The sequence below is a fragment of the Cyprinodon tularosa genome, unplaced genomic scaffold, assembly GCF_016077235.1.
Source record: "Cyprinodon tularosa strain WSP-4 unplaced genomic scaffold, ASM1607723v1 ctg14, whole genome shotgun sequence".
NCBI lineage: Eukaryota > Metazoa > Chordata > Actinopteri > Cyprinodontiformes > Cyprinodontidae > Cyprinodon > Cyprinodon tularosa.
In genome coordinates this window covers 177,696-321,874 of record NW_024038220.1, presented here as the reverse complement: position 1 = coordinate 321,874, position 144,179 = coordinate 177,696, and the positions used below count along the sequence as shown (strand labels likewise).

The 144,179-nt window shown below is 37.6% G+C and overlaps 4 protein-coding genes across 6 annotated transcripts; 2 read left to right on the top strand and 2 right to left on the bottom strand.

Moving 5' to 3' along the window:
• The first annotated feature begins 24,077 nt into the window (after window positions 1–24,077).
• galr2b (galanin receptor 2b) lies at window positions 24,078–53,808 on the top strand. Its single transcript, XM_038278317.1, has 3 exons — window positions 24,078–24,327; window positions 34,936–35,319; window positions 51,785–53,808. Exons 2-3 carry the CDS (start codon window positions 34,946–34,948, stop codon window positions 52,548–52,550), a joined length of 1,140 nt encoding a protein of 379 aa, XP_038134245.1. The 5' UTR covers window positions 24,078–24,327; window positions 34,936–34,945; the 3' UTR covers window positions 52,551–53,808.
• A 10,987-nt stretch (window positions 53,809–64,795) lies between these two features.
• Window positions 64,796–119,210, bottom strand: axin1 (axin 1). 2 transcript variants are annotated; one of them, XM_038278225.1, is made up of 11 exons: window positions 119,024–119,210; window positions 101,859–102,044; window positions 91,730–92,680; window positions 81,899–82,039; window positions 81,098–81,194; window positions 79,845–79,982; window positions 76,830–77,332; window positions 76,576–76,740; window positions 76,157–76,405; window positions 70,021–70,170; window positions 64,796–66,324 (listed from the first exon to the last, which is right to left on the bottom strand). In XM_038278225.1, exons 3-11 carry the CDS (start codon window positions 92,608–92,610, stop codon window positions 66,198–66,200), a joined length of 2,451 nt encoding a protein of 816 aa, XP_038134153.1. In that variant the 5' UTR covers window positions 92,611–92,680; window positions 101,859–102,044; window positions 119,024–119,210; the 3' UTR covers window positions 64,796–66,197. The 2 variants fall into 2 exon arrangements, with proteins under 2 accessions (XP_038134153.1, XP_038134152.1); XM_038278224.1 differs by lacking the exons at window positions 101,859–102,044; window positions 119,024–119,210 and adding an exon at window positions 97,295–97,451.
• An 8,180-nt stretch (window positions 119,211–127,390) lies between these two features.
• On the bottom strand, window positions 127,391–128,852 carry selenow2a (selenoprotein W, 2a). Its single transcript, XM_038278223.1, has 4 exons — window positions 128,698–128,852; window positions 128,404–128,501; window positions 128,233–128,309; window positions 127,391–128,153 (listed from the first exon to the last, which is right to left on the bottom strand). The coding sequence occupies exons 1-4, from the start codon at window positions 128,724–128,726 to the stop codon at window positions 128,070–128,072; spliced, it is 288 nt and encodes a 95-aa protein (XP_038134151.1). The 5' UTR covers window positions 128,727–128,852; the 3' UTR covers window positions 127,391–128,069.
• A 7,958-nt stretch (window positions 128,853–136,810) lies between these two features.
• si:ch211-214j24.15 (GTPase IMAP family member 8) lies at window positions 136,811–142,840 on the top strand. Of its 2 annotated transcripts, XM_038278222.1 has the most exons (6): window positions 136,811–136,951; window positions 137,061–137,747; window positions 138,959–139,119; window positions 139,234–139,669; window positions 139,753–140,412; window positions 141,916–142,840. In XM_038278222.1, exons 1-6 carry the CDS (start codon window positions 136,927–136,929, stop codon window positions 142,587–142,589), a joined length of 2,643 nt encoding a protein of 880 aa, XP_038134150.1. In that variant the 5' UTR covers window positions 136,811–136,926; the 3' UTR covers window positions 142,590–142,840. The 2 variants fall into 2 exon arrangements, with proteins under 2 accessions (XP_038134150.1, XP_038134149.1); XM_038278221.1 differs by having other exon boundaries at window positions 138,959–139,669; window positions 141,916–142,839.
• Window positions 142,841–144,179: the final 1,339 nt, after the last annotated feature.

Genomic DNA, 144,179 nt, shown 5'->3' with positions numbered 1-144,179 from the left:
TTTCTTTTTTTTCCCTTTTTTTAATGCAAGAAATCACTATGTCTCCAATGTATTCATAACAAAGCTCAGACAATGTTATCGAAGCTAAAGAGGCTTTCATTCGTAGAGTTAAGGTGAGCTGTGTCAGGTACGAAGGAGGTACGAAGAGGAAGCAGGAAACCTTTTATTGTGAGTTATTTTAGCATAGGGACTTACTAATGTTTCTATTTGGCAAAATATTTTGCATGACTGGATGTATCGGCACATTACCCCTCACAGAATTAAACAAAAAGACATCATTATTTCATGTGTACTCTGTGTGGCGCACAAAATGTAGGCACCTTTAAATATGTTGGGTTTTATAATGGAGAGCTTTAGCTGTATTGTGAAATTGTTTTTTGTAGTTCTTTTTTGGCTGTAGTTCCAGTTTTTATTTTTCCATGTCTGTTGAGGTCCGGAAGGGCCTAGGCTGTCCAGATTCAATACAGTAGCTCGGAGTTCCTGTCCTCCTCATGATAGTGTTCTTACTGGTGAGATATTAACAGCAGGTAGGAGCTTCAATTCGTACAATTCCGAATCAGCCATGGTGTCACATCAGTCCTTCTATGAGTATTAGTTCACAGGTTTTGCAAATCCTTAGTAGATTAGGGCCATATATTTGATCTCAATCACTTAAGTTTAATTTAGTACTTTTTAACAGTAGCATCTTCTTTTGCATACTTGTTTTACTCACAAACTGCAGTTAGAGGTTCTTATGGCATCTTGTAACAAAGGCTTTCTTCTTGTGATTTTTCCATAAAGATCAAGTTTATGAAGTACATGATTATCTGATGGATGGATAAACGATTCTGCCACTCGACCTGTGAATCAGCAGCTCCTTCAGAGTTACCTTTGGCCTCTTGGCTGCTGCCTTGATTGGGGCTCTCTGGTATGTCTGTTACTTTAGATGGAGCTTCTCTGTTTTTTAAGACAATGGAATGAACATTAGCCTTATATTATAACTCAACTTTGAACTTCTTCACAACTTTATCTCTGACCTGTTTGTTGTATTTGTTGGTCTTTTTTGTTTGATAATGTTAATATAAGATAAATCTGTGACTCAAAGAACAGATTATATTATCATTATACTGTTAATATGTTTAAAGCGGGTGAACCTGATTTACTAATTAGGTGACTTCTGAAAGTGCTTTATAATATTTAGCTGTGTCATAATTAATTTTGTAAAGTTCTTAAAAATCTTTGAGAAGAGATCATTTTTCTTCAACTTTACGGTCCTGTACTGCTTTATCCATTACTTAAAATAATGTTGAAATATTGTACATGACAAAAAGTAAAATTTCTCAATGTGCATTGATATGTTTAGAAAAAATAAGAAAAATGAAAAAAAAACACGAAACCTTAAGATTGAAGTTTGTATTGAAACATTTAATTTTAAGATTGCATGAGAACTGACAACTTAAATCAGCAAAACTCTGAAATTCTTCTTTGGAAATCCTCGCTATTGTGAGAAGATACTGGCCTTGCTTTCACAGCTGAACATGCATGGCCTGAAGGATTAGACTGAAAAAGTCTAGCTCTCTAGTATGACTGTACTTTCCTAGTACAACTAGTGACAATTCACAGCTCGGCAGGAGCTCAATACAGTGTCCAAATTAGGCCGATGCCATGTTGGTCCTGATGGAAAAGTGAGACAGCGAAGTGTGACAGCAGCACAAAATAATTTGATGAAAGATTTACTGGGATCCAAAAATCCATCTGCACACATATTACTGGATTTACTGCGGAGATTAAAAAAAACATTCTAGTGTAAAATAAGCTGCAGTGGACCCTGGGGGTGGGTTTACATAAGTAAACCAGATGGACAGCAGATTCTGAATACTGAGTAACTAATTAACTGAAAAATACATCTACAATAAATCAGCTTCCTAACTTGTTTCCCAGCAGCACACAGGTACCTCGGCTAATAACACAAAGCCTTAGACACTAAACAGCTCACTTAACTTTCTCCATTCACTGCTAAATATATCTCAAAACAATTACAAAAACAAAAAAAATCCACTTAATTTTTCATTTATTGTTTGCAGCAAACAAGAACCAAATATTTGATCATGAGCTAAGCTTAAAGTGCAGTCGGCGTGCAAGGCTCAAAACAAAGTGACATTTATCGTCATGGATAAAAAACTTCAGTGGAAAACTACATCAATTACAGCCATCAAGTGCTGTAAGCTTCAGGCTCAGTAAGTGCAGTAAAGCTCAGCATGATAAGTACACTTGACATTCATTCAGATTTCAAAGTGGAACAAAACAGAAAAAATAAATAAATAAATAAATTATATATATATATATATATATATATATATATATATATATATATATATATATATATATATATATATATATCAGTGTAATTCTTTTTGTTATTCTGACTTGTTTGTTATGGAAGAAATGTTCAGAGTAATTTAGAAACATGCAATTGTGAACATCTTCACTTATAAAGCACACGTGGTGGTAATTGGTAAAACAAATGAAGTCTGAAGGTAAACACACTTTTGTAAAGTCAGTGTATACTAAAAAAAAAAACTTGTTTTTAACCATTTCTAGTGTTAAGAATTGACAGGTGCTGTTTTGAATTATAAAATCAAAATCAAATTACGAAATTCAAAATAAATATAGCGAGAGAGGAAGCTTAACTCTTATCCCAATATTGGAATAAGAATAAACTTCTCATTATATCTTAAGATGACTGAGAAATACGGCAGCGTTCATGAGCTCTTGCTGTGTTTCTGCCTCAGCTTCCATTAATTGCTTCTTGTTTTGTGTCTGAGCTGCTGCTAGTAATTATCCCTGCTTCTCATTTTGCCAGCACCGTATGAATCTTTGAAAGAGCCCAAGGACATGGCGAGCGTGTGTTCTGATCAATAAGAAACCAGAACAAGTCAAATGTTAGAAGCTACAGCACTGTGAAAATACACCCTTCCTTACACATGTAACCTGTTTCTTCTTTTTGTCACCCTTACTTTCAGATTAACCAGATTTGAATTTTAGACAAAGACAACCAGAATAAACACAAACTATAGTCTTTAGGTATTGATTTAATTTGTCTAGCCCTTTTTTAAAAGGTAATTGTCTGCTGAACCTAATAACTATGTACCCTTGGCAACAATGACTGCCATCAAGTGTTTGCATTAACGGAAATTAGTCTTCTGCAGAGGAGTCAAAAGTATTCATGTTTATTACTCAAGTAGAAGTATAAATCCTACAATTTAAAAACACTTTTATAGAAGTTAGAGTATGAACTTAAGCTTTTTACTCCAGTAAAAGCGTAAAATACAATTTTTAAATTACTAATGTTTAAAAGTAAAAGTAATGCAAAAAATATATATATAAAACGATATTCTACAATTCTGGATGATATATTCTTTACACTTAAATTTCTTAGTTTGACTAATGGTAACAGTTTCTCAGAATTCTGACTTTTTTTCTCAGAATTCTGAGAAAAAAGCAGAATTCTGAGATTAAAGTCAGAATTCTGAGATTAAAGTCAGAATTCTGACGATAAAAAAGTCAGAATTCTGATATTAAAGTCAGAATTCTGACTTTTTTCCCATATTATACTGAAATAAAATAAAAAAAATCAGTTAACATTTTTTTTTTTTTCAGTGGCCCTAATCCTCTTCCGTAGCTCTGCTTTTTACACCAGCAGGTAAACAGAGGTGACCAACTAGATCCACAACGCTGCCTTTGTTTGATGCTCTCTGGTTTTTAAGAAGTTAACTTGAAAACAAAGCACAAACACGCTAATCAATTTACTGTCACTGTGGTTCAAATTATATTTTACAACATGAATCCAAAAAAAAAGGAGCTTAGTTGTCTATAAATGTCTAATGTTACTCTCACACTGGCTGTGCTGAACTTTTATAAACATAAAATATGTTATAAGCCTAACCTGTCTGCTCAGCAAACAAACTGTCACATGGAATATTGACCAAAGCTGCAAATAGGTGCATTGTAATTAGCTGTGCATGTCAGATTGCACGCCATCTTTGCTCTCTTACTATAGTAACCTTCTTCTCTTCCTGTTGGATTTTGGTGCACCTCAAGAGGACTTTAGTGCAGTGAATAATTTTGACAAAATCTTTTTATGTTGATGGAACGTATTCATCCAAAGAGAATTATTTCATTTTTATTTTGACGACCTATTACTTGTTCACCGCCATGCTTCTCTGTTTGTAACTTTGCTTAGGGCATATTTCAGATTGAAGAGCAGATCATGCAGATAAACCGCTGATTTAGTTGGTTTATATAATTTGATACAGTGGGATTGGGCATGAAATACAGACAGCTGATATATTTGCAGTATCATCCATCATAACAAGATGTCATAACATACCTTAAATCATTGAAGAACTGCTCATTTTTCTGTTTTCCTAAGCCCATATTCAAAAGAAGAGTCAAGTGACCAAACTATACATTGGGGCAGAGGAGGAGCATTTTGAGGGGAAAGTGTTGTTTACGTACCTCTTAAATGATGACAGCTTTTGCTATAAGACAATAGATTTGAAGATCCTGGAACCAAACAAAATTGCTTTGTCCATTAGTTATTAAAAACTTACTGTTTATGAATTCCCTGCTAGTATAAAAATCAAGAAATGATTCATGTTTTTTCCTCTTATTCCATGTCTCTGAACTTAAACTCAATAATTTTGCCAGCAGTACCATTAATGTTAGGATTTCTGACTAGTTCAGCACAAATTAATGTCCAAACAAAACATACTGTATCATAGTACAACAATACTAAATATCCAGCTACTGCCTGTCATTCAGTTTTTACCTCTCCTCTGAAACTAGGGTGTGACATCTTGTGGTAACACTTGACTAAGAGTGCAGTGAAGTAGAAGATTTCTGTCTGCAGGGGCTATTCTATTGGATAGGTGTAAAATAGCAAAAAGGACTCAGCTTTAAGGTCACAGGAAAGGGGATATAAATCACATGAATGACAGACAAAGTGTATCCAACCGTTTCAGTGCCAGAAATGCACTACTTAACCTTCAGGTCAATGCTTAAAAAATTCAGATGAATGTTTGAATAAAATATTTCTCCCTGACATATAATTAGCAACCAGCATTACTGGTTTTCTATTTTATTAAAAAATACAAGCACAGTCTGTCAAAAAAGGGTAATTTAAGCAAATTTGGATGTGGCATGGTTACTAATATTCTATGAACTTTTCTTAGAATTTCACAACCTGCTGATTTTCTGAGATTTTTATCAAACCTCCATAGGTTTTCATTCCAAGCCCCTATGTACCTGTCGAGCACAATTACCAAAGACTACGCACAGTATTTAGACAAAGTCTACTGCTGACAAAGTCCATTCAACCCAACAAACTATCTAATAAACTGAATGCTGATTTTATTTTCATTATTGCAGCGCTACAAATGTCCTAACAACCAGTTAGGAAACAGCTCCTCTACCCTGGCACCACCATCTTTTTAGAAATTCCTTTTTATGTGCACCATTTTCTAAATTAAATAGATGCATGCTTTTGTTAGCGATCTATTATGTCCGTCACCCGAGAGGGCTGCTGAAATTGTTTTGGTGGATAATCCTTTGTTCTTATTCTCCATGACAAAACAGATAAAAAGGAAAGAAAAATAAATCACAGTGCTGTAGCCTTTTTGGTCTCAGTATAGCGAGTATCCACATACTGCACATATATATATATATATATATATATATATATATATATATATATATATATATATATATATATATATATATATATGTACATAACAGAACAGATATTGTAGCTGTCAGTTATTTTATTTTGATAAAATATCAAAGTGTAGTGTTGTTGACTAATTTGAGTTGTTGACTACAAAATCTTTTTTAGTTATTGTTATCACCATAGTAAGCAGTGGGCTGAAGTTTTCAATATGAACAAAAAGATGCACATACAAGATCACTTTGCTGCACTTACATTTAAGTGCAGATATATCATCAACTGCATTAGTTTCTATGGCAACAAGAGGATAATAGCCTCGATCTGGACTGACCCATGGCGCTGTGATTCAAATCTCTTTTAATTTCCAACTGCAATCAAATTTCAGATTTTTTACTGCAGCTATTCTAGTCAAGTAACTTGTTGGGTCTTGATTTGTTTTCCCACTTGACACATCTTTGGTTCCCAGTCACCAAGATCTTAGCAGAATCCTTCATCAGCCTTCAGAGTTAAAATTGTTTTAGAGGGGCTTGTTTTGAATGTGGTAATTTGAAATGCACTTTATTTTTATCAGATAAAAATAACTAAAACCATAAACTCTTGTTACTCGATACTGTTTACGCAAAAATGCATAAACAGGATTTTATTTTACACTCCCTGATCTAAGATCCATAAATCATTTCCTAATATTTTGCTTGAATTTTTAAAAGCTGATTCCATTAGGTCACATAGAGAAGTGTGCCTCTTGAAAAACATACATCTGTCCCTCCAACATCCCTCGAATATGTGACTCAATCTGTTAAAAGCTTAAAAAAACAATATAATTTCCTAGCTTTAAAAACCACTTTACTGCATGTAAAGCACTATGTCTGAAAAAAGGAATACATACTGACATTTAACAAATAGAGTTAAACTTTATAATCATACCTGATCTAAATCAAGGGAAATTAAGCACTATTTAAAAAAAAAAAAAAAGACAGATGACATGTGACTTTTAATGAAATGTAACTAACATTTGGATTTATATTAAAGATCAAATAATCTATGATATGTAATATATTTAAGCATGAAATTTGGAAATGGCCCCTGAAAAAGAATACATAATATGCAGGTGTGAGAGGTGCTTCTGATCTGCACTCCACTGCAGGCGTATTGACTATCAAAATGTCCAAAGGGACTTGCATTGCCAAGCTAATCATTTGGTGTTTCTTTTGTTTACACTATCACTGCGTTAAACCCATCCATCTTCCATCATGCTTAACCCACCGGGGTCATAAGGGGTGCTGGTGCCTATTTCCAGCTGTCTACAGGCAAGAGGCGGTGTACACCCTGGACAGGTTGCCAGTCCATCACAGGGTAATACAGACACAAACAGGAAAAACCACCATTCACACACACACTCAGACCTAATCACTGTCTTAAACTTTATATCTAAATGTCTTTTCTAAAGTAAAAGTTAGCTCCTCTCTCATTAGGACCCTAAGCTAATCAACCTTGAATGCTGTAGACGGTAACCTTTTATTTGACTGGCCTGCAGACTGTCAGTTCCTGCTAAAGTAAACACTCAGCGGATCATCAGCTAAGGTGAGATTCTTCCCCTTTGATGCACCCTTCATTTCCTCTGAGAACATTGCTGTGATTGAACCTCTGCACTGAGACAGGACCAATAAAGCAAGGTCCAATAAAAGCCTCCGATGTAAACCATGTACTCACCGTCTAATTGATTTCACAGTAAGCCATCAATCTTAAATGCATGTTGCTGCTCTGCAGCGGGGCGTTAATTGATGAGTGGTTTGTTTGGAATAACAGAGATGCCAGTGTGTCATTTTTGTTTTTATTTTGAGGTTTGTTGCCTCTCAACGATAATAATTCTATCAGTATTTTTGTCACACTATTATAATGAGAGCAATTTGACTGCTTGTCAACACTTGAGCTGCTTTCCCCACTGGCTAGAGATCCAAAGGGTTCAGCAAACAGTTCATCACATGTCACAGAAACACAGAAGAACATATTGTATCTACCAAGGAAAACAGCTTTATATTAAATTTACAAAACTTGATAACAGGAGCGTAGAACACATCTTTTTCTTGTTAATTCTGTGATTATACGGTAAGTAACTAAGTGAGTGTAGTGTTCATAGTGGAAATGATCAACCTAATTTAAGTACTTTGATGTGAGTAAACAGCAGCTAGCAGATTGACTGCTCCTCAGTCGCCCCAAGCCTCTCAGCTTTACAGAAACGCTCTCGAGTCTGAGTAATGAGCAGAAATATGTTTGATACCCTGTAGCAAGCTGCCTTTTAGCTATTCACACCTCAGTGTGTGTAGGTCCTGAGAAATGTCACAGTCATTCTTATGTTCTGCCTGGAAATCAGTCTTGCAAGTTTTTGTGTCATCCTTTCATGGTGATCCATCCGGTGTTACCATGGAAACGTTCACACGAAACAACACCCAGAGGTATTTCTGAATCTTAATTTGCCTTTCGTCGGGGCAGAGCTCCATCATTGTACTAACAAAGCTTTTTTTTTGCTTTTGCTCAGGCTATTGTTCTCTCTTCTTTTGTAGAATCCGGACCACGCTTTTTCTTTTAAAGGCAGTGAAATATGTTCTCAGTTAGAAAGAGCATCGGTCAAGATCACAAAAGCACCAGCATCACTTGTGAAACTTTGTTCTTGACCGTGTGTGCAATTTCATTTCTAAACATGAGCCAGTCACATGTACAGTATGTAACGATTGTAAGCTACAAGCTTTTAAATAAAATTTAATGGGATCAGCTGGCACAGAGTAGGCAATAATTGTTAAATAGGAAGATAATGATAAGCCTACATCATTTTCAAAGACTATCTCTATCTAGAACTAGATTTAATGTCTGAAAAGTGTGCTAATTCTTTAAATTTAACCAGTTTGATTATATGATTTGAATTTGCATCACCTAAATAAATTGAACTTGAATTGAAATGGTTAGAGATGCATTCATCCCATTTGCTTTGATCCACAGAAATTCATTAGTATATTTTTATTTGTTTATTTAATAAATGTGGGCTGTCAAACGATCGATTTTCTAAAATCATGATTAATCACAGATGCTTCATAGTTAACTGCGATTAATCACGTTTTGAATTGCATATCTAAAATCCTGTTATTTTGCATATCAAGGCAGTACTAAGCTCATAATGTAGAATATTTAACTTAATTTAATTTAATAAGTGTAACACTGTTTATGAGATTAGCTATGATATCAGGCCACTTTCTTTAGCTACCTCAAAAATTAACAATAACAGCATTAGAATAACTTGGTTGATAACTTAAATTGGGTTTTTGTTTACATCTGCAGCTTTGGTCCCGTTGGGTCAGTATGAAATCACTAATGGACGATAACGGATAATAATTCAGTCTGGCCTGAAGAGATCGGCTCCAGTGGAACTCTGGTGTGCACTAGCTGATCTCTGAAAACAACTGTACTCTGGTGGGATAATAATAATTATCAGAGTTGCCAGTGTTACTTTACAAAAGTAATTAGTTATAGTTACTAGTTACTTCTACAAAGTAAATGAGTAATAACTCATTACTAGCCATAGTAACTATGTTTTTACTTTTTATGTTTTAAAATGTCAAAGAACTCAGAAAACTTTTTTGTTAATGGAATTTTTTATTTATTAAGAGGTTCAGTTATGAAAAATCATGTTGCAATATCATTTGTAGATGATGTTTCTTATAAATAACGAAAGGAAAATAAGAATTTTAAGAACAAAAAAGTAAAATTTGAATCAAAGAAAACATGACAATAGTTTATACTATAATTGTTAAATAGAATAATTAAATGAATAATTACACCTTAACAGCAGGACTACATCACTAGGGATCGGTTTTAACTTTTTTATTCTAACTGGGACTTGGCTGACAAGCTTCTAAAAACCCTTGACCTGAGATGGACTGGCGACCTTTCCAGGGTGTACCCCGCCTCTCACCCATTGACTGGTGGAAATAGGCACCAGCACCCCTCGCGACCCCTCTCGGGATAAGCGTGCTAAAAAATGGATGGATGGATGGCTTCTGAAAACCCAGGTGACTCAGCTGTAGAAAGAGGTAATGCATCCTCCTATACCAGGGGTGGGCAAACTTTTTGACTTGCGGGCCAGAATGGGTTCTAAAATTTGACAGAAGGGCCGGGCCAGGAGCATTTGGACAAGCAATGTCATTAATTAAACCTGGGGATTGAAATGTATAAAAAAAACAGACAATTTTCACGACCATAAGGCGCACCGTACTAAAAGGCGCAGTCTCAGTTATGTGTGCCATTTCTGTATTTAACACACACATAAGGTGCACCGGACTATAGGGTTTTCTTATATACAGGTACATGTCCTCTACTACCTTTAGATACCTCTACTGCGTATTTAAAAATAGAGCAGGGGCAAAACTGAGTATGATTGTGCTTTATTCATTTATTTATTACAAAGTATTAATCAAACCTACGTGCTGGCCTTGAGACAGACACGTCGCTGATGACACAGAGCGCTGTGATGACTCCTAAATTAACTTAAAATCCTGAAACCTGCCGACGGAATATGATCGCTTTTATTGCTGGTATCCTGGTGCCTGCAGTTTAAATTATTTAGATGAAAAACACCTGCCAGCCACCGAGGTGAACCCGGAGGCTGCCCGGCCTAGAGGCTGCTGTTGAAGGGGTTCCTACTGTCAGTGTACCGCTGGTATGTGGTGCACCGACAGTAGAAATCTGGATGAACTGACTGCAATTATTAAGTTTTCAGGTGGACTTTCTCACTTAAAAACATATTAAAACTACTTTATCCCCACTGATCACATCAAATATAGCTGCAAGATTTAGATTATTTAGATGAAAAAACACCTGCCAGCCGCTGCGGTGAACCCGGAGAAGACCCGGCCCAGAGGCCCCCTATGGAGGGGGAACAGATTATTTCAGGCAGCTGAAATATATGGTTCCCCCCCTTAAAATTTTTGCAAATAAAGAGTAAATATGACCAAATCCACAGGATTTGTTCTCGGTGGTGAGATGAATAAGCACAGTTAAAGACTTGCAGGTAAATCAATTTCTTCCCCTGTTATGGAGGGGGAACAGAATATTTCAGTAAACTGAAACATCCATTATCTCCTCTCCTCCTCCCATATCTTTGGGAAATAAAGAGCAACTGTTTCCAATTTCTCTAAAATTGATATGTGTGATGTGGTATACTATAAATGTCCTTAATCCAGTAATCTGTCATATTTTACATTAGAAGGTGATTAACCAGAAATTCTACTCTCATCTTCGCAGTACGTCTTAATTTGTGTGCCCTGCTATCAGCCAGTTTCCATCCTCTTATATCAGCAATGAAAAATTAAAAATACACTACGTGTTGTTGTGTTCGGTGACTGACGTTTATTTCTGTCAGGCTGAAGGGACAAAAGTTGGAGAAATACCGATTCTCTTGGCGTTAAAAAAAACACAAAACAGCGTGAGGACCTCGTTAATGTATTTATTTTACAATTTCTTAAAAAGAGCAACCGATTAAAATGGATGTTACAAAGTTGAGATGATTATATGAGCTGTTTTTACCGAAAAATGATCAGGAGCGCCTTAAGAATGGTCAGATCCGCCTCTCTGGCTGCAATGCGCGCTCCCGACACAGGGGGAACAGATTTTCACGGGGAAACAGAATTTCGCACAAGACCTCTTCACACCGATGTCGAGCGGTTGAAGTTCCTTTGTCAGACCTCCCGGGATAACGGCGAGCACAGCGTTCATTCAGTCACAGATTAACAGCGATGGTGATGCGTGGAAAAAACCACCTGGTCTCCTCATACACCTGCCTCGCTGTCAGCTCCCAGATCAGCTTCTCTGATTGGTTGATGCGGCGCTTCCAGCTGCAAAACTTCAATTTTTCCATCTCGAGCAGCAGCAGCGCGTTGGCGGCGCGCTCCCGAAGCGCACCGATGTCGAGCGGTTGAATAACAGCGAGCACAGCGTTAATTTGTTTCACCATGTTTTTCACATCAGCTGTGAGATGGGCACGCATGCAGTCACAGATTACCAGAGATGGTGATGAGTGGGAAAAAAACACCTGGTCTCCTTACATTCACCTCCCTCAGCCACGCTTTCATCATCTCCTCAATGAGGAGATGAGGAGTTCTGCATGGTGCATGGTGGTCTCAAAAGTCGCAGTTACAACACACATAGGGCGCACCGCACATTTTGAGGAAAAAAAAAAAAAAAAAGACGTTTATGTGCGCCTTACAGTCGTGAAATTAGGGTAATTTGGACAAGTTCGGCGGGCCGGATTAAAAAGCCTAACGGGCCGTATACGGCCCGGGGGCCGTAGTATGCCCATGTCTGTCCTAGACATACTTAGCCACCAGTCTTCTGCTCCTTGGTCAAAAAATCCAACTTTTGTTGTTTAGATCATAAAAGATCTCATAAATGTTGGAATCTTGTAATAAAATGGGGGCATTGAACTCATGTCAAGGGCTTGTCGGTTAAAAGAAATTCACACGCATTTTGCACCAAATAAAGCTTGGTTATGGATGAATAAGAGACACCAACATAAAGAGTGTTTAAGGGGTAAAAAGTGTATAAACACATTTAGCAGCCTTAAGATGAGAACAATTTGAAAGAGCATAACTAACCTTTTTTTAATGCATCGCAACTCAGTCAAAAACCATCTCTTGCTTTGTTATTAACACTAGATTTAAAATTAAGATTACTCATTTGTCAGTGCAGTTATTTTCTTTAGAAGCAACATAATCAGTAACAGTAAAGAATACAACTGTTTGTTATTTAAACTCATTATATATATTTTCTTCTATAAAGGATTTAGAGTATAATTTAGAGAACATTAGCACAAGAACACCAAGAGAACAAGAAGATCAAATAACTGAACCGACAGTTCAGAGATGGTTGTGTAAAATGTTAAAACAGGGTTATAAAAGCAGGGTTTAAAAAAATATTTCTAGCTTTGAGAGTCTTGCCAGAGCAATGTTTAGCCTGTTAACCGAAAATAGATAAGTACAACAACAGTGTAGTAAGACATTAAATATGATAAGACATGGCTGGCCACCTAAAGTGACAATGACAACCCCTCTCACATAGCATTTAAATCCTGGATTAAGGCAACTTTTTCCGTTGAACAGGGCTGACTTGCACTATTCAAAGGAAATAAATCTTTTAAAGTTATGGAAGTGGTAATGATAACATGTGTCATACTACCTGTTAGCAGCAGAAATAAAGGAATATAAAAGTCTCAGAATCAATTTCCAATAGGAACAATTTCATGTTTTATACAAGGTCTTTTCTTTTAACCCCAGTACAAGTGGAAATGAAAATGAATGTAATAAAATCTATATAAATGTGACATTGTGGTCATGCATCCAATTGATTATTTGTCCCAGAAACTTGGCTGCAAGTCTAGTTCTTTGGCTGACTGGTCATTGTGCATGACTTTCACCCTGCAGTCTGTCGTATCAAATTCCATCTGGGCCCTTTGTTGCATATCTAGCCATATAAACTTTTAATGTTCTTAGAAAATGATATATATATATATATATATATATGATGGCTAACCAACCAGACATCGTGTTGATCGACAAACAGCAGAAAAACTGTTTGTCGAAAGGCAGTAGTGATAGATGTGGCAATCCCAAGCGACAGCAACATCAAGAAGAAAGAACACGAGAAGCTTGAGAAATACCAAGGGCTGAAGGAGGAGCTAGAAAAGATGTGGAAAGTAAGAGCAGCAGTGGTGCCAGTGGTAATTGGAGCACTGGGGGCTGTGACCCCCAAACTAGGAGAGTGGCTACAGCAGATTCCAGGTAAAACATCAGAGGTCTCTGTCCAGAAGAGCGCAGTCCTAGGAACAGCTAAGATACTGCGCAGAACCCTCAAACTCCCAGGCCTCTGGTAGAGGACCCGAGCTTGAGGATGACACATACCACCCCACGAGGGGTGAGAAAACAGTTTTTTTTGTTTGTTTTTTATATATATTAGGCCACATGGCTCATACCTGTAAATGGAAAATGATACCACAGGATGTAAAAATCTTCTAGTGCACTATGATGTGTGGAGGGTTTAAAAAGTCTTACTCAACCAGTCTTACAGACTGTGTTTTAGGCTTTCTTTCTTGTATAAAAGATAACATAAGTCAAAATAAGGTGACAAAAGGAGGGAAAGGTGCACGGGGTATATAGATCTATATATATATCTATATAGATCTATATATATGAAATAGCTAAAAATCTCTTATTTAACAGAATTATTGCGCTGGTTATTGTTTATGTGCTGTTATAAATTCCAAAACATTATACTACCAAGTTTTTCTGTGGAGTAGGATGGATTCACAAGAACCCTGATGCCAGAGTAGCAACTCTCAGTTTCCAGTGTCCATTCCAGTTTTAGCTTGGGGTACATATTGTGTAGAAATAAAACAATTTGTTCTACGTACTCCTAATGAACATAAAGTGGGAAGAAGCAAAGCAATTAGTTGACATTCACTTTATTTCGTTTTAGAACAAAACATGCCCTATTTTAAATGACTTTAGATAATAAATATTTTGGAACTCGTAACATTCTTTCTTTACATCAATATTATGTGCTCATTTGTATATCATTGCACAATATTTTTAAAATGATGCTCAAAGAATATAGATAAGTCCTATATATTTTATTGTCTGTTTAACAGACAATGAAAGAGAGAAAATATAATCAAAATTTTAAAATTATAGAAATAGTGAATTTATATGTGACACTTTGACAGTGGTATAAAAAATGTGTTCTAAAAAAAAGCAGAGAAACCATGTTTTGTTCCATTTTAACAGGTGTTTGGTGTGTGGATATTATTATTTTGCCCACAGGCTATTGATGGATGACTGCTGATAGCAATGCCATCAATCTGTCAGAGCTTGTACTCTGAACAGATTTGGCGTAAAATGTGACAGACTGAAGCCACTGAGTGTACAAGTGAATGTTTATGGATACAGAATTTAGTATCAAGACCCAAGTGATGCATGGGAGGGAGATCATTCTGCCCCTGACCCTAATGACTTGGCAAACATATCTCACAATTCCACATAGCTCCATTAGCCAAGACAGATGGTAAATATTTTAATTGGTTGCAGAGTTTTTACTTTCTGGTTTGGAATGCCATGATGATTACTTTTGTGTACTGTGTCACCCCTGATACCACCCCACTGAAAATATCACAAAATTATTAATTGTATAAATTATTCTGGTCTAAACTTCCACAAGCTTCTAGAAAAGCAAACAAATGTTGACCACATGCGAGAGAGAAAGTGAAACAGAGTCTTTAAAATGTATAACTGCACTATTTAATAATGATCTGCTAAAGTAAAACCATCTTTTGGGGGAGGAGAACTATTTTAAAGTAATCCTGAAGGTTATTGAAAAGTGGTAACAGAGGCAGGGCTGTGAGGAAATACTGTTATTTATTCACATTCAATGTCATATGTCAGCACAAGGTCCAAAGTATGAAGATGAGAATGTGAATATATATATAATATGTGAAATGTGAATATTTACATTTTTGAAAACCAATAGCATCTAAGATAGCATTAAATGCTATCTTAAGCTATCGCCTTAAATGTCAGCATGGATGTTAAAATCCCCCACTGTGATGACCCTTTCAGTATTCAACACCAAATCAGATAGTACATACCTAGAACTTCTGGGCCTGTGAAAATTTAAATCACTAGAAGTAGCTGCCTCATTTATGCTCACATAATCCTCTTGCTGCAGCTAAGTTTCTCTAAGTCAACATAAATCAATGGGATTATCATAAATCAAGTCATTATCTAGCAGACCTTTTGAAGAAAGAGATCTTATGTTAAACAAACCACATTTAATAATTTTAACGTTTTCCCCAATTGGAGTTATTTTTATTTTTATTATATTATCATGATTTACTTCTTTGGGATTCTTTTCTAATTTAATAGATTTTGGTCGTAGGCAAGACACTGTCTGGATGGAGTAATGAGTGGCTAACAGTAGAGAAGCTGCAGAGAGATGTGTAAAGTAAGTAAGTAAGTAAACTTTATTTGTATAGCACTTTTCACAGACAAGGTCACAAAGTGCTTCACATGATAACATAAAACAACACAAGTAAAAACAGATAAAATGCAATAAAAGCTATAATAAATAAGGGAATAAAACAACAGGCTATGTGCTTTGGAAGGCTAGTGAAAACAGGTGTGTTTTTAGCTGCTTTTTAAAGATGTCCACCGAGTCCAGAGAGCGCAGGGACAGGGGGAGTTCATTCCAAAGACGGGGTGCCACCGCTTTAAAGGACCGGTCTCCTCGGGTTTTAAAACGGGTCCGAGGAACCATAAGCAGGTTTTGACCTGAAGACCGTAGACTACGGACCGACGTATACGGCTGGATCAGACCTGTCATGTAGCCGGGCGCCTGTCCATGAAGGGCCCTGAAAGTAAGGACCAGGATTTTAAACTTTATCCTGGAAGCAACAGGAAGCCAATGTAGGGACTTCAAGAGAGGAGTTACATGGGCTGTCCTATTTGTACGGGTCAGGAGTCTTGCAGCAGAGTTCTGGACAATTTGTAGGCGACCCAGCTCCTTCTTGCTCAGACAGGTAAACAGGCTGTTACAGTAATCCAGTCTTGAAGAGACGAAGGCATGGATGATTCTCTCCAAATCATCGTGAGAGAGGATTTTCCTTACCTTGGAGATATTGCGCAGATGGAAGTAACAGTTCCTGATCAGTTGTTTTGAGTGTAGCGCAAGGGACATCCCCTCATCGAAAATCACTCCAAGATTACGCAGACTGGATTTGGCTGAGGAACATAGATCACCCAGGTGCTCTTTAATGTCAGGGATGGCACTGTCAGGAGCAATAATGAGTGTCTCAGTCTTTTCGGTATTCAGTGCGAGATAGTTGTTGTTTAACCACTGCTGAATCCGGGACAGACAGTTTATCAGAGAGTGTAATTTGTGGACCTCTGAGGTTTTAAAGGAGCAGTACAGCTGTATGTCGTCAGCAAAAAGATGGTATGCCACATCACTGTGCTGCTGGATAATCTGGCCAAGAGGGAGGAGATAAAGTAAGAAGAGAAGTGGTCCCAGGACTGAGCCCTGTGGAACACCATACTGGAGATCTCCCCGCTCAGACATCATGTCATTGATTGCCACACTGAAGCTCCTACCAGCTAAGTAGGAAGTAAACCACTCCAAAACTGGACCTGTCATTCCCACCCAATCCCGCAGCCGGTTTATCAAGATGGAATGGTCGACCGTATCAAAGGCTGCAGACAGGTCTAACAGGACCAGTACCGTACAGCTTCCGGAGTCTGCAGACATCATGATGTCACTAGACACTTTCAGCAGAGCTGTTTCAGTAGAGTGGTGTTTCCGAAACCCTGACTGAAACTTGTCATAGATGTTATGGGTCTGAAGGAAGGATGTCAGTTGGTTAGCTACCACTTTTTCCAGTATTTTGCTCAGAAAAGGGAGCTTAGATATTGGCCGATAGTTTTTAAGTTCTGACTGGTCCAGACTGGGCTTCTTAAGTCTTGGCTCTATTATGGCATGTTTAAAAAAGGGGGGAGTGAACGCTGGCACGACTTGCTGCCGCTGCTCGCCGGTATTTTTGTATTCGTTGCTCACTGCCTTCGCTCACCGGTAACTTTTAAACTTTTTTACTTTCTAACGGACAGTCTAATTGTTTTTACTGGGATTGTTTTTACTGGGAATACGACCACGATTCGTCAGCACTACAGGACTGTGTGAGTCCCAACTAGGCTACTACCAGTAGCTCACCTGTCCTGCCTCGTTTTCAGCCTCACCTGGCGTTTTTAATAATGTGGACCGGCAGGACATACACCCTGCTTGTCTGTATCTGGATATTCCTACTGCCCGCTCACCTGCAAGTGGCGGGTTTGCTGCAGTATTCACCCGCTGACCTGCTCCGGCTCCGCTGTCACTCCCTTGGACCTGCGCCCGAGGCTCTCCACCTTCACCCGGACATCACCTTCCAGCCACGTCGGAGATACATCCACCGAGGTTCCCGTCGGATTGTCCACCGCAACGGTTCAACAGCAATAAAATCTGGTCCAGCTCCCGACGGTGGATTCGTCGCCCTCCATGCTCCACCAGCCGGGCTGTCGACCACAGCGTGTTAGCCCGCCTAGCTCGGTCGGCTAGCACCACCACCAGCTGCGACAACAACGCACTCAACTTTGCTCTGCTCAACATCCGTTCACTGACAAGCAAGGGACATCTCATTCAGGATCTCATCACTGACCGTAAACTGGACTTTCTCTGCTTAACCGAGACCTGGCAACAGCCCCAAGATTACTCTCAGCTCAACGATTCCACTCCTAGTGGGTTTGTTTACATCTCTCAACCCCGTGGTTCCGGTCGCGGAGGAGGTCTCGCGATAATTCATCGCGAGAATTGGAAAGTCTCGCCGGTATCAGCTCCAGTTTCAAGCACGTTTGAATCCACAGTCTGCAAGCTATCTGGTCCAACTCCAACCATCATTGCTGCTGTCTACCGCCCCCCAAAACCGAATAGTGCCTTTTTAACTGAGTTTGCTGATTTTCTCACCCACCTATCCTCTCTCTCACCAAACTTAATTCTGCTGGGTGATTTCAATATCCACATGGACAACACCAATTCGCCTCTTACCAAAGACTTTACTTCCTGCCTAGAGAGTTTTGGATGTCAGCAATACACCACTACCCCCACACACACCAAAGGACATATTCTGGATTTAATCTGTTGCTCTGGTGTCATCCCCCACAACATAACATCTGATGAACTCCCCATAAGTGACCATTTTCTCCTCTCATTTGCAGTTAATCTTACTCTCTCAGTCTCTAAAACATCCCGCCTCATATCCTTCCGGAACATAAAGAAAATTGATCCCTCCACCCTTATTTCAAGTATCCACTCATCCTGCCTCCTTGACTTCAATAATCTACTAACCCCTGATGATCTGGTTTTTCATTACAACACTGGTCTCCATAATATTCTTGACTCACTTGCTCCTCTAAAAAATAGATTTGTTTCTTTCTCTGTCTCCTCCCCCTGGTACACCCCAAATCTCAGAAACATGAAAACCAAAGGACGGCAACTTGAAAGACTTTACAGAAAAACTGGTCTTACTATACACAAAGAAATGTACAATAATCACATTATGCACTATAAGGACTCCATTGCCAGCACCAAATCACAGTACTACTCCAACTTAATCACTGCCAATCAACAGAGCTCTAAGTCACTTTTCTCTATACTTAACAATACCATCAAACCCCAGGACCCTTTCCCCCTGCACCTTTACACAACCTCCTTCTGCAATGACATCATGTCATACTTCACAGAAAAAATCAAGAACATTCACCAGAACCTTGGATCAACGGCTCATCTCAACAACTCAGCAGATCTCCCCCCGCCTACACATTTATTCTCCTCCTTCCATCCTCCCACTGTCTCGGAAATCACAGAGCTCATCCGGAAATCCAAATCATCCACCTGTCAATTGGACCCCCTCCCAACACAACTTGTCAAAACCTGCCTTCCCTCTCTGGCTCCCCTCATCTCCGCTATCATCCACTCCTCCCTCACCACTGGAACTGTCCCTACACCTCTCAAAACTGCTGCCATCACCCCGATTGTAAAAAAACCTGGTGCCGACCCCACCAACTTCAACAACCTCCGTCCTATCTCCAATTTACCCTTCATCTCCAAAATTCTTGAAAAAACAGTTGCCTCCCAACTCCATTCTCACCTATGTGCCAACAGCCTGTATGAAGAATTTCAGTCTGGTTTCCGGCCACTCCATAGCACTGAAACAGCACTCATCAAAATCACCAATGACCTCCTCATGGCATCTGATTCTGGACTACTCACCATCCTCATCCTCCTCGACCTGAGTGCAGCCTTCGACACCATCTGTCACACCACCCTCCTCAGTAGGCTTTCTTCCATTGGCATCACGAGCACTCCGTTGGACTGGTTTATTTCTTATTTTTCTGATCGCACTCAGTTCATTCAACTGAAGACCCTCAAATCCACCCCCTCCCCCGTCACCTCAGGTGTGCCCCAGGGCTCTGTTCTGGGGCCTCTGCTCTTCATCATCTACCTCCTTCCCCTTGGCAATATCTTCCGTAAATTCAACATCCACTTCCATTGCTATGCTGATGACACCCAGCTCTACCTCACCACGCAGCCATCGTCCTCTCTTCCGCCCACCTCCCTCAGAAATTGCATCTGTGAATTAAAGGCCTGGTTCACCAACAACTTCCTTCAATTAAACAGTAGTAAAACCGAGGTTCTCCTCATTGGTACCAAATCAACTCTTTCCAAAACCGACAGTTTCCAAGTCACTATTGATAGCTCCTCCATCTCCCACTCCCCCCAGGTTAAGAGTCTGGGTGTCATCCTCGATAGCACACTATCTTTCCAATCCCATATAAATAACATTACCCGGTCTGCCTACTTCCACTTAAGAAACATCAACCGCCTCCGTCCCTCCCTTACCCCACACACTACTGCCATACTTGTGCACAGCCTTGTCACCTCCCGACTAGATTACTGCAACTCCCTCCTCTTTGGACTTCCTCAGAAATCACTCCACAAACTACAACTGGTCCAGAACTCAGCTGCTCGCATCATAACAAGAACTCCCTCTATCCACCACATCACTCCGGTCCTCCGACAGCTCCACTGGCTCCCCATACAGTTCCGCATTCAATATAAAATTATCATGATGACTTTCAAGGCACTTCACCATCTTGCCCCCCCATATCTGTCAGACCTCCTGCATGTTCCCACCCCCTCCCGTGCTCTTAGATCCTCATCTGCTTTGCACCTGTCTGTCCCCTCCGCCCGTCTCACCACCATGGGGAGCAGAGCATTCAGCCGCTCTGCCCCCCGCCTCTGGAACTCTCTACCACCCCAACTTCGAAATACGGACTCAATTCTCCATTTTAAAATACAACTCAAAACCCATCTGTTCAAGATTGCTTATTCTCTTTAAAAATATCAATTTCACTGTCACAGCCTCTGTATTTTTTAATGTTTTTAAATGTTTTTATAATTATAATTTTTATTTTTTCTGACACTTTTTATGTTTTGTACGGTGACCTTGAGTGTCCAGAAAGGCGCCTTTTTAAATAAAATGTATTATTATTATTATTATTATAAAAGAGCTGGGGAACACACCAGAAGACAAGGACATATTAAACAGTCTGGTGACCCATGGTCCAACTGAGTCCAAAGTAACGAGCCCAACACCGTCCATCTCTAATTTTCTACCAATACTTGGATATAGTCTCATTCCTTAAATAATGTAACAAGCCTAGCCATGGATTGAACCAATTTGTTATCACTTAATATGGCTTGTAGAGGTATTATGGTAGACCGAACAAATTCTATGTCTTTCTATGTGCCTTATACATAGCATTACTTATGTTCAAGAGAGGCTTTAGCTGTGCTGCATGGTAATACTTGTGCTACCCTTTATTAAGACAAAATAAGCAGATTAATGTAATATTTTACACAGTATCGGATCATGCGTTAAATTTAAAACATCATTTCCAGTAACATTTAAATATATTTTTATTTGCAGCATCAGGAATCCTGAGGCATATTTCGCTGAGACTCCAGTGGATACAGAACCAGCCAAGATGAAGAAAAATATTTTTAGTGCCTGGCTGTATTTAGGAATTGGAAAATTATTTTGAATCTACTCTCTACAGACGATAAACCCTAAGGGTCCCCTGTCATTTATCCTATTCTTCACTCAGTTGTTATTGTTACAGTGCCTCTATCTGGTTACCTTTCTTTCCTGTTTCTGGTTTTTGCAGTTAATCCTTCTTCACCATCTTGTGCTTCCTGATGTCTGCCTACTGTTTTAGTTATTTGTCTCCACAAATCATGACAGTAGGACCTGACCATCAAAAGGACAAGGAAACATAAACTTAGAAAATAAAGCCATTTCAGTATCGGAATTGGGAGGCCAAGCTTCAGACAAAGGGGCCTTTTCCACTTGGACTGATGATGGAGCTATCTTGGCACCGGACCTAACAAAGCTCCAGATTATTTGGATTTGATCACCGAAAGCTACAACTCCTAGAGCCAGAAACTGGTGCTACAGTAGCACCAACTTTTTGTTGTGACCTACGAGATCTTGCCTAGCACCAAGTAAATTAAGCATAAGGGGTGGAGTTTACTATAAGGTGCACATGAGGAGCACAACTCTTCAAGAGTGTTCAAAAACTTTGCCAGATGCTGAATAGTTGTAACAGTGACAAGGAGGATGCCAACACAAACGACATGATACATCACCAGGATGGCTGTGTTGGGCTGTGCAATGTTCCTATATTGGTCAGGTAGGAACAAGCCAGTGTTGAATAGTCCTCAGTCGGTTACTATAGCATAGGTTTTCAAGGTGACTGCCTTCATCACCACTGGTGTCTCGAGCTCGTTTCTCATTGCTTCCCAGTCATAGTGCCCACCGGAGCCCTCTAGACAACTTCTGATCCTGCTCTGTCTGCACTGAGTCCTCCAAATTGGGTGACTGCATTTGCATCTACTGCGCTGGTACAATTTCCTGCTCCTGAGGTTTCCTATGTTCCTGCCCTGGATCGTTCCTTTTGCCAGTCCACCTGGTCCCCAGGTTACCTGTGGTCTTGCTGCAGAGAATCTCTGTGGCCTACGGCTTTCAACTGAGCTCCTTCATGGTCTCCAGGATTCATTTGAGCTCATTTTTGGCCTCCATAAATTCAGGACCTGAATACATGTATAGAAAGGCTGCACATTGGCACAGTTTGTAGCACCGTTGCCTTGCAGAAAAAAAGTTCTCTGCAGTTTTCTTTCTGCATGGAGTATGCATGTTCTCTCTTTGCATGCATGGGTCCTCTCCAGGTACTCTGGCTTCCTTCCACAGTCCAAAAACATGACTGTTAGGTTAGTTGGCTTCCTAAGGCGTGAGTGTGTGTAAGAATGGTTGTATGTCTCTGTGGATCTCCATATGTATCAGTCTGGCAACCTAAAACAAAGCCAAGATACAAAAGGCAAGTTACCTCTGTGGAGTAGCCAAACTGGCCTACAGAGGGTTCACCAGATAATTTGTGGTGAGCTCATAGTATGCTTCTCCTCTGCATCAAAATGAGGCAGCATTGTTCTGAAATGTGATAAAGACAGTCTGGGAGATCCCTCTTGTGAGAGTTTTAGGCCGGGCATACACTGTATGATTTTTTTCCCTTTTCAGGCCAATTTTCCCGTAGTGTGAGAAATTTTCAATTTTTCTCAATTTTCAGCCTCATCATGCGTCCTGCTTTATGTAATATGCAGGGGAAATAAGGGGCGATTGTACTCTCACGACCACGTCCTGATCAGGGATCATAAGGTTGGGAGAAAATCAAACATTTTTGAAATTCAATCGGCCGTCCTAAGGTGTTCATGGACAAATCCTGCTGTTGAAACAGAGCCACGAGCGTCTAAGAGCCAATTTACCGGAACCTTGAGCACTGCGCATGTGCGAACAAGGGAGTTCTGCTTCTTCTTCTTTCAGATTGACGAGTCCGTCCAGTGCCATCGGCGCTGAGTTTGACGTGTGGTTTTTGGACGTGTAGTTTGAGCGTGTAGTGTTGCATCAGAGCGTCAGGCCGCACAGTGTGAGAACATCCATCATGAGCTATGAACGTTTAAACCTGCGTTTTTGTCGTACAGTTTGAGCTGTAGCTCGATTGAACGACGATTGAACATATCACACAGTGTATGCCTGACCTTACAGGCACATCATCAGAGGATACCCTTGGGAATACCCTGAACCAACTAAAGTAACTGTATAAGCCTAGAGCTTTTGGACTTTTTAAAATCTTGAAATCAGCTAAAGAATAATGCTGGGAGGAGTGATGGCGGCTGTTTCTATTCTGAACCTCACAAACCAGTCTCAAATGAGCAAGAGATAAGGGATTGTTTGGTAGTGTTTTAAACTGCTTACAAAAAAGAAAAAAAGCAGGCTAGTATTTGATATTTTCAGTGCTATCATCTTAAAAATTTTCTTCCATCCATTTATCACTACCTTTAGATTAGCCAGCCAGTTTAGCCTTAAGTAAAACAGTGAAGCACTTTCCCCATGACTGTACAAACAGCCTGAACAAACAGATTTATTTTCTTATCAGGCAATAGCTGTTAATGTAGATAGAGATAAAAAAAGGTACCTCCTTATTTAACAGAGAATCTGTATTCACATTCCTCAAAGGGTAGCATCAGCGATACTTGGCAACTGTTCATCAGAGGACCTCCTGATTGCACAGTGACAGGGAGAGCACCAGACGCTGGAAACCTCCCTCTGATCTTCATCTCTCTCTCTCGTCCCTCTCTGCAGTGAAGTGTGAACATTAAAGTGAATGTGGAGGAGGAGTCCTTGCAACAGGGAGTGGGGAGGGTCAGTAGGGAAGCAGAGAATCAGAGTAAGACAGCAGCAAACCCAGGCAGACAGCAATGAATGTTGGCAGGGAAGAGGCTTCAGCACAAAGACAACCAGCATGTTAACTGTGTTGGTCCCCTGGGAGTGTTGTACCTAATCGGAGAAGGTTGGGAAGCTTTGGATACCATACAACATCATCAGCCTGGTAGGTTTACTCTGCTGCTCCCATGTTCGAGCTACATACTGCTGATGCTGGTTATGCAAGGTATAAATAAATCCACTTGCATGACAAGAAGAATTCTGATCCTTAATATTTAATATTTATTTGTTAATTGCATGTTAGGACAAACATAGTTTAAGCTCAAACTTTTAATCCCATTGTCGGTAGTCAAGTCTGGTTTCACACTGAGGGTGAAGCTTATTATTTTGGGGCTTATACATTCCCACTGGCTGTTATCAGCTGCGCTACACTCCTAAAATTCTCTTCTTCCATCTCTGGATCTAATGTTGTCTTTTACTGTTTCATTTTTTTAACATTTGAAAGTACAGCCCAAATTTTCCACAGCAAGTAAAGTCTCAATTTTACATCGTGTCTAGCGTTGCACGCACCAGACCATGAAGCATCTCCTCATCTGTCCCAGTTTCTTTTATCCCAGCGAGGCTGAAACATGTCCTGCTCTGATTGGAGTCTTAACTCTGGTATCTCACTGCAGAATGAAATTTTATATTGACGCAGATTGCTTTGCCTTGTGGAAAAGAAAGTGGATTCAGCCCTGTTTAAATCTGGAACAGAGCTGTGAAAGGAATGTCTTCACAGCAGTAGGCAGCAGGAGTTATACCTTCATATAAATCTAAAAAGGGCATCCCTGCATTTGTTTTTTGCATTTGTCACAGCTATCCTTTTAAAAATGAGTCTGAGCATAGAGATTGGCTGTTTTTTTTTAGATAAATTATATGAAACTGCTGTCCTTTTCCATTATAAATCAAAGATGTTTAAAAGAACCAACTAACAAACTGTATATTGCTTCTGAAACAAAGAGGACAGAAAATATTTAATTTAAGCCTTTTCATTTAACAAGCAACTGAGATTCAAAGTATTTTTCCAGCTATTCATTTTCAATCACTGGTATTTTCAGACTGTCCGCACCTTCTCTTTCATAGCAAATACCATCATCTTGTATAAAGGAAATGAGTACCAATTTAATAAATCAAACATAATCCAGCTTCTTCTTTGTTGGAGGTATTTTCTTTTATATTATCCTCTTCCTTAAACCCAGATGGTTCCTGTATGGATTTGGTAAGCCGCAGTGTCATAGCGTGGGTTGCCTTGTTTCTCTGATCTCATTAATGATAGAAAATTGTAACCACAACACAAATACTGCAGCACTGAAAAAGATAAAGCCATCAGAAAAAAAAATCTTGTTTAGATTTAAACTTGTCCATATGTCAATTTTAAAGTATTGTTGCATGCATTTGCTATTACAAAGGAAATAATTTCTAAATAAGGTGAATTGCTTTGAGAGTGACTTAATATTGATTGCTCTCTATTGCTCTCTTTATTTCCCAGAAAATCAATTGCACACTCAAAGAACAAGTTGTTTCTTTGAAGTTAGCACAGGGGGAACAAAAATAGGATTTGGTGATTTTTCAGAAATTTACTAAAGAACCCTCTTCTAGAAACACACCCCACCCTCTTTGTCCTGCCCATCACATACAGATGGACATTCAAGGCTGCAGCATCAAAGCCCAATAATCAGCATCATGGCAAAACGCTATTGCTCATAGCTCTGATTCCAAACCAGCGATAATAACAAATATTTGAGTTAAAATGTAGGTGTCCATGAATCATAGGTTAATTATACATATGACCTAATTTCAAATATAATTTAATTGCAGAGTTAGAAATAATGATTATTCGTAATTAGCATTTTGCACATCCTCTCCGTCAAAATACACGTATCACTTTCCTCAGAATCTGTAATTACAAACTGGCTTTTAACCATTATCTGCTAAATATGGCTGAACTATAGTAAGAGAAATAATAAATTCCAAACACAGTTGTTTTTTTACACCTTTCACCACAAAAACACAAACACTCTATTTGTTGGAACATGAATGTGTTTAGATGTGCTTTCCTGTGTGCGTGACTCTGTGATTCACCAGCAAGTGGACCACTTTAGTTTCAATTTTCCATCAATGGCTGCTGTGCAATATAAAATGAGTGTACCTATGACATGAGAGCAGATTGACGTCATTTGAGACATTACTTTGGCAAATTCTGCACAAAAAAGGCATTCAGTCTGAAAATTGTTATAGAATCAAAATTTGACAGAGAGGTGCCTTCTCTATACTCCTCATCGGTAGTGATCAATGCATCTTTTTTAGCTGTTACTGGAAGCTAGGTATCTCAATAACCACAGATGAGCACCTGCTCTTTTTGTTTTCGCTGAGTAAATTTAGGTAGAGCACTTGGACAGTGGTCAGTTAGAGAGGCAATCCATTCAATTAGGATATAGTGGAGCTGAGGTAGGCTGCACTTAGTGTCTTATTGGTGCACTTCTCTTTCCCAAGGTTAAATACAGCTGCACGTCATAATTACATAGCATCAAAACATTACAAACAAGAAAAGCACACAATGAGTCTAGGCAATCAAGTATTTTGCCCCATATTGTGACTTACAGCTATAACTATAACCTACACACAATCTAGATCTTTATCAAATTTTAATAAATTGTTCCATGACATGAGGTGCTTCTTCATTTGCTCTGTTTTCTTGTTTGATCAGCAGATCGAGATTTCGAGCGAGGCATAGTTCACTGTTCCAGTGTCTTCAGTATAATACCTTTGGACTTCTTTGAGTCCAATGCTGAAGCTGTCTATAGTCACTGCTGCCTCTCTCTGGTTTAGGGGGAACTGGAGGAACTGCTTGTTCTGCCAAATAATGTCCAAGAATCCTTAAAAAAATTCCTGCATCTGGATGATGATGTGGATCATCACCAAAATTTAATGGATTGTTCCTTGGACTGAGGTGCACCTTTGGTAAAAATATCATTAAAAATTCAATCTAGATTTTGTAACATTATCTACTGTTTTATTTGGATATTTAGCTTAACTGTGAAAAGCTTTTTTATTTTTATTTTTTGCAGGTTATTTAGACAATCTGGAATCTGTGTGTCATGTTCTTGGCACTGATGACTGGCTAAATTACTCATTCCATTCATCTGTCTAACTCTGCCATGTTTCTCATCACTGCTCAGCTGATCCACCTGCTTCTGCCTCTATTTAAGCTGCTTGCATCCAGTCATCAGGGCCAGATTTTTCTTGTTCTCTCTAGCCAGTGGTGAAAGTGTTTTTAGTGTACCTTGGTGTTTCATATTTCCTAATCCTGAACTGTTCTGCCTGTCAAGCACCTAGCCTATCTGTTCCTGTCTGATCTCAGCGGTGAGAGTTTTTTAGCATTACCTTAGTGTTTCTGATTGCCTGATCCTGTTCTGCCTCTGAACCACTCCGCCTGCCTGTTCTTGTCTGAACAGTTTTACCTGAACTGTCTTTGGACTCAAGAATCTCTGAGCCTGCCAGTTCCTGTTCTGATTGGCCATGCCTGAATACTGGATCCTGCTGTTCCGAGCCATGACAGAATAATCTGGCTAAACATGGACCCATCGTTAGGCAGACAGTGGGGTTCTGAGGTCGCACAGTGTGTTTCTTGTCTAGAGTCAGGTATTCAGGAGGTTCTGTATAGCCTGTTTGGTCAGACTGCTTCCACCTTTTCTGTCAGAAGCCGCATCTGTTTCCCCCCGAACTGTTTGGGGGTTATTATGATTAGTGTCCGGTTTTTCTGACCCCCACCCGCCAAGTTTGGGTTTTATTGTTTTGGGTTATTGTTTTTTGTTTTAAGGTTTTAGAGCCCGGGAGGGCGTCTGGAATCTGCCCTTAAGTGAGGGGATCTGTCATGGTCTTGGCACTGATGACTGGATTTATTACTCATTCCATTCACCTGTCTAACTCTGTCCAGCTTTTCATCATGGCTCATCTGATCCAACTGCTCCTCTCTCTATTTAAGCTGCTTGCATCCAGTCATTAGGGCCAGATTATTGTTGTTCTCTCTAGCAGTGGTGAGAGTTTTTTTTAGAGGTCCTTGGGGTTTCTGATTTCCTGATCCTGACCTGCTCTGCCTCTCAACCAGTTAGCCTGACTGTTTCTGTCTGATCTCAGTGGTGACATTGTTTTTAGAATTACCTTAGTGTTTCTAATTACCTGATCCTTTTTTGCCTCTCAACCACTGAGCTTGCAAGTTCCTGTCTGAATGGTTTTACATGTACTGTACTGTCTTTGGCCTGTTCCTGTTCAGATCTGTTTTGCTGGAATACTGGTTACTTCATTCCCGAGCCATGACACTGTGATCTAGATCAGAACCTTACATATGTAGCTTTGCCAAAGTTAGACTGAATAGTTTTATATTTTCTAGCCAATAAAACAATACTTTATCGACCCCAAAGGGAAATTTAGTGTTGTTGTAACTCTTTGCTGTTACTTTAGAGTTTAATTTTTTTTTAAAGCTGTATCTAGAAAATACCTACAGTTTACTGTCTTTCAGCAGCTTCTGATTGAAGGCACATTGTTAGATTTTTTTGACAAGGTGATAAAGAGGATGCTTATGCTTTACAATGTTCATATAAAACTTCATTAAGAAGTATTCTTTGTAAAATCACATTCAAGTGTTTTAAAGTTCGTCTGCTATCACATACCCCAAAAATTGATAGCAGAGATCACATTCCATAACAGACTGATACACTTCAACCACTTAAGGAACTAAGAATCCTCAGTAAAGTCTGCTCTTTCCCTTGTAATTCTGTCTTTTGTTCAGGTGAACACCAATGTATTCATATTCCTTAGCCACCACCCCTTTCCATGATGGTAACATGGTTAACTCTTTCTTGTTTCTCTTGAGATCTTCAATCGTCTCCTTTGTTTTATTTACAACCAGCATCAGATTATTTTTTTCTACAACATAACACAAAGTGGTCGACCAGCTCCCTGTACTGGGCTTCTTGTCCATACTACCAAGGACTGAAAAGTCTTCAAAATATTTATGCAGATGACTGATCTTTCTTATACTGAAATATGGAGGCGCACATGGTAAAAAGGAATGGTGAGAGTACAGTTTCTTCTGTTGCTCCTATGTTGTTAACTACCTTATTAGATGCTTGACCCTTTTGTCTAACAACCTGTGATCAGTTTTTCAGGCAGTCTTTGATATAGCCACTTGTTGGTGCCTCAACAATTTATTGTGGATTCCTTTTACACTTACTTTTTGTTGCTCTTTCACCGGCGGTCCACACAAACAGCTTTTTTTCTCTCTTCTGCATTAATTGTTTACATCCTAAAGTTATTCAACTTTATGTAGACATAGCCTTTAACATCAAGAGACTCCGGCTGACATCTAACTGCAACAGCTCTATGATAATTGAGGACTAATCGCTGTATTGTCTTTGGTACCAAAACAAAACATGAGGCCTTCTATAGAACCATCTCTTGGGCTGAGCTAAGGATGACGAGATATTCATCCAACTGAGCTGTTCTACAGGACTTCAGAGTCCTTAGGACTTTGGAGCTAACACCATCTGGATATGGAGCTTTATCCTTGTTCATTTTTTCCAGCTTCCATTTCACCTGATGTCTAGGGACATCTGCCTGGCTGTGTCTGTTCTGGACAGGGCCATCTGTGGAACTACTGTAGTTAACAGTTCCTGTTTTATTTCAGCTTCTTTCTGTATGTCTGCTTCCTTCCCCTTGAACCCGGTTGGCATGGCAGAAGGCTGCTCACACTGAGCCTGGTTCTGCTGAAAGTTTCTTCCTGCCATAAGGGAGTTTTTCCCTTTCAGTGAGTATATGCATTCTTGGTTTGAGGGATTGCTGTCGAGTCAACGAGTCAAGGGAATCAGCTGATTTTTCTTTGATATAAAAATGTGAACCAATCTAATTATATGACTCTGTACAGTGCCTTGAAATTACATATTCTTTGAATTACCACAATATACTGCAAATAAACTGAAATTAATTGAATTATTGGTGTTATATATACAGACATTTATATGGTCTGTCACAAAGTCCATCACTATTCTACTGCCATCTCCATGTGGGTGCAGCCTGAAGTGACCCAAATCCAATTTTTTTGCCCATATGCAACCTGGATCTGATCTTTTCATGGCAGTCTGAACAACACAGATCCGATTTTTCCAATCCGACCCAGGCCACTTGGCTATGTGGTCCTGAATCCGGTACGAATATGATCTTTTCAAATGCGACCTGTGTCTGAATGGCCAGGTCGTCATTAATACCAGGTCACTAGTCTGAGTCTTGATACACAGAAGCGGCAAGAAAAACAACAACCATGGCAGATGATGATTAGGAGAGCAGCGTTTATGTTGAACCATATTGAAAAGATTGAGTTTTTATGGTTGGAAAAGACCGCTAGATGCGCACCAGCACTAACATCCATGTTTACTTCCATAAACATAGAGCACGCTGGCCTGTGACGTCATTGCATCCTCTACTACGCATGCGGTACACCTGTGTTGTATGGAATTCACAAAGGAGATCACATACAAGTTGCATATATTTGGAAATATGAATAGCAATGCAAAAAAAATTGGATTTCACAAAAAAAATCGGAATTGAGCATCAAGGCCTGCAGTGTGAACGTAGCCATGGTGAATCCCAGTCTGTAGCCTTAAAGCAACCTTGCAGGTGTTATTCAGCGGACTGTGACATCTTCTCACGGTTTCATGTTGCTGGTTGCCTGATAAAGGGGCTCATAATCTGGGTAGAAAAAGGCAAAATTGTGATTTCATTTATAAAAACAAAACTTTGCTTTAGGGGTTCTTAGACATTTACAAGTTTTGTATTCTCTGGTACAGCAGCTGAGAAAATGTTGAAACAATGAAAGTGTAGCAGGGACTAAGGCGTGATTAAGTCACAAGCTATTGTGACAAATACATTTGGCTGTTTTGTCTGTAGTTTATCATCCACTGAGCTGATGACTTGCAGTATATAAGCAGTTACAAAAACACCACTGGTGAACTTGTTATTGGAGAAGATGGCTTGAATTTTCTCCTTTTCCTTCTCTCTTATCTGTGACTGATCTACATGCTTGCCACCTCCATTTAACTATTTCTAACCAATGGCATTTGTGGTATTCCCTTTGTAATAACCCCTAACGCCATGAACCAGAGCTATTTTTACATTAGTGGGATTAACAAGCAAAACAAACATTTATCAAAGCTTTAACGCAATATACACGTATGGACTTGTAAAGGCACGATGAAGTACTGATAATTTACCATGACTCCACTAGTCGAGATTCATGATGGGGTAGAATAGTTTTACAGCTTTGGAAATGTACTTCTTAGCACTATCTACTGCTTTAGCTGTTGTACATTGCATGTATATCATTGAAGACCCAACTTACAGACAAAAAACAGAAAAAGAGATTTAAGACTTTTTCTGATTATTTGCACAAAGTGAAGGCAAGAATTTTTGTCTTTCAACAATGTCTTTTTTTTCCTGTAACCTTAAAGCCAGATATATAGATTATCGAGTGCATGACTAATATTTGTCCCTTTGCCAGATTATCCTATGCCATTTTATTCTCCCTGTTGGCTTCTCTGTTTTATATTCTTCTTAACCTGCCCATCGGTGTATGTGAATAGTTGCATCTTTGTAAATACTTGCATGTTATTATTTCCTTTTAAAGGTTGAGCTGTTGTGGACGGAAAAAAATCAGTGTACTATCAAATACCTTCTTCAAGGTTATTTTAAAAAATGCCTTTGTTTGTGAGAAACTATCTGAAAAACGTACCCAGCGCTGAGAGATGGTTGCTGGTCGGACTTGTCAATCTGGAAGAAGAAGAAGAAGAGGAACTCCCTTGTTTGCACATGCGCAATGCATGGGGTTCTGTTAAATTGGCTCGTAGCTCTGCTTTAACAGCAGGATATATCTACCAACACCTCATGACAGCCGACTGAATATGAAACATGTCTGCCTGTTGTTGGAAGGATCTACTGACAGACTTTTCTGGGAGCAGTTATGACAGAAGTGTCTGATCACCCTGTGATTATGTCCTGGCCTCAACCCAAATACAGCTTCAAGGGATGAAAGACTTAGGACTTAATGTTTCCAGGGGTCCACAGGAGATTCTGAACTGAATAAATTAAATGTTTTCTTTTTTTTTTAAGATTGTGAGAAATCAAATATGCCTCAATATGGTTGTGCATAATGATTATGGGCAAATTACTTGTGGACAATGGGAAAAATTAGCAGTTCCAATGGAATGGAAAAGGATGATACACTATATTGCCAAAAGTATTTGCTCACCTGCCTTGACTCACATATGAGCTTAAGTGACATCCCGTTCCTAATCCATAGGGTTCAATATGACGTCGGTCCACCCTTTGCAGCTAGAACAGCTTCAACTCTTCTGGGAAGGCTGTCCACAAGGTTTAGGAGTGTGTTTATGGGAATTTTTGACCATTCTTCCAGAAGCGCATTTGTGAGGTCGCACACTGATGTTGGACGAGAAGGCCTGGCTCTCAGTCTCCGCTCTAATTCATCCCAAAGGTGTTCTATCGGGTTGAGGTCAGGACTCTGTGCAGGCCAGTCAAGTTCATCCACACCAGACTCTGTCATCCATGTCTTTATGGACCTTGCTTTGTGCACTGGTGCACAGTCATGTTGGAAGAGGAAGGGGCCAGCTCCAAACTGTTCCCACAAAGTTGGGAGCATGGAATTGTCCAAAATGTCTTGGTATGCTGAAGCATTCAGAGTTCCTTTCACTGGAACTAAGGGGCCAAGCCCAGCTCCTGAAAAACAACCCCACACCATAATCCCCCCTCCACCAAACTTTACACTTGGCACAATGCAGTCAGACAAGTACCGTTCTCCTGGCAACCGCCAAACCCAGACCCGTCCATCAGATTGCCAGATGGAGAAGCGCGATTCGTCACTCCAGAGAACGCGTCTCCACTGCTCTAGAGTCCAGTGGCGGCGTGCTTTACACCACCGCATCCGACGCTTTGCATTGCACTTGGTGATGTATGGCTTGGATGCAGCTGCTCGACCATGGAAACCCATTCCATGAAGCTCTCTGCGCACTGTTCTTGAGCTAATCTGAAGGCCACATGAAGTTTGGAGGTCTGTAGTGATTGACTCTGCAGAAAGTTGGCGACCTCTTCGCATTATGCGCGTCAGCATCCGCTGACCCCGCTCCGTCAGTTTACGTGGCCTACCACTTCGTGGCTGAGTTGCTGTCATTCCCAAACACTTCCATTTTCTTATAATACAGCTGACAGTTGACTGTGGAATATTTAGGAGCGAGGAAATTTCACGACTGGATTTGTTGCACAGGTGGCATCCTATCACAGTTCCACGCTGGAATTCACTGAGCTCCTGAGAGCGACCCATTCTTTCACAAATGTTTGTAAAAACAGTCTGCATGCCTAGGTGCTTGAATTTATACACCTGTGGCCATGGAAGTGATTGGAACACCTGATTCCAATAATTTGGATGGGTGAGCAAATACTTTTGGCAATATAGTGTAGGTTTCAAGAAATCACTTCAGCCCCAAAGAGAAAGGAGATAAAATTAGCCTAAGCCTCAGGCAGCTTTTATAACTTACATAAATCTAATTAATAATAAAGATATTAATAATGTATTTTTTTATTTATGAAGTTCTTTAAAATAAGAATCAATACAAACCTTTGTATGACATTAATAACATATAGCTATTAACTCTAAATTATTGGGGGAGTGGAAGAAAAATCTCTTTAAGTGGCTCTCTCCATACAGGATTCAGCCCTGTGTAAACAGAACAGACCAGAACACCAAGCTGTGTGTAACGATTGTCTTGTTCTTATCTTTGCAAAGATAAATAAAGTGCTGACTGAGTGAATTTCCATTGATCTCCTTTAATTAACTAGATAGCATAGTAGAATACTTTTTCCCATGATACTCTACTGGTTTATTTTTTATAACTACTCCCTAATTTAAACTTGTCCACAAACTTATATTTGAGATCCCTACTCAGTCTAAATTTCCCAAGCTTTAACAGGCGTTTTAAATACCTCTATTCACTTCATATAAATCACACACCAGTTGACAATGTCGACAATGTCATTGATTTCTGAAAGCAAATGGCTAACCTGAATTTTCTCATACTTTTTGATGTTCTGATATTTCCTGTAAAACATTTAAACAGTCTGTATGATCTGGTTGAATTGTCTCTAAACAGTGCTTTAAGATGGCATGTGTTGTAAATAAGCTTTATATAAATAAACTGTATTGAATTGGTGTTTCTTCTTTTAAAAAACATAAATCATGCTCTAGATGCGTTTATAAAAAAGACAGAATGCAGTAGAAAGATGAGGAGCATTTTCTGCATGAACTACTATTATTTTTGTCTGCAATCCCAACGGCAGGAGACCCTAAATTAAAATTGAAAAATATAAAAATAATATCTGCGTGTTTGGTGAAATACTGTATCACTGCCCTCTTCAAATGTCGGGAATTAACTATTGGAAATATTTTAAGGCAAAAGTTTCCTGGTTAAGAGAGGCTCACCAGAAGAATTAGAAGAGTTACAATAAACCCAGCAAATGAAGTCAGCATTAACATTACCCAGCGTCACATCACTATTTATATTAAAGCATTAGTCTGTCTCTGAAAGATTTGCTTTTGCCATGAAAATTATGCTATGTGTCTTTCTAGATTTTGCTTCAGGTGCATGAATACTCTTTTTTTTTTCTCTCATTTCAGTTTTACAAAAATGTCTGACTTTGAAGATTTCAGCTGGACAGTTGGACAGACCAACGTTTCTGAAAGCTACCAGCTGAACCCCACCAGCGTAATTGTGTCCGTCGTATTCTCCATAATCTTTCTTCTCGGAACCATTGGCAATAGCCTGGTGCTTGCTGTGCTGTTGAGGAGCGGCCAGCTCGGATACAACACCACCAACCTGTTCATACTCAATCTGAGTGTGGCCGACTTTTTCTTCATCATATTCTGCGTTCCCTTCCAAGCCACAATCTACTCGCTGGAAGGATGGGTGTTTGGCTCCTTCATGTGCAAAGTGGTCCACTTTTTTATTAACCTTACCATGTATGCCAGCAGTTTCACCCTGGCTGCAGTATCTGTTGACAGGTAAGTTATTCAAATTCTGATGTTATACAAAATGCCAGAAATTATTCTCATTAGATGTAATCACTTTTTATTAACTGGCTGATAACTAATTAGGCCAGATTTAAATGAGATGAGATGTAAATAGATTCAACTTTAAAGCCAAGGAGTTCATAGCAAGAAACTGATAATTCTTAGGGTAAAAATAGATTATATTGAGTAATTTAGAATATATATATTATCAGTTTTCTTTTTTTTATAATAAGACATGACTATTTGTATACATTATTTTGTCTGATCAAAAATCCTGTTCTATTTAGATGCCTAATTTACATTAAGAGCAATGAATGTGTGGACGGAGGGGTATGATTCTCGCTTTGGGTGTGAGAGGGTCCATTATGTTACGCCCCCAAGGTCTAGGGGTTCTGGGGAGGTTACATAAAAATGTATCCAGAGAAAATAAGCAGAATGTAAAATTATTTATTACAAAAGATGGTTTAACAGAACCCAAAACACAATAAAATGTAACCCAATTAAAACAAAAGAAAAGGGCAAACAAATTCAAGAATGGTTAAGTGCAAATCAAATTGCAAAATGTCCAAACCAGTCAGTCTACGTTTAACTCAAAACAACCCAAAAGAAAAGTCAAAGGGAGCACCAAACCTCCTAAACACAAACTTCTAGCTTAAACAAGGTGCACCTAAAGCAGATTCAGGAAAATATACAGAACAAGTGAGGGCAAAGAGTTCTAACTGCCCAAAACAGTTGGAAACCAAAGGTAGGGGAAACAGCTTAACAAAACCTCTTCATACTACCTGTCCTCAACCTGAAAGCTTTCCAGGAGTCTTTATATGGTGCAGGTGGGCCTCATCAACATCTGATTGGCTTGGCAATCTTCTGCTGGTCCAATGATGTCACTGCTCCTCTGCAACCTTCAGGCAGCCAACAAGGAAGATTTCTGTCAGAGCTGAACCTGCATAAAAAAAAAAATCCTGCACAGTCTTAAAAGGCCAGGGGCCGCAACAGAGGGTGAAAATTTTCTGGTGATTTCTTTGTGAGTCTAAAGTAAGGTTGCCACTCCCTCAAATAAGTAGTTCAATTGACTTTGAATTGTCACATGAATTGTACTATAAAAATAATGTTGCCTTACCTTGAGTTGCCTCATTATTCATGCAGAGATTTTTTTTTTCGAGGACTAACATTATAAATATATAAAAAATTGTATGTATTTTCTAAAAAAAAAGCCAAAACTGTTGTTTTGTAGTCATGATCCTTAATCTCTTATTTATTTATCCCTTGTTAACGATCATTCAGTCACAATAACGGAATTAAAAACTCTCAAAGATATTTTGCAAATTAATTTTAATATAGGTACTGCAAAGACTAAAATACAACCCTATAAATAGGTTTATGTTTTCCATGGGCTACATTAAGCATGTTAATTCTGTTCACACCTATTCTTCATTGTAATTTTTTTCTTTAAGGGTGTATTAATAGTAAAATATTTTTTTTCTTTAACAAATATGCCCTTAAAATTGTCTGAATTGTAAAATGAGCTTTTACCTATTTACCGCAGTGGCTTTTTCAGCGTCATTAGTCTGTTCAGGAGAGTGATTTGGGCGGAATTCTCTGGGAATGTATGAGTGTGACTGCATGATCGTGTTCACCCAGGTGCTTCATTGAGCCTCTGTTACAGTGAGAGAACACGGAGAACAGAGAGAACACACTAGTCTACAAAAAAATGTACCTCAAATCCCATTACAGAATCCACACAAGTGAGAAAATAAAACTGCTTTGTAGTGGAACAAAGATAGTCTCTAGATCAGTGGTCGGCAAACCAAACTGTTCAAAGAGCCTTATTGGACCAAAAAACAAAAACAAATCTGCCTGGAGCCTAAGCCTTGTATGGCAACACAGGCTCTAAGCATATTAGCCCCTATAAAAAAGGACTATGTGGGCTTAAATATATATAAAGCATTCATGATTAAATGTTTATCCTAGAGCAAATGTCACATCATGTTATTACTTTGGTGCTTTAAGTTTAAAATCCATTATAATATTAATGTATTAGGTTTTGTTGCATTGATGAAATTATAGAAACATTTTAGAGTTATATGAATTTTGAGGATTTGGGGAAAAAAATTGGAAGAAAGTTCACATACACACAAGTTTACATACACATCAGAGCTCCATCTGTTCGATCTGTGAATGCTTTTCCATGCTTGCAACAAAACTAGCAGCAGTAGTGGAGTTTGGAGATGCAATCCACTTCTTAAATCTATCTTTGCTCTCCTCTAATTTACCCAGAAGTTCTGCAATCGCACTATTTCTCTCACTCCCAACTTGGTGGTCGGCTGCATATTTAACATACCTTTACTGAAAATGCCTTACCAAATTACTCTTTTTATTATTTGACAACTTCTCATTACAAACCAAACATGCAGGCATTGATAATGAAAGCAAATGATTCATTTCATTTTTCTTGGAATCCTCTGTTCTCATCAGCTATCTTCCTTTTTCCCTTTGGGATCAATGGCCTGAAACATATCCGCTGGTTTGCTTCCAGCAGCCACTTGCCTGGCGCTGTGCCGCGCTGAAACGTGTGTTGCAGGCTATGACGCAAAACTTCCTGGACACATTTTTACTGCATTGGAAAACATAATGAATGTTTGTTTGACCTCCTGCACATCATATTAAAACAAACAAACAAAAAAATCCATCTTTTTCCATTTTCATACATTTTTGAGAAAGCTCCAGGGAGCTGCAAGGCGGGCATTAAAGAGCCACAGTAAATCTTGGGGCAAGAAGTAAGGTCATATCTCCCCTGGGAATGGTTATCTTTTTCTAAAAAGGTGAAATGTTCCCAAAATAACTCAGGCATTTATACATTTCTTATCCCAGAGGATTATACCTCTAAACAAAAGACCTGTGCATTGCAGCAGCACACTGTGAGGTTTTTCTCTGCTCCCAGGCATGTGCACAATAGTGTCCTTTCATCTAGTCACCACGTGCTAATGTCTTCAAAAAAACTCTGGAACTTGCACTATGCCCATGTAAAGATAAAAAATAATTTTTTTACTGGTGCAAAATCATGTTTGAAAGAAACTCATTTTATGTGTCCACCTGATTACAGAAAGGTGGCTTTATACAAACTATTGGTTCTGAAATACAGCTAAATAAGCTAGATTCAGCTTACAAAACACATCACAGTCAGGCGAGACTACAGAGATATGTTATATACAGTATTCTTTGGATGACACTGTGATTTGAATTTTTTTCTTTTCACAAAGAACTATCTACCCAGAAAAATAATTTACAGATTAAGCTTTTGACCAGGAATACTATATTTGAACAATAGTCCAAGCACTTTAAAGCAATTAGCACACTCCAGCAAATCTGAATGCAAACCAGCATTAAAAGCCAGCAGCAGACACTAACTGGTCCTAATATCTAAAGTTGCCTTGGTTACAGGCCAGTAAATGCATGATAGCCTCCTCTTCAAGGAGGGAATTTGGAAGCCAACATGAAGCAAATTATAGAGCCCCAACATTACCATTATTATTATTATTTATGTATTTTATATATATATATATATATATATATATATATATATATATATATATATATATATATATATATATATATATATATATATATATATATATATATATATATATATATATATATATATATATATATATAAATATGCACATTTTCTACCTACTTTCTACTTTTTATTTTTTCAGTAGAGCTTATCTTATCCCCCTTTTCATGAAAGGGTACAGGGTTTGACTTGTGTGTGTGAGCAATCCTGTGTCCTACATGTATGTTAATAAGGCGTGAGCTGGTTATTTGGAGTAAGAACAGAGCCAGTATGGGGGCTGGCAGAGTTTTACACATTTTGATACGTTCCAAAAAAAAACCTCAGCAATGTTGCACACATTCAGAGACAAGCCCACCTCGACTGACTCTTCTGGAATCCCTGTTGTTCATGTTTGAGCCAGAGTCAGAAGTGATGAGGGAGACAGTGGAAACTGGGTCTGCCCTTCAGCAGTGGGAAATTACAATCCTGTAGTCCATAATGTGAGAGCAGTCCCTGCCCAAACAAATGCATACACAGAACAACCTGTAAAGTAGTTTAGAAACATCTGTGTAACAGAGCAAAGAAGAAATCAAATAGAAATCTGTGTATTACTTTGAGAAGCAGTGTAAGCAAAATTAGCATTTTTCCATGGTTTGTTTATGATTGTCTCTCTGAGACCTACATAATACATAAATAAAAAGGTAAAGCAGCAGAAATTTCAAATTGCACTACAGATGATCCCCTCATTGTTGGACCGAATGCAGGCTCGATGCCATCTTTGCTTAATATTGTCCCATGTTAGTGAATGATGTGCAAAATGTGATCCACAGACATGAAGGGAGAGTCACTGAAACATTGTTGCCAATGAGGATCTTTATCCATTGCTCCCTGGTTGTTTGTTCAACAGACAAAATGAAAAATGTGTTTTCGTTTTTGTTGACAACCAAAACGTAAAAAAATTGACCCTGTTTCAGATAACATTTGTTCCCACTCCAAAATAGTGTAATATGTATTCTATAGCTAGTGTCAGATTTTCAAAGTTAACTTTACCCATATTTGTATCAAAACTAGACCAGAGGGTAACCCACACTGTATACTAGAGTAAAAGTTACGCTGCATCGCTGTCAACTTTTACACTGATTATTAACTACAACACGTAAGCAGATTTGCTCTCAGTATAGTTGTAACTACTCCATTTAGAGTTAAATAGGTTAACTTTGAATTTTTAACACAAAATTTTTACCGTGTATCAAAAAATAAACCACTCATAGTAAGGCCAAACATCCACACTCAGATTTCTGTATGATGACTCATTTAAACAGGTTTGGTGACTCTTATCTATCATTTTAACATGATGCGAACTAGAATCTATAACTTTTACACATTTATCATACAACACAAAAAATAGAGATAACATATAGAAATGATAGGGAACCAAAAGGAATTTAAACTTTATTCTGTAATGAAGCCCTTTAAGTACAGTGGGGGTGAAACTTATTCTAATCGTTGCAGGAAGCAAATTAAAATGTAGAACAAGCAAAGGCAGAGCAGACCTTTGGAAAAGTTGTGGGGAAAAGGCGGTTTGAGATTTGAGTTTGGCTGTTTGAGGCCAGTTGTGTTTTACTAATGATTTATAAACACTTATTGTTACACTTTTAGCATCCTGTGTAAATATGGGGATGACCAGCTAATAACTGAGTACAGCTTTTAACAGTGAGTGCTAAAAGGAGAATCTGTGCAAAGTGGATTGCAGTTAATGTAGGGTGGGTGAATTGTATTTTTTTTTTTTATCTAAAAAATACATTCTTGATTTTAATTTAGAATGTTGAAAATAGCAGCTGTCTATTTCACAAGAAAATTAACGAAGTAATGTTAAACTTTACCAAAAGGGGAAGCCACAACAAAAGAAAGAGAAATCTATTACCATGGATGAATGAAGAATGTAAGAAATGGATGAGAGACAGAGATGAGCAACTAAAAAAATATATGAAATCCCATCTCATCACAGACAGGCATAAATTTACCTCACTAAGAAATAAGGTTACTCAAATTATGCGAAAGGCTAAAGCAACATTTTTCATGAACATAATTTCTGAAGCAAATGGAAATTCCAAAAAGATCTGGCAAAGTTTAAATAAATTAATAGGGAAGGATAAAAAAGCAAAACAAGAAATTGAGTTGAAAATTAACAATATTGCTGTGACTGATCCAGATCTATTGACAAATGAATTGAATAATTATTTTATAAATTCTGTGAGAGAAATAAGCAAATTATTTCCATCTCCTGATCTTAAACCAAGGTCCATTGATCTCACACAGCCTGTTTTTAATTTACGCGAAATAACAGGGCCGGAAGTCTCCAAAATTATTAGTTCACTAAAAAATTCGAAAGCTTAAGACATTCATGGACTAGACACTCATCTCCTAAAATTATGCAAAGAGTCCCTTATTGCTCCAATAACTCACATGGTTAATTTATCACTTAAACAGAGAATTGTCCCATCATCCTGGAAACTGGCGAAAGTCACCCCAATCTTTAAATCTGGTGACAGTTCAAATGTATCCAATTATCGACCAATCTGTATACTTCCAGTTGTTTCCAAGGTTGTTGAGAGATGGGTAGCAAATATTATAAATGAACATTTAAATAATAGTCCCTTTAAACTACATGCAATGCAATTTGGCTTCAGAGCAAACCACTCCACTGAATCAGCAAACAGCTTTTTTATAGAAAAGGTGAAAAGTCAATTGGATATATACCCCTGTGTTGGTGCAGTGTTCCTTGACCTTAAAAAGGCTTTCGACACTGTCAACCATGAACTTCTTCTAACAAAATTGTCAGACTTCAATTTCTCACCAGAGGCAATTCAGTGGCTTAAATCATACCTATCCTCAAGAAAACAATGTGTAAAAATTGACAGTATAAAATCATCGGTCTTGGATGTCTCTGTCGGTGTGCCGCAAGGATCAATACTAGGTCCCCTGTTATTCTCCCTGTACATAAATGATCTTCCCAAAACATGTAATAGTGTGAATTTTCAAATGTATGCAGATGACGCTGTAATTTATACTCATGCAAGAAGTGTTAAAGAGGCAGCTTCTATTCTGACCTCAGCCATGGAGCAAGTAAATGACTGGCTTTTTAAATCATGTTTGCTTCTCAATTTAAAAAAAACGGTCTGTTTGATGTTCTCAAAGCAATCAAAGGAAATAAAAAGCTCCGGAGTATTCTTGAGAGGAGAAGAATTACAACTTGTCACAGAATTCAAGTACCTTGGTGTGATACTTGATTCCACTTTGTCCTTTAAAAATCATATCAAAAAACTTGCCAATACTGTCAAATTTAACCTTAAAAATTTTAAGCAAATCAGGTCTTTTTTAACACTTGGTGCTGCTAGAATTGTTCTCCACTCAATGATTTTATCTCACATTGAATACTGCATCACAAGTTGGTCTCTCACCACAGTTACCAATTTAAAATTAATTGAATCACTGTACAAAAAATCTCTAAAAGTGTTTGACCAAAAACCTAATTCTTTCCATGTATGTAATATTTTAAACAAGTACAATCTTTTAAATTTTGAAAATTTTATAAATTTTAAGTATGTATGCTTCATTTATAAAGCTCTACATGGACTAGCCCCACCTCCTATGTCTACTCTGTTCAAACACAAGACTTCAAGTGGCCTGAGAACCAGGGCCTCCTCCAGAGGAGACTGTGAGGTCCCTCACAGAAGAACAACTTTTGGTCAGAACACTCTCTCTGTGAGAGCCACTAATATCTGGAACAGTCTTCCTCTACACATACGGGAGAGCCCTACACTGATCAGCTTCAAAGCCCAACTCAAACTACAGATGAAAACAAACCAGTCATGTAATCACTAAACTCTTAACATTTCCTTGTGATGCTTGTATTGTATGTTATGTTCTTTCTTATGTATTTGCCTGCCTAGGGACTACGGATGGAAACTAGCTTTGTAGCTATAATCCGGCATATTTACATTTGTTTTTATACTGATGTTCATTAATGTGCATTGTCCCTATTCAAATAAATAAATAAATAAATAAATAAATAATGTAATCAAGTGAGCTATCAAGCCAGAAATCTAAGTCCTAATGGAAGCTAAGATCTAATGCTTTGCCATCCAAAGGGAAGAGATTTATTTCATGGTTAGGAGTTCAAAATGTTGCCTTTAGTTGTTTTTTAAAGAAAGTTATCTTCTAAATGGTGCTTTGAAGAAGCTGAATTGTGAAGGTGTCAATGCACTATTCAGAGTTGGAAAATATGTGTACATAAAGTTGTTGTCAGCATACAATTAGATAACACTTCTAAAAATTGCATGAACAATATCATTTATTATAATAGTTGGTGTTTATATGGCAACATCTGGAACACCAATAGATCAGGACCTAAGATCAGATGTGAAAATGCCTTCCTGTACTGTTTGCAAGATCAAGGTTGAGTCAAAAACTCAGTTTAATGTTTTGTCAGTTTTTGCAAAGCAAAAAACTCTTACTTAAGGATTTTTTTTTATGTCAATTTTTGTGTCAATCACACAAAAAAAATAGTGATTGACTCTTTTTAAAAACAGCAATAATCTTACATTTGTTACAAGCTCTTCAAAATCATGACAAGTTGTATTTCTTAATGTTGTTTTTGTTACTTTTTTATGAAAAAAAGGAGAATGATATCTGCCCTATTCAATTAAATAACCTGACCTGTTAGTGCACAGTGAATGTAAGTGTTTAAAGATTGGAAGTCATTTTTTTTCTCTAAATTTATGTTATTTTATTATTATTATTTTATTATTATGATGATGAAGAGTTAAACAAAAAGAATACCTAACACATAAAATGTATTTATCTAATTAGAAGAGAGCACGCTCTGGCATAGTGAAATCCCAGAAGCACAGGAACAGCATTAATGAAAGACTCAGAAGACCTCGCAAGACAATTAAGCTGTAATTGAATATCTTATGAGGCTATCAAGCTGTGTCTCTGGCTAAAAATGGTTCCTCCTCACAGAGTCTGTACTAAGCCATCATTACAGTTGTTAGGTAACATAATCAGTTCAGTCAATATGGGCAGATACTGAATCTCAGCAGCAGAATCTCTGCTCGCATTTGCAGTGTTTACCCTCTCGCATTGTTTCCTGCTCCGTATGGAAAAAACTGTTAATAATAAATTTATTTTGTTGTCCTCCATACTCTTTGTTGAATAAATAAACATGTACAAAATGCTTTAGAGTATATTCTGGTGAAGCTGATCATTTATGTGTGCAGTTTCACCTTATAGTTGAAAAAAATATAATTTGTCACATTTCTTGTTACACTATGCAATACAGACAAATATAACATATAGTAAAATGCTTTAATTGATGAATTACCTTATTGGCTGAGCCTTGTCAGTTAGTATAAACGTAACTGTTTTCTGTATAGTGCATATTTTCAATTTAAAGGAGCATGTATCAAGTTCCAGAGTTCTTCCAGATATTTTCCCCTCTGGCAACAAGTTGAACTGACGCTATTGTACAGACGCATGGGTGGGGAAGAGAAAAAGCATCACAGTGTGTCACTGTAACATACAGGCATTTTGTGAAGAGGTCGAACGTCATTTGGCTATTTAGAAATGAAAGAGGGCCCTTCCCAGGGAAGATCTGAGCTCACTTCTTATTGAAAGCGGCCCCAAGAGTTCCACTTGCCTTATTCCATTGCCGATCAAAATCCAATGTGCTATATTCTTTGCAATAGAAAATAGTTTCATTTTATCATTCTTTTGTGCATTCTGTGTATGGATTTTGGGTGCATTTTTGATTGTGCTAGTGGGATCCTTCTCCAAAGAATCATGTGTTCTCTCGCTGTTGCAGAATTTTAAAAAAGCAGCCAGATAATTAAGAGAACAGCATGTCACATCCTCATACACACCCAGAAAATTCAGCCTAAATCACACTTTAATAAACTCAGTTATGGAGCCTAAAGAGGCAACTGTTGAAAATAGAATATAGTTTTGATTCCAAAACTTTAACATTATTACATTATTAACAACATGTTTTATTTTGAATTTTGCATAAAGACTGATAGCTCCATACTGCAATGTTAGTTGTCCAAACCGTTGAGGCTCCATACAAGTAGGTTCAAAGTGTCTGCTTTTTGCCTTTCATGTCAAACATAAGTGCCTTTATCTTCCATTTCAGGGAAATATCAAAGAGTAGAGAAGCTGTCCTTTCTGTTTCTGGAGAGGTGGCTGAAGTGTTACGTAAATGGAAAAAGCTCAGAGATGGATGTGCTGTTTCACTTAGAATCACTGCAAAAGAAGCTGAATGCTGGGAACACTTGTCAGAAAATGTTCTCACACAGTGCTTAGTTATAAACATTCATATACATTATGAAAAAATTACAAAATGGCAATATCAAAATACCAACATTCTGACCAGGGACATGAAGGTCCTTGATCCTGGCAGCTCTCATCTGCCACAAGGAAGTGACATTTTGGACAGGTTGGCAGTCAATCAGAGAGCCTCAAGGTCAGTTTAGAGACAAGGATTTTTTCTAAATACATTTTTCAGGCCTTGTTTTTGGTAGCCACATACATACTGTGTAAATGCAGAAGAAAAGAAGAAATTTTTACACAGTTATTGTAAGCACAGTGAGCCAACATTGATAACTGCTAAGTGTAATGATCATGATAATAGTATTATCTTAATTGGCCCAGTGGTTTAATAGAAAACAACAGCTGACTTCATTTTCATCCAAAAATACACTAAAAATAATTTTGATAGACTGCACATTCAGCTTGTTTAAACACAGCACTGAAAATGCTCCTGTTCCTTTGCTACTGCTCAATATTTCCCAGGGTGGTCTTTAGACAGAATTTAGCATCATAGTTTTTTATAGTTTCATGTTTTGTTTTTTATATATGTTTTTGTTGTTGTTTGGTCTTTTGTGCGTGTGAACTGCATGTCCAGCCTACCTGACCCAAAAATAAGTTTAGGATCAAACTGTAAAACAACATTTAAAAGCCATATTTTTAGATGCTGCACACATTATGACAGTTCCACTTACTTTATTCGATACAACAGAAACGAGAAACATTTTTTTGTTCTGTTCAACAAAAAGAAAATGGAAAAAAAATGACTCATGCTGAAAATGTGTGCTTTTTCAGTTTTCTTGAGTTTCCATTATCTGCCTTGAAAAATGGTTTAGATGGTAAATTCAAGTGGTAACCTTTCTTATAATGGCTTTAAAATTACTTCACTGTCAGTGCTGTTAAAATATGTTCCATTTGGTTGGGGTTTAATATCCAAGCAATAAAGGTCCAGAGCAATCAATCAATCAATCCATCCATCTTATCCCACTTATCCATCATGGTCACAGGTGGTTGTTCCCTATCTCCAGGAGTCTGAGCAAAATGTAGGGTACATTGCCAGTCCATCACTGGGCATGGACTAACCGTGCACACTCACCCACACCAAATTGCCATTTAGAGATGCCAGGCGATCTAACAATAATGTTTTTGGACTGCAGTAGGAAGAAAGAGAAGTCGAAGAGAAATTACACAAGCACAAGCAGAACACGAAGTGCTGCAAGGCAACAGAGCTGCAAACTGCCACCATGCAGACCAGTAAATATAATACTTCTAAAATGGGAAATGAAAAATAACTTCCTTACCAAGCTATTGATTCAATTTACATGTACCACAATAACTACTACTGTACTATGTAGTATAGTGTAGTTGTGGTCTATTCCATTGAGTATCCTTTATTGTACAATCTCAACCAGGTGCATTTTTACTGTTGCTTTTGCTATGAATAATTTAAAGATTGAAATGGAAATAATGAAATAGGAAAAATAATACATGTTTGTTTTTTTGTTTTTGTTTTTTAAGTTGGGACTTGTTATCAGCAGCCTTATTTGTCAATTTACCTACCTCATTGCAATGTGTTACCTCTGATGACATGGACATGAAACATGGACTGTGGCCAGGAGAAAGAAAAAACAAAACATAAAAACAAAACTTCACAATAATCAGGCAGTTGCCGGTCAGAACCATTGTAAGTCTAGTATACATAGCTAATTTTATAAATAGCATTTTATTAATCTGTATAGGATTGTATATAGGCCTCACCTGCCAAACTCCCATTCAAGCATAATGGTGATCTCTATATTGACTAGTTTGTCTGCGCTGCACTGCCATAGCGCAAAAGATAACTGCCTCCACTAATGCGAACCGACTAATACGTAATTATAAATTGGAAGTTCTAAGGCAAGGGAAACATAAAGATTGAGACTTTAACTTCATATGTGATAATAAATAACATAGATTTAGATAATGTATTACATTCAATAAATCCTGGTTTGGTTTCCTAAAAAGGGTTTGGAAAGAGTTAACACTTTTTAAATCTATCTTCATGCATAGTTCTTAACATCTTTAAATGTTTAATAGATTTTTCATATCTGAAAAAAATATTAGAGAATTATTTAATGTTCTCATTCACCTGCAAAAATAAATCAAAACACTGTTTGCAACATCTTCAAACTTAGGGCAGTGTAAAAGGTTAAAGGACAGCTTTATACGGTTCTTCTGCTATTCTCAAAGCACTTAACAATGAAAGCTACATAAGGACAGAACTAACCATTTGACTCTTGAACCATAGCTTTGTTAATCAGCATGGGAAATAGCATGTACATTAAACAAAATGACTATAAACAAGGCTGTTTTAACTGGTTTAGATTTGCAAGGAGGTACATCCTCAGAGACACATTAAAAGCCAAAAATATATTGAAATAGAATTACTGAAAGAGAATTAATATGGATGCATCACATTAACTATATTTTTTATTTACAAGGAAAACAAGGTTTGAAAACAAACAATGACAATGAGTCAATATATGTTATAAAATTGTACAGCCCAGCAATTAGAAGATTTTACAGCGTTACAAAGGCATATTATTTACAAACACTGAAAAAGATTAGAATATATCAATATTTATCCATCCATCCATCCATCCATCCATCCATCCATCCATCCATCCATCCATCCATCCATCCATCCATCCATCCATCCATCCATCCATCCATCTTCTTCCGCTTATCCGGGGTCGGGTCGTAGGGATAGCAGCTTCAGTAGGGAGGCCCAGACGTCCCTCTCCCCAGCCACCTGGGCCAGCTCCTCTGGGGGAATCCCAAGGCGTTCCTAGGCCAGCAGAGAAACATAGTCCCTCCAGCGTGTCCTGGGTCTTCCACTGGGCCTCCTCCCGGTGGGACGTGCCTGGAACACCTCACCAGGGAGACGTAAAGGAGGCATCCTAATCAGATGCCCAAGCCATCTCAACTGACTCCTCTCGATGTGGAGGAGCAGCGGCTCTACTCTGAGTTCTCCCTGGATGACCGAGCTCCTTCCCCTATCTCTAAACCTGGGCGTACGATGTGCGATTTTTTTTCAATCGTTGCACGCAGCCACTGCTCACACTATACGACTAACCGCAGGGTTTAGTCGTATAGTGTGAGTTCACAGCTCACGATTTATGGTCGGCCCGATGCTCTGATGCGATCTACCTGCTCACACTGTACGACTAAAAACCATGTCGGACTCACCTCCGTAGTGAGATGGAGCTGCTCTGACTTGTCTATCCAGAAGCCAAATGAGTAGCAGGGGAATATGAAGCTCACTAGAGTGAAATGCTCTGCCTAGGCAATTTGTGCATTTTTGTGCTGAAAGCCCTGAAAAGAAAAGGCAATGGCATATTTGGAAAAAAGACATGGCTGAGCAAACGTTGCTACTACGGTCTGTCAATTTTACAGACAGAAGTGCATTTCACTCATTGCACCCCGGTCGTGAGAGGCTGATCGCCGCTCATAACCCCCTGTACACTACACGACTCATGACGCATAATCAGGCTCAAAGTCAGGCCAATCGAAAGATCCTCGCACAACTGGAAAATCGCCCCGAAAATTGCACAGTGTATGCCGGGCTTAAGGTAGAGCCCAGACAGACTATGGAGAAAACTAATTTTCGCCGCTTGCAAATGCTGTTCGGAGAGCAGCCCTTGGAGGCTGCTGACCCATACCATATTTGTCCTGCCGCTGCCTGAAGCTGTGCCGGCTCCTGCCTATGCTGCAGCTACCAGATAACTGCTGTAGCTCAAAGGAAATGTCCCAGGTTTATTCACATTTATCTGCTGCTATGTTAAACGACACTAAATGCATTAAGCCTCAAAACTTTGACATTTCTCTGAGAATCTCTAACTTGACTTTTAAACCTCTTTTTTCCTTTTTGTTTGTTTTATTTACTTGTGCTTATTTCAGTTGTGTTTAGTGTCTGCGTAGTCATTACACATAATAAAATTGTGATAAGGATTATTTGCAAATAAAGGAACTAATATATTATAACCTGTGTTCTTTTTTGGTTATTTTATACAGTGAGTGGTATAAAAGCTGGCCAAATTTGCTCTTCTATCAGTAACACCTGAAAAAACAGAGACAATTATTTGGTTGGTGATTAATAACTCTGCTGATAGCCATAGTCTAGATTACTAAATTGGGGAAGTCAACTGGATTTTAAACAGCCTGGAGTCCAAACTTTTGTGTAAAAATAATCATTCAACTAATAACCATTAACTGGTTTTACCCTCGAGTTGAATGACTTATTAATTAACTATAACTTTCAGTTCTAGTTATTTGATGTATTTATAAACTTCTGGTAAACTTGTACAACATAGGTATATGGTTTTAAACAAATGTATTGAGCGGCTGTAAAAACTGTTTTTAAACTGTTATTTCAATTTAATTACTAAGGGCAATCTAAACTAACCTACAGTAGCATTATGTAATAAAGTAATTGCCATTATTGTGTAATATCTTTTCTGAGGTCCCAAAAGTTCTGTCAGAAACAACAGATAAGCTTTAAAAGACTTCTGCAAATTGTGTTTGAAGGGAACCGCCAGCAGCAGGATAAGAAACATTAGTCAGAAAGGTTATTGGCTGGTCAGAAACTTGTGGACGAGGATAAGCTCAGAAATAAAGCCACTCTCCATCTTAGAATCCATGGAAGAGTGGGGATGCTGAACTTTGCCTCCTCAGTGCAGTAGGCCTGCAACAGCAGGGTGACATTACTGAGGACTTGACAGGGAGTGAAAGGTAATCCTTGGTTTGACATGTGAGGATTATCCTAAATGTATATATATATCAGAACACAAAGGAATAAAATTTCAAGGTTACAAACCCAGGAGATCGGCAGGAATCTGTGATCAGGGCACAGAAACTTGGCCAAAGTTGTGGAAGGAGAAATAGGTGGCAAAAGAATGCTGATTCAGGCTGACAGATCGAGGGGATTGGAAGGAAGCAGAAGGCAGGAACAAGGTCAATAATAACTAATCAGAAAGTGGGAGAACATTCTATGCCTGCTGGAAGAACAGGAAAATCCAGAGGGCAGAAACATGATTGAGTTTACGTAGGTTGTAAAAGATGCTGAACATATACTCTCTAAGGCTTTCAATAATCTGGAACTTTTTTCAGCCAGAGAGCAGTATAAACAACAGAGGGAGTTATTGATGCATTATTGGGGTACAGACAAGGTACTGTAGATGTAGGTCAAACCACAATACTAATTGTGGCTGCTGAGAGGTACTGACAAAACAGGCCAGAAACTTGATATATTGACAATATCACCCTTCATAAAATATTTGTGATCCCTGGCAATATATGCTTTACATTGCTGTGGGGGAAATTTTGGCCCTCTATAGTTAGCTGATCTGATTAAATCGGCCACATGGAAGGTTTTTCAGTATGTATATTGTTTAAGGTTATTCCACAGCATATAAAGCTGATTTATGTCAGAACTATGTCCACATTTTGAATATTTTTAGTTTTTAGGGTATTGCTGATGGTATTGTTATCATTTTCCTGCTGTGGCGGTAAGAAAAGTTCTGTCTTCATGATTTTATGTTAGAGAGCAGATTTTAGTATTCCAAGATTTGTGGTAAGACATCCAGCTTGATAAGAAGCGTAGCAGTCCCAAACTGTCATACTACCCCTAAAATGTTTGACTGTTTTTTTTACTGTATGTTACTTAACTAAAACGGTCTAGTTATTTTTAAACGGTATACAACAGGATGCCCTTTCTAAAAGATTTTATCATTATTCAAAATTTTAATATTTGGGATCCATTAGGACATTTTAGGCAAATTTGATGTAAAAAATATATGTGTTTGTTGAGGATTTTCAATTTCACTTTATGTCATTTACCACTTTTTTTTGCCATGGAGCACTCACGTGGACACAGTTTTTGTAATATCTCGCAAAATTATTTAAAGAAAAATGTACCTTATCTGGGGAAGGTGTGCCTTAAATGTTGTTGAGAGATATTTTATGATCTCCTCGAGGTGTCATTGATTCTCTCTTGAATAATGTTACTGTTACTGTTTTCTATATTTTGAACATTGTGTCACTCTGGTTTTGATGGAGTCTTACCTGGTTTTCAACTGTTTTTCAAAATTTGTTTGCCTCAGGTAATTTTGTGGTTCAGTATCATATTTTATGCTGTTGGACAGGCTCATAAGTAAGTTTTTTTTTTTTATTATTCAGCAGAATTTGGGTTTGAATATGGCTTTTGATTTCAATCTTAACATTCCAAAATAGATTTTTCACTTAGAGATAGATTAAATCCCAATAAATGAAACGATCATTCATAAACTGCATTTTGTATATACTTTGGTTATTATTGTCTGATGGCACCGAGAATTAAGGGTCAATTCAAACAAAGAGAAACATTTGCTGTTAATTAATTTTGGGTGCTCCCATACTTAAGGATTACCAAAGTAAATAATTACAATATGTTCATAAATGTGGCAGTTATCTTGTGCCAGTGGTGAGAGCCACGCACTAAATCAGTTGTTTTTATCTTTTCAGATATTTGGCCATTCGGTACCCTCTGCGCTCCAGAGAGTTGAGAACCCCTTGTAATGCAGTGGTTGCCATGGTGGTTATCTGGGGTCTTTCGCTGGTATTTGCAGGGCCATATCTCAGCTACTATGACTTGATTGACTTTGCCAACAGTACTGTGTGTATCCCAGGCTGGGAAGAGCAAAACCGTAAGGTTCTGGACACCTGCACTTTCCTGTTTGGCTACGTTATTCCTGTGCTGGTTGTGAGCCTCTCCTACACCAGAACCATCAAGTACTTGTGGACGGCCGTTGACCCTCTGGATGGCATGTCCGAATCTAAGAGAGCCAAACGTAAAGTCACCAAGATGATCATTATTGTCACTGTGCTCTTCTGCTTATGCTGGCTGCCCTATCACGTGGTGATATTATGCTATCTGTATGGAGACTTCCCTTTCAATCAGACCACTTATGCCTTCAGACTACTCTCTCACTGCATGGCCTATGCTAACTCTTGTGTTAATCCTATTGTGTACGCTCTGGTGTCCAAACACTTTCGCAAAGGATTCAAGAAAGTCTTCAGCTGCATCCTCATTAAGAAAGTCAGAAATAAAGTTCATGTGGTCAACGTGGCTAACACAGGGCCTGGGTTTGAGGCAGGCTCCACAGAGGTATCACATATGAACGAAGAAAACATGCGACAGAACGAATGTGAAATGATCAACAGGCCAAGACGAGTGGAGCCCAGAGAGCCAACAGTGGCCCTAAATTCTCCTTATCAGCATCCGACTTGATGAACAACTCGAGTGGATTAAGAGCAGCTTGCCTTACACAACAGACTTTGTAACAATATACAAATACTGCACATTCATCATCAATTTAACACTAGATTCTTGGGGAAAATTTAGCATACTGTACCTGATCACATAATGTTCCTCATTCATACAACCATTTAATAATACATACTTAGACAGTGTTTGCTGTCTATGTTCTAATAAAAAGGATTTTTGTTTTTTTTTTGCAGATTTAATCAACCTATCTATGCCTTCAATCTCCAGATATATTTATATTCATGTGTTTGCAGTTTGATAATTTAAAGTTTTCTAATCTTCTAGCGAGCTGCAAAAAAAAAAACAGAAAAAAAATATTTCCTATACCAAGGTTTTCTTTTTTTTCAAAGGATTGGAAGCAACTGAATAAATCAAGACTGCAAGGTATGCTACTCAAGAAAAGCTTTACTGTATATTGGTGTCTCTCCTAAGCTGATGTGAATGTTATCCCATGTGACTCATTAATAAGTTATCGACACAAACACATACCAAAACCATCTTCAAGTGTAGCTGTTATATTCAGGCGTTTGATTCTTCTCTTCATTAGCATATTAGCATATGTATGCTGCTATGTTTAATACCAGCTGCCATATATTAAAAGTGTAGTTTTTCGTGGAGCAGGTTGTTTGTTTTGTATTTTGCATGCAGATGCTGTTTTCTCGTGTCGAGATAATTGTTAAATTCAGCAATATTTGTACGCTAACTCTGCGGACAGTTGTGCAAAACAATTAAATATTCTTGGTACTGTTTTGTAACTGCGTAAAGAAGTAATCACATATGACTCAGAACACTACTGTATTCCAAGTAAAAGAATCAGGTTTAAGGGGAAGTGCTAAGTTAAGATGAGTTCAGGGTTGAAGGCTTGCAGAAGTCTTTTTGAACTCAACAATATTTTCTTGTTTTCTCGTGTTTTGTATCCCTGGCATGTTTCTCTTTGTTGTGAAATATTATGCAGTTAAAAGAATGTTTGTCATTGAGCGCACTTATGTATCCAAGAGTATTTAAAAGTATATTAAATATTGTAAAGCTGTGAAATGATAAACATGCATTTGCAGATATTTTTCCCTCACGAAGGATCAGACAGCCGATGAAACTGATATATTGTAAGCTTCTGATTTACCTCACAGTTGTAAAAAAAATGTTTTTGTTTGTTTTATGTTGCACTTATTCTAACGGGAAAAAAAGAATATGCTTGAATGACCAAATAAACCAGTTCTGGTTTAAATTTGTGTTTTGTGTGTGTATATATATATATATATATATATATATATATATATATATATATATATATATATATGTTTCTTTTTTTCAGATCAAAGTAAACTCTATGCCTTCAATCACCAGATAATTCACAGTTTGATAACTTGTAGTTTTCTATAGTTTTCTTTTAGCGAGCTGCAACCCCCCCACAAAAAAAGTCATATTATATATATATATATATATATATATATATATATATATATATATATGTGTGTGTGTATATATATATATATATATATATATATGTATATATACATACTTTTAGAAATTCTAAAGAATGAATCATAAGTATAATTTATTTCTTAGTTAGTTGTGTCAAATCTCCAAAAGTTCATACATTCTATGCAGCTGAATCATGTAAATCCTACCTTTCTGAAATGACTTTGTGTACCACATACTACAGAAATCAATCATAATTTGTATGTTTTCTTTGTTTTAATCGACCCTGTAAAACTAAGAGATGCATTAGCTCGTGTAACATTTATAGATGAACCCTGACAGATCACTCCAAAATATGTTTGATATAGTTTTTTTTATATGAACAAGTTTGTTGCTGTTTGATAAAACTATAGCAATTCGTTTTCATTTTCCCAGAATGTTATACCTGGAGGTATAAAATACCTTGAATGTAAGCGATAATGCATTGAAGATTTTTAATTTATTCACGCTTCTGTGATTTCAGGAAATTGATATAAAAAAAGTGTGGTTCATAGCTGCTATAAAATTGGATTTCCATTGTGATTTCCATCTCAAGATCACTCAGAAAGCGTTTCTTTGTTGCATTTTGTTACACTTTTAAATGTATCTCATTAGATTTATTTTAGGACACTTAACCTATGACATAAAAACATACAACTACTGTAAAATGAAATGGAAAAGGATGATCTTTAGCGCATAATGATAAAGTAAGCACTTAAAAATACTTTCTACTTCAAGGCTTAATATATTGTGAGAATAAAATGGTTTTGATGAGAGATCAAGCTAATGTTTACACATGTATTTATTGTTTAGTGCATTTAAGAAGACATGCACAAAGAGAAGCAATTAATCTTTTAATTCTGAGCAGTGTTTTTTTCTGCTCCTCTAAAGGACAAACACACAGTGAGGACTAGAGCTACATATCTCCCTAGATGAAGCATCTCACATGGCTTACTCACATCTGCAGAGGCATAGCTTGTGCTAATTAGCATTTTTATAGGTCCGGGCAAATATGGTAGCTAGATTTGAACCCTTAAGAAAGAAAAGAGATTGAGGGGTTTATTCATGTTCACATTTTGGTCCCCAAAGAATGTGTTCTCTGAGGTCTAAGAATCAGAAAAAAATCTCTAAAAAAGATGTCATTGCACGTGATTCTCTGTTGAGTTTTAGCAGCTATTATTGTTGTAGGCTATATTGTTGATGATGTTGTCATAGCACCCACACATAAAGGATTCAGTGTGGTAAGGGGATCTGACTCCGTAACAGGTGGAACTGAGGAGGTGTTTCATGGATTTGTCCCATGTTGTATAGCAAGCAATGAGAAATAAGCACCCTATATTTTTTCCAGTGATAGTAAATACCAGGCATGTACGCCTGTGCTTCGATCTGTTTCCTTTCTGCCTCTGTTGCTGCTTCACAGTCGGATAAAAGAGATGACTAACTAGCACCAAGGACAAAACAGATGAAGTCTCAAGAGACTGCGGTTTCTCTGTATTAAAAGTGCCTGGAGCTTTGGAAGAAAAAAGATCAAATAAATCAATAACCTGAGATGTGTAGAAAATGGAACATTTGGCAAACATAATGTCCACTGATATGATTTGAGTATGGGGCGTGAAGGGGATTACCCAAGAGATCTTAAAGGCTACTCTAATCCTAGTTTAGTAAAGATGTAATATGGTTAATAAAGCAGTACTGAGACGATACAAAGACATACTCCATGGCTACTTTATTTAGATACTCCTTATTAATACCTGGTTGGACCCCTTTTAAAATCAGAATTGCTTTAATTATCTGAAGCACAATTTTAAGAAGGTAATGAAAACAATAGTGCCAAGGCAAGGATGCCTAAGGCAGGAACCTCTGCAGGAGGATGGTTATGAAAGCATGACTCACTAACCTGGTTTTATGGTTCAGTCTGTGCCCAGAGCATGAGGTAGGATCCAGCTGATGGGCTGCCAACAAGATACACCGAGCGCCGTAGAGTGTCCCAGACGCTGCAGCCCCTGAGGACAGACAACAAGAAGGAGACCAGATCAGGGCAGATGAAGGAAGGCAGAATAATCCAGAGGGCGAAGCCACAGTCGGGCTCAAGGATGTGTTTAGGATTACAAACCAGGAGATTAGAAGACCGAACAGGTTCCAAAGGGAAATTCAGGTTGTCACAGAAGGCAGTTCCATAAACCACCATAAACAGGTCAGGATCAGAAAAAGAGAAATACCAAGGTAACTCTGAAACACTCTCCCCACTGGCACGAGATAAATAATCTGGCCCTGATGACTGGTTAGATGGCTGGTTAAATAGAAGCAGGAACAGGTGGATCAGATGAATGGCAAGGAGAAACCGGTTTCATAGGGTGACCAAACGTCCGTATTTCCCGGGACATATCCGTATTTCACGTCCTGTCCCGGGCGTCCCGGGTTTTTTTTTGAAAGTGAGGAAATGTCCTGATTTCACTGCGCACGACGCTCCGTGTGACGTAATCCCTGAGCCGCGTCAGTGCGGGCAGCCCTGTTCTTAATCAGAGGCTCTGTTCAAAAAAACCTGGGCTACATCCTCCAAGGACGCGGTCTACCTAGACTGGAACCTTCGAAGTCCTTGAAAATAAGGAGGCCGGAAGAGTTCTGTCTGTAAATTCGAACAAGTCCACCCTTCGGCGGGTTTTACCGCCGTATGCTCTGTTGCTTAGCAACTGTGAAAGTTGACACACAACGCAGGAAAAGAATGAATACCGAGGTTTTCAAAACTGTTTATTTATTTATTTTTTTAAAAGTTAAAGTGAACAAAGACTACACTCACAAGAATCCAGAGTGGAATAAAGGTTCCAACCACCGGGAGCAGGAACAAATCAAATGAAATGTAATGATAGAAACCTTAGTCAGTTAAATAACCTGCTGCTGTCATTCTGCACATCTCTGATGTTGCTGCTATTTTCAAATATCCATTATTGTAAAAATGTCCATAGCTGCATATTGGTTATTTATTCTCCAGTTTTATATTGTTAAAACACTTTACAGAATTTTATTTTTTATATTTTAACTCTTCCCTATTATGTTATTCTTATACATTTCTCTAAGGTCCTCATCTGTGTGACCATTTTCAATAATCTTTCTGCTGCTGTAAATTTGCCCATTGTGGGACAATAAAGGGATTTTCTATTATATTCTATAAAAGGGTTAGAAATATATAAGTAAATCTAAACAATGTATCTACAAAATATATCTGCAAAATCTCTAATATTCAACAACAAAAAATACTTAGTTAAGCATATTGTGCAAAACAACAATAAAAAAATTATAATCCTATCAGATTTATAGTTCCCTCTCTGCAGATCAGATTGTAATTTAAGGACAGATATTAGAATCTGTCCTTAAATTACAACCAAACTCATTTACACAGTAACATATTAAAACCTTTAGATAAACCAAACATTACCGCCACATATCTGACTCTATAACCATTAAAACAACTATTTTCATTAATTTCAGACGAAACTATTCACAGAGTTGTATTATTATATTAAACTGAACTTCAAATTTTCACAACTGTTCTGCTCCAAGTAACATTTCCTCTGATCACGGAGCAAATCCCGATGATGAGACATTTGTTCTTTCAACAATACCCCGCCAACCCCCCCCCCCCCACCCCCCCACCCCGCTCCAAGGTGTCCTGGTTTTCCCAAATGAAAATATGGTCACCCTAGGTTTCAGAAACTAGACACGTAAATGAAACCAGTTATTTAGCCAGTCATCAGCACCAAGATCATTACAAATAATCAGAGATTTTAGTTCATACTTAGAAAGTTACGGGTCAGCAACAGTGGATTGGTTTTGGTGTTCAAATAATGGTGTTAAAGGAAGTTCATGAAGGCCTAAATAGTGATTAGGGAATAGCAAAGCCTGCTGATATACCAAGGAGATAATTAAGTATTTTGATTCAGGAGTGTTGGACCAGGGAGGTATCCAAAAATTGCACAGTGGCACTCAAAGCTTGGAGCTGGAGACCCCTGAGCCCGATGTGACAAGCCTGGATGTAACTGTTCTACTGTTAGAGTGTAAGAGAACAATCCAATAATCTAAAGCCATCTTGATTCTTAGATAAGTTCCGTACTATACCACTGACAAACCCAAAATAATAAAGAACCTAACTTCATTATGATGTAAATTCACTGTACTCAATAAACAATAGCATGGTTATGTTGACACACGTGTGAACTAAAACACTGCGAATAGGAGCAATCTCTAAATAATATGTGGTTATAAAGTAGGTTACTCTTTTCATTTCATTAAAATAATTAGTTCATATTTTCATAACACTTAAACACTTGAAATTGTACAGGCAAAATTAAAGAAAATGTCTCTGCAATAATCATGACTTAAGGCTGTGAACTGATAAGGTGACTTAATGCGTTTTATTATGTGGTACTAATAAATTACATTATCAATAAACACAAACTGCATGATTACTTTTTTGTCACAGTTTAATTGCAGGTGATGTAGCTGGGTAACTAAATTGTTGTAATGTCGGTAATAAAATAATATTACACAATTACATTTTTATGACTTAGTTGTTTTAAAAAAAAATCTTAATATCATACAAATTCCACCCTTAATATTCTAAAATAAATTATATTCCACCGTTTAAGACAGAGTGGGGAAAACTGTGAAAAAGGATTTATTATTTGGGTACAACTAGTATTATCTTCTTATGATTACAAACTAAACTATGTCCACATACACTATATTGCCAAAAGTATTTGCTCACCCATCCAAATTATTGGAATCAGGTGTTCCAATCACTTCCATGGCCACAGGTGTATAAATTCAAGCACCTAGGCATGCAGACTGTTTTTACAAACATTTGTGAAAGAATGGGTCGCTCTCAGGAGCTCAGTGAATTCCAGCGTGGAACTGTGATAGGATGCCACCTGTGCAACAAATCCAGTCGTGAAATTTCCTCGCTCCTAAATATTCCACAGTCAACTGTCAGCTGTATTATAAGAAAATGGAAGTGTTTGGGAACGACAGCAACTCAGCCACGAAGTGGTAGGCCACGTAAACTGACGGAGCGGGGTCAGCGGATGCTGACGCGCATAGTGCGAAGAGGTCGCCAACTTTCTGCAGAGTCAATCACTACAGACCTCCAAACTTCATGTAGCTCAAGAACAGTGCGCAGAGAGCTTCATGGAATGGGTTTCCATGGGCGAGCAGCTGCATCCAAGCCATACATCACCAAGTGCAATGCAAAGCGTCGGATGCGGTGGTGTAAAGCACGCCGCCACTGGACTCTAGAGCAGTGGAGACGCGTTCTCTGGAGTGACGAATCGCGCTTCTCCATCTGGCAATCTGATGGACGGGTCTGGGTTTGGCGGTTGCCAGGAGAACGGTACTTGTCTGACTGCATTGTGCCAAGTGTAAAGTTTGGTGGAGGGGGGATTATGGTGTGAGGTTGTTTTTCAGGAGCTGGGCTTGGCCCCTTAGTTCCAGTGAAAGGAACTCTGAATGCTTCAGCATACCAAGACATTTTGGACAATTCCATGCTCCCAACTTTGTGGGAACAGTTTGGAGCTGGCCCCTTCCTCTTCCAACATGACTGTGCACCAGTGCACAAAGCAAGGTCCATAAAGACATGGATGACAGAGTCTGGTGTGGATGAACTTGACTGGCCTGCACAGAGTCCTGACCTCAACCCGATAGAACACCTTTGGGATGAATTAGAGCGGAGACTGAGAGCCAGGCCTTCTCGTCCAACATCAGTGTGCGACCTCACAAATGCGCTTCTGGAAGAATGGTCAAAAATTCCCATAAACACACTCCTAAACCTTGTGGACAGCCTTCCCAGAAGAGTTGAAGCTGTTCTAGCTGCAAAGGGTGGACCGACGTCATATTGAACCCTATGGATTAGGAACGGGATGTCACTTAAGCTCATATGTGAGTCAAGGCAGGTGAGCAAATACTTTTGGCAATATAGTGTATGTCCGCAAATAAACGGAATAATGCTCGAAACCATTTCTATAATCAGAAAAGTCAGGCACTCTTGAAGGGCTGATGGAGAAACCAAAAAATGAAGCATAAATGAATCAATGTATATGGAGTAAGGGATTGAGTGGGCGATAGTAATAGCTGTTGTTAAAGTCAAACAAGCCAAAAGTGCAGAGATTAGCACTGTCAGAAGGTTAGAAGAAATTTATGAAAACACATAATAACGTCACTATGGACCTTGGCTCGGTCTGTACCAGCTGTTTGGTTGCTCTGGAAACTCTGCTGTTTTTAATCTTGGAAATGGCTTTGGGGGCATAATAATGTTAGATTCAGTCAACAGTTGCTATCCTTTTTGTCTCCTAGTGTAATAGAAAGAAAAATAGACATTGTATCAAGAGAGCATTGAAGCGCCTCAGTAAGGAGAAAGCAGACCAGGGTTTGTGTTTTCAGTTACACTAAATCATTTTGTATTATATTGTCATATTACTAAAAACAGTAGACTTGCAGCCTTTAAAGCTCAGTCAAGCTGCAGTTATCTAACTTCACTAGAAAGCAGAGATGGGAAGTACAGTAACGAAGTACAAATACTTCGTTACTGTACTCAAGTAGATTTTTCTGATATTTTTACTTTACTTTACTACTTATTTTTATGGTGAATTTTTACTTCTACTCCTTACATTTTTACACAAATATCTATACTTTCTACTCCTTACATTTTAAAAAATTGGCTCGTTACTTTAGTTTTGAATCATTTCAATGAAGTTACCGTTATTATTTTTCACATCATCAATACCAAATTCAATCTAATTGGATGAGAATCTACGTTGCATTTGACGCACCACTACAAGATGAATCAACAATTTTGGCGATATTCGTTCGCTGCAAATCAGAGCAGCTTGGTGGCGGTGGCGTTAGCATAGTACCATAGTATGGACGACGAGATGATTGAAAATGAACACAACGGAGATCTAGTCCTATTGGCAGACATCCATTTAAAATGTAGGCAACAGCATGAAAAAAATGGTTTCTACTTATACTTTTATACTTTAAGTAAATTTACAAGCCTGTACTTTGTTACTTTTACTTGAGTAAAGAAGTTTAATCAGTACTTCCACTTTTACCAGAGTACTTTTTAACACAAGTATCTGTACTTTTACTCAAGTACGGAAAGTGAGTACTTTTGCCATCTCTGCTAGAAAGACACAATCAACCATAACCACCCAGTATGTTGAAAGGAAGTCTAACATCTGTATGTTTTATTTTCTAAATCATTGACATTTGCCGGTAACTTTATGCAACAGGAGAGATGACAAAAATTGGGTAATTTGCATACAATTTAAACTTTACCTCCAAATTCAGCAACATGATGTTTAATTGCCACAGATTAGCTTTAAATTACTTTTTTAATGCAATGAATAACATAAAACAATTAATCAGGCTTGCAATTTTTGCATTAACACAAAATATGTGGGTTAGCTTTTTGCTTTTGTGTTACGTCGGTGTTAGTTAAAACAGCAGCGCTAAGAATGAGGGTTAAGTGAAATGAATGACGCCAAAAGGAAAGAGGTTCGATTGATTTAGTCTGGAGTGGCACAAACAACAGCAGCTCACAGGAATAACTCATTCATTGGGCTTTTAGAGGTGTCAACAAAAGCAGCAAAAAACACTGGAGCTTCGTACTATAGTGTAAAAATGTAACAAATACAGTATGTGATGATTAAGTAAAAGCTCACTTTAACAGTTGCATGTTTTGTTGTTGATTTTTAATGTGGTTAATATTTAAACACGGAGGTGAATGACTAATTTAACACAACAAAAGATGAATGCCGTAGCTCACAGCATTATTATTTATTATTTTTCATTATTTACTGCATAATGATGCATTGATCATTATCTATCTGACACTTAGAGGCAAAGCAATCCAAGAGATGTACAGTACCGCTAACAGTTAGAAAATTCGGACACAACTTCTCATGCAATTGGTTTTCTATATTTCTATTATTACCTGTGGAAATACCTTTCAAGTGACCAGTTAATTTGGGGGTGGGTGGGGGGTAAAATATAATCTGTTTCTTGAATGGTGCTTTTCGTTCATAATTTGATGTCTTCTGAAAAATGCCTAACACATCTTTCACAACCATTTCATACAATGGATCACTGTGAGGTGAAAATACAGGCATGCAAATCTAAACATAAAATTAAGAGTTAGAGTGCTATCTACTGTCTGCAGTAGAGCATTGCAGATGTGTTAAGCCTCAGTACATACACTGCTGCGCAATTGAGGTGGAATGTGACAGAAATAATAAACAGATACATCTCTCTGTAAATAAAATCCTTCAGGTATTAAAAATCACTTTTACTAAAACTATGAAAGCAAAGCACGAGAAAAGAAAGATTAGTATCTCTATATGTTCCAGTGTAGCTCTGCAGAATTTAAATTGCTTGAACTGTGGATATCGACCTATAAAAGAGTTTCTAAAAGTTAGACATCTATACTTAAAAAGCAACAAAAAAATATGTGTTCTACACATGTTAAAGTATCTCCTGCCATTTTTCTTTTCAAAAATTACATTTAACAATTCTTCACCTTAAATCCCTACAACCCTCGCATTTTCAAGGAATAGTCCCTAATGAATGATCATTAATATTTTTTAAAATAATCATGTTTTCTGAGTTACTGGAGTACATAAGTTTAAGACATCCAAAACGTACCTGATTAGAGTAGCCTTTGCACTGCAAAAAATTGAAATCTAAGTGTCATGGTCTTGTTTCTGTTGTGCTTTAGTTTGCTCCATGTTTCCTTGTTTTAATTCCTGTTTTGTTGTAATTTCTAGATTTATGTTAGTTGTCATGTTTTTTTGTTGTCCACTGTTGCCCTCTTGTGTGTGTGTGTGTGTGTTCCTTTCCCCTTGGCTCCCTCGTTGTCTCCTCTCACACCTGCTCCTTGTCAGCTCGTTAACCCTGCCTTTGTCTCAGTCAGCTACATATTGGTTCCTTGTCGTTGCTGGATCTCCATGCTGTTTTCGTCCTACCTCGTCTCTCCCTGGCTCCTCGTAATTATTTTCCCCTGATGTCTCCATGGTTCTGGTTGGGTTTACATTATTAGTTGTTTTTTTTGGATTCCTGCCTTTGTTTAGTTTTTCCCCATTAAAACTGCAAGAAATCTCCTCACCCTCTCTGCCTCTGCACTTGGGTCCTCAAACCACAACCAAACTCTGATGCTAAGTGAGTCATTTTTTCTTAAAATAAGTGTATTTATTATTATGTAATTTAATATTATATAATTAATTATTATATATTTTTCTGGAATTGATTAGGTAAGAGAAACACTTTGCCAATGGAACAAGAGGATTTATATTTAAAATAATAAAAAAAGAATTGGATCGTCTTATTTCAAGTGCATGTTATCTAATCATCTTTTTTAGGAGAAAATATACCCATTCCATTAGAAAAACATCTTATTTACCTACTAAAATTAATACACTTAACTTTTACTTATTTTTAGATAATTTTTTGCAGTGTGTTATTTAAGGCTTCAAGTCCATCCTTCTTTATATTTTCTTATCAGTCATTTTATCATTCATATTTATAAACATATTTTGATTTCCATATTTAAAACTTCAATATCTGAAATTTAGATATTCTTATACTTGAAAAATTCATAAAAATGTTTACATGTGCTTTTTTATTCCACACTTTATAGCTATGATATATATCAGCACAAGGAACATTTAAAGATGAAGCACACAAAGCTTAAATGTTGGTTTATTGCATGGATTTATTGTTCTGGTACCTTAAAATGGTCACCATGCTAATTATTGAGAAAAACAACAGACAGACAAAATAAGAAAAACAGGTCCAACACAGTGAATGTGAAGGCTGAGCTGCTTACATTTTTAATTCTACATATTTACATCGGCATCTGTTGGATAAAAAAAAAAGTAACCCACACAAAAAAAGCCTCAGAGAGGAAGGAATTTGTCACCATATTTATCTATGCTGCAGACATCATTAGCATAGTAATAAAGGCACTCTGCAATTCCTTGTATACATACCATGGATTTAAGTAGAAGTAGCGATTTCACAGTACAGAATAGTGCTGATCCTTCATTTTAAAAGAAGGAAAAAGAAAAAAAACAAAACAAAACCTTAAAAAAATTACAACTATATAACTTAATAACCATTGGATGCAAATGAGCTTCACATATATTAAAATGATTTGAGTTAGTAATCTAAACAGCAGCAATTCAAAAAACAAAGCAAACAATAAATACACCATGATCAAATAAAAGAGCACTTTCAACTCAAGGTCCTAGTGTTCTTTATGTTATAAGAAAATAACAAAGAAGAGCAAAATAAAAACAAACATGGTGGCCTTGAATTCCCATTTTCATTTTTGTGTAATTTCAGTGCAGAATTCCCCACCTGATTGCTTTTACATGGCCAATGTGGCAGATATGTCAAATGGCAGACATTTCTTTCCTTCAGTAGTAAGAAAACATCAACTCTTCAAATGCTCTGAAGTGTTAATATTTATAAGAAACCCTCAATCATAAAAGTAGATAGTCCTTATATATGAATGAAAGAAAACAAACATCAACCTGGATATTGAGGGCTGCTGTGAAATAAATACTAAATGGGTAAATTCCAATAGTATGTTTCTTTGGTGTTAAATATCTCCATCCCATTTAGATCAAAATATCTTTCCAGTTACACAGAGAAGGCTTCAGGTTGAAAATCAGACTTCATTTTCACTACATTACAGACTTAGGAGTTTTTCAGCGTTTAAACTTGCATTTGAAAAAATACATAAACTGCAAGAAAATCTGGAGCTCATGCTTGGATACACATTAAAAAATATAAATAATGACAATTACTGGGCTGCCAGTCAAATTCTAATTTTAAAGAAAAGGGAAAAAAACATGTAACATTTTTTATACCAGAGGAAAATCTGCTTTTTAATTTCACAGGCAGCATCCCAATGACAATCACAATGTAATTAGATAACAGCTATAAATTTAAAAAATTGTGGGAGGTTTGAAAAATAAATAAATAAAATATCTTAATTAAAATATTAAAGGCATACATCACAATCAGAAGTCACAGGACCAGGTATTAGGTTTGGGGCGCAATAACAACTTCTTTCACATACAGCCAGGTTGTCTTGGAAAATGATGCCCTTTAAAATATTTATTGATTTGAAAATATATATGTATTTATATATTGTAATGTATAGTTGTCCTGTTTAATATAAAATGTCTAATAATGTTCAGAAAAAATGTGACCAAATATTTTTGTAAATATTTGCATAGACTCATTGGAATTTAACTCTCTCCTTTTTAATTTAGAAATTATTGCATCAATTTCTGTTTTTATTCTTCAATGCAATAGGTTCAAAAACATTAGCCACTTAAAAATGGTTTTAGTTACATGGAATACACACCGAACCAGAAATATTTGACTTTAGCACAACCTACTGTATTCAAATTGCGAACAAACATCTGTTTTGAGTTAAGACATTCTTTAAAAATATGGCTTAATTTACAAAAAAATTACTTTTAGCATTTCAATATTTTAAAATGTGCAAAATAAATTCGAAAACGCTATTTTGCAGGATTTAGAAAGTCTAAAATCAGCAATTATGTGTCCACATAATCCGGGTACAAATACAGCTTGTCAAAATAACATGTTAAAAACACTTAGAAGTTCACATTCAGAACATTTAAGTTCAACATAAAAACAAGAGTCAGCTCCACAAAATGATTTATCATCCTAAGCAAGGAAAATGAATAAAATGGAAAATTAGCATTTGAAATAAAAGAAATAGAATAAAAATGTATTATCCTTTAACACAAACTGTACATTTCTGGCATCAGGATACTTAAAAAAGAGAATTGCTGCTACTTTAGGAAGAAAATCCTCAAATATATCTTTATAGCAAAAATATGCAGCTTTTGGGTACTTTTTTCCTCATCAATCTAGAAAACTTTACAATGCTACATCCAACTCCAAAAATGTGTGATTGAGGTTGTCTCCTCAACTGCTCCTTCTTCTGATCTATCCCTGCTGTTCACTTTCCTCTGATCTCATTTTAAACTCACTTCCTCTTTACCTTAAGCTGTTCCTCTGCTCTTTATCCACTATCTTTGTTTTCTTTCCTCTGAAGCTTGCACTTCAGTCAACCTTTTCAACTTTCCCGATAATCTTATCCTCAAAGATGGGCAAGACGGTGTCATCTTCCCGTATCTCTTCAAATACCACGCCGCAGTCGAACTCATCGCTCACCTTCTTGAAATAATACCTGGAAAGGCAAACAAAAAGTCAATAGTGATGTTAGAAGATTTAGTTGTTACAAAAGCTAAATGAATCAAACCTGAAATGAAGTTCCATATTTCATGAATAATTTTCTCACATTAATGCTGAGCTTTAAATATTTTGTTCAACCTGCTCTTTTTCAGGGTGGAATAAAATAAACATCAAATTGTGTTGATGTCTACCATTATGAGTCTCTTGCTTTCCTTCTCCTCACATCCTCACATATTTGCCTTTGCCTTAAAAACATTTTTTTTTTTCAATCATTCCCTCTGGGGTGTGACCTTAATTTAACTTTGAATGAAATTCAAGCTGAAACCTGCTTGTGAAAGAATCATGTTTCATTACAAATAACTCAAATATATAAAAAACGTAATCTTTGCACCTACTGGCATAACACTAAGGGCCGGATCTATCAAAGGTTTGCGTGTATAAAAACGTGAGCTATTTCACTGCGCACGCTAAAAAATGTACAAACTGATCTATCAACAGCGTGCTAAAAGGATTTGGTCTTTAAAACGTGCTAAATAGCGCCTCTTATCCATTTAGTACTTTTTCTGCTATGAATATGCAATATGGGGCGTTTACACGCAAAAGTGCGTCTTGTGGGAGGAGAACATGTAAATATATTAATTTAGCACTCGCAAAGTGATTTATCAAACCTGAAAGCAATTTTGCTAACGGTATCTGATATATTTAACACGTTTCAAAAGAAGGTGCAAATGGTCTGTATGCGTAATTGCGCACACATGGCAGCGGTTATTGCCGCAAGAAGGAGACATCGAAATGAAGCAAGGAGACGCAGAGAATGCATTTTTTCACTCCGTGTGAATATTTTTGGAATGAACGAGGAAACGATCATCAAAACATATCATTTATCCAGCATTGCCATTTTGGAGCTGCAATTCCAGTGATTTGCTCCTCACAGAGCGTCAGCTGTACTTGTTCCTCAATGCTGGTCAGAGGCATCTCATCTACTGTGCCCCCTCCTGCTTTGTTCGCAGATGTTTTGTTATATGCCAGTTTTTCTTTGGTTCGCCTTCTAATATCCTGGTATCTTCTTTTTACTTCATCCACTGTTCGCAAGGTTTCACCAACAGCGTTTACTTTATTACAGATTTGTTCACATATAGCGTTCCTCTGTGTGACAGTCACACTTTTTTGCTGTAGTTCACTTAAATGTTTGTTGGCTTCATCCACCAATACCTCCATTTCCATGGGGTCGAATTTCCTTTTGCGCTTTCTGCTGTCTAAACTAGCCATGCCGCAAACCACCAAACGCGCAAAACCATCATTTAAATAGGGCGTCTCCAACAGTTTTGCACCTGCCACCAGTTACGCAATCGCTCTTGTTAAATCACCCGCAAACCATGGTTCAGCCCCTCGCGCAAAATTCCAGTTTGCAAGCGCAAATTACTGCACGCAAAATTGGATCTTGATAAATCCGGCCCTTAGTTGTTACAAAAGCTAAATGAATCAAACCTGAAATGAAGTTCCATATTTCATGAATAATTTTCTCACATTAATGCTGAGCTTTAAATATTTTGTTCAACCTGCTCTTTTTCAGGGTGGAATAAAATAAACATCAAATTGTGTTGATGTCTACCATTATGAGTCTCTTGCTTTCCTTCTCACATCCAATCTCTGACTTTTTTCTTAATAAATCTGATTTTTTTTTTTTGACACTTGTTTCATAATAAAAATAACAAATGACATATTTGCCTTTGCCTTAAAAACATTTTTTTTTTTCAATCATTCCCTCTGGGAGGTGACCTTAATTTAACTTTGAATGATATTCAAGCTGAAACCTGCTTGTGAAAGAATCATGTTTCATTACAAATAACTCAAATATATAAAAAACGTAATCTTTGCACCTACTGGCATAACACTAAGAGGTAGTTTGTTGGTTATAAGTACACATCTAAGAACAAAATGTGATGAACTGATGTGACTCTGGCCTTTGGAGGGACAAGGACTGGATTAGTAAAAAAAAAAAAAATCCATATTTTCCTAAAATGACATCTTAATAAACAAATGTGGGGCCATAAACCATTATATTAAATTTGGATATTGAGAATCAGTTTCCATACTGATATTTAACATAATTAATGGGTTAGGAGGATTGAAGTTTGCCTGCTTTTCGGACACTCAAGCTTCTGCAACCGTCTCCTGCACAAGACAGTATCACAAGACACTCAACAAAGGTGTAACTTTGCCCCCCATGGTGCTTTGAGGACAGTCTCATGCCTGTTTCTTTTTTTCGTGACACTCTCCTGGGGCTTACATCAGAGAGGAAACCATCAAGGCCCACTTACTCAGGGACCAGTAATCAAGACTAACCAAAGGCTAAATGGACCTGGTTGCTGACATCAGAACAAAATAGCTTCAAAACAGACTGTTTGCAAAATTTCTCTCTGAGTTTCAGGAAATTCAGATGCCTGGAAGAGGCTGGAATATAAAATATTATTTTGCCAAATAATCTTTTATTCACTTATTGGATTGGCATTGTGAATTGGTTTGAGCAGATTCCAATTGCACAAAATTTGCCAAAACCTAATTTGATCACATTTATACTTTATCAAATAAACTGTGATACATTGTATAATTGATCAATTATGGTTTTCATCCATTTATTTTATTCCTTCTTCTTAGTGTACATTTTAGCTTAGTTTAATTGAGTTTCACTGGTTTACCCAAGAGTTATAACTGAAATAAATTTGACTTGGAGCTCAAAGATATTTTTAATTGGAAGTTGTGGTGAATTTATTCCATATATGATCAGTTATCTGTTTGATCACGATTTGATTTGAACTCACACTTTCATTTATTCAGATAGTAGGGTGTCCTCTCACACAGTCTAAATATTGTTTGATTAAAGAACATTTTTACCATTCCTTCTGGGGCGAGAAATAAATATATTAAATTTGCACAACACAAACAATTCAATTAAAAGATTCTATTGATTGTATTGATCATACAGGCTTAGATATTTAGATTTTTTAATAAAAAATTATTAAAAATGCCTTTCAAAGTAACACTAGCGCACTGACCAATGGGAATGGAAAAGGGAGGACTATCCCTAAATTCTTTAATTTAAAACTAAAATCTAACCAAACTATGATTTTCAGGAGAACGGGTACCACAAGTATGCATTTAAAATGTATACTTGTGAAATTTCCAAAGATGTCTTATGCTTAAAATGTGTTAAAGGCAAAAAAAACAAGAATTACAATGAACAGTGCCAAATCTGGCAAGAAGAGTGTCCAGATTTACCATCTAAATTATGTGAAGACTTTGCTAATGGTTATAGAAAAACCTAACAAGCATCTGTGTTTAATATCATCCCTGTTTGGATAAGAGAAAATTTCAAAATAACTTTAAATTTGAACATCTATTCCTGAGTTAAAAACTCACTGTATTATTAGTACCAGCTTTAAAAAAGATAGATAAATCATTGAAAGACAAGCGTAAGTATGAATTCATGCCTGTTGTGAGTTTAAATAAACATCTCTAACCAAAAAAGACCTTAGATAAAAAAAAGGACTCAGCATCTCTCTCATAAAAGTTTCTTTATACCAAAAAACATTTTCTGATAAGTACCCATCTATTAACATTTTTAATAGCTGGACAATATGAAATCTTTTAAGATGGTATTTCACAGAGAAAGGCAACAAATAACTCCCACCTGTAATGTCCTTTCTTTGTAAGAAGGTCTTTGAACTGGCCCAAAGTAACAACTCTCCCTGGGACAGATGTCCTGTATGGTATCAGCTCCTCGCAGAAGTAATAAGCCACAGTAATATTCTCACACGTCTGCTTTTTATAGCCTTTATGTCTGAAAACATTAAAGAAAGAAAATCAGTTAAAGTAAATTTTCATTTTGTCAAACAACTTTCAAAGCTAAAAGAAATTTGGTTAAAAAGAAAACCCATATGCACAGAAAATAACTATACAACTGCATACTTTAAAAACAGCAGTATAAGAAAAAAAAATATGGCGAGCACATAAAAGACAGTGATGTTTTCGTAAGAAGAAATTTGTGCTGTTTTGAGTGAGAAAAAAAATCAAAGGTTTTAAGTAGGAAGAATAGAGAATGCATTTCAGTTATGATTGAGGCAAATTTTAGATGACATGGCGTGCACAGCTGTGTATAATGTTTTGATGACTGAACAAATCTGTAGTTTTCCTTAAGAATCAATCATATCCTCTCAGTGGAAGAATGCAATCTGATTGGTGTGCTGTAATAAGATGGGGCTTATGTAGGAAAGAACTGAGGCTACTGAAATACTGCATGTTATAGTTAAAAAAATTTAAGCAAACCATTAAGCCTAAAAAACAGATTTTTTTCTAAACAGAACTGCATTAAAATACTCTAGATGCTGAATTACTAACAAGTAAAATCAAAGCAAACATGCATCTTTACCTAAAACTTCACACAAATATGCAGCAATATTTTCAGCAGGAATATGTTCTGGGATTGTTGAAGATTGAAGCTGTAGAGCTTTGCTTTTATGAACAAATAATACATTTGTTTATATCAACCACATTTTCCTGCAGGATTTTACCCGCAACTTTAACACAATGTTTTTGCTCTCCAAGACGAACTATGAAAAAGCAATATCAAATCAGAAAGGTAACAAGCTAACAGAGTACAAATTCAGCAAACTATTTCCTATGGAAATCTTACCAGGAGGAAAAGCTAGAGGAAGTCAAATATATTGAACAAAGTACCTAAAAGGTCAATTATCATGTTTAAAGTGGCTTTTTTTAACCTAACTAAACCCATTTTTGGGAAATATGTTGCTGCAATCCTAAAGAACCACTGTTAGGATGTAACAAACCACTGTTAAAAAGAAAGAAGTCTGCAGTGTTATAAAAGTCATTAATCAATGAGTTAATGGGGGAAAAATATCAATAATATCCTACACCATCTAATAGTATTGAAAAAATTCTTCTTCTAATTACTATTAAGAAATTATACATTTGTTTACATTAAGCATATTTTCCTTAGTTTCAATGACTATGGCCCTCATTTAATTTGTTAAAACTGTTGGACTTAATGAAGGCAAAATCCTAAATCCACTAAGAGTAGGGGGGAAAAAAACATCTGCAGTTAGAGACATTCCTTAACAAAACCTCAGTAATTAACAGGCACACCAATGGGTAAACATCAGAATCACATTCAGCTTTATTTGTTTAATCTTTGGACAAACACAAGATATTTGTATCCTCTTCCTCATATTGTCAATGGAGACATTTAAAATATAAATATATTAAAAGAGAAACAAATATATAAAAAAAAGTTTAACCATGAGGAACACTCCAATCACTGTCTGATGAGTGTTGATCATAATAAGAGACTGAAAAAAACCCACATCACTTTCAGGGCTGATTTTCTTTTTCAAAAATCACCCCCTTTGAGGTTTAAAATCTAAATAGTTAGTTTCCAGAATGTTTTGGGTCTGCAGAGATGTTAGCTGACCTTTTCCTGTCCATACACCTGTACGATTTCTTGATGGAGGGAAGGTTGGGAAGCACATATTCATACGTATTTATCATTTGTAATTTTATTTGTCCTGTTCTGATGATCAGCCAAAGCATCATTTGAATATGCACAGTATTGACTGAATAATAGCGGTGTAGATGAACTGCAGGGCAGGAAAGTTAGAAATGTCCAAAGGGTCCTGATATCAGCAAAATATGCATCTTTTAAGGCTGTAATCTAGCTTTTTTTTTTTCTGGTGGGGCACTTGATATGTTGTTTTTTTTAAAGCTAATTTGAGAGGTCTGACCTAAAAAATTATAAGTTTCTGGTGTTTTTACATTCACTATGAAACATTCTTTATTCTCTGATATGCAGGCTTGATGTATATACAGTCTGGAACAAAATGTAGAATCCCTTTGGTAAATACAAGGTTATAGTCTATACAAAATGACTCCAAGGAAAGACTTAATGTCTTTTGTGAAAGCAGATTTAACCCCCCCTTGATAGGGAGAGCTCTGAGCGGGTAGACGTGAAACTGCTGGAAGTGCACAGTATGAGGTCTGCTCACAGAGCCAAGTTTTGATGAAACAGAAGGCAGCAGAGCTGCGAAAGTCTGAGATTAAACAGATGCAGAAGTTTATCCTTTTTTGCTAGACAAGGTGCAAAAACATTAGACAGTTTAACTGGGGGCAAGTGAGAGCGACCCATGTCAGTGGCTTCGTCACCAAACAAGATCTCAGGGAGATTTGGGTCGATAAAAATGAAGGCAAATTTAAAGAGAAGACTGTCTGATGTCAATAGGTGCTCTAGTGAAAAAGAGTTGAATAGTGGAGAGCACAAAATGTGCAAACATGAGTGCGAAGTACCAAGATTTCACAATCTTGGATGTCTCTGTTCAACTTTTCAATTTTTTTATAAGTTGTGGGCTACTTCCACTATTTAGGATATTTCCATTAACATACAAACCAAATATTTATTAAAGCAAAAGGAATAATGTCATTTGTCAAAAGGTGAGATGTTGAAATTACACATATACTTATCACTGTGTTTAATCAAAATGCCCTATTGTCACTTACATTAAAAAAAAAGGATTCAAAAAGGTATATTAGTGAGTCCTAGAATAAATTGAATGATGCCCGTAGACAACACGATGTAGTACAGACTCAACAGTCAATCCATCCGTCTTCCGTTTATCCATCTGGGGATGCAAGTGACATGACAAGAGATCCTTACTAATCTCTAACCTCATTAGAAATCCTCCTCTATCAGGCAGCCATAAATCTACACACTGACAGGATGACAGTGTCAGACTAATATGTGTCACACTTGATGAAAATTATTATCTCATCTAAAATTAGCACATCTACTTAGAAATTAAGCTGTCAAAAAAAAATCAAATTCTCATCACTGGTAGGAAATGGAAAATGGTAACAAATAAATGAAGAGAACTCATCATAAGGCTTTAAATGTCGCAGAGGAACATGCCTTGCTTTCCTCTCTGAGAACACAGTCATAACATTGTAAATATCAACATATTTTCTTATTTACTTAGGTTTACATCCGACTCATATAGTTCACCTACTGAATACTGTTTTTAGGGTCATGTTGGTAAAATTTGTGAAACTGAAGCTTTCTTGAATTTTAATGATGAGAAGGCTTTTCCCTCTGGATCTGCCATGTAATTTGCCTTTCATCTCAGTCGAACACATTTCTGCAGCTCCCTACCATCTATTTATCACCATCTTGGAGGGAAGTCAAACATCAAACAGAAACATGTTTTCACAAAACATCACAAACTGATTTGGTCTGTATCCGTAATACTTTAGCTACTTTTGCTAAAACTCAAAGAACAAACATTTCTCCTTCCTCTGTGATCCTTTCTTTAAGCCTTTCTTTCAGGCTCTGATCAAACATTTATGAAAGCCTCATATTGTATTAGAATTACTTTTCTCTTAGTCAAAACCTGACTTGACATGGCAACCAACAGAGGACAAATGAACCCATCAATTTTTTTTTTTGCTTTTATGTTCTTTTGGTTGGTTGATGAGTTATAAGTTGGTAACTTTATAATTTATTCAATACTTATGCAACTTGAGATTTTCACTATACTTCTTATAATCCTTTTTAGGGTAACATATGTATTGTAGAAGAAGAAAAATAAGTAAATTAAGCAAATAATTTCCCTTCCTCTTGAGAATTTACCACAACAAAACAAAACAGAAGCTTCTTTGCGGTTGCTAAACACTGGGAAAAATACAGAGGCAAAAATAGATACTAGTTGTGTGTTCATGTTGGAGGAGTAAACTTCAGCTGGAATACTCTTGGAAGCCTAAATTCCCAGTTGGAAAGTCAAGGTAACACATCCAGACTTCCAATCATGATGGCTGCCAATATTATCAACAGCAGGAAAAGTTTCTTACTTTGATTGTTATGGCAAGTCTTTCTTGTTTACATGACATTTAGTCAGTCTTACACAAAAGGTTTCAGATTAATTTTAACTGGGGCTGAAACAATTAATAAGTTTAATCATGATTAATCGATTATTGAATTAATTGTCAACTGATTTAGTAATCAGTTGATCGTTAAATGGAGTATAGAGAGTGTAAAACATGCCTTTAGCTGACAGAGCAACCCACCTAAAGCAGTAATTATTTCAAAATTGTAAAGAAAATATATAAAACAGTTTGCATTTAAGCTTACATTTTTTGTCAATATGATCTATCCAGAACTCGTCAAGTGGAAACATTTTAGTTTCCACTTCCATTTCGTAAAAAATAAAGAACCTTTTGCTATCCAATTGTAAATCGATTATTCGAAGAAAAAAAAAGATTAATCGATTTGCAAAATTTGAATTTAGTTCCAGCCCTAGTTTTAACACTATATTTCTGCAAATACAACACGATACAGTGTTTCTGTCCTTCTTAATGCATAACAATGGCCATATACAGGTAATGGAGAATGTGACGACCCACAAACAGTAAAACTTAATCACCCAAACTTCTTACTTCTGGGTCGCAACATAAAATGAAAAAAACTATAATAAAAATTTTCATTATCTGAAGACAGGGTAACCACTAAAGCTTCTGCACTACAATGCTCTCTTGTGTACAAATAACCTACTACTGGTAATGTCAGATATTGGTCTAATATCAGGGAGAAATAAATTTCGGGTTATATCAGCTTGCGCCTAAAATCTCTAATACTGGCGTGCTGAATACATGATGCTTCTGTCTGAAGTTTCTGTAACCTGCTGGGTAACAATAACTGGGTTGGTTGTTCTCATATCTATTGACTATTGCTTCTTGTTTTCTGTTTGAGTAATATTGCTTGACCGAAACTTTTCTAACATTTCAAGCTACAAAATAAGTAGCCTATTAAAAGTATGTAGGATCGCTTCTGATATCGTATCGGGTTATTATCAGTTCTCAAGGGTACAATATCAGTATCATATCGGAAATGGAAAAACCTTGTATCCGCACATCTCTACTGGCTAACAAATAAATATCTACAACCCTGAAGAGAACCATCTACCAGCATGCACATCTATAAATTGAAGTGTTTACCCAATCATCCTTGCAAAATAATTCAAACTCAGAATTTAAGCAAATCTTTGGAAAGAAAATGCTTTTGTTTGTTTTTTTTTCTGTTTAGGGATGAACTTTGACAAGTTCTAAACACTATATATTAGCAACTTAAATGACTTCTGAATTTGTTTTAGATGCTATTAAGGTAATAAAAAAGAGAAAAAGGGACACAATAATTCACATTGTTGTTTTCCTTCCACTGTATAATTGGGGAACAGTTTGTATTTTCGTATAGAATCTCACTAAAATGTATTGATGTTTTTTTATGTGTGACATAACATGAAACAATCAAGAAAAGTTAAACTGATATTAGTACCTTTGCCAGGCAAAGTGCATTTATTGTGTTCTGTTGCCAACTGTTCTACTCCTAGGTTTTTGTGTGTAATAACACATAATACAATTTCTACTGTTAAAAAAAAAGTGTAAATTCTCTCAAAAAAACCCTGAAGGGTCAGGCTTTGCTAAAATAAATTGGACATTAACGACAAGGGGAGCTCTGCATCTATTACTGATGGGACACAGTGAACATAGAGCGACCGGTGCAGGCCTGATAGCTGCGCGACCCCTTTGTATCACCTCCATCACATACCTGAGGAACCGAATAACGATAATGATTTAGACCCAACAGCCAAAAGAACCAAGCAAAACCAAAGCAGTCTGCTCAAGACAATCCCAACAGACCAGTTTTTTCCAATTCCACTTAGGAAGTTCACCAGTTGACTGTGTTTTTAAGACATTTTCTTTCTAATTACCTGTGCTTTGGCTGCAGTGCTCCAGACTTAATCTTTTCCTCCTGAAGCCTCCGACAGACCTCCTCCAGCTGAATGAGTGGGCTGGGTGCAGGGTTAGGGGGCATGGTAGGGTCCTGGATGAACGGGTGAAACGGCTGCACATTGCTGCGGCCTTGGCCACCCAGGCATGGATGCATCGACCCTGATCGGTCTGAGGAGCCGAGGCGAGATCCCTCATGGGTTGTAGTCCTTTTGGAACCACTGACACTCCTACATTTGAAAAATAACGGTAATTAAATGGCTTAGGTTTGTCTAAGTTCTAACTTGGACTTATTAGGGGGGGAAATATGGAGGGAATTGCTTAATTTTAGTGACATTTCTCACATTCAATCTGTTATCACAGGATTTGTGGTGTAATAAAGTAAGAAAAAATCACTGACCCATAAGGACTTCTTTTATGGTGAGCCATTTCTTTTTGTCCTTCCATAAGCCATAGCAGGATCTTCTGTTTTTTATCCCCTTCCTCAGCAGACCGTGGCACATCAAAAGCTCTCGGTTCTTCACCTCTCTTGAAGACTCTATTACACTGGAGGCCACTTTTGTTGCTGCATAATGGAAGAACACAACTGATAAGTAGAAAACCAAGATTCTGGAGAGGTGAATGAGAGTAAAAAGAGTTCAAGTTGCACCACACCTGTAGCCTATGTGCTCCACAGGGTTGGATACCATCCCATCTGCATAGCTTCGAGATTTTGAGCTATAATTGCTAGTCTCCAGGCTCCAGGCAAAGTTGCCTTGTGAACGTGTGGCCCCCTCGGGCTCCATGGTGGTTACATGACTGTGATGCTGATATTTGTGGTGGGAGGAATGGCCAGGTTCTCCCTTCAAACAACGTCTTGCAGCGTGTTTACCCTGGCCTGGCTGTACTGCACCTCTAAACCCAGAGAAACCATCTGGAGAGCGAGACTTTGGGGATTGGCGCCCGGTTCCTGGCGATTCGCAGATGGGTGTCTTCATGACCCGCTGGACATGGTCATCCAGGATGCTCTCTGGGTTTTCCTCATGAGTATCTTGGACAAAAGGACTGCTGTATGTGATGTCAGCATAACGAGGGTTGTAATTCAGTGAATAAGCACTAGGGGGGAATCTTTGACTGGGTAATGATGAAGGTGCAGAGAAATCATTGCCTTCTTCCTCCTTTATTTGATAAAAATGAAACAAAAATTTGTCAAAATATATATATACAGTATAAAAAGCACTGAAACCGGTAAACAATTTAAATAATCACTTAATAAATTTTCATAATACATTAATTTCAAGCAGTTGTACATGGGTTGTCCCTGTGTCCACTTGTAGATGGCAAATAAAAATTCACATTCTGCATTTAACCCATTCCCTTGAGGAGCAGTGGGCTGCCATTGTGCGCTGCCGGGGAGCAGTGTGGGATTAAAGGTCTTGCTCAGGAACCCAGAGTGGAGGCCGTGGGGATTAAACTGGCTACTTGCAACCTTCTCAGAGCAGAAATGCACTGCTCTAAGCACTAAGCCCACACTCCCCCACTTAACCATAACACTCATAAATGTATCATTTTTCAGTCTGAGTTTAGAAGTGAAGAGTCAAAACAGAAGCTTAGCCAATTATTGTGCACACAGCACATCTGTGCTCACTCTGGGTTATGACAACTGCAGCCTATGTAGCTTCAGCTCCTACTGACTGGGACTAAACTGATCTCTGATAGGAACTGCTGCGGGGAAAATACTGAATGGGGCGCTACAGGTATTTTATAGCAGAGAGACAGTAGATGGTAAAGAAAGAGATGTGCAAAAATGAAAAATAAACAAATGATATACAATGTATGTATGGATCCTTAAGGCAAGCATTGCCTTTTACTTATATAAGCATTAAGAGTTAGTAAGGACATGTATATGGAAATGTAATTTAGGCCTTAACTATGTTCTAAGGTAGTACAAATTCATACTTTTTTTTCTCTGTCGAGCCAAGATGTCATATCAGATATATTGATTATTAAAATATTGCTACAATAAGGACAATAATGAAAAGTTAAAACAAAATAGTTCTTTAAACATATCAGTCAACAGAAGAAAATAAATCCTAAAAATTGCTGAAGGGTTTGAAGAAGAAAAGTCCAAGACATCTCCTCTCTGTTACAGGAAAAGGCTAGGTAAGTGTTGCCCTAATGTCTTAAATGAGGAATACAAATCATTGTTGATCTTGTGATAAAATTGTAATTTTTATATTGTAGCAGCACTGGTTACATTATGATAGGCTTCTTCTTTGAGCTTCATTTGATTACATTTGTGAAAATTAGGCATTTATTTAATTCAATTTCACAAGACTGTTTCCCTTTGATAAGTTATATAATAACTCTAACATCCAATTAAGAACTGGTTCAGATACCAGGATTGTTTATTTTTGTTATTCTCTGGTATTTCCTTATGTAACAGCATATTGCCTGATAATTATTTTATTGCTAAAGTGCTCAAACCAAAGCTTTTTTTTTTCCTACTCTAGATATCCACAGTATGAATTTGATGATAGAAGTCATTTTATCTGTACCTTCTGTTTAAAAACAAACAAACTGCTGTGATGGTGGCTTCATTTCCTTTCACAGCCTTCCACATAAATTATCCACCTAGAGATTTAATACTTGGCAGAACGTTTAGACAGAGATTTCATTTGTGGTGGAAGCAACCTTTTCATCGCCGATCCAAGTGGCATCAAACAGGCCTGGCTCGCTGTTCCAGGCTTACAAGTGGCCGAGTGTGCAGGTGCTCCGTCTGATTCATCCAGGCAGCCAGATTGCTGACAGGCCAAGGACAGAATACTCCACATGATTCATAGAGCCTTTTACTCTTTACTCCAATGACTGGCCTTATTTATTTCATTGGGCCAGGCAGATTTAATTTCTCTTTGTTTATGAATATTAGAAAACTAATGGCTAGGCACCGAACCAGACTTTATTATCCCTCTAATAAGGTTCTTCAACTTCAGTTTCTATCACTGGGCATATCCAATTAATATAATTACTTTAAAATAAATCATGTATCACTCTTGACCCTTTGAACCCAGACCTATCCCTGGTGAACTTCCGTTTGTTTTTCTCCCCCTAGCATTGTATTTCTTTTTTTTAATGCTATTCATTTTTTGTACAAGAAATTCCTCAATTTTATAGTTTTTTTAAACAATTTTCAACATTTAAAAAGCTCTTCTTATATCAAATTTGAAAAATTCTACAATATCAGCAAATTTATACCTCTTATGTGTGCAATAGAGCTGCACATCACATCACAATATACGTAACACATATTGTAATGGCAAAGGACTCTTAGGTTACAATGGTCAGTGGGATATAATAGTTAGGTGTTATGCACTATTAAGTTGTGCAGATCTATAGTGTATTTAAGAAGTTCAGTTCAGTCTAATCTCTAATTCCCATAAAAAAATGTATTTATTCAAATGTTGGAGCTCAAATGTTGGAGCTTCTGTAGAGTGGGGGAAATATTTTGCAATGACAAAGACAGACAAAATGTGGAAAAATGAGGGCTAATGATAATCAGCATCAGTATCATAATTATCCTGAACTTTACTCCTGTTAAAATATTTCCCTGAAATCCTTCAGCTCCAGTGCAAACGGCCAAAGCAGTGAATCTGCTTAAGGTTTCAAGAACAGAAAGTGAAATAATCATACCAATCTGACTCTTTTTAGCCTCTCCTCCAGTTTTTCCTCAGCCTCCCTCTCCCTCCGGACCGCTTCCAGCCTACTGATCAGCTCAGCAGCGAACCTCTCTGGCTCCACGTGTATATCCTTTGGAATCCGGTTTATGCGCTGGGGGAAGAAATGTCAGACTGTTTCTTTTTTTCATCCTTGTGTGTTTAGAACTATTTTAGCACAGTTGACCCCACACATCCCGTTGGAGGTCAGAGAGAGGAAAAGAAGCAGGAAACAATGAAACGGGTGGAGATAAAGTATCGCTTCCACTGGGACTGGAAATGGAAATATGAATGGCTGCGTAACAAGACTTTACCACCTCAAAATATTAGAAACTGAATTTTTGTCTCATTGGTTTGCTATTCATTACTTAGTGCACAGGAGTCTCTATTTGCATATCGTCATTTAAACACTTCTATTTTTGCTAGTATGCATTTCAAACTAGAGCAAATATCCTCATTTAACTTCTGGGATTCTCAAAGATAGGATTAGTGTTTTTTAGTGATTTAATGATTTACATTTTTTCACATTTATGTGATTAAAATAATGCTGTCTTCATATTTTTAATTGTTTTTAATTTAATACACTTATTTTCTTTTTTTGGGTTGAAATAAGGGTTATATGTGAAAGGAGAGCTGCAAAATGTCTGGAAATTATTAATAGAGTTAGGTGATCATTTTCATGTCAAAAATGAGATGGTAATTCAGTAGGTGTGTCGAATTCATATGCACCGTATTCTCTTCTTCCAGGGTTATTAGAATATATCTTTTTATTTAGAAATACATTGAAATCAATCAATTTGTTTAGGCATGGAGATGTGAGCATCATGCTGTCCACTACATAGCAGATTCATATTTAGGATAGGAGGGCGCCATGTGTGGCTTTTTAATTGGACTCTTTACTCCTAGGCCTAATTAGGGCCAGGGTTTTCCTACCAAGCGACAGCATAAAGCTGCAGAGGGAGGCATCAGGCTGTCACAGGGGAGGATTCATGTCTGCAAGGCTTCAGCGCACAGAGCTTAGGAAGGCATCAAGCTGCATTTAGACAGCCTTCTCTTTCACCATCAGCTATTCTTATACTCCATCACAGGCGCTGTAACACAGCTGAACTAAAATATGCACATTTCCAATGGCAGAGCAGAGGGAAAAATAAGCAGAGACAGACAGTTACAAAGAGAGAGGTGTAGAGGCGGAGAGCGAGGTGGAGGGGAAACGTCCCATGAATAACTCACTGGAAAATGAGGTAGTAGCACTCGCCCATTTGCTTTGGCACTCTCGTGTATCTCCCGGCGATGCTGTTTGCGGTATCGGTATGGTGGATCGCCATCTCTGGAATGAACAACAAAAGACATTTTCATCAGTCATCCTCATGAATAAACAACAAGGCAGCTTTGAAGCTGAACGCTTCACACAGTTTTTTCTCTCTGAAACAAACACCTAAAAGGGTCTTTGTTATCCGTGCAGCAGGAGAGAGATTCTTACAGCATTGTGGCTGCCCACCCTGCCTCATAAGTAGTCTGCAGGTCACAGCAACATGCTTTACATGCAGAAAGTTTGAGTAATCATTTGTCGACTAATTTACACAATCACCTGTGTCAAATGCTAGGGAGAAATTAGTCTTTCAATCCCTTCAGTTATAAAAAAATGTTCCCAGCTGTGCAGACTTTGAAGGGCACTGGCTCGATTCATCAGTCACACTTCACCTAGAAGATTTTTCAAATTCATTTTGGCAAAACGCATCTGGCTGACTCATAAACAGACTCTGAAAATGAGAGATCCTTATAAGTGATGCCAGATAAAACACTCAGTTTGGTCTGCAGCTTGCAAATGGACTAGGTTATGGAAAATAAGTGTTTTCTTTAAACACTATATGGGTTAGACATTCAGTACAATTCTCCACTCAAATGTTTAACAGTCCAGCCTAGACAATCATTTTATTGTCAAAAACTGCTGAGTCAAATGGTGTTTAGGTCTGCCGTGACAGAAGGACTCTGGGAAAAATGTGTTTAAGTGTCTGGTGACAAGAAACGTACACACTGTTGTCTGTAAGGGAAAGCGTGTCTGCGTCACTGGACATGCTCTGCTGCTCACTGTCATTGGCACTGGTGGCTGGGGCCAGAACATGACCTGGGTTGACGTAGTATGGGTTGATGGGCTCTCGACATGCTCCTTGCCTGTATTAGGAAATAAGAGAAAAACAACTCTGAAAGGGAAGAACATTCAACAAGATAAATATAATAAAATAAACAACATTTAATTCAAAGTCAATTTCTTGGCAATAGCCTTAGACAAGCTTCACTGTTTTAATGAAAGTGAGAAAATAAAGGTTTTGTTAAAGTTTGCTTAAAGTTTTTGTCTTCTTTTTGATCCTTTTACCAATTTCAGTGCAAAGAAATCCAAGCTGTGAAAAATGCCTGTTAAATAATCCTTTTTCACAACAAACAATTAAAATACATTACACTAAAGGTTTACAGCTAGCGGTGTTACACTGCAAAAACAATCTAGAAATAAAGTAAAAATATCTTAAATTAAGTGTATTTACCCTTAATTTTTGTAGGTAAGTAAGAGGATTTACCAATGGAATGAGTATTTTTACTCTTAAAATAAGTTAATTAGATAAAATGCACTTGAAATAAGACAATGCAATAGTTTTTTTCTTATTTTAAAGGTAAATTATCTTGTTCCATTGCCAAAATATCTCACTTATCTCCTTAATCCAAGAATAAATGCACTTATTTTAAGAAGAAATTACTTATTAAGATTTACATTTTTTGCAGTATACATCGCTTCACTCTGTGTACTCCGACGTTGAGGTGCTAACGTCTCTATTAAACACTTTAAAAAACTCTGAAAATGGAATACGAAAGGTGGATTCTTGATTCTCGACGTCGGAGTACACAGAGTGAAGCGAAAAGACTACAACTGTGTAAACAGGCCCCATTTCCGTTTCCGGTGGCAGCGGAATATTGACTATTCCAACAGAACTCAATGGGATTTACAAAATGCTAAATAAAACACTACAGGAACGTTTTTTCTTCACGAAACTTTTTTTGGAACGTCACTGAACAGCGCTGACGACCCGGTGAGTAGCATATTTAAAAAAAAAAACGTTTAAGGTTGTTTTAAGGACATTATAGGACATGCTCTATGCAAGCCATTCTAAAGCAGCCAGGGGTTGATTCTAAATGAGCCAAAAAGCAGAGACAGGAGCAATTGTCAAAATTTTGGTGTCGATCATTCGATTTCATCCTGGACACTACAGAAAATGGGCTTAAAGTGTAAAAAACCGAACTTCTCCTTTAAACCCTAACATTTAGTCTTTCCTTATATTTTCTTTCACATTGTTCTTCTGTCATTCTGTAATAATTAACCAAACATAAAAAATAAGATGATCTATGAAGCATAGTTATCTAACCTGCTAAATATCAAGAAAAAGATACTTTATTTCACACCAACACCAACTTAGCAAACCAGACTTCTTAGAGGGCTTTGAGCCCATAATTTATGAATGTAAGGCATCATTATTCTTTATTCAAAGTAGGAATTCCCCAAAGCCTTTAGCTTCAGCTTTCTCCCTGCTTGGAATGCAAAAGCACAGAGAGTTCGAATGAAATCTTTGTGACAGCAAGATTTTCATTAGCAACACCCACCCGAATAATTCATGGAACTGGTGTAGAGGTGCATCATGACAAAAGAATGAAATTGTAATTCCAGTTAATATGATACATTTGTATGTAAGAAAAAAAAAGGTAAAAGAAGTTTTGTTTGTTCGTTCTTTTAAAAGAAAAACCTTTTTTGAAAGAAATATAATATGTTTATGTGCATATATTGGAAACTAGGTTAGTTTAGGCTTTAAATGTTGTCAGTTACACAGTAAGTTCAGTTTTAACATATAGCTATAGGTGGTGTGAATTATTTTGACATTTAACATGTATAGTATAGTATAGTATAGTATAGTATAGTATAGTATAGTATAGTATAGTATAGTATAGTATAGTATAGTATAGTATAGTATAGTATAGTATAGTATAGTATAGTATAGTATAGTATAGTATAGTATAGTATATTAGAAGAGCTGTGCATTTTCATGTTAATACTTTCAAATAAAATAATTGGGAACATTTAAGGAGGCAAGGATAGGACATATTTTATTCTCATTACTTTAAAGGCACACTGTGGACTTTGTGACAAAAAGACTTGACGAAGAGTAGTGGCCAAAAGTTACACTGTATGCCTTTAAACATTTTCCGTTTTATACAAGCAGGTAATTTAAACAAGAAGCACCTAGCACATAGCTCCTAATTACAATGGATAAGAAATAGCTTTAAATTGGCTAAAATAAGATACCATGTGGAATAAATACGTAAGATTATTGTTCCTCTAAATGCAATTAATAATGCAGTATTTTTTTTTTTTAGATTAACTGTAATTTTAAGAAAGTTACTATCTTAGGGTTTTTTTGTTGGGTAATCAGCTCACGTAGCAGACAAGCTAATAAATGTGGTTTTAGCTCAGCATGATGGTAATAAGGCCATATTTTACCCTCCACTTCACAACTAAACCTGTGGGGTGAATTCTCTTAATCGTATTCACTGACTACAGTTTACTAGGTCTCCCTGTTGACATCCTGGTGAATCTCATTTTTTTGTGCTTACTTTGTGCAAGCAGGAACAATACAGTCTAAGCCAGAGGGTGGAACCAAACACATAAATCAGTTTATAAGTAAAAGTAGAAGAAGCAAATTATTGCTTATTTTCTAACAAATATAGTGAGAAGAGATTTTATTCTGATTTCCAAGTGAGGATCATTTGTCTCTAAGGGAAACGAAAACTGCAAAACTGCATCCTGGTTAGAAATCACTTTTTACTTTTCAGTTTACTTTCTTTATGGCTATAAACCAACGCATCATCACCTCCTTAGAGACTGTAGTGAGAACAGTGCTTATTTGGCTGGAACATGGTTGCCTTGAATTAGGAAACCTCAGCAGACCTTGAGATCTTTAACAGAAGGATGTCTGTGGTCTGTATAAGGCTAAAGATTAATCTGAGGCTAACAAGTATGCCATATTGTGAATCCTCAGACAGTGTAGAACATGGGTCACCAACTAAAAATCAGCAGGGTGTTAACCAAGAAAATCATCAACCAGTAAAGATCCGGAGACATTTTTAATTATAATCTGTTGCTTTAAACAGAATTTAACACTGAAATAAAATGAGGTTTTTATGCATCCATGTCATACAGTTTTTAAAGGAGAATTCCGGTTTTTAACACATTTAGCCCATTTTCTGTAGTGTCCAGGATGAAATCGAATGATCGACACCAAAATTTTGACAATTGCTCCTGTCTCTGCTTTTTGGCTCATTTAGAATCCACCCCTGGCTGCTTCAGAACGGCTTCCATAGTGCATGTCCAATAATGTCTTTAAAACAACCTTAAACGTTCTTTTTTTAAAATATGCTACTCACCGGGTCGTCAGCGCTGTTCAATGACGTTCCAAAAAAAGTTTCGTAAAGAAAAAACGTTCCTGTAGTGTTTTATTTAGCATTTTGTAAATCCCATTGAGTTCTGTAGGAATAGTCAATATTCCCCTGCCACCGAAAACGGAAATGGGGCCTGTTTACACAGTTGTAGTCTTTTCGCTTCACTCTGTGTACTCCGACGTCGAGAATCAAGAATCCACCTTTCGTATTGATTCTCGACGTCGGAATACACAGAGTGAAGCGAAAAGACTACAACTGTGTAAACAGGCCCCATTTCCGTTTTCGGTGGCAGGGGAATATTGACTATTCCAACAGAACTCAATGGGATTTACAAAATGCTAAATAAAACACTACAGGAACGTTTTTTCTTTACGAAACTTTTTTTGGAACGTCATTGAACAGCGCTGACGACCCGGTGAGTAGCATATTTTAAAAAAAGAACGTTTTTAAGGTTGTTTTAAGGACATTATCGGACATGCACTATGGAAGCCGTTCTGAAGCAGCCAGGGTTGGATTCTAAATGAGCCAAAAAGCAGAGACAGGACCAATTGTCAAAATTTTGGTGTCGATCATTCGATTTCATCCTGGACACTACAGAAAATGGGCTAAAAGTGTTAAAAACCGGAATTCTCCTTTAAGTAAAAAAAATATTTAAAAAATAGAAATTTTTTTCATTTTAAAATCTAAAGTGTTTTTTTAAGTAGAGAACAACAATCGTTCAGTTTGAACGTGAAACGTTAGCCTTTACATGCAAAACCCAATCAAGCACCGCAACATATTTTTGCAAAATCTTTGAACATACATTTCCCAAATATAAGAGGAACATCGTAGTTTGGTGTAAAGAAAGCAATTTAGTTTTATTATAATTTAGTTTGTTGCAAGGATTTTACAGTTTGAAGAAATAGAACATTACACCATATGCCAACCGTCAAAAGGATGTGCATGACAAGGAAGGGCTATATATACTGCATGCATCATTTAGAAAGCTGACATTGTATTACTTCTTGAGCTCTTGAGTTACTCACTGTCACTGGTAGGTGCTTCGGCCAGAGAGTAAGTGTTGGGGCCGGTAAGATTTAAGGAGGGCTGGCCCTCACACACTGGATTTAGGACCACGTTAACAGGATTTGAATGGAGACAAAGCCCCTACTTTAGCAAAGACTAAGAGTCTAATGGACCAAGAGTGACAATCTGAGGTTTGAACCAGCGACCTTATGGCCCCTCCAAGAGTCCAGTGACCTGCTCTCTACTCATTAGGCCACCAACCTCTGTACAATTCTCTATATTTTTATGGTTTTAAAATTTAATAAGCAATATTTCCACTGACAATTCCTAAAAATACCTGTACTGCACTCAAGTCATCCATCCATTTTCTAACACGCTTATCCCAAGTGGGGTCGCAAGGGGTGTCCAGGTCTGCAGCTGTCTACGGGCGAGAGGCGGGGGACACCATGGACAGGTCGCCAGTCCATCGCAGGGCAACACAGAGACAAACATCCATTCACACACACACTCACACCTAAGGGGACTTTAGAGAAGCCAATTAACCTAACAGTCATGTTTTTGGACTGTGGGAGGAAGCCGGGGAACCCGGAGAGAACCCACACATGTTCAGGGAGAACATGCAAACTCCATGCAGAAAGACCCTGGGCAGGGAATCGAACACAGAACATTCTTGCTGCAAGGCAGCAGTGCTACCCACTGTGCCACTCAAGTCATATTTTCTAAATTATTTTACTCAAAAGGAAGTCCCTTTCTCATGTATTGCTCTAAATGTTTGATGATAAAGTAGGGGCTTTAATGTCCAACAACGGTGAGTATAAAATGACTATTTTGGTGAAATGAAACCCATTTCTGGGAATAAAACTCTGAAAAGGTAAAAGTTGTACGTTTATGTACCGTATGTTAATACTGTTTATAACCTCTGCTTCTAACACCAAGCTGATAAAAAGGCTTTACATAAAAGTCAAGATTAGAATTAGATGGAATTAATTTCCTCTGTCCTTTCAGCAGATAGAATAATGAACACAAATCTAACAGAAACTAATTTCCTTTCTCATGCTGTTATACCATTTATGTGACAAAGAGTGTGCAGGTCCATCTTTAAGAAACAAAACTGCTGGAATCAGAAAAATTAAACCGTTTTCTATTTCATATACGCTCCAACTAAACATTAACACAAAACATTCTCTTTCAAGTCATTCCATTTCTCCACTCTGATCTGAAAGACTTCTTAATGTCGTCTGTAGCCACGCTCTAAAAGGGATCTGACACAACTGCTGTAAAATTTAAGTTCACAAAAAGCCCAACGGGTAATGCTGACAGGATATTTAAAAATGAAGCGTGTCATTTAATAAATCGAGCCAAACGCTTGATTGCTGAAGTAATGATGTGACAATCGATACAAAAAGCCGCTTCCCTCATATTTACTCATTTTCTTTGTTGTTTGTCATTCAATTCCTTACATGCAAACAAATGAAATGATTGAACTTGTTAGCTTTGCAGATTTTTCTTCTTTTTATTTTCCCCCGTTTTCATTTCTGCATTTCAAATACAAATTTAAACCCTGATCTCCGTAAAATTGCCTTTGGGTTAGGATTTAAAAAATCTTACTTGCATAAAACAGCATTTGCTTTTTGCAAATATCAACTTCGGAAAGCGCATGCCTATATTGGAAAACACAACAGGACAACAGTTTAGCACGAAACTGTGACTGAAATATGCAGCCATGCAATCCATGGAACATCAAATTTCCGTCCATTCATTGTATTTTAACCAAATTGTAATTGAGATTTGTTCTGCATCTGCTTCGGAGTGCAGCACTGTGCACTGTGTTTGTCACAGAGAGAGTTTTATCTGAAAGGTATCGTCTGTCCGTCAGCTGATGCGAGTTCCTGTCTCTTATAACACCGCTGGAGCTGTGGGAACGTCTCTGTAGTGTACAACTGTGACGCAACTTCAATTATATTGTTGCAGGGTCACATTGTTGTGAAATGGATAATAGCTGCTATCAAATTAGGATACTTAATGTAACAGCTTGGCTTTTTTAACAAACCACAAATGTCCTTCATGATCTGTTAAGGATGCAATTGTTTAGCATAACTAGATTTTTTTTTTTTTTTGCTCTCTTAGCTCTGATAATAGCATCATTCATCATTTCTTTCATGGTAACACGTTCACTTGCCGGAGGACTTCTTTTTAGGCAACTTTTTACTAATTTGGCAGAAACATATTGTTATGGAAAAAGATAAAGTATCTCTTACAATTACGTGTTGAAAGTGTTTGCTTGTTGTTGTTGGAATAACCTGCTGTGTTGTTATTAACACAGCATGAAATTAAGAATATCCAAAAGGTTTACTCTTTAATAAAACAATAACATCAGAGACAAAACATTGGTATCCTTGAACAACATAATCAATACTTAGATAACAGCTAAAAAACAAAACAAAAAAAACCCAAATTTGATTATGACTGAGAAATCATTTACTATTTAAGGGGTGAAGCATTATCATTGTATATGAAAAGTAAAATAAGTAATTATTGACCCTGTTTCACAAATTAAATACCTAAAGTGAAGCTGTGCCTTAAAGATCCACTAAATATTTAACTGTGAGATTCCTCAACAAGGCGTATTGATCCAGCTTAGAGTTATTCTAGCAGTTATACATTTTTTATACACACTCAATCCCTGCAGGTTTGAAAGAAAAGGTTATCTAAGCATATTTATAAAGGTACTTCTACTAATTAATAGACAAGCCCTGTATGAGTTTTTTTTTCTTTGTATTTTTGGTAATAGTATAATCTTAAATAAAGCAAAAAAAGTTCAATCTCTGTATAACTTAAAAGTTATCAAAATATAATTTAGGTGAAGCCGAAGCAAGTAACCTTGCTCTAATTAGGAAGTAACTGATTATTCATAAAAACAAGCATACTGCTAAGCACAAAATAAGGTTGATTCAAGTCAGAAACAAGTCCCCTTTCTATCAAGTAACCATAAATAAATACTATTAGTAACAGATAATATCCTTCAAAATACACATTTTCCAGAGCCAGTCCTGTTATGTCAAATCAAGCAAAGAAAAATTATGCAAAACAAAACTATTTTGTTAAAAAAAAAAACACAAGGTGCAAAAGAATAAGTCATCACAGAAGAAACATCTAAGTGAATCCTTGTTCCTCTCTGCCTAAGAATAGTAATAAATCAAGATCATGATTATTTGAAAATTAGAAAAGCATGAGTTTGAGCTAAAAAACTACAATGAACTATAACTGCTAATATGGGATTGGAGAGTCATGTACTGGAATACAGACAGGCAGTTAAGGAAACAGCAGGAGACGGTAATGCACAGGTAGTGGATTCATTATTTTATCCTCTAGAAGCTGATATAAAAAACCTCAACAAATGTTGATGCTGTTAAAATTTTCCCCAACAACCTCGCTGGTGTTCCCACGCTGAAATAATCAGGCTGAGCACAGCTAATGAATTGCTTAGGTTAACACTAGGGCTGAAACTAACAATTATTTAGCAAATCGATTCATCCGTTGATTATTTTTTTTATAATTGGTTAATAATCGGATAGCCAACGATTGTTTAAAGAAGGCTTTTTACCAAATTAAACCAGGTGAAACTCAAGCTTTTCCAGCTGAGGAGTTCTGGGTGGAGCATATTGCCAGAGAATATATATATATATATATATATATATATATATATATATATATATATATATATATATATATATATATATATATATATATATATATATATATATATATCTATCTTAAATGCACAATGTTTGTATATTTTTTCACAATCTCGGTATAATTACTGCTCTAAGTGGGTTGCTCTGTAATCGGAAGACATGTTTCTATACTGCAGTTAACAATCAATCGATTACTAAATTAGTTGACAATTATTTCAATAATCAAATAATCTGTATATAATCTGTAAGTTAAACATGTGAATGACTTACATGAACTTAGAGCCCAAAGTGATCTACAGGGTGTCCCCCCCCCTATGTAAAATGTCTGTGTTTCTGTCTTATTGGAGCGGCTGTACCAAAACTGATTTTCCCTATGGGATTAATAAAGTATTATTGAATTGAAATAGATGCCTTAAACATTCAAACAACCAAATGTTGTTCAATGTTTGTGTGGCAATATGGATAAACAATATGGAAATTAAACAATCAGGGAGTGACAGAAGATTTGAAACAATGCAAACAAACATTGCTAGTTTCAAAAACAATTTATTTTTTTTTGAGTTTTTTTAATAACTTTTTAGTGGCTCGTTTTTCTGACAGTAGGCTGACAGAAAAGAGGGGGAGAGACATGCGGTAAAGGTCACAGGCCGGATTCGAACCCGGGTCAGCCGCGTCAAGGACTAAGGCCTCCGTTCATGGGTCATGTGCACCAACCACTGCGACACCTGTATGGCATACTGCAATATTTAATGCGGAGTTTAAGATTTATGACAATTTTTTTTTGTATCAATAAGAACCTAAAAATTAATGGAATTTTAAATGCCTATGGCACTGACACAACCTTAGATAGAAAAAGTCTATTTATAACTGAATTATGTTAAACTGCTATCAGGTTGTGTACTACAGTCTGTAATTTGTGAAATCTTTGCAAAAAAAAATTTTTTTTTTTATTTCGTCTGGTGAAACAAATATTCTGTATTGTCTCATCTCATGGGCTTAATTTGCTGTCAATCCCCTTTCACCCTTTATATACTAAAACAGTTATTAATTATGTGTACATATAAAGCTCGTTCTTTGCTAGTAGTGCAGATTAGGTCTATAAAATAGTTTCTCTATACAAAAGATAATCAACTTAGAATAATATATAATACCATGGCTCACCGCATGCATAGAATCCATTAATGGTTCAACATTTAAAAACAAAAACACCTAATATTTCCAGCATAACCTAACAGCTACAAGCTTTATCTTTCAAAAAAAGGAGCTCTGTGTTGAAAGGGAAAAGAAATAAGTGGGGGTCAAGGATCAAGCAAAAATCAAATGTAAATAAAATCAGCTTGAACTCCTGCCAATCGATACCAAGCCAAGTCTTGAAAAAACCTGATTCCCAAAGTCCCCACACCCACAAAGAAAAATAATGATTTCCTGTTTCTAACTCTAAAGAGCAGCCGTGGTAACCTCCTCAACTTCCAACACATCTACCTCCTAAGGTAGAGATGCCCCACTCCTCACACCATCATCTCTGCTGTCTCTTGTGCTACACTCACAATCTGTTTTCATCTCCAACTTCACGCTGGTTTGGGGTTTCAGCTTCATTTCTAATTCAGCAGTTTGCAGGGGAAACGAGCACAGTTTGAGCTGAGGTAAAGCTTTTTTCATTCTTAAGAAGCTTGGGAGGATTTACCTGTACTCTTGGATGTCGTGGGATTTTGCACTGCCTGCGATTTGCTGTGGTACCCTCTCCAACGACATTTTGTGGGTGAGCTGGCTGCTTGGTGTCACGTCACACTCGCTCTCCTCTGGCTCTTTATCTTCATATTCATTTAAAGTCGGTAGTAATCCAGACACCCCCTTTTCATTACCAGAAACAGGGCTCTGGTCACAGCACAGCTTGGGGCTCTCTCCTTCTGTCCGTGTGTATTCCAAATATATATCAGATTTAAGGAACAGAGGATAAGTGTTTTCCTCCATCCTGAGCTGTATCTCAGTCTGAGCCTGGTCAAACATTGCAGGATCAATGTGTAGCCTAATCAAACAATCTCTGATGAAAGACTTAGTAGCTGGTTTGATTTGCCTGGAGACGATCCCATTGTTGTCCTGGATGTACTTTTTGTAGATAGCTTTCGCCAGTTTTACTTTCTTCTCCTCGTTCCCCTCGTTGGCTTCTAGCTTACGGAAGCCACTGCATGCAAACCAGAAGTCCAGCATATCTGCACAGTCTTCATTCTTGAGGAATTTTCGGAAGAGATGGATGCCATCCTGGTCATCCAGGAGGGAATGAAGAGACTCTGCCCATTTTAAGTAGGGTGGCGTCGGGGAAGCACTGCCCTCTGGCTCATAGCCCAGATCCAAGTCTGGCCGTCTGGGTGTAGCCACAGAAGCTTCACTTTTGGTGCCCTCGTTCTTGGAGGAGAAGGTGAAATTGCTGTGTTGGCGACCATCGCTGCACACCAGCTCTCCTTCCTCCCCGGGAACCGGAGGTCTGGGAGCATTCTCAGTAAAGCTGCCTCCCAAGTCTGAGATGCAGCCTCTTTGGTCGTTTATGCTCATAGTCCCGGCATCCATGAATCCTGGAGTGCCCACAGTGCACAACTGTTGGATCCAGTATTCTAGTTATGTTTCTCTGGAAAATCTCCTGCAAGGAGGGAGAAATATATCATGAGAGGCAGCTCACATGACCGGAAAGGCAGATCATCGCTAGCCTCGTCATACAAAGGCTCATTCTTAGACTAATGGTGAATCAGCAAATGATAAATTGAATTATCACACATGCATTCACAAAATTATGTATAACATGTGTGAATATACTGCTGGAGCAATAGGTTTAAATAACTTTAATTACATACTGTGAAATTTTGAAAACTGTCCTAATAAGAGCTGGTTAATAAATCAATATAATAATTTTAATATTTAATATAAATAATATCATATTTCAATAGACACAGGAACGATATCAATATAAAATACATCTGATAAAACTCCAGGGTATATAAGCAGAGGAAATAAACCACTCAACCTCTCATAAACAAACTGTAAAAGGTTGGTAGTACGGCTGACCTATTTTTAAAGGTTATATTTAAATAAGGTTAGGGTTACACTTTAAATGTGGCCTTTTTTTCTCTCGGTCATTATTTCACATAGGTTAACAAAACACTAATCAATAATCATCACAATATTTACTGTAACTTGTCTTTATGTCTACAAAAAAAAGATTTTCTTATCAGCTTTGTCATTTTTTCTTTATTTCAGCCCAAAACAAGCAAAAGAAAATATTACCAAAAATTAACATATGATGCAGAAAGAAAAAAAAGATTAAAAAAAATATATAGAAACATTTCTTCCTCACAGCCTATCCCTGCAGGGTCACAAATAAAAGCACGCAGTCATACTCTCAGGTCTGGTTGCAGGTCTGGGCTCTCTCTTCTCTGCAGGGCGTGATGGGCAGGTGCTCCTCATCACCGCTAATTAGAGCCTTTCTTAAGGAGTGGAAACCAGGAGGAGGGCATCAGTTCTTTCTCGCTTCCACCGTGGTATTTGACCGACCAATCTCTTTTCTGAGTTACCTCCAAGCCAGTTCCTAATTCCGTGTCTCTGTTTCCTTCCTAGAACCATTGAGAACCTCCAAGCCTGGACCTCCTAATCAAAGGATCGCCAGTCTGCTTTGGTCCTCCTACCTGAGCTCACCTGCCTGTCCACCTTCCAATACCATCTGCACTAGAGAAAGAACCACCAGATTCACACCAACCTCCAGAACCCCGGACACCACCCTCCCTGGGTCAAACCAAGCCTCTACCTCCATGAGTACTCTACAATTCTCATCAGTGCCAGCCTGTTTCTCACTAGTGTCCTCTTCCTTCTCAACAGAACTAGTCACAATCAGCCTGCCAGCACCAACTCTGCATACACTGCACCTTGACATTAAAACTTTTTTTTTTTTTTTATTCATTCATTTCATTGAATACAAAAAAAAAAAACAGCCTATCAAATTTTTGATATACTAAAAAATAAAAAATACACCTCCATCCATACCTACATATCCATCTGTATACATTACATACATATATACACACAGACATACTACATATGTATTTCTAAATTTTTTTTTTTAAAACAAAATGAAATGAAAGGCAGCAGAAAGAAGAAAAAAATCTTATAATATCTGCCCCTTTTTTCTCAGCTCTGAAACTAAACAGGGAAAAAAATGGTTATCTTCTGCAACAAAAACAAAGTCAGTCGTCAATCTCAACTAAACAACAATAGTATGAGCTCACTTTATACTATTTCATACTTCTTCAAGAATGCAGTCTTTAACATTCTCTTAAACATGTGTAGTGATTTGGCATTTTTAACATCATTTTGTAGTTCGTTCCACAGTTTGACTCCTTGTATCGAGGTACATCGTTCTTTCAAACTGGTTCTGAATTTGGGTTTCTTAAAAATCTGTGTCCCCTTAAGGTTATAACTGCTCTCTCTCTTTGCAAAGATTTTTTGGATGTTTGAGGGTAATGTATTTAGGTGTGCCTTATACATAACTAACAAAATATTATAATCAACTAAATCATAGAATTTTAATAACCTCAATTTACAAAACAATATATTGGATGGGTATTTGCCATGTTTTCGAGTAATAACTCTTATAGCCCTTTTTTGCAAAACAAAAACAGATTTTGTACTAGTATAACATGCCTTTCCCCATACCTCAACACAATAGACCAAGTGTGGAACAATTAATACATTATACAACATATACAGTGCATGATCGTTCAGAAAATCCCTTACTTTATAAAGCACTGCAATTGATTTGGCTATTTTTGTTCTTAAATAATTCAAGTGGGATTTCCATGTTAATCTCTCGTCAATAATCACACCCAAGAACTTCACCTCACTAACTCTACAAATCTCTACACCATCAACTTTAAATCAACTTCCTTAAAACAAATCGTCCGTCTCCGTGGTTGCCCTGATTCAGAGTCAATCTTTTCTAAACATGACACAAGATGGCTCTTTGGCACAGTGGCATGATGGACAGCCATTGCATGACAGAGCTAGACACATAGATACTCTCATTATCCGAGAAGAGTTGATGTCTGATCAGAAAATTATTTTATAACAGGTCAAGTGTCATGATGTTTAAGATGAAAAATTACTCCTTTTCTAACTGGAATGAGGGCAGTCTTGGCACTGCTGGAGGACATTGCAAATGAAAAACAATTTTTTTTGTTTGTTTTGTTTTTCAGAGTTCATACTGCCCTGCCGGCACATAATTATAAGAGTGTTATTAGCAGCTTGAATGAACCAGGGTAATTATTTAAAACTGGACTCGGCGTAACAGAAGAAAACTAGGAGGAACTCGGCTTTGCTGCTGTCAGTTCAAGTTCTTCTGTTCTTTCTAACAAGAGATTTTAGAGGGAATATCTGTTATTTTTAAGTGACGCTCTGAATTGTTTGAGATTTAAAGTACTTCACTACATTAATGTGGTGACAGTCCTTCTAATAGAAATATTGAAGACATATCCAGGTTATTACTATGCTATGGTCTACATTTGAATGATCTGCATTGAACAGTTAGTTAATTTAATGCAGCAGCTAAACGGCTGTTTTGATTTGAAGGACATTGTAGGAAAAAACGAGTAAATTTTAACAAAATCCAGTTTTTAGTCTCTGGTGTCAATTAAGCAGTCGCTGGTTTGCTATAATTCTCTACAAACACTCTTCATTGTTTGCAGACAAGGTGTCTGTTACTAAGATTATTTGAACACATAGTCTGCACCTTCCAGGTATTTATATTTATTTGCAAACCTTTTCAGGGATGAGGACTGGTCATTTCAAGCAGTCCTTGCAGCTGAGTAAATTTCCTCCAAATTAGGATTTATAAAGAAAAAGAGTTGGTTGTTTATACCTACAGCCAGTTTCAACAGTTTATATGCTGAGCTAAAAAAAAAAAAAAAAAAAAAAAGCTGCCTTACAATCTATACGGTTAGAAAAAAAACGTCAAATTGACTTTGAATGACAGGTTACTACATTGATCCTCATTCCATGTGGTGATTTTAATTAAACATCCAGGCTAGAGCTTAATGGTAAATTCATCTGCAGAGCTGCATGCTGGAAATTATTTTAGAGAACACATTTTTCAAGGACATATTTGCCTCCTCATGGAGCAATCCTGACTGGAGCTTGAGCAGCTTATGGCTAAGCTTCTGCGATACAGCCTCTCTATTTAATTTAAGGTTTAATGTAGCCACGGCTGACTGGATAAATTCACACATCCATGCTGAAGCCACTATTTCCTGACAGTTTGCTGGCAGATCCAAAACATGGAGGAAAAAAAACAACTTGACACTTAACCTTGTCTTCATCTCACATTTCCCTGTAATTTACTTCCCTATTTATAGCTCTGAGCACTTGTTGACTCAGATAGGACTAAAAAAAAAAAAAAGGATGATTATTAAGATTTTGTGAAGGCAAGAACATTGAGTCTCTGGATATGATTCTAGGAGAAGTGTTGCTTTCTTGGTTGCCAGCACCCTTGCCTTTAGGGCACACCCACTCTATGTCTAATCCAATACATACAAAAATCATTTATCTTGATTGAACAAAAGACAAAACTGGCTGCTCTGCAATCAGCTGCTGCTGAAACCTAAAGTCCAGCTTTTGCAAGGCCAGATGTGCAGGAATGACCAATCCTAATCCTACTGGGTGTGCATAACAGCTGGAGGTGCAGGTTGATGGATCCATCACCTATATCACATCAAGCTGGAGCTCCAGGCTTGAACGGCTACGATTACAGGTGCAGGTGTCCTTTTACACCATTTACACTGATTGAAACCTGAGGCGAGCACGGCAAATGTCATTTGGCTCCTAAACTGTATCTTGAGGTGAGCGTCTCATCACGTCTTGGCCAGGAGCAGCAGCGGAGGATGGGGGAGGGGAGCCACAAACAAACTCCATACAATCAGAGAGAGAGTGAGAGAGTGAGAGAGAGAGCCAGGCCTATCAGCAGCCCACCGACAAGTGCAACAACTTTGTCACACTATTAATATCTGCGCTGTGACCGCAAACAGCAGCCAAACTGAGCGCACAACGCGCAACGCGCAACTGCCCCGCACGCAGATAAAAAGGGAGGAAAAAAAGCAAACCGGGAATCCCACGATTATATTGCAGGCTGCAAAGCGATGGGTCTATTTCCATCTACTAGCGCAGTGTCTCATTCCTGATCGCAGCACAGAGAGAAAAGTGACAGATACTTCACCGCTTCAGATCCTTCGGCCGCTTGTGTGCGCATCGGGCAGCTGGAGCGACACCAGTGGCTGCGGACAGCGTCATGGTTGGGACGCGCAGGACTTTACCAACAACAAAGAGGACAGTCCGCTCTCCTCTCCATGGCTGTCTGAGTGTCTGTGCGGAGCTGAGGCTGAACAGCAGAGGATGCACAGCGCCGCGCCTGTTCGCTGCACAAACTGCCTCTCATTGTGGCACACTTTCCTCCCCTCTCTCTCTTTGCCCTTTTCCACTATTCTTCAAATGATCCTGCCTAACCCTTTCAGAATGGATCAACTGAAGATGGCATGGGTAAATTCGCATTTATTAAAACACCAATTCCTTGTATTTTAAAAAGTAGTAAGCCTAACCTAGAAATGAGTGTAGTTTTAATTCAAACTACTTAAATTTGGACCCAAAATTATAGAAAATTCCTCTAAAATAAACAAGCTTTTATCAGAAGTACCTTCTGGCTCTAGAGATTGTAATTGTGAAGGTATTTTGGTTTAAATTAAGATAAAAATCTTAGTTTGTTTTTATTTTTTATCAAATATTAGATCCAGACCTCCTGTAGAACAGAGGCGTAGCCAGAAAGTGGATAGGCACTGGAACCTCAGGGTCAATATACACTGTTCAAACAGGAACAAGCACAAGGTCCATATTTCTAAATAAAGACAAACTATAGTTTCCTACAGCTTTTGCTAACAAACAGATGCATATATTTAAACATTTGTCTAGATAAAAGGTATATTGAATAAAATTCTTTCAGGTTTGAGTTGGAGTGAACATCTTTTCCATCGTCATTACTTACCTACTTTTATCGACATCATTCTGCAATAAATTGATATTTACAAGTACTAATATCTACATAAATTAGTAATTTAATAGGTGTTTATTTAAAAAAGTTATTTACAGTATCTATGATTTCACTGAAGACTCTTAGACGACTTTCAGAGACACATAATTTTCCTCTTTACGGTATATAACACAAAATCTAGTTCTGAAAGAGCATGAATTCTGTAATAATCATCTCTAATATTGGTATATTAACCCTGTAATGCCAAATGTATCATATTTGATACATACGGTTTCTGAAATGTTTTGCATCTGACACCTTCGCATAATTTAATGGTAAAAACTTTGCTCAAAATCCTATTGTACACAATCAGATATACCTGATAACAGAGGGCAGAAGACTACACAAAAAATAATCTTGACTTATTGCATAGTAATAAATTATTAATATCAAAAATGTATTTCTGTTTTTTCGTTTTACATATTTTGTTAAAAGGCCAAATAAGGACTTCAAACCAAAAAAAAGTAATTTTCGGTTTTGTTTTATTCTTGGATCTGGCTTTAAAGGGTTAATGTGCATAATTAACCACAGTGTTTTTGTTGTCAAGTAATTGTTAATATATATAAAATTAAAATCTTTTGAAAATTCTACTTGAGAGGAAAAAAATGGTAGCCACAGGGGTGGCCAATGATTGGTTAGCTAGATGACCCCCCCATCTAGCTCCGCCCCTGCTTATACACAAATCTGTGCAACCAGTTAAGCTTTGGTAGACTACATTAAAACACAAACCATCATTATTAAATAAATTAAGCAATACCTTTAGAACATCTTAAGGTACATTAGGCACAGTTTGGCCAAAATCAACCCCAAGCCCCAGTTATGTTATTAACATGATTTTTACCTATATAATAATAACTGAATGAAAAAAAAAAATCCAACTATAGCTAAAATAAAGGCAGTGTCAAAATTATGGGGCTGCATCATTAAAAAGGATTCAGCAGAGTGGACTGAACAGAGATTGTGCAGAGATTCAGGCATCGTCTCTGAGAGACAAGGGAGAGGAGATCTCATGCTGGTGGGGAGCTGGTAGCCGTAGCCCTTTGAAAATGAAGTAAATCCTTAATAATCTAAGCAGATATCTGAGTTGTATAAAACCACTTTCTCAAAACACATTGGAAGTTTATTTTGGTGACAAAGTGTTATACATATTTTCAGTGTTGTCTGCCGTTTGCTTCAACCTACCGTACTATAAATCATTGGATAGTGTGAGCAATGAGTTATCCACCACAGCCATCCTTTAAATATTAAAAAAAGGACATATTTGTTTACCACATGCAGTGGTGAATTGTTACCAGAAGGGTCAGGGCTTTTTTCTTGGGGTCAAAAAAACAAAAGAACTTCAAACACAAAATAAGAATCCAGGGAAGAGCACATGCTTTAGGATATTGAGTGAGCCACAAATCCAAGGTTACAGACCCTGATCTAACAGATGAATGCTGTGATTCTATCATAAATCAAGTGAAGCTTTAAGTTTTGCTATAATTTCCAGATAATTGTCAAAGTACATTGTAAAGATGAAATATAAAATTGGTCCATCCATCAATCCATTTTCCGTCACGCTTATCCCTGCTAGGGTCGCAAGGGGTGTTGGTGCCAATCTCCAGCTGTCGCCAGTCCATCGCAGGGCAACACAGAGAAAAACAGGACAAACAACCATTCATGCACACAATCACACCTAAGGAAAATATAGAGAAGCCAATTAACTTAACAGTAATGTTTTTGGACTGTGGGAGGAAGCCAGAGTACCCAGAGAGAACCCATGCATGCACAGGGAGAGCATGCAAACTTCATGAAAAAAGAGCCCGGGCTGGGAATCGAACCCGCAACATTCTTGCTGCAAGGCAGCAGTGCTACTCGTGTTACGTTCAGACCGCACGCACTAGAGGCAGAAAAACAGCTTTTTTACATGCAAAGTCGATAGTTGACACCCATCAAGGTGCAGCAAAAAGATCCTGCAGCAGGAAAGCAGCAGCAACTGGAGTTGGAAAAATGTAACTTTTGCTGCTTGACGCAACATACCAACCAATCAGAGAAGCTGATCTGGGAGGTGGCAGTGAGAGAGACACAGCACTGCTGATGCAGAGCGCTATGATCACTGATCATCAATGTTGAGGGAAACTAGAATCCCAGCAGCATAAATGCAAAGAAATCACAAATTTCAAAATATGTTTTTTACAAAACAGGTTGAGCAGCAGTTTGTTTTAGAGGTATTTAAGACAATCTTCATTCCAGCCACAGGCTGCACAAAATTACTTCACAGATTATATCTTTCAAAGATGCTTTGATCCCTTTGTTCATCTTCCTATGTTGGTATTCTCTTTTCCTGTTATGTTGTGCAATCAAGCTGCCATTGTCACACATCTCACAACAAGGAAGCATTTCTTTAGAAACTTGTGATGTCATTCAAAAAGTGTCAAATCAGAGGAGTCTTTTAACTTCAAAAGAACAAAGGATTTCATGTTTATGTTGCAATCTGTTATCAGTTATAAATCAGGCCACCAAAGAGGCTGAAAAATGCAGGATTAAAAGCCTCCTGTATGCAAACCATAAGTTAATATACACAGTTATTTTTGTTTAATCCTGTTAATGTGTCACTAGCATCAAGGCAACTTTTTTTGTTTGCAGCTCATCTTCAGTAAAAAATAATGTAATGGCAGTGTCAAATGTAATGTAATATATAATATACTAGTTTGATCTTTTATGTCTGAAAAGATGCCAATTTTTTTTTTTTTTTTTTTTGATAAAAACACAAAGTAACAAATTTATTTTGTAATCATATCCCAGTTCAAACAGCTATCTTAACATTTTGGAATAATCTTACAGAACTAAAATAATTGGCTTAAAAAATAGCACCTTTAACAAGCAGGAAAAATATGATCAAAGTCTAGTTTAGTGATTTTCAATGTGTCTGAGTCTCTTTAGAAGCACTTGATCCTGCCATCATTGTGACAACTTTGTAATACAAAGACCAAAAGAGCAACGGCAGGACAAGTCTTTTCTGTTCTTTGATATCAGGAAGTCAAGCTAAGCTCTCAAATCTTTTTACTGAATCGAAAATGAAAGGCTGATGGAACATCACAAAAACATAAAGATGTCTCAGATCACATTCTTCTATGGAATGAATTAAAACCAGCAACATGAACAGGAAACACCTGGAAACAGATTACAGTGAGACCTAGACTTAAAATATTTATACAATCAGAAATAGTGATTTGTGCTGCACTGATACAGATACCAGTATCGGTTGAGGCCCTGATACTGCACTAAAAAGGTGGTATTCTTGTGGACTCCCTTTGTATTAATCTTTTTCCTGCTTCACAAAGGTAGGCGGCAGCTTGACAAAGCAATTATTTTACATCCAAGTAGTATGCAGTTCTTCATATATATTCACACACATCAATTTCAAACAGAAGGTATCGGTATCGGCCAATACTGCACAGCCAGGTATCGGGGCCAAAAAATGGCATCTGCGCATAACTAATAGTAATGTTACTAATAGTAACTTTTTGAAAAGTTGAACCATCTGACTGGTTTAAAAAAGATAAAGAAATAAGGTAGAATCTCCAGCGTTAAACCGTACTATTTACTTCAAAGATATATACTAAAAAAGAAAAAGTGTTAAATGAGTATGACTCTGCTTTAAGTTTGCAATATGATGATGGGGAAAATGCTGATTTGAGTGTAAATCAATGATTTTTACCTTAGGTTTGATTGTCATCCTCATGTATCCATCACGTCTGAATCCTTTCAATGTCGATTCCATTTTAAGATGATTTAATGCACTATACTGCAGTAATAATAAAGCCAGTCTAATTTCCCAGCATTGGAAAGGTCTGACTGGAGCAGAATATTTCTGTATTACTTTATATGTGCAGTCCAATTCTTCCTGTAAGATAAAAAAAAAAACACAATCTAAATTCAGTTCACACAAGCCAACATTTAATGTTTTCACATTACCTATAGAGCAAACCCTGAATTACAGAAAAATGGATAAAGTAGTATGCTGCCCCCTGCTGATCTAAAGCTTTAACAACAACAGTGGCTCCGGATGAAAGAGTTTGCAACTCAGTTCAAAGCCCAGCGCCAGCTTTCAATGTCATTGTGTCCTTGGGCAAAACACTTCACCCACATTACCTATTGATGGTGCAATGAGGCCTTGATTCTGTCGGTGAGCCCCCCAATTTAGCTATAATTAACTCACCACCAACAGTGTGTTAGTGTGTGCATGATTGGGTGAATTACTGAATGTAAGGTAAAGCACTTTGGTGTCTATATAAGTACAGGCCATTTAAAATTTGCAGGCAATTTAGTTCTTACAAGATACATAAATAAAACATGTCACAGGTTGCATTCTTCACAAAAACAAAAGAACAAATAACTGTTGTTTCCCATCTAAATATACAGAAAGACCGAAATCTAGATATACAGGGCTTTAATTGCCACGAAGCATATTTCTATATATATATATATATATATATATATATATATATATATATAGAGAGAGAGAGAGAGAGAGAGAGATACCTCAAGAATAACACTGATCAAGGGTGTAACTTTGTGATGAAAGTTGGTGGGGACACTCTTAGGATGGGGGCTGATGGACCCACAGTTACTTGACACAAATGCTTTCAATAGGGTTTGTATTTTCCAAAAATGAGCTCAAACATGTATTTATTGAATGCTTTCCTATTGTTGAGATCACGAAAGGACCAAAATGTATTGATATTTATATTTATAGGTAGTTAGATATTAATGTATAAAAAAGGATGAACAACAGCCGATTACAATGCCAACAGCAATACATCATAACTCCCTAGTATGTACACTATTTAAGTTTCATTCATCCATCCATCAATCCATCCAGAAAAATATGGATTTTTTTCCCTTTCAGCTACATTTGTGAATATCCTCCTTTAAAAGCAACAAAATAAAATGTTGAAATTTGTCCCACATATTGCCAAATCTATGTATTGATATTATGGGTTGGTACATGTCCACACCAGTCCTTCAGAAAGTTACGCCTGTGACACTGATCAATTATCTTGCTTAGTTTAAATCTATATACATTGTTTAGAATTGCAATGCAAGTTAAAATGATTTATCGGTAGATGTTTAATTAAATAGTTTACAAGCATATGGGGGTTTATTTGGTATGTTTCTGTGCTAAAAAACCTAGAAACATCAGTTTTTTAACACATGATTTATAATAAGTAGGAATGTAGTAGTCAAAGAGAAGGTGTTAAGATTCAGACTGAGGACCCAGAAACAACCAGAACACAACAGGAAATAACTTTAAAAGATTTATTGAGGGAATAATGCAGGTTTTTCAGGATCAGAGGAGCCAAAGCCTCTGGAGGGGAGAGAACAAGTTAGTGGCTGAAATAGATGATTTTAGGTTCAGACTGATAAGCCACTAACCTTTCTTAATATCCAGGTGGGGTGTCTTGGTTCCAGAGAACTTTGGTTGCTTGACAGAATTCTCACTGAGGCTTGGCAGAGTATCTTGGTCAAAGGAGGTCCAGGATCAGAGCCAGGTGATCAGATTTTCAGAGAATCCAAAACAGAATCCAGGGACAAGGTCAGGGCACAGAAACAGGTCAGGGATCCAGGCGGCACAAAAAACAGATCCAACAAGGGCTAGGCAGGCTCAAAAAATCAGGAGGCAGAAAAAGGTCAGGATCAGGTAGACAGACAGAAAAATGCTGGATGCTTACTAGCCAAGGCTTTCAGGCAATCTGGCACTGTCAACTAGAGAGAGGCCTGCTTAAGAAGGCTGGCAAACAGGTGAGAGGAATCAGTGGCAATTAGGCTGAGCAGAGGCAGCACAGAGCAGAAGGGGGAGGGGAATGAAAATACTAGTTGACAGGCCAGAAACATAACAGTACCCCTCCCTCAAGGTCCGGCTCCCGACGGACCTCGAGGTTGATCCGGGTGCAGACGATGGAACTCCCGGATGAGGGACTTGTCAATGATGAATCTTGCTGGAATCCATGATCGTTCTTCTGGTCCGTATCCCTCCCAATCCACCAGGTAATGGACCCCACGACCCCTCCTCCTGGAACGGAGGATACGTCGTACGGTGTAGATGGGATCCCCATCAAGGAACCGGGTGGGTGGAGGGGGCCTGGAGGAGGGCTCAAAACGAGACCCAACATAAGGCTTGACCCAGGACACATGGAAGGTGGGATGGATCTTCATGGAGTGAGGCAACTGTAACCGGAGGGCCACTGGGTTCACCACCTTAGAAATGGGAAAGGGGCCGACAAAGCGGGGTGCCAACTTACGACATTCCATTCGGAGTGGGAGGTCCTTGGTGGACAGCCAGACCCTTTGACCAACTTGATAGACAGGGGCTGGGACACGATGACGGTTGGCTGTTCTGGACTGGACCTCTGACATCCTGATTAAGGTCTGTCTAGCTCTCCTCCAGATCCGTTGGCACCTCAAGGCAGCAGTGTGGGCAGAAGGGACCATCGCCTCCCTCTCCTGGATCGAGAAAACTGGTGGCTGGAAACCATAGACAACATAGAATGGTGAGAGGCCAGTGGTACTTGAGGGAAGAGAATTCATAGAGTGTTCAACCCATGACAGACTCTGGGACCACTTTGACGGATCCAACCCACACAGGACACGGAGCTTGGTTTCCATCTCTTGGTTTGCCCTCTCAGTTTGACCATCTGTTTGTGGGTGGAAGCCGGAGGACAGGCTGATGGAGATGCCCAACAGAGAGCAGAACTCTCTCCAGAAACGAGAGACAAATTGGGGACCTCGATCCGACACAATATTGGAGGGGAGCCCATGTAAGCGGAACACCTCCCTGGCCAAGATCTCTCCCATCTCCTTGGCTGAGGGGAGTTTCTTCAGGGGGATGAGATGGACCATCTTAGAAAAACTGTCAACAACAGTAAGAATGACAGTAAACCCATTAGAGGGAGGCAACCCAGTAACAAAGTCCATTGAGAGATGGGACCAAGGACGTGGTGGGATAGGGAGTGGGCGCAACAGTCCAGAAGGGGGACGCCGAGACGGCTTGACCTGGCAACACAGAGAGCAGGATGAGACAAAGTCCTTGACATCTTTGATCAGAGATGGCCACCAGAACTGCGTTTGAACCAATTTCAGAGTCTTGACGATACCAGGATGGCAATATAGGCGGGAGTTGTGACAGAACTTTATCACCTTGTCCACCAGGTTCTCGGGAACAAAGCGTCGATCCCTGGGACATGACTTAGGGGTAGGAAGACTTCGGTTGGCTTCTCTAACTTCTCTCTCCAACTCCAATCTGGTGGCTGCTAGTCGAACTGACTCAGGAAGAATAAAATCTGTGGGACCACTGACCTCAGATTTGGAACTCTCCTCAATCCTGGAAAGGGCATCTGGTTTTACGTTCTTTGTCCCGGGCCTGTAAGATAAGGAAAAATTGAAACGGCCAAAAAATAGAGCCCACCTAGCTTGTCTAGGATTTAGCCGTTTAGCAGATTTCAGGTACTCCAGGTTTTTATGATCAGTCCAGACAATGAACGGGTCCTTTGCCCCCTCCAACCAGTGTCGCCACTCCTCAAGGGCCAGTTTTATGGCTAGCAGTTCTCGATCCCCAATATCATAGTTTCGTTCAGCGCAGGACAAAGATCTGGAGAAATAAGCACAGGGGTGAAGCCGATTGTCGGAAGCACGTTGGCTGAGAATTGCACCTACCCCAGTGCTTGAAGCATCAACTTCAACAATGAACTGCCTTTGAGGATCAGGGGACCGGAGAACGGGGGCTGTAGAAAACAGAGTCTTGAGACGAGAGAAGGCCTTCTCAGCCTGCTCATTCCAGGAGAACTTGATCTTCACAGACGTCAGGGCATGAAGAGGAGCAGCAATCTTGCTGTAATCACGAATAAAACGGCGGTAAAAATTGGCAAAACCAAGGAACCTTTGCAACTGTTTACGATCTGAGGGAGTAGGCCATTCAGAAACAGCAGAAACCTTGGAAGGGTCCATTATCACTTTATTTGGAGAGATAATGAAACCAAGAAAAGAGGTGTGGGTAGTGTGAAACTCACATTTCTCAGCCTTCACAAACAGATGATTCTGGAGGAGGCGAAGGAGAACAGCTCTGACGTGGCGATGGTGTGACTCCAAGTCTGGTGAATAAATGAGAATATCATCCAGGTATACAAAAACAAATTGTCCCACCATGTCGCGAAGAACATCGTTAACCAAGGCCTGGAAGACTGCAGGAGCATTAGTTAAGCCAAAAGGCATGACAAGGTATTCATAATGACCAGTGGGGGTGTTAAACGCCGTCTTCCACTCATCTCCTTCTCGGACACGGACAAGATGGTAAGCATTTCTCAGATCTAGTTTTGTAAAGATCTTAGCACCTTGAATCTGATCAAATGCAGAGTCCATTAAGGGAAGAGGGTACCGGTTCTTGACAGTAATATCATTAAGACCCCGATAGTCTATGCATGGTCGTAAAGATCCGTCCTTCTTGCCCACAAAGAAAAAACCAGCTCCGGCTGGGGAGGAGGAGGGACGGATAACACCTGCCTTAAGTGACTCCTCTACATAATTCTTCATGGCCTGGTGCTCAGGGGCAGACAAAGAATAAAGGCGCCCCCTAGGGGGGGGATGTTCCAGGTAACAAATCAATGGCACAATCATAGGGCCTGTGAGGAGGGAGAGCAGTGGCTCGAGATTTATTGAAAACCTCCTTTAAATCATGATAGACTTGGGGAACCTTGGAAAGGTCAGGATAGGTCTCGTCAATCTTGTTAATGGGAGTGGAGAGGGTAAAAGCAGAAGACAAACATGAGGCAGAACAAGAACTTGACCAGCCTAAAATCTCCTTAGCCCTCCAGTCAATATGGGGGTTATGCTTCCATAGCAATGAAGCTCCCAAAATGACAGGAATGGAAGGAGACTTGATGACTAGGAAGGAAATCTCTTCCTTGTGGTTACCTCCAAGAGCCAGGCCAACCTTCTCTGTCATCAGATGCGACTGATTGAGGTGGTGCCCATCCAGGGCCAGAATGTTCTGGGATGCAGGGGCAGGAAAAAGTCTGATGTTATGTCTTTTGGCAAAAGACTCATCCATAAACTCTGTGTCGGCTCCAGAGTCAATGAACACAGAGACCTGATGAGAGGCAGAGGACACCAAAAGGTTAGCAGGGAACATAAGAGTGTTTGAGGAGCTTGAGGACCGGCTTTGACTCAGTAGAAACTCCTCTCCCTCTACTGAGCTTGTTCTTTTAACGGGCACCCAATGGCTCTGTGACCCCTTCCTCCACAGTAGAAACACAGATTCTGCTGCTTTCTACGAAAGCGTTCTTCAGCAGATATCCTGAGTCTACCCAACTGCATGGGTTCGGGTTCACTGGTAGGAGGAGATGAAACAGCTGTTAACTGGGTGTCTGCTTGGGCTTGTGTGGAAAAAACAGCTTGTTTCCCCTTATAGCTTCTCTCTCTTCGTCTTTCTGAAAGCCGCAAGTCTATACGAGCAGCCAAATCCTCCAACTCTTTCAAAGAACTTGGGAAATCACGAGTAGCTAGCTCATCCTTAATGTCCTCATTTAAACCTTGCAAAAATACATCCATAAGTGCTTCAATGTTCCAAGAACTATCAGCTGCCAGAAGATGAAAATCTATTATGTATGCTGTGACTGACCTGGACCCCTGTTTGAGTGAGAGTAAGCCTCTGGCCGCTTCTCTGGCTGGGAGAACAGGATCAAAAACTCTGATGAGTTCCTTGGCAAAAACAGAATAGGAAAATGTGCAAGGAGATTTATTCTGCCACTCTGCTGTGCCCCACTGCTTGGCTTTACCTGAGAGGAGAGAAATAACATAAGCCACCTTAGACCGATCTGTGGGAAATGATGAGGGTTGCAGTTCAAAGTGAATTTCACATTGAGTAAGAAAAGCTCTGCACTGATCAGCATCACCCTTGAAAACCTCAGGAGGACACAGATTTGGCTCTCTTGTGGTGGCTTCTGGAACTGCAGGAGGACCAACAGGCTGTGGAGAAGTCTGGGTATGGCTGGGAACAGACAAGTTGCGCAACATGGAAATGATTTCAGTCATACCTGCATCAAGCCGAGCGATAGAGTTATCAACACCGGCTCGCCACTGTTGTGCTGGTGTTGGGTCCATTGTTGGCCAGATTGCACTGTTAAGATTCAGACTGAGGACCCAGAAACAACCAGAACACAACAGGAAATAACTTTAAAAGATTTATTGAGGGAATAATGCAGGTTTTTCAGGATCAGAGGAGCCAAAGCCTCTGGAGGGGAGAGAACAAGTTAGTGGCTGAAATTGATGATTTTAGGTTCAGACTGATAAGCCACTAACCTTTCTTAATATCCAGGTGGGGTGTCTTGGTTCCAGAGAACTTTGGTTGCTTGACAGAATTCTCACTGAGGCTTGGCAGAGTATCTTGGTCAAAGGAGGTCCAGGATCAGAGCCAGGTGATCAGATTTTCAGAGAATCCAAAACAGAATCCAGGGACAAGGTCAGGGCACAGAAACAGGTCAGGGATCCAGGCGGCACAAAAAACAGATCCAACAAGGGCTAGGCAGGCTCAAAAAATCAGGAGGCAGAAAAAGGTCAGGATCAGGTAGACAGACAGAAAAATGCTGGATGCTTACTAGCCAAGGCTTTCAGGCAATCTGGCACTGTCAACTAGAGAGAGGCCTGCTTAAGAAGGCTGGCAAACAGGTGAGAGGAATCAGTGGCAATTAGGCTGAGCAGAGGCAGCACTAGTGATGGGTCGGGCAACACCGATGCGTCGGCGCATGTGTCTGTCTCATAGAGCGAAACCTGTGTCGACGTGTGTATCGCTACGGAAAAGTCACGTGACCGAAACAGTTCCTGTATCGGTCACGTGACCGATGTTTCGAACTGATTGACAAGCCTTTATAAGGATGCGCATCTGCCAACGAGATGCATCTGCCAAAACAATCTTGCGTGTTTTGCGAATATAAAATTCATCAAAAATTATGGAGCTTCCTCAAGCAAAAAGAAAGGTTTCTGCCGTGTGGGACCACTTTGATGTCATTTCGGAAAATAAGGTATTTGTTTTAATTTCCTTGTTTCATCCTGTTCCTCTTAGAGTTTCCACTTGATTCATGTACTAAAATACAATTATTTTTTTTAAGATGACTTTTGGGAACATTTTGATCTCGAAGTGGGGAGGCAGACCAAAAGTGCCACAGCTGATGCCATCCTTGAGGTGCAGAGATACATGGCAGAGGGCAATATTGCGAGGTCCCAGGATCCTCTTGTATATTGGAAAAACTAAAGGACGGTTTATCCAAACCTCTTCCGCCTGGCCTTAAAATTTTTGTGCACTCCAGCTTCATCTGTGCCGTGTGAGAGGGTGTTTTCCACAGCTGGAGAACTAATATCAAAAAAGCGCAACAGACTGAATTTCAAAACTTATTTTTTTTAATAAAAATTTGTAAAAAAAAGCTACCAGTGAACAAGCATCTTCATTTACTACATGTTTACTTAGACTTAGACTTGACTTTATTAATCCCTTGGGATTACTCCCTTCGGGAAATTGTATTTCCAGTAGCAGGAAAAATTGCACATACAAGAAAATAGAGGATGTTTAGACACAGTATATACAATAGAAAAATAAAATCAATTAAATAAGGTGTAGGAAGATGTATTGGGGGATGAGGATAGACAAATAAATACAGATTAGAGATTATTAAATTATGATGCAGGTTCTCATTATTCATTGACTGTTTCTAAAATATCAAATATGTTTTAATAATAATACAATGCATCATACAATGAATTGCATCATATTAGTGTATATAATAAGTCATCAAATCAGTGTCAGTTAACTCTGTCAACTAGGTTGCCTGTAGGGATTTTTAATGTCCAGCAGGTGTCAGTATTCAGTGACACAGTATCGACACAGTATCAATACAGTTTGGTAATGTGTCGAAACGTTTCATGACGCCTCATCAACCCATCACTAGGCAGCACAGAGCAGAAGGGGGAGGGGAATGAAAATACTAGTTGACAGGCCAGAAACATAACAGAAGGTAGACCTAAAAATTTAATTTCTGAAACAATTTCAGCTTTTAAAGGTTGACCATCATAGGATTCATGTCTAGAGGTTTCCTCTAGTATCAAAGAGCATATAATTACTTTATTCTAAAACAGAATTAGATTGACAGTTAAGTTTTTTTTTTTTTACTTGTTGTGTAGCTTCCTGTAAGCAACCAAAAATAAGAATGGAGCTGCCCCCTCTTACTTGGGAAACATGGAATAACTTTAATAGAAAACAGGTAAAGTCAACAGACAGGCCACTGAGGTTACAGCAAGGGTTGTGTTTTTAATGGTCATGAAATTTAAGAGAATGTTATGTTTTAGCGAAATATTCCCCCCAAGTCTATAAAAAAATACAGCTTTTTGTACATCTTGTTCTTCCCTTAAATCAATACCTACGCTCTCCAAACATCCACCCTAGATGTGTTTTGCACACAATAATCAGCTACAGAGGCAGTTTTTTTTTTTTTGTCGATTTTAGTTTTCTTTTTACATTTATGTATCTGTGCCAAAAGAAGTAGAAAGTGTCTGACTGTAGCTGCTGTTATATTGTACTACTCCCATCTTATAAACTAAATTTGTTAAATTAGCTTAAGCTGGATGTTTTGAAACAGTTACAGCACTGCCCACAAATTGTAGACAGTTTGAACATCACAGAATATATCATATGAGTACTTATTTTGTCAGCTATATTACTGTGTCGTATCTAATCTGTTTTGTAAAATAATTTAGAATGGTTGACCTTCTTCAGGGTTAATAGATAGTTCCTGAGGATCCAGATGCAGAGACGGAGAGCGAGAGACGTTTTCTTGCTAAATTTAATGAAGAAGTGAAAATACAGAAGCCATAATCCAGAAATGATCAACAAGAAACTCAGGAACCAAAAAGTGGATAAATTCAAGAAGAATCCAGCAATGAGGAACTGCACAGAAAAGGAGACTGTTGCATTTTTTGAGAGTTACTGAAAAAACCCAACACTGCTTAAAAATAACTAGAAAACAACGCGATGGACACAAAATGTAAATGAAACCAATGACCCAGAAAACACAGAATGAATAATTTGTATGAGTAAATGTATCTTCAGCTGATCTGGAATAAATGTATTTAACATAAGTAATTGTTATACGGTGTGCCAATGACCCAATTTGAAAATAATATTATTTAATAGCATTAATAATGATAACATTAATAATAATGAATAAAGTGACAGAGGATATAGATAACAGGATTTAATTCCTACATTAAGATGAAAGGTGGAGGCTTTAAAATTAAAAATTTTTAATGAATCTATAGCTTGGATATATCTGGAGGTTTAATATTTATTTTTAACACTTTCAAGGGATGAAAATCACTGATTTCAATGTTCATAAGTTTTAAGTGTTTTACTTGTGTATTATTATTTGGGCAAAAGGAAAATCTAATTCTCTTACATTTTGATTTAGAGAAATCTAATTCAGATAAAAACGACACATACTTCTAGATTTTTATTATTCATTATTTTCCCCGTGCTATTATTTTTACTCTTTCAACGCTGCACGAAGAGTTGGAGCAACCATCACCTTTCCTCCGTCTTGGTCAGAAACTCAGACATTCATGGCACAGGGAGAAAAATCAACATAACACAAAATCATGAAGAAATTAAATAAATCAAAGTGTTACTGAAAACTCAAAAAAAAAAAATCAAAATAAAATAAAATAAATAAAAAATAAAATTAGAAAAAACTACTGCAGTCTCATTTATAGTGCATAACATCTAATTATCTTACTTTATATGCATATTAAGTGTAAAAATGCTCAGTCCATTGAAAAAAAAAAAGAAAACTTAAACAGAACCAAAAAGTCCAGAAAGGGACTGTAAAAGTCATTACAAAATTATCAAACATTTTGTACACATATCAGCTACTTTGTATACTTCTATTACATACATTTCCAACAAAAATATTTCATGCTTATAATATAAAAAAGGTCAAAAGGGTATGAATAGTTTGGTAATAACTTATTCTTCAATTCTCAAGGTTTTCCTGGTGTATATCCCCAACGGCCACTGGGTGACACCATGAACCCGGTCTCCAGTCTATTAAAGAGAAACAAAGCGACACATAGGACTAAAAACCATGCAAAAACACTCACATATACACTTAAAGTTATCAAGGTAAATTAGTTAACCAATTAGCATTCATAAGAAAGTAATAGGTTCAGAAGAGAATCCATCTGTGCACAGGGAGGGCATGAAGACTTCATGCAGAGAGAGTTTAAGGGGATGATTTTAACTAAGATTAAATCTGCAAGGCCATAACACAGCCTGTATCGCTGGAGTCAGATAGATAAACTGAGAGTTTTTGCTGCCTCCATTTAATGCCACAAACACAGCTTCATTCACAAATATGAAGTGAGCTAAATAAAAAAAAATTAAAATTGATGCATGCGTGAAAAAGAAATAAGATCTGAATGTTTCCAGGATTTTATTTTTCAAATTGGAATTATTTATCTACCTGTAAATTACAGGCGTCAAATTACAGGCACCGTTTCTGTTTTGTTTATGTCTCAGAATATATTAAGGATCCTGGTTCTTCATTTTTCCTTAGGTATTTTTTACTTATGTCTGTGTATTATATGTTAATTTTTAACCGGTATCTCAGCAAAATGTCATGGAGATAAGATGGTTATAATGAGCTACATATACAGTATAACAAGCCTTTTTTAATTACTGGTTAAGGTGCCTGTCTCTACTTCTTCCCATAATACATAGAAATGAACATAACTATAATAAGATAAAAAGCCTAAAATACTTGAAGTCAAATTTTTTCCTGGTGCTGCAGCATGGCTGAGCCCTCCTCTATCATTCATCAGATAGAAAATGAGTCTAATTTTGACAGATGATGGTGCAAAAAAGGGTACAAATCTTCAAAGATAAAACTAGGTCTGCAAATAGCCCATCCAAACTCTTGCTCTTTAGAAACAAAAGTAAAAGTAACCCCAGTTTTCAGGATGTTTATTTATTAGATTATAAGTCTGTAATGACTCCTTCCTCTTATCCAATTGATGTTGAATCTCGAAATGCATTTTAAAATGTTATCTGTTGAACTCTGAAATTACGCAGATCTTCTGTGATTGTCCTTTTTCAAGATAATATCCCAGGAAACTTTCTAACTTAAATCAAAAAGTTACACGTCCCATATCACAAATTTTAATGCATGATATTTCACTTTGAATTAAAATTTTATACAATTTTTACAATTACTTCACAACATGTTACAAACCATAAATATTAGGCCAGTTCCAAGTTTATGTATTATGTGAAGTTCCTTTCAGTATCATTAGCTCCTAATCAACCATGCAATAAAAGCTAAGAATCGTAATTTGGATTTGTATGCTGATAATTATTTCTGAGATTATTCCTTTAGGAGTGGCATTGTCATGGTTTTGGTTATGTTATGCTTTACTTTGCTCCTTGTTTTCTAGTTTTTCTTGGTTTAATTCCTATTTTGTTGTAATTTCTAGATTTATGTTATTTCTCATGTTGTCCTCTGTTGCCCTCTAGTGTGTGTGTGTGTTCCTTTCACCTTGGCTCCCTCGTTGTCTCCTCACACCTGCCCCTTGTCAGCTCGTTAGCCCTCCCTTTGTCTCTGTCAGCTATATATGCTCTCCCTCTGCTCTCACTGTTTGTTGGTTTCTCTGTTGTTGCTGGTCCTGTCATCGCTGCAATTGTCTCCCCTCGTCTCTCCCTGGCTCCTTCTACAGTACGTGTTTTCCCTTGATGTCTCCATGGTTCTGGTCTGTTACTTTTTAGTTGGATTTTTGAAATGCCTTTGTTAACCATTTTCATAATTAAACTACAAGTATTCACCTCAGCACCTCCGCTCTGCATTTGGGTCCTCCAAACCTCAACCAAACCCTGACAGGCATACTTCCTACTCTGGCTGAGTTGGAAGGATGTTGAAAGAAATAAAAAGCCTCACAACTGTTCAAAATGTGGATAAAATGTCAGTTAAAGGAAAGTGTAGAAGTTGCTTTGGAAACTAATCATTTGTAAGAACAAAAGAAAGACATAAAAAAAAACTTAAACTAGTTGCAAAAGAAATACAAGTCAATCAAATCAAAGTTTATCAAAATCCAATCGCTACACCGTCACAGAGGTTAACATGTAAAACAAAAATGGATTAGCCACTTTGACCCCTTTTTAACAAGGATCAACTTTAGAGTTCTTTTTAAACTTCTTAATGACTCTGAAACTACAGATAACAAGAAACACACTTACTCCCAATGGTGGATGATTTTCCCATCACAGATTAAATGTTTTCAAATTAAATTCTAGATTTGATATTATTTTAAAAGTGCATTTATGGTATCCTAGATAAGGATTTATAGGTAAAATTTATCTGTGTCAAAAGTAACATAGAATTTCTAGGATGAAAGTTAAATTTTTAAATTCATAATGAAATTAAAATTTTATGGAGGTTTAACGGGTGTCATGATTAAAAATCTGCCTCTAAATCAATTACAGAATACTGCTGTGATCCTTAGGTCATCAAGAAGTTGTTGTGGATGTGAATGGCTGTAAGCAGAAAGGATGGAGTTGACTGTCTTACACAAAAACAGCACAAGATTTGCTAAGAGACAATCTTGTTTTAAAGATGCAGGAGTGATTGGAATTTCTATAGGATTAGCCCAAGGAATAATTTTCTCTTGTAGAACAGATGACTGTTGAAATGCTATTATTGGACTAGAGAATGATGCATGATTAAAATCACCAGTTACTGTCACAAGTGAATTATGCCTGCTGCCTAATATAAGCTACTATAGGCTGAAAACATATGCATTGTCAGTAACAGTAGATAGTAGAATGTAAACCATGGCCAAAGTAACACTGAAATTCTGGTAAATAATATGGACATAATCTTATTGCTAAAGGTTCAATATCTGGGCTCTAATGACATAACTTCCCAGTACATATCCTATATGAGATCTCTTATTGCTACATACACTGTCAACACTAATCTATTGCTTTTGTTTGCCTTCTTTATTCTTTATTCTTTATTAAATCTAAGTTTGCTCATATAGTCAGAAAGCTAAACAGAGCAATGCTGGAGCTGGGAATATGATCTTGTTGCCATTTTATAGTGAAAGATGTAATACTTCCTCCTTGATAATTTGTCAATTTGTTTGTAAAATAATTTATGCATTGTTTGTGCATTCCCTCTCTCTCATCTAAGACTCAGGGATTTAGTTGAACTATTATTTCAGCTTTTAAGGTATTAATAAGCAGCTCCTGGTTGTAAAAAAAAAAAAAAAAAAAAAATTCCATGATTATGCATTATAACCACAACAAACAAGAACCAGAAACAAACTTTGATACACAAACAGATGTGATCAAATCCTTTTAAAGGCGTCATAACCTGGTATTTTACAAATGCAGTCATCCTGAAATGGTATTTAAATTCTTATTAAATTGTTTTAAACTAAGTAGATCTCATTCTAACCCCTTGTCATTGTCCTTTTTTCTAGCAATGGTACGTAGGAGAAGTTGACTTTTGCTATGTACTTTAGGTCACTTGCAATCCGTAGAGTTGAAGTTAGTCACTCGAATGTGTCTGATGGTTAGCCATCTTGTGGCGGGCAGTTTAGTTTAAGATCCAAAGATATTTTTATGAACCAGTTTTGGCGGGGTCCGACATATTGTGGATCCTGGCCTGTTGGTAGTCACTACCTAACCTGACCTGTCCCATCAGCTCTTTTGTGCATGCGCAACCAGATATACATCTGGGTCACCCTCTAATTTTACTGTGTAAAAAAGACCTAAATTAAGTTTTTCCCTCCCTAAAAATAGTAAGCATACTACACTATAATGTGTTAAAGGTTAATTATGTACGTATATCATGAGAAAATAATTGTATTAAAATCCTTTCTGTTTTATTACTCGTCTGTGCCCGTTCTTTACAGGAAATATGATTCTACGCTACTTCCGGGAATTCCAAAACAGTTAAAAAACAATCCACTGGACTTTGTTTTTCAAGTTTGAAGACATTTCGCTTCCCATCCAGGAAGCTTTTTCAATTCAAAATGTCAGAATTCTGCTACGTTCAGACTGCTCGCAATAGAGGCAGCAGAAGCAGCTAGTTTACATGCAAAGTCTATGGTGACGCGCATTAAGGAGCATCAAAGGGTCCTGCAGTGCGTTTCAAGCAGCGCCTCATGAGCTTTGATTGCATTTGAGTACTGTCAAACCACCTCCTCTGTGACAGCACAAACCAGCCTAGAGTGAATGAACAGGACGAGATTAAATGGGAGAGAGAAACAAAGACCAGGCTAATTAGCAGATTGGGAGCAGGTGTGAACAGAGGCCAGAAGGGAGCTAGGGAAAAGGAGGCTGACACACAGGGGCAAACAGGAAATATCGAAGAACTCCAATGCAACCAAACATACCTAGAACACAAGAATGAAAAATAGGACCAATGAAAACTCAGAGATAAAACTAGAACAAAACCAAAACCATGGAACAGGTCAAGTTACTTTGTATGCAGTTTAATGGAGTGGGAACAACCAAATAGTTTTTTCTAGTAACAAATCATGTTCTACTAAGTGAAAAGCAGCCCTTAAATCTAGAAAAAGACTAAAGCAATAATTATTTTATTGTCAACAATGGTTAGCCACTGGTCACTTGACATCTCTGTCAATTTCATTGATAATAAAATCAATGAGAAAGTAACCATGATACAAAACACCAATGAGATTTCACCAACCACTGGAGAACAATAATGATCATTTCCAAAGCCTAAAGTCATATTAAGTTTTCTCTCAGCAGCAGGCTTTGCAAAGAGGCCCCAAAACTAAGCTAACTAAAACTAGTTACTCCAGGCACAATTTTCTCATTATCATTTACCATCAAAATCATGTCTTTTCTTTGTTACTTCCAGTATCTTAGGCAGGCATCCCCAAACTCGGTCCTCAAGGCCCCCTGTCCTGCAGGTTTTAGAGGTTTCTCTGCTTCAGCACAGCTGGTTATAATGATTGCAGTAGACCAAAAGCCTGTTAATCAGCTTTCAATTAAAATCAGCTGTGCTGGAGCAAGGAAACCTCTAAAACCTGCAGGACAGGGGGCCTTGAGGACCGAGTTTGGGGATGCCTGTTTAGAGGATATTGTACCAATTGTCAATCCTACTACATGAGAGTTATATGGTGGATTATGGATCGTTCTGTGTTATGTGTTATTGTCTAGTTCTTCAAAAGAGTTGAATGGTCCAAGCATGCATCCGACCAGCCATGAAAGTTTCTGAAATTAATGTAGTTTAAAAAAATCATACATGCCGCTTTGGTAATTGATTATCATTTACCTCTAAGTGCCAAATTCCTCAAATATACTGTACTTATCAATGAAGATAAATAAATTGAATTACTATGTGAGGGTCATTGATAGTAAAATTTATTAAATAGTTTGAAATGGATGTAAGTTGGGATGAGATGGCATTTCTTGGAGGCTAAATAGGATGTTGGTTACTTTTCTGGGAAGTCCTTTTTAACTTATAGAGCAAATGTAGCTATAAACAATTCAGCGAAGAGAGTAAATTCTAAAGAGCCCTTCTATATAAAGTAGAATTAAGACCTCATAACCCATGGATGACAGAAGTTTTGCAGCATGCAAAAAATATATTAGAAGGGACATATCTGTTTTTCTCTTTAACATTCAAAGACAATGAAAAGGTCTAATATTTTATTAAGTATTGTTTGTCTTTTGTGTATCACTTTGTGTATTCACGCAAGTTCCTAGAGGATTATTAATTATTTTGAATGTTTACTCATTGTTTATATTTGTTTGTATGAATACTATTTTACTGTTTGTCTGACCAAAAGAACAGATTGTAAAAAGGTTTTCTTTAAAATAATACATCTCAGAAGGTATTCCCACAATCAAAAACCTAGCTGCAGTGAAAAACTACCAGAGGACACCTTCGTGTCGCCCAGTCCCATCCATTCAGTGCTCTTTTGTTCCACCTGTCACTGTGGATTAAGATTTTCTTGTAGGGTTTGGCTAAAATAAGCTTATCTCAGCCAAAGACCTATTGATGGACAAAAGCCCATTAAACCAGTGAAAAGAAAGCCATTATTCTACGTCATCACATCTGAGATCTCCATTCTTCAATCTAGCTCTCTTCAAGCAAAAATAACATTGTTTGACAAATCACAAAAATAAACTTACAAGAAAATCAAAGCCCTAAAAGTAGTTGCCCTAATAAATAAATAAAAGGACTCAGACATTTGGGTTTTATTCAACTATCGAAAGAATCTTAGACTTATTCAGAGTTTGTTGGAGGTTCTAAAAAAAAGGGAAAGATTAATATTAAACTCTTTTAGAAAATGTATTCTGGAGTCCCTTCCCTCTCCTTTGTCCAGGCTAAATAGATCATGACTAAAGTCTTGGAGTATTTTAGTTACGGAGGATTTAGCAATTTGAATACTTTGAGTTTGTCAATACTGAATATTATGGTTTTGTTATACCTACGTACATAAAAAAGAATAGCCCATAAAAGGCCTTCTCATAATCCTATGCTGGTTTATGCTAAGGGATACAAGAAATGAGGAACATCTGCCAGTTTTGAAAAAAATCATATCTTTATTCATAATAGTTATCTGTCTATTCATGAGATATAAATTTGGTTGTTAAATCCTAATAAAGCACTTTGTATCGACGAGAAGAAGGATGCAGACAAACACCAAGGCACTGTCATGAAAAACGTTACCAGACACAATAGACTGATGCACAAAACAATGGAACATTGCTGTTCGGAGCAGTTTTCATTCCTGAAAAAGGAGTCATCATACCTGCTGATGTACCACGCTATGTTCTTCATGGCTGTGATGAGCTGAACTGCAGAAAACTCCCAGCACTTCTTTAGAGATCGGATACAATCCTTCATAGTCTGCAGTGAAGAATGACGCCATCTTTAATCACAACAGAGTCCATCTGTCGATGGTTGTTCCCTTTCTATCTGCTCTGTCTCTGTTCCAGTCCCTCTGTTCCAGCGTTTCGTTTGTTGTGGGGGGGGGGGGGGGGGGGGGGGGGGGGGTTCTAATTTTCCATCCAACATCAAACCAGCATATCGACACGCTCATGGGCCGCCCAGCAGGGGGGCAGCTTGAACATGTTGGACTGGCTGTTGTCCTTTTTGTCTAGTTGCAGATTAAGGCAGCACATTTATCTAAAAAAAAAAAATCGAAGAAAAAAGAACAAAGGGAAAAATCTGTTTTTTCGTCATTAATTTCAGTAAGGGTGGTCTAAAAAACTTCAAAATGAGTTTCATTGAATGTCCTGAGATTACATGGTCTTAAGAATTTCTTTTTCTGTTTCTATTTGATTTTTGTCTTTATACAGATTGGATTTTTAGGTATTTTTAACTGAAAGCACAGCTGCACTGTAACCAAAATGATGATGATTTGGACCTTTGTCCAACATGAATAACAATCATTTGTTCGTCTGTTGATCTTACTTTAGTGTTGAAGTCTATGAATGAAAAAAAGTCAACTTAAATCAAACTAATATGGCACAAAAACAATTAAATGACTCCAATTGAAGCATTTAAATTGAGATATTCTTTTTGTTTCTCTTAATATGTTTTATGTCTGAAAACCTAGACACACAACAGCAAATAATAAGATAAAGAAATGTTTGTAAATCACAGATTAAAGGATCCTGTAGCCCTTTCCTTGGTCTTATATTGTGATGCATCCTGTGGCTTGTTCCTGTGGCCTGCCTTGATTGGGTGTACCACTGTTTGCTGCCAAGCAGTGTTGCTCAGGGTTGGGCGACTTTACTTTATATCAAAGCCTGAGTTGTAGGAATTTTGGAAGGATGCAAGGACCAGATGCCTGTCAGCATAATCAATTTGTAGTTATGGTCAACAAGCATGAGAAACAGCAACTAATTAGTAAAGATAACAACTAGTTCCAATTTTAAAATGAAAAAATACAAATGCATTACAATTGACCAGAATTTGCAACATTTCTTGAAACACCAAAAATGTATATGTCATAGTTTATATGTTTAAAATTGTTAAAAATGTCTTGAAAGAGATCATGAAAACAGCTTGTTTAAATTGATTACTGCCGTAAAAAGAAGAGAGAAGGGCAACAAGGATTTTTTGTAAAGAGGGGGAGCAAAAAAAATATTCTTTTTGTATTGTAGCTTCATCAGCTGCTTACCTTTCAACTAAATTTCACACTTAGGTGTCGAGTTGTGACCAGGGTCAGGACTGCTCCTTACAATAACCAATTTTTCTCTGCAAGCTGTTTCAGCAAAGACCATGTGGTGTCTGGTGATGTCAATCACATTCATAAATGTTTTATTCACATAAAAAAAAACATACAAAAATATCCGGAATCATAACTTGATAAGGGGAAAAAACTTTTTAAGAATAATTTGCACACATCTACTTGGTTATTAGTTGATGCTATGACTTTTTTCTTATGCCGATGGACACAAATATTGAGTTTTTCTAACCAAATACATTTTCCAGAGTTATGTAGTGGGAACTGAGTTGTCATAATATCTTGTTTTGCTTTTATCAGAGGAAATGTGATGTACATGACATTACAGAGGTTCCTCAGAAACATTAAATACAAAATATTTTTATTATTTTCAAATGGAATTAAGTTGTGCTTGCAAAGTGGTATGTAAAGTGAAGAAGATGGATTATATATAATTTGATAAACCTTTTATAAATACAGATCTGAAAACTGGCCCATGCCTATGCCCTTTTGATAAATTAAATCCAGGATTATGCCTTTAAAACCATATATATGTCATTGCCGCATTTAATTTCCCTTTGTGATTAATAAAGTATTTTCGAATTTAATTAAATTTATTTGAATTTAGAAATCACTATATTAGAGCATATTCTATACATACTAGGACTTCAGTGGAAAAGATGTCTATGACTTTAGGGAAGCTGAAGACATTTAGAACTTTCACAACTGCTACTCATGTACTCCAATAACATTTTTTTTGGCAAAGGAGGCAAACAGAAAACTACAAAGACAAAATCTGTTGGGTTAGTTAAAAGAAAGCCATGTAAATTGGTGGCATACTATTGGATTATAATTATGTTTTGTAACTCCGTCATGTAAAACCAACATATCTTATACTTGTCATAAGAATGTTGATATGTAATGTTGAAAAATTTTGAAACTTTGTAATCAAATTATATTTCTTTTATACATTTCTCCTACACTATCCATCTTCTACTGCCTTTCAATGAGGATCACAGCAGATTGGTGCCTTTCTTCAGCCTTTGGGTAAAAGGTAGGATACACCTAGACAGGTTGCCATCCACCACAAGGCAACACTGAGACACACAACCATGCACACATTTACACACAAGGGCAAATTAGGCCTTGTTAACACGACAGGCCTTAATGCTCAATGCTTTTTTTGTGAAATCTGATTGTTTTGCATGCTTGTTCATATATCCAAACATATGCGACTTGTATGTGATCTCCTGTGGGAACTACATTCATACAGCTTAACTGCCCGTATACACAGGATGCAATGCCCTCACAAATAGCGAGCATTCGCTGTGTTTACAGAAGTAGATGGATGGTAGTGCTGGAGCACAACTAGAGAACTTTATTTTCTTTTCCAAATGGAGCCAGCGCATTAACAACACAGTCTTTTCAAGAAGATCAAAAAGAAAGACTGCTCTCCAAATTATCGTCTGCCATGGTTGTTTTTCTATCGGTTTCTGTGTTGCAAGATGCAGGTTAGCGGTCTTTGTTGAGTGTTAATAATCTTTTGGTTGGATGAATACAACCTGGGCGTTCAGAAACAGATTGCATTTGAAAAGATCAAATAGTGAGTTAGGACCACACAGCCAACTGACATTTGAAAACATCTGATTTGTGTTTCTCAGACTGTCATGATATGCTATGGGCAAAAAAAATTGATTTAGGTCACTTCAGGCTTCAGTCTGATTGTAACCTTAGAGATGCCAATAAACCTAAACTAACTATGTGTTTGGACTGTGGGAGGAACCCATTGTAACTGAAGACTGAAGAGAAAAAAAAATGGAGAACCTAGCCTAGGAATAAAACATGTGACCTTCTTCTTGTAAAGTAGTGCTTAAATACATGCCATGCAGCACTTTGTTTTATCCTGACATTACTGGACTATCCAAGTACAGTAGTTGGTAAACTTGTTGGTTTACAGTCATGATTGAAGCATGTCAAATTCACAGAAAAGGATTTACAAACAATAGAACAGTGTTCCCTAGGAAGCTGAGAAGTGTTACAACAAAAGGCTTTCCCAAAGGTGCTCTATCTGGTTGAGGTCAAGGCTCCGTGATGACCAGTCATGTTAATCCGCACCAGACTGCCATCCATGTCTTTTATGGATCTTTATTTTTTGCACGTGTGCACAGTCATGTTTGAAAAGGAAGCAACCTGTTTAAAACTGTTTTCACAAAGTTGGGAGAATGGACTATTCTAAAAAATATGGTATGCTGAAGGAATTAGAGTTCCTGTCTCTGAAACTAAGGGGCCAATCCCAGTTCAAGAAAAGTAATCCCAGATCATAATCACTCCTGAGAACATGTCTCCACTTCTCTGGAATGCAGTGGCGGCATGCTTTACACCCCTGCATCCAACACTTTGCATAGCCCTTGGAGATGTATGGCTTGGATGCAGCAGCTCAACCTTGGAAACGTTTTCCTTTGAGCTCTCTTCTTACTGTTCTTGAACTAATCTGAAGGCCAGATAAAGTTTGTTGATTTGTACAGACTGACACTGCAGAAAGTTGGATATCTCTTTCCAATATGACTTCAGCATTTGCTTTAGTTCAGCTTCTGTATAAGAGTGCCCAGATACCCTACGGAAAAACTTAATTTCGTCTGCTTGTATCCAAGTTCTTTTGGTCATGATCCAGATTTCATGACCATAGGTGAGGGTAGTAGCATAGACTAACTGATAAATCAAGAGACTGACATTTTCACCCAGCTCTCTCTTTACCATGCCATACCGGTGCAGTGTCTGCATGAAAGAAGCAGCCACACCAATCTCTCCATTCTCCCATCACTCGTGACAATGACCCCAAGATAATTAATCTCTTCCATTGAAGGCAGGAGCTCTCCTTCAACCTGAAAAGCACAAGCCACCTTTTTCTGGTTGAGAACCATCTGAAGGTGCTAATTCTCATATTGGCTGCTTCAAACTCGGCTGCAAACTGCCCATGCTGTAAGGTCTTGGCAGGAGGGAGCCAGCAGAACCACGTCATCTGCAAAAACCAGGAATGAGATTCTCTGGTCCCCAAACCAGACTCCTCCGACCCTTGAAGTCCTGTCCATAAAGGTTATGAAAAGGACCGGTGACAGAGGGCAGTCCTGTTAGAGTCCAATTTGTACGCGGATCAAGTCAGACTTAATGCCAGCAATGCGGACCAAACGCCTGCTCTGAGGGACACAGTCTAAGGCCTTCTCAAGGTCCACAAAACAAATGTGGACAAAGGCAAACTTCCGTGCACCTATGAGAGCACTTCAGAATGTAGAACTGGTCCACTGTTCCATGCCAGGGTGAAAGCCATACTGTTCCTCCTGATGCCAAGGTTCGGCAGTCAGCGGGACGCTCCACTGAAGGACCCCCGTCATAGGCCTTCCCGAGGAAGCTCAGAAGTCTCATCCCCCTATTGTTGGAACCCACCCTCCTGCCCCCTTCTAATGAAGGGAACCATCACCCTGGTCTGCTAGGGGCACCTGCCCAGACGTCTAAACAATGTTGAAGAGGCGTGTCAGTGACAACAGCACAACATCCAAATCTCTAAGGTAGTCAGGGCGAACTTCATCCTCCCCTAAAACCTTGCCACCGTGGATATCTTTGACCATGTTAGTGACTTCACCCTGGGTGATGAACGAACCCAGCCTCAATCTTGTTGATGCAAGAGAGCGAAATCGGTACTAAAGATAGTATTACCATTTTCCTTGTTTCTATTGACATATAAGTGGCATTGCATCTAATAGATAAGTTGTTTCTGCTTATTTAAGTCATAATATTAATTATATGTGAAGACCAGGACAACGTTTGATCTAAGCTGACACCCAACAGTTTAATTTCAGTCACCTGATCTAAAGATTGGTGCTATAAGGTTAGATTTAACATTGGTGCATCTCGCATGGCATGTTTAAAGCCTATCATTATACACTTTGCTTTCAACACATTTAGTTTTATTGTTCTGCGCTACCTACCCAAACACCAATTCTAGTTCTTCTGGTGGGATATTTTTATTCTTATATTGATCTGATGATGAGACATAGATAGTTGTCATTTGCATAGATAGTAGAGGAGTGGGAAAAAATAGTTTTGGCGATATATATCGAAATTTTCGGCTGCCCGATATAATATCAATCTTTCAGTATCTAGTATCAAACAAAAATGTTTTACCTAAAACAATGAGGGAAAATGGGCAACCTCTGCACCGCCATTCTGGCAGATAGTGCTTGGGAGCTTGTTTGCTGTGAAGGGCAACATCATATCTGTGATTGAAGCAGTCACAGTGGAAGACGTTGACTGACTCAAACCACAGACAACATGGATATAAAAAAAAAAATATATAAATAAATAAATATATATATATATATATATATATATATATATATATATATATATATATATATATATATATATATATATATATATATATATATATATATATATATATATATATATATATATATATAAATGAATGATTAATATCTTCTAATGAACATATACAGCACTCGCTTTTTATCTAAAAATTTAATTTTGACAGCAGGGAAAAATATCACAATATATAGTGATATTGCGATATTGTGATAGTATTGTATAGTGAAACCAAAAACTCAGAGTTTCCAACTTCAGGCTAGATCAATTCAGAGTTTAGGATTTCAGTCTGAATTTGCTAAACCTGCTTTGTGAAACAGACCCCTGGTCTGTACCCTGGATTTTTGAGGACTAATAAATTTGGCCAGGTAGTGTTTTAAGTATGGACTTTAGCAGAAAACACAAACCTGAGGTTGGTTCCCTGATTAGCATACTGGATGTTTTAATGTGGACCTACATAAAGAACCGTTTTCATTTCGGTTCTACATTCCTGTAGAACCTGAAAAAAATTTGGTTCAGTTTTTTCTTGTTTTACAGCAAACAAGTGCTTTGGGAGAATTAAACAACTTTGATGATCAAATTGAGTTTACTCAGAGTAAAAAACAGGAAAAAAGAATGATGGATGAGAAAATTTTATTCTCCAGATTAAAAATGAATAATCATTCACTGACTTAAAAATTAACATGTTTAAACATTTTATTGTTCTTTCTGTATTTTATCTTTAAAATATTCAGTTTTTTTCGATATTTTTTCGTTTTCCAGGTCTAATTCAGTTTATTATTTTTTTCTCAGAAATTTTTCTGACATCTGAATTCATTATTTCATTGAAATAGAAACCTGATTATTACCATACCTCTTCAAAATGCTACGGGGATCTAGCTCCCTCTGCTGGTGGAAACTCGTCACTTCTCATGTTCAGCATAAAATCAGTTTGCGGAAACAAAAACAAAAAAACAAGAATATATATTTTAATAAACCTGTTTTATAGTCTTAAACTTTTTATGTGTTTAATCTTTTATTCTGGGCAGATTCCTCCATGTTAGTAGAACATCCTGACTGGTGTTGTGCAACTATATTTATTACCAATTTTTTCAGTTCAAAATGTCAGAAATAGCATTGAGTTTGATACTTTATAGAGTGGACCAAAGCCTCGAACTGAATGCCATTTCTGACATTTTGAACCGATAAAGCTTCCTGGATGGGAAGCAAAATTTCTTTAAACTTGGAAACAAAGTCCAGTGGATTGTTTTTTTTTTTTGAGAGGTGGTCAGGCAAGAGGTTATGAGTTGAATACAAAGTTAGGCTTTAAAACAATATCACAAGCCTTGAATTTCACAGGAAAATGTTCAAATCCTCTAAAATTACAGACAGTAAGGTACAAAAACTAAGGCACAGCCGACTAAGGGGAGCGTTATAAACAGAGTGGGCAGAGAGGACCATGGGAAAAAAAGGGGGGCTTATGGTTTAACCTAATAAATCAGGGGTGGAGGCATCAGGCTATAGAGATGTTATTCTTTATAGCAGGGACAGAAGGTTAAACTCTGCAGTCTCTGAACTTTAACGTTCAGATAAAATTTGGCAGATTTGAATGGTCAGAAAAAAAAAAAATATATATATATTTTGGGTGCTGACACACACAATAAAAGGAAAATCGAAAACATGTCAAAATTTAGCATACTATTTTTTCATTTAACTTCTCCTAAAGCGGATTAGGGCCACTGAGAAAAACAAAACAAAAAAAAAGTTAACCGATTTTAAAATGTTCTTATAGTATATGAAAAAAAAAAAAGTGAGAATTCTGACTTTTTTCTCCCAGTTCTGTTTTCTGACATCTACATTTTTTCCCCATTTTTCACTGTTTTCATGTTAGCGTCAAGCTGCAGCCATGTCTGTTTTAGAGATTAGCTCCTGTTTTAATCACCTTCTGCTCTTCCATTAATGAAATTACTTCACCGGGGAACCCTCTGGCTTATAAAAAGTTGCCAAATTGCCTCATTTTCCTCCAATGTGTAACTGGCCCTCCCAAACAACTCACATCTTTGTCAGAAGAAACTGAGTGCGCCACATCTCTTCCTTCATGGTGCCCATCTACATTAAGATCCAAAATTCTGAGATTAAGTCATAATTCTGAGGAAAAAAGAATTTAAAAAATATGTTTTTTCAGTGTCCCTAATCCTCTTTCGTAGACTTCTGCAGTGTTTCGGTTTTAAAAACAATAAGCAGTTTAGCGTCTCCTAGTGTTAATATTACCCTTTACAACTATTAAACTCTAATGGTGAAAAAGTTGAAATATTTCCTGCACACATGCCATTTAAAAAATTTTGTTGTTGTGAACTGCTCTTTAGCAGAGCAATAGAGCTGCAAAATGGCAGAACCGTGAAGCAATTGTAGCACAAAATTTGTCACTTAACCTGTTTATGTGTCACTGAGAAACGTGTTCCTTAGGAACATCAATTAGGGCAATGCTGAGGGATTTAGAGGGAGCCACCCTGAGGAGTGGCTCGATCAACAGGCTGAAAAACTGTTGTGGGAACAAACAGAAGAGCAGGGCATCAATAACAAAAACCGTTGTACACAATGAGTTGCTTTATTAAAAATCTCTGGTTTCGACATCAATTGCAGTGTAAAATTGCACATGACACACCACCACAGGAACAATTACATCTCTCAGATATGCAGCCGATTATGGTTCTAGTCTTTATCAGTTTGAATTACACAGATGATAGATGTACTTGGCTCAATCTCATATAAAGTTTAAATCCATTTTAGCCAATAAAAAAAAAAAATACCCATAAACAATTACTATCTCAGAGGAAAGAAAAAAAAATGCACCGAATGCTGCAATGACTTCAGTAGTTTTACTTCCTACTTTTCTTTTGCTTCTGCTTTGTATGTTTTTGTATGCCAATAATTACATGCAAGACAAAAACCAAACGAAACAAAAGAAAATCCTACATTTAATTAACGTATATTAGATATTTAGAGCATTAAGGCAAAAGGTAAATAAGCAAACTCCCTCACAGCAGTTTGAGACAGTTTCTCCTAATCCATGTTCCTATATGCGGAGCTCCAGGCTTGCATGCATCATACCATAACCTTTTAGATTTAAAGTTATAGCAATCATTAACAGCCTGAGGGACCCATAGTAGCAGGGAGAGGAGCCAACTGACAGAGATGTCACAGAAAGCGGTCAATGAGGCTCATCCTGGCTGGATGCTGCCGATGTTGGAGCAGATCAGAGGAAGAGCTACATGATGACGCACGGGGCACGGGATTTGGTGATCTTCTCCAAAGGTTTCCCCTCACAGGCTTTCTGGATGGTACCCAAAATCTACGATAGGTACAAAAATAACATTAACTGCACTGCTGGAGTTACTGAACAGATTGCTTTAGGTTCCTTAAATACTTACGTCGTCCTCATATGGGAAGCCACCTGTCTCAAGCTTGGAAAAGACGAGCTGATCGTTAATTTCTATTTCGAAGCTGCCTGAGGGGAAAAGTGCGTAAAGGAATCGGATAATGAAAGGAAGTCAAATACAGATCAAATATTAAATAGTTTCGTTGTATGACTTGCAATTTACCCCTTCTTCCCACAAAGCCAGACACTTCCGCTTCGGGAAACTCGCTCTTCACTACGTTAGCGAGCTCCCGATAGCGGGGCTCGTATCCTCATCCGCCACTACAGACAGCAGAGGAGAAGACATGGGGGTTTAGAAGAAAACACACATTTAGCACAAATTCGTCTTGGCTATAAGCTAACAACTATGCTAAACAACAGCACGACACCACTTAAAAGTAGACAAAAGCAAAAAAAAAACAGAACAAGGGTTAAATAAATCTTGAAGAGAGCTTTAAAAACGATAAAAGGCAGTTACCAGTACTCGACTCGAATCTTCACCCCCATTTTCTTTGCACTTTTAGAGGCTTGTATCTCGTCCAAAACACCGCTAGCTTCTGTAACAGAGGGGGGTTGTATAAATGAGTCGTAGTGAGGGGCGGGGCTTGTGTCACGTGACGGATTACGTTACGTTCCTCTGAAAACAATAAAAGCAAGCGACACATTCGCAGATACTTTTCATTTTTACAGAATCTACACGTATCATTAAGTTCTAACACATTTATTTATGAAGTCAAAAGCACTATATAGTTTGAGAAATTATTTATGAATTAGTTAACAGAATTTATATGTGATGTAGATCACCTGCAATAAAAAAAACTCACAACTGGATATAGTTTTTTTTTATTATCTATGAATAATTTTTATGACATTTAATTATTTAATTCATAATTTTAAATGTATTTTTAATAATTAATGGGATTTTTTATTATTTAATTGTACATTTGACTATGTAAGTCATGTATTAGGTATATATAAATAAATAAATACATGTAAGATCTTCTAATTTTATTGCACATTTATTTCATAGCATATTCATATTTATGTATTTTATTATCTAATTCCCCCCTTCATATAGGGATCAATGATAATGAAGGCTCCTGCTTTGGAAACCATTGAGTTGATGTTGTTAGGATCACTGACCCCTGCCTCTGTATCAGTTCTTTTGCCGTTGATAATTGATTTTCTTCCTGGACTGCCCTGTTTTTTTCTTTATCTAATTTCTCGTGTAGTTTGGCCAGTTCTTTTTTTCTTCCTTGTTGAAGAAAATAGTCTTTAACATCACTTCTAAGATTGTTTATCTGGATAAAAGTTCAAGGTTTCGCATTTAAGTCACGACAGAAGTTTGGAGCTCACAGAGCAAGTTCTTCCACATATTTGCCTTGCAACGTGGCACACTTTTGGGACCTTAAATTACTTCCTTTCAATGATGGCTTTCTTCTTGCTCCTCTCCTGAAAAGGAACATTCGTAGAGAGCACAGAAATGTTTTATCCTCTTGAATAATTTTTAGGAAAAAATAAAGTTTGCCTGCAAAAAAATAAACAAAAAAAGTGCTATACTTTCAACACAATAAATTTCATGTGGTTAGCTGATTCCTGTAGTGGTGAAATTTTTATAAATGATAACTACACAAGAATTATTCTACATGTTTTAAGGCATTTTTCCCCATTTCATTCCTAAATATATAAATGTTTGTAATCGGTTAAATATATCTAAATGCAGCAGACCAATTCCTGTGATGCATAACACAGTGAGGTTTTTCAAGGTGTGCTTAACAACAGCTCCCTGTTCTCTTACGGTAGTCAGTGTCTACCACAGATAATCGAAGCTTTCAGTTACCTTAGACTTCCCTATGTATTTGCACATTTTCAAATCAACCTATTTGCATGTTGCAAATCTCAATAATGCTGCAGAGCAGGACAATCATTTAAAGAGATTTTATCTTACCTGCACAAACCCAAATAAGTTGTTCATAACAATGAACCCTTGTTGCCCTTATTAAGAGCTCGTAACAACAGCCTGACTGTGACCTCGGTATGTTTTATAAGTTTACTTCTTATGTTTGAAGCACCTGTGCTGCTCTAAAACTGATCACTGTAGGTTCAAAACATAGCTCCTGTGCTCTGCCTTCTTAATTTCATCCATTACATCTACGGTTTCAAGGACAGCCACATTATCTTGATACATGAGCTGTGAAACGCAATTATGAAGCTTACCGTCACAAACCAGACAATAAGAGGAGTTGTTCTGGTCTTCCTCATATCAAATGACAAAAAAAGGGACAGAGATGTGCAATATGTTGTTTGTGCTCTCTTATTAAAAAATTATATGTTTATTCAGGCATACTGGGCAGTTTTTGAGCATGAACGTCCCATTTAGGGGAGTGTCCCAATGTTTCATTTGGATTAATGTCTCAGACTGAAAAATACATATTTAATTAAAATTTGAAGATATGAAGCAGTGGACTGTCTGATGTGCTTTAGCCAATGTTCTGCTACAAAAGGCTTAGTACGACATATCTCTGAGTCCCCCATATGTCCTCAATAGAGGACAAGCAAAACCAAGATTTTCCATGACTGCTCTAAGATTTCAGACTGACCATGACAATGAAACTTTCACCCAAAGTAAATTTAACAGAACCAACTTTAGAAAAAAATATTTTTCTTTTTATTTAGAAATCTGTTTCACCAATGTTGCCCTAAATGGGTTCCTAGAGATGCAGATAGACGCAGTTTTTGTTAGAAAAGGTCATCTATTCCCCAGACTGGGTTCTCCTGTTCTGTGTTCTTTAAATCGATTGGCTATGAAACTTACAATAAACTGTTTATATAGATGCATAATAGTACATTACAGATAACAATCTTTAACCCCCCCCCCCCCCTCCCAAAATTGCTGGAAAGGAATCCTAAATTCTGAGAATTAATTAAGAGCACAGTGAGTTGAACTAAGGATTTTTCACTGAAATGATGAAAGAAGTAATTTTTCCCTATTTTAGTGACCTAATTAACTGATTTCTCATATGGACTAAATATAAAAATATAACCTTAATGACTCCTGAAAAACTTTAAACTCTTTTACTTTACAGAGTAAATGTTGTGGCTGTTAGATTATAGGCTAGATGCAAAGGGAGATGCCTCCTTCCTTGGTAGATTAGTTTAATTAGTGAGATTGAAATAGAGCTAGAGTGGAACAAGCAAGAAACAAACGGGGTATAAGGTAACAGATAGTAAAGTGAATAAAGTGTCCGGTCCAGTCTGACTTATTACATTTTTTTAAGTTCAGGTATTAATGAAGTGCAGTTGTTTCATGGTTGAAGCACAATGGACATTGTGAGTATTGTAGAGACATGTGATGGTTCAGAAACATTGGTCACAAATAGTCCTGCTGTCACGAGTCTGTCTAAAGGCAATTTGCTTACATTAGTGTAGAAAAAGGCATCAGTAGTAATAAGTATTTATCATGCGTCATAGTAGCTGTCTTTTTTTGGTATATATTTTTACTGTATGTTTATCTTATTAAAGCACATAAATTGTAAGGAGCAACAAAAGGAAAATAGAACAATCAGGAATTTTCTTTTGTTATTATGGACCATATAAATATAACTGTTTCAGGAATTGCATCTGGTGAAACTTATTTCATAACATAAATCATTTCCGTCTTTTCAAAGTAGAGTCAATTCCATATTAAAGCTATTCCATGACACAAAATGGCACCAGTTATTAATTAAGATAAAAATTACATAGTAGTGATATATCTCAGAAGCACAGATGCTTCAGTAATGACTGGTCTATCACAGAAAGTCAGATATGCATGAAAAAAATCATTGAAATGAAATAAACACAAATCCATTTGTCCAAAAGACATTGAATGTCTTTATCTTTAAATGTTTGTTTTATTGACTATAATTGAACTTTCACTGACTATTCTAAAAATTTGCTTAAATATGATTCTGTTGAAAAGTATTGCCTAAAGTAGATTAAATTTACAAATATAACACTATTTATTTATAAATTTTTGCTTTCAACAAGGAGGTTATATTTTCATCTATGTTGGTTTGTTTGTTTTCACATTAACTGAAAAATAGTTATGGATGTATTTTGCTAAAATTTTCAGAGAAGGTGGATATTTCACCATCAGGATCCAGGAATGTTTTTGAAAGATTCTGTGAATACAGGTTTTAACTTAGGTGGAGGCCACAATATATCGGGGGAATGAGCTACTTGGGGGAGGTCTCTGCTTTCTGAAAGCTTTTCTTTTCATTTTTTTTTTTTTACCGACAACTGTGACATCACATGGAGGAAAGCATGCACACTCGTGACTTTCATGACATGGCTTTCTTTGTGAGTCAGGGCAATTTGAAATAACCATTGAATTACTTTAGTTTACTGAGCAGTTATGTTAATTGATCATTTCTGTCAACCAGTCAATGTTTTTCTTTATTAAGCATTAAAGGTATAAAAATCAAACAAAAAGTAAAAGCAGAACTTAAGGAAAATTGCAGCCGAAACCAGATACCTAGAAACAGTAACCTGTACTGTATAACAGGACATAAAACCTTATATGATCTGAAGTTAATTTACCAGTTTCAGCTCATTTAGGTTTAGTGTATTTGTTGTGTCTACTACACACCTGCATGAAGGAAGGAATTTTTTTTTTGCTTACTTTTTTGTAAAATTTAACAGTTTAAACATACAAATAAAACTAAAACACACTCATTTCTTGTGTGACATAGTAAAAAAATTGTGAAAAAAGAGTGGACGTCGACTGCATACAAGGATACCTGATGGGGCCAGAATTGTCTATTCAAATATACACAAGAATAAACACTAGTAGAAGTAGTTAAAGGTGCCGTAGGAGATCTTGGAAAAAAATTTCAGCAAGCTATATTTTTGAACATACAGTACACAACCGTGCCTCTCCCTTCAGACCACCCCTCGAAATCATACCTTCAAAACACATGAATGCACACGCCGTCTGCAGCGCGTCTAGAGCAGCAGGAGCAGTGCTAAAGATGTTCACTTCTCTGAAACTGTTTATTAACACCTAAATTAACTAACTATGCCAAAATCTGCCCGCAAAACATGTTAGTTTTTATTATCCTAGTGACTGCAGTTTGGATTACATACATGAAAAACGCCTTCCAGCTGGTCGCCTCCGCCGCGGCAATCCACGAAGAGGCGACCGGGCCAGAGGCTGCTGTTGAATGGGATTCCTAGTGGCAACGCACTGCAGGGGTCTGAGCTGCTCCGACAGAAATTATATTTGAAGGCAGGATGGTAATCTGGATGAACTGACTGCACGTGTGATGTTTTAAGGTGGACTTTCTTGCTTCAAAATAGACTCAAACTGCTTTTTACCCACTGATCACAGCTAATATACTGTAGCTGCCATTGTTACAGGCAAAGAAAGGATAGGGTAGCTCCACCCAAAGTGCATCAGACCCATAGCAGGGACTATTTATTTTAATTTCAGTTCCAAACCTTGTATTTCACTGCTTGCTAAGTGGCTGTGGGGAGATCTTTAAGCCACATGGTAAAAAAATACATCAGAAAAGATCTCTTACTGCACCTTTAACATAATTATTCAGGATGAAGATTACTTCTTTCTCCCATCGTTGAGGGGTGAAAGTTGTAATCAACCAAAGAATAAAATAAAATGGTTTGATGAGAGAGAGTTTAGCTTTGCAGGAAGCAATCTATAATGAAATACACAAAAAATGATAATCTACTTGAGAACACCTAGAGAACTAATAATAAACTAATGGGTAGTTAACTTGTTCTTGCCGAGGCACACCCAGCTCAGGCTTAATATGAGTCTACTGCTGAGTTCACTGGAAAACATCGAGTAACTAATCAGGAACTACTGGGTAGTAACTAAAGAAATCAAATAGTAATTAATAAAGAACTTACAGGTAGTTAACCAATAGGCTACGTATTAGGGACTACTGTTTCGTTACTACAAAATTATTGTAGAAATTTTAAGTGTGGGTTCTGAATAAACCCTAAACCTTTCAATTCAGCTTATGAAAAACTACGTTAATGAGAGCCAAATTATTGCCTAGCTATTATTTTATGGACTTTGTTGACTTAAGCATCATGTCAAATGGTTACTAAGGAACTAATTAATTAACTAATTAATACCTGACCATTAACTAATCTTTTTGTACACCCTTGAGTAACTTGAAACAGTCCATTAGATTGTGATTAGTTTCATTGTGTTTCCCAGGTAACTAAGCAGTAGTCCTGTAGTCAGTCTGGGATAAATTTGCCCTGTAAGTACTGGTTAACTACCCATTAGTTCCTGATTATTTGTATAAGTGTAGTAGTTAATCTAGCAGTTAATCAAAATTACCTTATTGCAAAGTTTTTGCACACTAAATCAACTCCTATTCCAACATAGGCGATGAGTTCACTTATCAAGGAAAAGAACATTACTACCGAATCAAAATAAAAAACAAAAAATAAGTTAACAGATGTGGGGTTGTTTTACCACACAATAGACCACAGCACTTCCTAAAACCTGTGTTACTGTGAGGAAAGAACATTATGTTGAACTATTAAAGCAGAACACTTTTGCCAGGAAGTTAGAGTTTGACACGTGTCTTCCTTGTCAACATTGAGCCTAATGTTACCATCAATGAGGTATCACAGTACGGTAAAGTGAAAGTATTTGAGTGGCCATCACAATGTCCTAATTCAACAAAATTCGATTAGAGTTGATTCGTTTCAATCAATTCAGTTAAACTACTTTCAGTTCAATTTAACCCAATTCAAACATATTTTATTGATCCAAAAAGGAAATTAACCTAACTGTAAGTGTCAGTGAAATAATTTATTTCTTGGAAAAATGTATGTTTATTTCTAATAGTTAAGACAATGTATTTTATGTTTGGTTCACGTTTTGGGAATGTGTAAAATGATTGCATTATATTTTTGTGTTGAGCTTTTTTTTTGTTGAAAGTTATCGCAAGATTTGCATATATGTGAAAAGCAACGCGACTTGAATAAACATAGAAGGAGCAGAAGCTTGGAACAGAGCTATGTGGAACAGCCTTGTGTTTACTGTAGCTGTCAAGAGTGGATGTGGAAGAATTTAACTGTTAAAGACCTCCGAAGTGGCAGGCAGTCACCAGGTAACTTCTGTTAAAGCCAGTGTCACCTGATTGTCTGTAAATGTATCGATATCTAAAACTTTGTCTTCTATTTCTGTAGTTTTCACGGCGTTTAATAAAGAGCCAGTCAGTGCCAGTGTTGTCACTTTGGAGTTACATTAACAGTTACTTATATGTTTTTTGTTTTTTTAACCAGTTGTTGAAAAAATGTCATAAAAAAAGAAACTCTGATCCACAAATGGTGGAACCAAGGCTCTCCCAAAAAGACTTAGAGAGATTTCATTTCGTCATTTTGTACACACAAGTGTATATGTGTTTATCTCTGCAAGTTGACTGGAAAGTTCTTAAACATCAATATTGATCTTGTTATACTAAGATAAATCTGACCACTGTCCTGGTGGAACCTTAAATACTCAAGTCTCAGCTTATAGAAAAATAAAAATAATCATTCAACTCCAACATTTCTGATAAAATCTCTTGATTAAACAAGTGACAAATAACTCAGCTAAGCTACTATGCACGTATGCATGTATGAGAGTCTGGAAAGTGATGCCATTGTCCCAAAGTACATTGGATGGCAGGATTGCATCTCCCTGTGGGGTTGTCTTGTGATGGTCTTGTGAGAGGGGGGGGGTGGCACTAGTTGGAGAAGAGAGACATTTTTCTCAACCAATTGTTAAAGTTAACCAGCCTGAACTTTGCTCCTCAATGTCCAAAAACAATATCATGGCCTATGGTATAACACCTGTGTGTAGTGTCAACTTATGCATCTTTTAACTCTGTTAGATCTCTCTTTATTTCCATTTTAAGAAAAACCATCACCACGTGATAAGTTCAGGATAACGTACACATAGGATTTAGTAAAATACCTTATTCCACATGTTTGATTTATCCCTTAAATGACAAAACACAAATGAACATCCAATGGCTGTCTATGAATTATGGTTTTCTTTGCTGTTTCCTTATAGGATAAGAATCGGGGAGACCATGGTTAATAGATTTCTGAGCTTTGGAACTCTGCAAGTTAATGCTCTCCTTGTCTTGAATTTATAACATCTCATCTAGAAAAAATCAATATTCTTCTATATCACTGCCGGGTACCGTTAACACTAATCAATAAAACGTATAATTTGGCATCAAGTTTTATAGGGTAAGAAGAATTAAAAAAGCTTAGAATGCATTAATTATGTCAAAAACACAATAGATTGTGATCTTGATTAAATTAACTGCCTTGTTGTAACATCGCTAAAGTCTCTATGGCAAATATATTTCCATCTGTAAAAATCCACATCAGAAAATATTCAAACTCAAATGATGAGATTTGATAATCAAGAAACAGGAAGACAAACCAAGAAAAAAAACTTATTGGGTAGCAATGATTTCTAATCTCTCATCTCAGAGTCTCAAAGCCTTGTCTATCTATAGTCATGAGGTGTGACTGATTAGAGATGACCTTCGGACTCATAAATTCAGAAATAGCCCCACCTTTTGTAGTCACTCGTTCAGTTGCAGACTTTGCATTTTAAATGGAGCACACGGAAACACAGAGGAGACATGTAAATGGGTGACTTTTTAATTTAACGAAAAAATCTGAGATGGCACAACGCAGACTTTCAGAATGTAAGTAATCACTTTGGTAACCAGCCCACTCTGGCTTACTTTAGAAGTGCTGCCTTCTATCTTTACCTAAATAATTTCTGAAGATGATTTGTGTTGTTTGCTTTGTTAGGGGATGGTTCAGGTACATCAAAGTTAAATATCGTTCTTCTTGGAGGAAGAAACTCTGGAAAGAACTCTTTGGGAAACCTGATCCTTGGCAAGGAGGAGTTTGTAACCAAAGAGAGGACTTCTTCTACCCGAAGGTTGGGAGTTGTGGCCAGACACTGGCTCACAGTGGTGGACACTCCAGGGTGGTGGTGCGACTCGAGTGCTCAGGAAACCACAAATCTTGTGAAGAGGGAGATCATAACAAGCGTCTCATTGTGCCCCCCAGGCCCTCATGTATTTCTGATCACAGTGAAGGCAAGCTCAATCTTCTCAGAGAGGCGGAGGAGAGCTGTTGAAGAGCATGTGGCCCTGCTGGGTGATGGGGTGTGGGATCACAGCATCGTCATCTTCACCTTTGCTTACAGGTTTCAGCCCACACAAACAAAGGAGTGCATAGAAAGAGGAGGGAAAGCCCTCCGCTGGCTCATTGAGAAGTGCGGTCAGAGGTGCCATGGCGTTGTCCTAAACGATAATACAGACATAAGAGAGTTGCTGGTGAAGATACGGAAACTCGTTTCGGAAAATGGAAACAGAGTGTTTGAGGTGAATGAAGACATTTTAAGGCTGACAATAGAAGAGAGCAGAGGTGTGGCTGAGAAGGCTCAGCTGAGATTTTTAAAAATGAAACGACAGAGATCTCTTATGCGAGGTGAGTAAAACTCTCGAAAAGCCTGAATATCATTTGTAATTTTTGTTTTATGTTTTATAAAACAATGCTAATGCTAAGACTCACCTGCCTGGCTGTGTGTTTCCTGGATGGAGCCGCATTTTACAGTTCCTTTTGTATCTCTGCTTCTTTCTACTGTATATGTCTGCTTCTGCCTCCTTGAACCCCAGTCGGCCTCGGCAGATGGCCGCTAACACTGAGCCTGGTTCTGCTGGAGGTTGCTTCCTTTTAAAAAGGAGTTTTTCCTCTCCACTGTTGCTACAAGCATGCTTAGTGTGAGGGATTGCCTTCGAGTCAATGAGTCGATGCAATCAACTGGTTTTCTTAGATAGAAAACTTTGAATTAGTTTGACTGTATGATCTGGATGAATTGTAAAGGACCTTGAGATGACGTGTTGTGAATTGGCGCTGTATAAATTGTAGTATATGGATTGAATTGAATTACATACCTGGCAATGGAGCATCAATGTCCATCATATCATTTGAAGGGGTTAGTTAACATCTTGTTTTAAACAACTGTAGGCAGAGTTTATTTTCCTCCTTCGGTATATCAAGCGCATCTATCTATTCTTTTCAGGTTTTTTTTTTTCATGGAAAACTATACAAATAGAACAGTTAATTTTCTATTTGCGAGCTCCTATCCAGAAAAAGGCCAGAAATAAATTTTGCAATAATCATAAAATATAAGAATAACAAAACAATCAGTGTTGCAGAAAGAAGGATTCTTGTGCCTCCCATGGTTGAGACATGTCAGTTTAAAAATGCTGAAAAATGTTACCTGTGGAGACTGAACGTTTGGCTATGACTGTTTCATTTTATTTAGCTTTAACAACTCACTCAAAATAAACCTAAAATTACAGCCTAAGGCTGTACCACATAGCTTTTTAGTGCCAACTTCCATGTTTAGATTTTTCCAACATGTAATATAAATTGTTTATTTAATCAGAAATGGGATTTAGCAAAAACTTTAAATGTGAACATGTGTTTTTCTTAACCAAGGATTTAAAACAGATGCCTGCCTTTCTGTTTTTTTTTTTTTTTTTTTTTTTTTACAGTAAATACACACAGAATGTCATTTATAGTATTGGTGCTTTACAGAAAGCAATCAATTATCTATATTCTGGAATTTTGACGAAATATTCAATGCAAAAATCTGTATGAACTAATCCTCCTGCCCCCCTTTGTGCTTATAGAGAAGTCTAGGCCCATCACAACCATCCGCCTTGTGCTGCTTGGAGCGAAAGGTTCAGGAAAAACTTCAGCACTGAACACAATCCTTTGCAGAGAGAATGGCAAGAAACCTGGCAGAACAAATCAGTGCTGTGTGGGAGATGGTGTGGTGTTTGGAAGACAGGTGACCATTGTTGACACACCAGGCTGGTGGATGAACTACTTCTGTATCGAGACCCCACTCTTCGATCGGAGAGAGATGGTGCTTAGCTTGTCTCTCTGTCCTCCGGGGCCTCAGGTCTTTCTGCTGATGATTCGTGCAGACCGGGCATTCACTGAGACCTACAGGAGAGCAGTACAGGAGCACCTCGAGCTCATCAGTGAGAGGATTTGGAGTCGTGTAATTCTGCTGTTCAGTTTTGGGGACTGGCTGGGAGGCACCACGACTGAGAAGTTCATTGAAAGCGAGGGGGAGCCTCTGCGGTGGCTCGTGGAAAAATGTTCCAACAGGTATCAAGTTTTCAATAACAAAACTAAAGGAGATGGATTTCAAGTCAGAGAACTTATTGGGAAGATCGAAGAAACAATGTCTGGCTGCAATGGAAGCTGGCATTATGAAATCGAGAAGAAATGGCTGGAGAATTTGATGAGGAAGATGAGAAAAGAGACGGAGGAAGCCAATGAACGACTGAGAAGGAAAGAGAGACAGAGACTGGTGGCAAAGTCGGCTCTGGGTGAGTTGGGTACATCTGATAAATGTTTTTTGTTTAGTTTGTTAGTTTTCTAATGTAATACATTTTTTTTTTTACATTGACAGAGAAACTCATCCCTCTGCAAGAACTTAGAATGGCACTGGTTGGTGGCAGAAAAGGAGGCAAAAGCTCATGTGGAAACACCATCCTCGGCAGAGATGGCTTTGCCACAAACACTCCAACTGTCTCCTGCACTGAAGATCAATGCAAAATCAATGGCAAGACAGTGTCAGTATTAGACACTCCAGGATCCTTCCCCATCCCCTCAGAATTCCTGAAGACTCCTTCAGTCATCTTGGTGGTTGTCAATGTGAGCTCCTCATTCAGGGATCTTCACCAAGAAGAAATTGAGAAACAGATGGATGCAGAAGGAAATCAGGTTTGGAGCAGAGCGATGGTGTTGTTCAGCCATGGTGACTGGTTAGGAGACACCGGCATCGAACGACGCATTGAGAGTGAAGGAGAAACTCTGCGGAGGCTTGTAGAGCACTGCGGGAACAGGTACCATGTTATGGACAATAAGAACCGGGGGGATGGAGCTCAGGTCAGGGAGCTCATTGAGCTAGTAGAGGAGATGTTGGCCACTCAGAGGCTGGCTGATCTTGATAAAGGTGATCTCATGTGGAAGACAGTTTGTTCAGCAGAGGATCGACAGACTGATGCAATGTTGCGAAAAAGGAATCCCACGAAACGGACAAGCAGAAGACAGCGGCTGTCACTTGACGGTGAGTGAATTAATGATCTTATGCTTTTCTCCACAGAGACAGATGTAAGCAATTAAAATGGACATGCACTATAAGACGTTTCAATCCTACAACATTTGTTTTGGTTGAGCCAAGATTCAGCCTCATTGTAGGAGGGTTGATTAGCCTATAGCGACCACCAGCCCATCAGGAATTTAAACTCAGTCGACCCTTGTAAGAATTTGTAAGCGTATCTTGCTGTTGAAGCAGAGCTATTAGGGTCTTTGTGATGATTAACCATTATTTTCTTAATTACACATATGCAAACAAGGGAATTCTTCTTCTTCTCTGCCTTTACTCCCAAGTATTGACGAGTCCAACAAGCGCTAGTCTCTCAAGTGGGCTGAGTCCGTATGTGGATTTTGGACATACAGTCTGAGCAGTGTCATTGTATCAGCGCATCGGGCTGTACAGTGTAAGAGCAGAAATCATGAACTGTGTACTTTTAAAAGTTACTGTTTGCTTTTACAGTTTGAGCTGTAGCTAAATACAATAATTGAACATTTCATACAGTGTATGTCCCACCTTTACATGGGTTCCCTAGACAGGGGCTTAAATTATTTATCTAACCTACATTTCAATTTTTGAAGGAAAAACTAATTTTTCGGACATTTACGTATATCCAATAGCTCCTAAATTTTAACATGTGGTATGTGTCAAAAACTAAACACCCTTTCAAATATTTTTTAAGTAATTTCAAATACTTGATAACCTATTAAATTGACATTAAAAACAATGACAAGCAATAATTTAACTGCAAATATCATCAAAGCACTTTTGGGTATCCTGTGTTAAATTGATTTTAAATATTTTCTTTTTCAAAGGTATGTCTGTAGTTTTTGAAAAGTCTCTCATTGTAATTTTTTTATTATTTATCAAAAGAATATTGAACATATTTTTCAGAGGTAGTTTTCAGCTTTGAGTAAAAAAAGAACGGATCTCATTACACTGTCTTTAAATTAAAACCATTTTACTTAATAAATGATAAAAGGGATTTAAATATTTTTTCCATTTCACTTAAAACAAATAATGGCCAGCATGGTTATTGGCTGATCATTTTTTTGTTGTAATACTTATTTTAAACAAAATCAGGCTCATATATAATAATCTCTTTAAACTGATTAGAGATTAAGCTTAAACTCTAAATAAAGTAAACTAAAAGTATGTACAAAGAGAAACTTCAAGACATATCCGTAGTCATTTGAAAATATCAGTTTTTATTGTATCTAACATGAACAAGATTTTCTTTTGGTAAAACAATGTCAGTAGAGAGAAGTATTTACACAGAAAGAAATCATTAAATATATTCTTACTAATGCTACTTATGAGGAATACTTTACACATCATAGGTCTCTGGTGCAGCTGGTACAGTAGCTGCTTCTCTAAACCATAAGCAAATTAAATTCTTACAATGTCTGTTAACAGCTGACAGAGCTTGTTGCACTTATAACATCAGATCATGTTGTTTTTTTGTTTGTTTTTTAGTGACTGATTCTGCATCCTTGACATCATATCCAGATGAATCAGATGCAACACAAGCGTTGGCTTTACCAGAAAGAAGAGTGAGAAGGCAATCTGGATATATGTGTTTGGACACTAACAGCTTGGTGTTTGTGTCTGTGCTCAAACAAGGACGGAGCTGGTCAACAATAGATCTGCCTTTAAGGTTCCCTCCTTCATTTAGCCACATGACTTCACCCAGACTTCAAACAATGCTTCTGGTTTCATGTCAGAATCAGCCCAGCATTTTCTCAGAGGAAGATTTCATTAGTGTCAATTCTCTCTGCCATCCTGCTCTCAGAGAACGTACTCTCCACAGGATTTCTGAGTCCGGAGGCCTGCAGGCTCTTATCGATGAGTGGGGCCACAGCAGCCTGGGTGAGCTAGAGGCCTTCATTGACTCTTACTTTGAGATGGTGTGGGAACAAACCATGGGATCATTTCAGCCTTCTGAATCGGACCCTCCGGCCGCAGAGCAGGAGGCTGTCATTAGGGGTGTTGGAGAAGAGGATCTGCTCTTATCCATTGACAGGAAGCTTACAAGGCTGGAGCTCCTGGAGGAGATCCAGAAGGATTTGGCTGAACTGAAAGGGAATCTGGCGTGTAGCTGGGCGGCCATACAAGAACTCAGAGACAAAAGTAAAAAGGACATTGATTAGGGCATTTCTGAAAAAGTTGTAAATGTAATTTCATGTAAATATGTTGATTTCATAGAGTATGTACATTTTGAATAGAAAAAGTTATAGAAGTTTGTTCATATGCCACAAGATGGCGCTATTGCCCAGCAAAACATTTTATGCAAACAGTTTGCTGATCTCAACAAACTATTTTTTTCACAGCCTTGCATGTTTTTATTGTGTGGTTAAGACATTATCTGATTTATGAGATATAAATGAGTTCCTTTTTATGAAATAAACAACTACATGATGATTACGTGTCTAATGAATGTGAATCACCTAAACATGATCTAAAAATGTGCTCAGTTAGCTTCATCTTACTGAAACTTTCAGACAAGTGTTGATATTCTGTTAATTATTTAACAAGGAACTAATCAACAGACACTGATATGTTTGAAAGGCACTTTTTCTTGGCAAGATCTCTGATTTAGGGAAATGACTCAGATCTAGTTAAGGACAACCCTGTGGAACTTGCTGAAAGTGAAAGGAAAATAGTTCCTATGCTCACACTGAAACATGGGACATTACAAAAATGCTAAACTCATCTTATAGCGGGTTTTAGACATAACATTTAAAGAGTTGTTTGTTACAATATTTCTGCTCAGCAGAGGCAGTTTAACGTAATTCAGTTTCTCCATATCAGAAAGATAAACTTCCTAAAACAGCTGAGAGACAAAGTTTGTACATTTGTCTGAATTGAAGATATTTAGAATCATGATGAAAAGCTAATTTATTTAGTTAAATCTATTTGTTTAGGTAGAAACTGATCTATAATTGAAATATGAGAACTTTAATAACTGCAGCTTATGGCTGATGAAAACTAAACTGTACTTTGTTAGGAAGTTAGAACATTAGACAAGACCAGTAAAAATGGCTCCCATATGTAGACCTACTGAAAGGCATGTCCATGTTGGACCACTGTACAAAATACAGGTGCTGGTCATAAAATTAGAATATCATGAAAAAGTAGATTGATTTCAGTAATTCCATTTAAAAAGTGAAACTTGTATATTATATTCATACATTACATACAAACTCATATATTTCAGATGTTTATTTTGTTTAATTTTGATGATTACAAATGACAACAAATGAAAATCTCAAATTCATCATATCAGAAAATTAGAATATTGTGAAAAGGTTCAAAATTGATGGCCCCTGGTGCCACACTCTAATCAGCTAATTAACTCAAACCAACTGCAAAAGCCTTTAAATGGTCTTTCAGTCTAGTTCTATAGGCTACACAATCATGGGGAAGACTGCTGACTTGACAGTTGTCCAAAAGACGACCATCGACACCTTGCACAAGGAGGGCAAGACACAAAAGGTCATCGCTAAAGAGGCTGGCTGTTCACAGAGCTCAGTGTCCAAGCACATTAATAGAGAGGCGAAGGGAAGGAAAAGATGTGGTCGAAAAAAGTGTACAAGCAAGAGAGATAACCGCACCCTGGAGAGGATTGTGAAACAAAACCCATTCAAAAATGTGGGGGAGATTCACAAAGAGTGGACTGCAGCTGGAGTGAGTGCTTCAAGAACCACCACACACAGACGTATGAAAGACATGGGTTTCTG

What these genes read in the sequence shown, in the direction of transcription:
- galr2b (XM_038278317.1), top strand. Translation starts at nt 34,946, where the DNA reads ATGTCTGACTTTGAAGATTTCAGCTGGACAGTTGGACAGACCAACGTT. An exon ending in GCTGCAGTATCTGTTGACAG is followed by an intron (nt 35,320 to 51,784) that starts GTAAGTTATTCA and finishes TTATCTTTTCAG; the next exon opens with ATATTTGGCCATTCGGTACC.
- axin1 (XM_038278225.1), bottom strand. Translation starts at nt 92,610, where the DNA reads ATGGATGCCGGGACTATGAGCATAAACGACCAAAGAGGCTGCATCTCA. An exon ending in TGCTACTACCTCATTTTCCA is followed by an intron (nt 79,983 to 81,097) that starts GTGAGTTATTCA and finishes TTCTTCCCCCAG; the next exon opens with CGCATAAACCGGATTCCAAA. An exon ending in CATAAAAGAAGTCCTTATGG is followed by an intron (nt 76,406 to 76,575) that starts GTCAGTGATTTT and finishes TTTCAAATGTAG; the next exon opens with GAGTGTCAGTGGTTCCAAAA.
- si:ch211-214j24.15 (XM_038278221.1), top strand. Translation starts at nt 136,927, where the DNA reads ATGGCACAACGCAGACTTTCAGAAT. An exon ending in ACAACGCAGACTTTCAGAAT is followed by an intron (nt 136,952 to 137,060) that starts GTAAGTAATCAC and finishes TTGCTTTGTTAG; the next exon opens with GGGATGGTTCAGGTACATCA. An exon ending in ACAGCGGCTGTCACTTGACG is followed by an intron (nt 140,413 to 141,915) that starts GTGAGTGAATTA and finishes TTTGTTTTTTAG; the next exon opens with TGACTGATTCTGCATCCTTG.